Below are 144179 nucleotides of genomic sequence, written 5' to 3' on the forward strand. Positions count from 1 at the left end.
TGGCTTTAGTTAGCGGCCCAATGTTCTTGTCTAACAATTTTGCATGCTACAACCACTAAGGTGATAGATCCTTCAGACAAGACGGACGTGCATAGCAACTCACATGATATTCAACGATAGTTGATGGCGTTCCCCAGAAGCATGGTTATCGCACAACAAGCAACTTAATAAAAGATAAAGTGCATAAGTACATATTCAATATTACGATAGTTTTTAAGGCTATTTTGTCCCATGAGCTATATATTGCAAAGGTGAATGATGGAATTTTAAAGGTAGCACTCAAGAAATTTACTTTGGAATGGCGGAGAAATACCATGTAGTAGGTAGGTATGGTGGACACAAATGGCATAGTGGTTGGCTCAAGGATTTTGGATGCATGAGAAGTATTCCCTCTCGATACAAGGTTTAGGCTAGCAAGGTTATTTGAAGCAAACTCAAGGATGAACCGGTGCAGCAAAACTCACATAAAAGACATATTGTAAACATTATAAGACTCTACACCGTCTTCCTTGTTGTTCAAAACTCAATACTAGATATTATCTAGACCTTAGAGAGACCAAATATGCAAATCAAATTTTAGCAAGCTCTATGTATTTCTTCATTAATGGGTGCAAAGCATATGATGCAAGAGCTTAAACATGAGCACAACAATTGCCAAGTATCACATTATCCAAGACATTTTAGAATTACTACATGTAGCATTTTCCAATTCCAATCATATAACAATTTAACGAAGAAGAAACTTCGCCTTGAACATTATGAGTAAAGCCTAAGGACATATTTGTCCATATGCAACAGCGGAGCGCGTCTCTCTCCCACAAAGTGAATGCTAGGATCCATTTTATTCAAACAAAAACAAAAACAAAAACAAACCGACGCTCCAAGTAAAGAACACAAGATGTGGCTGAATAAAAATATAGTTTCGGGGAGGAACCTGATGATGTTGTCGATGAAGAAGGGGATGCCTTGGGCATCCCCAAGCTTAGACAGCTTGAGTCTTCTTAAAATATGCAGGGGTGAACCACGGGGGCATCCCCAAGCTTAGAAGCTTTCACTCCTCTTGATCATAGTATATCATAATCCTCTCTTGACCCTTGAAAACTTCCTTCACACCAAACTTCAAGCAAACTCATTAGAGGGTTAGTGCACAATTAATAATTCACACATTCAGAGGTGACACAAACATTCTTTACACTTCTGGACATTGCATAAAGCTACTGGACATTAATGGATCAAAGAAATGAATCCAACATAGCAAAAGAGGCAATGCGAAATAAAAGGCAGAATCTGTCAAAAACAGAACAGTCCGTAAAGACGAATTTAAAGCTGGCACCAGACTTGCTAAAATGGAAAAACTCAAAACTAATGAAAGTTGCGTACATATCTGTGGATCACGCTCGTAAATTGGCAGATTTTTTCGAATTTTCTACAGAGGCCTGTGCCCAGATTCGTGACAGACAGCAATGCTGTTTCTGCGCAGCGATCCCAAATATAACATCAACTTTGACATAGAAACTTTACTTGGCACAAAAACATGATAAGGAGAGGTTGCTACAGTAGTAAACAACTTCCAAGACTCAACAAAACAAAAATTGCTGTAGTAAAATAAACACATGGGTTATCTCCCAAGAAGTGCTTTCTTTATAGCCATTAAAATGGGCTCAGTTATAAGAGTTGAAGGAAAAGAGAGCATCAAGAAGCAAATTCAAAACACATTTAAGCCTAACCCATTTCCTATGAAAAGGAATCTTGTACACAAATAGATTCATGAAGAACAAAGTGGCAAGCATAGAGAAGCAACACAAGTGCAATTTCAAGATTCTCAACATAAAGAGGGGAAACTTAATATTATTAAGATGCATATAACCATGTTTCCCTCTCTCATAATAACTTTCAGTAGCATCATGAACAAACTCAAAAATATAACTATCACATACAACATTCTTGTCATGAGCTACATGCATAAAATTATTACTCTCCACATAAGCATAATCAATTTTATTAGTTGTAGTGGGAGCAAATTCAATAAAATAGCTATCATTATTATTCTCATCACCATAATCATCATACATAGGAGGCATATTGTAATCATAATTAATTTTCTCCTCAATTATAGGTGGACTGAAAATATCATATTCATCATTGCAAGCATCATATATAGGAGTTAAAGTATCATCAAAGTAAATTTTCTCCTCTATGCTTGGGGGACTAAAAATATCACAACCAGACTTCCCCAAGCTTAAATTCTTCCATAGCTTTAGCAATAATGGTGTTCAAAGAGTTCATGCTAATAACATTGCTACAACTATTTTGCAAACAAAGTTCCATGGGTTTTTTAATTTTCTCTTCAAACACATCATGTCCTAATTTAAGATAAAGTTCATAAAGATCTCTAATTTTTTTGTTGTTTTCCATTAAGCCTAACTAGTGAAAATAAAAACAAGTACAGGACTAGACATGATAACAAAATAAATTAAATGCAAGTAACTAATTTTTTTGTGTTTTTGATATAGAGAACAAGACAGTAAATAAAGTAAAGCTAGCAACTAATTTTTTTGTGTTTTGTTTAGGTGCAGCAAACAAAGTAGTAAATAAAATAAAGCAAGACAAAAACAAAGTAAAGAGATTGAGAAGTGGAGACTCCCCTTGCGGCGCGTCTTGATCTCCCGGCAACGGCGCCGAGAAAAAGAGCTTGATGGCGTGTAACTCACACGTTCGTTGGGAACCCCAAGAGAAAGGTATGATGCGCACGGTAGTAAGTTTTCCCTCGGAAAGAAACCAAGGTTTAATCGAACCGGTAGGAGCCAAGAAGCACGTTGAAGGTTGATGGTGGCGAAATGTGATGCGGCGCAACAACGGGGATTCCGGCGCCAACGTGGAATCTGCACAACAAAACCGAGTACTTTGCCCCAACGAAACGAGTGAGGTTGTCAATCTCACCGGTTTGCTGTAACAAAGGATTAAACGTATCGAGTGGAAGATGATTGTTTGCAAGAAAATAGTAAAACACAATTGCAGTACATTGTATGCTATGTAAAGAATAGGACCGGGGTCCACAGTTCACTAGAGGTGTCTCTCCCATAAGATAAAAGCATGTTGGGTGAATAAATTACAGTCGGGCAATTGACAAATAGAGAAAGGCATAACAATGCATGTACATGATATGATAAATATAGTGAGATTTAATTGGGTATTACGACAAAGTACATAGACCGCCATCCAACTGCATCTATGCCTAAAAAGTCCACCTTCAGGTTATCATCCGAACCCCATTCAGTATTAAGTTGCTAAGCAACGAGACAATTGCATTAAGTATGGTGTGTAATGTAATCGACAACTACATCCTTAGACATAGAATCAATGTTTTATCCCTAGTGGCAACGAGCACATCACAACCTTAGAACTTTACGTCCATCGTCCCGGGTGTCAATGAAGGCATGAACCCACTATCGAGCATAAATACTCCCTCTTGGAGTTAAGAGTAGAAACTTGGCCGAGCCTCTACTAATAACGGAGAGCATGCAAGATCATAAACAACACATAAACAATAGATTGATAATCACCATAACATAGTATTCTCTATCCATCGGATCCCGACAAACACAACATATAGTATTACATATAGATGATCTTGATCATGTTAGGCAGCTCACAAGATCCAACAATGAAGCACAACAAGGAGAAGACGACCATCTAGCTACTGCTATGGACCCATAGTCCAGGGGTGAACTACTCACTCATCACTCCGGAGGCGATCATGGCGATGAAGAGTCCTCCGGGAGATGAATCCCCTCTCCGGCGAGGTGCCGGAGGCGATCTCCTGAATCCCCGAGATGGGATTCGCGGCGGCGGCGTCTGCGGAAGGTTTTCCGTATCGTGGCTCTCGGTGCTGGGGTTTTCGCGACGGAGGCTTTAAGTAGGCGGAAGGGCAACGCGGGGGCCACACGAGGGCCCCACACCATAGGTCGGCGCGGCCGGGGCACTGGGCCGCGCCGCCCTATGGTGACGGCCCCTCGTGGCCCCACTTCCTTCCCTCTTCGGTCTTCCGGAAGCTCCGTGCAAAAATAGGACCACGGGCGGTGATTTCGTCCAATTCGAGAATATTTCCTTACTAGGATTTCTGAAACCAAAAACAGCAGAAAACGACAAGCGGCTCTTCGGCATCTTGTTAATAGGTTAGTTCCAGAAAATGCATAAATATGACATATAATGTGCATAAAACATGTAGGTATCATCAATAAAGTAGCATGGAACATAAGAAATTATCGATACATTGGAGACGTATCAATGACCCACACTTATATAAAGAAGGAGTGGATGGTATTATGCGAAGATGTGTTCCTGAATATGAACAACAGGAGATATTGAGTAAATGTCATGGTAGTGTTTATGGAGGACATCATGTTGGAGATAGAACCGCGCAAAAGGTTCTGCAATCAGGTTTTTATTGGCCAACACTTTTCAAAGATGCAAGGAAGTTTATCTTATCTTGTGATGAATGTCAAAGAGTTGGTAATATCTCTAGACGCAATGAAATGCCTATGAATTATACTCTTGTTATTGAATCATTCGATTGTTGGGGATTCGACTTCATGGGTCCTTTCCCTTCTTCAGAAGGTAACACTCATATACTTGTCGCTGTTGATTATGTTACTAAATGGGTAGAAGCTATACCTACAAAAAGTGCTGATGGTGAGACCTCTTTAAAAATGCTTTTAGATATTATTTTTCCTAGATTTGGAGTACCTAGATATATTATGACTGATGGAGGTTCTCATTTTATTCATGGAGGTTTTAGAAAAACTCTTGCTAAGTATGGTATTAATCATAGAATTGCTTACGCTTATCACCCTCAAACTAGTGGTCAAGTAGAATTATCAAATAGAGAGATTAAATCTATTTTGGGAAAGACTGTTAATAAATCTAGAAAGAATTGGGCTAGCAAATTGAAGGAAGCACTTTGGGCTTATAGAACTGCTTATAAAATCCTATGGGAATGTCACCTTATAAAATGGTGTATGGAAAAGCTTGTCATTTACCTCTAGAACTAGAGCACAAAGCTTATTGGGCTGTTAGAGAACTAAATAAAGATCCGAAACTAGCCGGTAATAAGAGGTTGCTGCAATTAAGTTCTCTAGATGAATGGAGAAGTGAAGCTTATGAAAATGCTAAACTCTTTAAAGAAAAAGTTAAGAAATGGCATGATAGAAGGATTATCAAAATAGAGTTTAATATTGGGGATAAAGTCCTATTGTATCGGTCTCGTCCCAGATTCTTTGCAGGGAAATTACTCTCGAAGTGGGAAGGACCATATGTTGTTGAGGAGGTGTATCGTTCAGGAGCAATTAAAATTAGCTCTCTCCAAGGCAATGCCACACAAGTGGTGAATGGACAAAGACTCAAGCATTATATCTCGGGTGATTCTTATAATGTTGATGTTGATATTATTCAAGTGGAAACACCGGAGGCTTTCATCAAAGGACAAATTGACAGTCCGCCGAACTCGACTTTGAATAGGTAACGGTACGAGGTAATAAAAAGTCCGCGTTTAGCTTTCCGAATAATATTTCTGCTGTTTTTGGAAAATATGAAAAATTACGGGATCGAAACGGAGTGGAGGAGACGCACGAGGGCGTGCCCCCATAGGCCGGCGCGGGCCCCAGCCTGGCCGCGCCGACCTATGTGGACACCGCCTCGTTGTCCCTTTTCCACTCGTTTTCGGCCTGGAACCTTCCTTTTATCGTAAAAATATTTGCTATATAATCCCCCGGACCCCTGGAGGTCCGTATATCGTTTTCTCGTCGTGTTTTGTTTCGAGCTGTTTTCTGCCAGATTTGTTTTGGTCTAGAAGCACCATGGTCTCCAACAACAAGGACAAGGGACCTTTGAAGGAAGATATTCAAGACCCGGAACTGAAGGAAGAAGACGCAAGTGAGGATGAGGAAGAAGTGGAGGAAGCTCCGCGAGTACACCAGCGTGTGATACGTCTCCAACGTATCGATAATTTCTTATGTTCCATGCCACTTTATTGATGATACCTACATGTTTTATGCACATTATATGTCATATTTATGCATTTTCTGGAACTAACTTATTAACGAGATGCCGAAGAGCCGATTGCTTGTTTTCTGCTGTTTTTGGTTTCGAAATCCTAGTAAGGAAATATTCTCGGAATTGGACGAAATCTTCGCCCGGGGTCCTATTTTTGCACGGAGCTTCCGGAAGACCGAAGAGATAACGAAGTGGGGCGACGAGGCGCTGCCACCATAGGGCCGCGCGGCCGGAGGGGGCCCGCGCCGCCCTATGGTGTGGGCCCCTCGTCGGCCCCACGACCTACCCTTCCGCCTACAAATAGCCTCCGTCGCGAAACCCCCGATGCCGAGAGCCACGATACGGAAAACCTTCCGGAGACGCCGCCGCCGCGAATCCCATCTCGGGGGATTCGGGAGATCGCCTCCGGCACCTGCCGGAAAGGGGATTCATCTCCCGGAGGACTCTTCATCGCCATGATCGCCTCCGGAGTGATGAGTGAGTAGTTCACCCCTGGACCATGGGTCCATAGCGGTAGCTAGATGGTCGTCTTCTCCTTGTTGTGCTTCATTGTTGGATCTTGTGAGCTGCCTAACATGATCAAGATCATCTATCCGTAATACTATATGTTGTGTTTGTCGGGATCCGATGGATAGAGAATACTATGTTATGGTGATTATCAATCTATTGTTTATGTGTTGTTTATGATCTTGCATGCTCTCCGTTATTAGTAGAGGCTCCGGCCAAGTTTGTACTCTTAACTCCAAGAGGGAGTATTTATGCTCGATAGTGGGTTCATGCCTTCATTGACACACGGGACGATGACGAGAAAGTTCTAAGGTTGTGATGTGTTGTTGCCACTAGGGATAAAACATTGATTCTATGTCTAAGGATGTTGTTGTCGATTACATTACGCACCATACTTAATGCAATTGTCCGTTGCTTAGCAACTTAATGCTGAATGGGGTTCGGATGAGAACCCGAAGGTGGACTTTTTAGGCATAGATGCAGTTGGATGGCGGTCTATGTACTTTTTCGTAATGCCCAATTAAATCTCACTATATTTATCATATCATGTACATGCATTGTTATGCCCTTCTCTATTTGTCAATTGCCCGACTGTAATTTGTTCACCCAACATGCTTTTATCTTATGGGAGAGACACCTCTAGTGAATCTGTGGACCCCGGTCCTATTCTTTACATAGCATACAATCTACTGCAATTGTGTTTTACTTGTTTTCTTGCAAACAATCATCTTCCACTCGATACGTTTAATCCTTTGTTACAGCAAGCCGGTGAGATTGACAACCTCACTCGTTTCGTTGGGGCAAAGTACTTTGGTTTTGTTGTGCGAGATTCCACGTTGGCGCCGGAATCCCTGTTGTTGCGCCGCATCACATTTCGCCACCATCAACCTTCAACGTGCTTCTTGACTCCTACTGGTCCGATTAAACCTTGGTTTCTTACCGAGGGAAACTTGCCACTGTGCGCATCATACCTTCCTCTTGGGGTTCCCAACGGACGTGTACATCTACGCGCATCAAGCAAATTTCTGGCGTCGTTGCCGGGGAGATCAAGACACGCTGCAAGGGGAGTCTCCACTTCTCAATCTCTTTACTTTGTTTTTATCTTGCTTTATTTTATTTACTACTTTGTTTGCTGCACCTAAACAAAACACACAAAAATTAGTTGCTAGTTTTACTTTATTTACTGTCTTGCTCTCTATATCAAAAACACAAAAAAAATTAGTTACTCGTCTTTACTTTATTTGCCTAGTTTACTTTTTGCTTATTTCATCATGCTTAATCCCAAGTTTACTTTGGAAGAGATACCGGTAGGACGAGGGTGTATCATTGGAAGAGATAATATAGAAGAATTTTTCACCTATGTTAGTATGGATGAAGATTTTAAAGATATACCATTATTAAAAACTGCCCCTACTTATGAAAGTACTTGCTGCCTGTTTAATACACATGTTGGAAACTAGATTTGTTAATCTCAATCCCATAATACAACATATGTTTCTTACACTTACGGATATAGAGATGGGAGAAAAGAGAAATTTTGTTTTAAAAGTCCTTGCTAGAGAATTTGAAGATATAGCTAAAGAAGCTAGAAAAGTTTTTATCAAGCATAAGAGGCTTGGTTTCTTTCCTGATTTTAAACAAATACTTGAAAAGATGGATATGGATAGAATTAAGTATACTAGTAATGTTAATGATGGTAGGGAAATTAAAGCGCCAATACCTAGTAAGCTACTAGGGATGCATGAAGCTCTGGAAAATAATTATGCTTGGCTTGTTCCTGAAAATTTGTTTGATGAGAATAGTAAGCCTAGGAGTAATGAGAAAGGAGTTACTTATATAGACCAGATACAATGCATTGTTGAGAAAGCTCCCAACTCTCAAGGTAATAATGTTGATGCTTCTACTCTTGATGTTACTTGATTTGCACTTTCGCGCCTAAGCTGAAAGGCGTTAAAGAAAAGCGCTTATGGGAGACAACCCATGTTTTTACTACAGCACTTTGTTTTATATTTGAGTCTTGGAAGTTGTTTACAACTGTAGCAACCTCTCCTTATCATGTTTTTGTGCCAAGTAAAGTTTCTATGTTATAGTTGATGTTATATTTGGGATCGCTGCGCAGAAACAACATTGCTGTCTGTCACGAATCTGGGCACAGGCCTCTGTAGAAAATTCGAAAAAATCTGCCAATTTACGAGCGTGATCCTCAGATATGTACGCAACTTTCATTAGTTTTGAGTTTTTCCATTTGAGCAAGTCTGGTGCCATTTTAAAATTCGTCTTCACGGACTGTTCTGTTTTTGACAGATTCTGCCTTTTATTTCGCATTGCCTCTTTTGCTATGTTGGATTCATTTCTTTGATCCATTAATGTCCAGTAGCTTTATGCAATGTCCAGAAGTGTAAAGAATGATTGTGTCACCTCTGAATGTGTGAATTATTAATTGTGCACTAACCCTCTAATGAGTTTGCTTGAAGTTTGGTGTGAAGGAAGTTTTCAAGGGTCAAGAGAGGAGAATGATATACTATGATCAAGAGGAGTGAAAGCTCTAAGCTTGGGGATGCCCCCGTGGTTCACCCCTGCATATTTTAAGAAGACTCAAGCGTCTAAGCTTGGGGATGCCCAAGGCATCCCCTTCTTCATCGACAACATCATCAGGTTCCTCCCGTGAAACTATATTTTTATTCAGTCACATCTTGTGTTCTTTACTTGGAGCGTCGGTTTGTTTTTGTTTTTGTTTTGTTTGAATAAAATGGATCCTAGCATTCACTTTGTGGGAGAGAGACACGCTCCGCTGTTGCATATGGACAAATATGTCCTTAGGCTTTACTCATAATGTTCAAGGCGAAGTTTCTTCTTCGTTAAATTGTTATATGGTTGGAATTGGAAAATGCTACATGTAGTAATTCTAAAATGTCTTGGATAATGTGACACTTGGCAATTGTTGTGCTCATGTTTAAGCTCTTGCATCATATACTTTGCACCCATTAATGAAGAAATACATAGAGCTTGCTAAAATTTGATTTGCATATTTGGTCTCTCTAAGGTCTAGATAATATCTAGTATTGAGTTTTGAACAACAAGGAAGACGGTGTAGAGTCTTATAATGTTTACAATATGTTTTTTATGTGAGTTTTGCTGCACCGGTTCATCCTTGAGTTTGCTTCAAATAACCTTGCTAGCCTAAACCTTGTATCGAGAGGGAATACTTCTCATGCATCCAAAATCCTTGAGCCAACTACTATGCCATTTGTGTCCACCATGCCTACCTACTACATGGTATTTCTCCGCCATTCCAAAGTAAATTGCTTGAGTGCTACCTTTAAAATTCCATCATTCACCTTTGCAATATATAGCTCATGGGACAAAATAGCCTTAAAAACTATCGTAGTATTGAATATGTACTTATGCACTTTATCTTTTATTAAGTTGCTTGTTGTGCGATAACCATGCTTCAGGTGAACGCCATCAACTATTGTTGAATATCATGTGAGTTGCTATGCATGTCCGTCTTGTCCGAAGGATCTATCATTTTAGTGATTGGAGCATGCAAAATTGTTAGAGAAGAACATTGGGCCGCTAACTAAAGCCATGAATCATGGTTGAAGTTTCAGTTTTGGACATATATCCTCAATCTCATATGAGAACAATAATCATTGCTACATGCTTATGCATTTAAGAGGAGTCCATTATCTGTTGTCCATGTTGTCCCGGTATGGATGTCTAAGTTGAGAATAATCAAAAGCGAGAAATCCAAAATGCGAGCATTCTCCTTAGACCTTTGTACGAGCGGCATGGAGGTACCCCTTTGTGACACTTGGTTGAAACATGGCATGCAAAGATCCGGTAGTCCAAGCTAAGTAGGACGAGGTGCGGACACTATTAGTATACTATGCATGAGGCTTGCAACTTGTAAGATATAATTTACATAACTCATATGCTTTATTACTACCGTTGACAAAATTGTTTCATGTTTTCAAAATAAAAGCTCTAGCACAAATACAGCAATCGATGCTTTCCTCTTTGAAGGACCATTCTTTTACTTTTATTGTTGAGTCGGTTTACCTATCTCCCTCCACCTTAAGAAGCAAACACTTGTGTGAACTGTGCATTGATTCCTACATACTTGCATATTGCACTTGTTATATTACTTTATGTTGACAATATCCATGAGATATACATGTTATAAGTTGAAAGCAACCGCTGAAACTTAATCTTCCTTTGTGTTGCTTCAATACCTTTACTTTGATTTATTGCTTTATGAGTTAACTCTTATGCAAGACTTATTGATGCTTGTCTTGAAGTACTATTCATGAAAAGTCTTTGCTATATGATTCAGTTGTTTACTCATGTCATTACTTTTGTTTTGATCGCTGCATTCATTACATATGTTTACAAATAGTATGAACAAGATTATAATGGCATGTCACTTCAGAAATTATCTTTGTTATCGTTTTACCTGCTCGGGACGAGCAGAACTAAGCTTGGGGATGCTGATACGTCTCCAACGTATCGATAATTTCTTATGTTCCATGCCACTTTATTGATGATACCTACATGTTTTATGCACATTATATGTCATATTTATGCATTTTCCGGAACTAACTTATTAACGAGATGCCGAAGAGCCGATTCTTTGTTTTCTCGCTGTTTTTGGTTTCAGAAATCCTAGTAAGGAAATATTCTCGGAATTGGACGAAATCTTCGCCCGGGGTCCTATTTTTGCACGGAGCTTCCAGAAGACCGAAGAGATAACGAAGTGGGGCGACGAGGCGCCGCCACCATAGGGCCGCGCGGCCAGAGGGGGCCCGCGCCGCCCTATGGTGTGGGCCCCTCGTCAGCCCCCCTGACCTACCCTTCCGCCTACAAATAGCCTCCGTCGCGAAACCCCCGATGCCGAGAGCCACGATACGGAAAACCTTCCGGAGACGCCGCCGCCGCGAATCCCATCTCGGGGGATTCAGGAGATCGCCTCCGGCACCCTGCCGGAGAGGGATTCATCTCCCGGAGGACTCTTCATCGCCATGATCGCCTCCGGAGTGATGAGTGAGTAGTTCACCCCTGGACCATGGGTCCATAGCAGTAGCTAGATGGTCGTCTTCTCCTTGTTGTGCTTCATTGTTGGATCTTGTGAGCTGCCTAACATGATCAAGATCATCTATCTGTAATACTATATGTTGTGTTTGTCGGGATCCGATGGATAGAGAATACTATGTTATGGTGATTATCAATCTATTGTTTATGTGTTGTTTATGATCTTGCATGCTCTCCGTTATTAGTAGAGGCTCGGCCAAGTTTGTACTCTTAACTCCAAGAGGGAGTATTTATGCTCGATAGTGGGTTCATGCCTTCATTGACACTGGGACAGTGACGATGAAAGTTCTAAGGTTGTGATGTGCTGTTGCCACTAGGGATAAAACATTGATTCTATGTCTAAGGATGTAGTTGTCGATTACATTACGCACCATACTTAATGCAATTGTCTCGTTGCTTAGCAACTTAATACTGAATGGGGTTCGGATGATAACCTCGAAGGTGGACTTTTTAGGCATAGATGCAGTTGGATGGCGGTCTATGTACTTTGTCGTAATTCCCAATTAAATCTCACTATATTTATCATATCATGTACATGCATTGTTATGCCCTTCTCTATTTGTCAATTGCCCGACTGTAATTTGTTCACCCAACATGCTTTTATCTTATGGGAGAGACACCTCTAGTGAACTGTGGACCCCGGTCCTATTCTTTACATAGCATACAATCTATCGCAATTGTGTTTTACTCGTTTTCTTGCAAACAATCATCTTCCACTCGATACGTTTAATCCTTTGTTACAGCAAGCCGGTGAGATTGACAACCTCACTCGTTTCGTTGGGGCAAAGTACTTTGGTTTTGTTGTGCGAGATTCCACGTTGGCGCCGGAATCCTCGTTGTTGCGCCGCATCACATTTCGCCACCATCAACCTTCAACGTGCTTCTTGACTCCTACTGGTCCGATTAAACCTTGGTTTCTTACTGAGGGAAACTTGCCACTGTGCGCATCATACCTTCCTCTTGGGGTTCCCAACGGACGTGTACATCTACGCGCATCAGCGTGCCACCGTTGCAAGTATTGGCGTGATATCAAATCCATCCAACACCAAGAGGAGTGCACGAATCGCTACCGGAGGAGCGGTTCCACGTCATTACTTGGCTCCAAGGACATCTTCTCCGGGCAATTACAGCCCTTTCCGCAACTTAATCTACGATCGTCAAACTGAAAGAACCCCCAAGGTAGTGTTGCCAAGTGGTTGGGATATAGATCGTTCTAACATTGCAGGAGAGATGAAATCTGAAGCTGAAGGATGGGGAAACAACTCTAGGAGTTGGGATTCACCACCTGACATGATTATGAGCCGCGTTGAGCACAACTCGGAACTGATTCGCAACCTCACCTATGAGATTGAAGATTTAAAGGAGCTTGTTAAGAAGCTTGTCGAGAAGAATCCATCACCATCACCACCGAAGGAGTAATTCATCATCGGTATTGGCATCCCCTTGGTTTGTTCCAAGCTTGGGGAGTGCCGCGGTATCACATCATCACTACCTTTATCTTTTACTATCAAGTAGTGTCATATCATGAGTAGGGAAGTTATTATATGGAATAGTATGCAATGTGGAAGTATCTCTCTTAGTTGGTTATCTATGTATCCGTTGGTGTGAGTTATCGTTATGGAATATTAATGAGAAGTCTTATCATTTACTTTTTGCACACCTTATTTTAGTTTGCAATCTCCATCATATGATTACTCTTGACATGAGTATTGATATCACTTTGGGAGCATCAAGTAAATCTATTTGGTTTTGGCAAACTTAGCATTGGTCAATAGCAACAACATCTTGATGTTTAATAGAAGAGAGAAATACACTTAGATATATTACTCTATTATCTCTATGCTAATGAGTTTAGTATTCTGAAGTAAAATTGCTTGTGCTTATGAGAAAGATGCATGATTGTTCTATCATATGTATATTAGTTTGTTTCCCTCAACCTTTATGCTTGCTATCAAACCTTGCTAGCCAAAGACCTGTATCGAGAGGGAATGCTTCTCATACATCCATAACCTTAGTCCAAACCTATGCCATTTGTGTCCACCATACCTACCTACTACATGGTATTTTCTGCCATTCCAAGTAAATACTTCATGTGCTACCTTTAAATAATTCAAACTATTACTCCTTATTTGTGTCAATGTTTTATAGCTCATGAGGAAGTATGTGGTGTTTTATCTTTCAATCTTGTTGGGCGGACTTTCACCAATGGACTAGTGGCACATCCGCTTATCCAATAATTTTGCAATAAGAGCTGGCAACGGGGTTCCCAGCCCCAATTAATAACTTTCATTAATAATTCTCTTCACATGTTTTGCCCCGATTTATCGGTAAGCAACTTAATTTTGCAATAGACACTCCTCCATGGTATGTGAATGTTGGAAGGCACCCGAGGATTCGGTTAGCCATGGATTGAGAAAGCCAAGGTTGGGGGAGTGTCATCCTTAATAAAACTAAAATACATGTGTAAACAAAAGAGAAGGGGATGATCTACCTTGCCTGGTAGAGATGCCGTCCCTCATGGGAGCCGCTCTTGGAAGGTTCGTTTGGCAAGGGGGTTAGAGTGCCCGCTACCATTCGTTGACAACAACAAACACCGCTCAAAATCTTACTTTTATGCTCTTTATATGATTTCAAAACTTGAAAAGCTCTAGCACATGATTTAATCCCTGCTTCCCTCTGCGAAGGGCCTATCTTTTACTTTTATGTTGAGTCAGTAAACCTATTTCCCTCTATCTCAAGCAAGCAATTGAGTTGTTGTGAACCAACCATTTATGCTATGATTCAGTTAATCATGTCTTTTATACTTTCTTGTTTAGTACAAATTTTATCTGAATGAATATGACTTTGAAGTTATCAATGATTATGAGGAGATTGTTATGATTGAATATGAAAGCCCAGCTATAAATTCTAATATTAAAGCTTTGCTTAGAAGTACAATCCGTTAGTAGTTCTCTGACCAAGAACAAAGTTTGCTATCACCAACTATGATTTCTTATGCACCTCTACTTGTGATTTCTCTTTACTTATTTCAAGATGAGTTATATGAGGAAGTTGTTTACTAGAATGTCTTGTGTGAATGAATATGATGCTTCTTGTCCGTATTTTATTTATCGACTCTTCACTCCATAAACATGTGGTCTTGTTTATCGAGCTCAGTTTCGTTTGGGGACAAGCGAGGTCTAAGCTTGGGGGAGTTGATACGTCCAATTTGCATCACTATTTTGTATCATAATTTGCTGTTATTCATTGATATATTTTATATTGGGACACAATACTTATGTTATTTCATCTATTTTGCATGTTTCATCATTATTGGAGGATCAAGCGCCGGAGCCAGGATTCTGCTGGAAAAAGCACCGTCAGAATGCAATATTTCGGAAGATCAATCGTGGAAGGAAATTATACCAAAAATCCTATTTTTCCAGATGACGAAGGAAGCCAGAAGGGGGAGCAGAGAGGGCTCAAGGTGGGGCCAGACCACAGGCCGGCGCGGCCCATGGCCTGGCCGCGCCACCTTGTGGTGTGGGGGCCCCACAGCCCCTTTCGCCTCCTTTTCTTCGCGTACTCCTTCGTCCCGAAAACCTAAGCCACAGAGGGTACCTCACGGAGAGTTACGGCCGCCTCGCGGGGCGGAGAACACCGGAGAGAAAAGAGCTCTCCGGCGGGCGAGGAATCCGCCGGGGAAATTCCCTCCCGGAGGGGAAATCGACGCCGTCGCCATCGTCATCGAGCTGGACATCATCTCCATCATCATCATCATCATCATCTCCACCATCTACACCGCCATCACCACCGCTGCACCTCGTCACCGCTGTAACGATTTGGGTTGAATCTTGATTGTTTGATAGGGGAAACTCTCCCGGTGTTCATCTCTACTTGTTATTGATGCTATTGAGTGAAACCATTGAGCCAAGGTTTATGTTCAGATTGTTATTCATCATCATATCACCTCTGATTGTATTCCATATGATGTCTCGTGAGTAGTTCGTTTAGTTCTTGAGGACATGGGTGAAGTCTAAATGCTAGTAGTGAATTATGGTTGAGTAATATTCAATGTTATGATATTTAAGTTGTGGTGTCATTCTTCTAGTGGTGTCGTGTGAACGTCGACTACACGATACTTCACCATTTATGGGCCTAGGGGAGTGCATCTTGTATTCGGTTGCTAATTGCGGGGTTGCCGGAGTGACGTAAACCTGAGCCCCGTTAGTATATCGATGCAAGAGGGATCGCAGGATCTCGGAGTTTAAGGTTGTGGTTAGATTTATCTTAATTACTTTCTTGTAGTTGCGGATGCTTGCAAGGGGTATAATCACAAGTATGTATTAGTCCTAGGAAGGGCGGTGCATTAGCATAGGTTCACCCACACAACACTTATCAAAACAATGAAGATTATTTAGCCACATGAAGCGAAAGCACTAGACTAAAATCCCTGTGTGTCCTCAAGAACGTTTGGTCGTTATAAGTAAACAAACCGGCTTGTCCTTTGTGCTAAAAAGGATTGGGCCACTCGCTGCAATTATTTCTCTCGCATTTTACTTACTCGTACTTTATTCATCTGTTACATCAAAACCCCTTGAATACTTGTCTGTGAGCATTTACAGTGAATCCTTCATCGAAACTACTTGTCAACACCTTCTGCTCCTCGTTGGGATCGACATTCTTACTTATCGAAGATACTACGATACACCCCCTATACTTGTGGGTCATCAGTCTTCCGGGAAAAATAAGATGCTGGGTCTTCGTTTCGTCGAATTCCGAGAATATTGCCCGAACAGCCTTTCTGGAACCAAAAACAACAGAAAACAACAGAATCGGCACTGTGGCATCTTGTTAATAGGTTAGTTCCGGAAAACGCATAAAAACATTATAAAGTGTGAGCAAAACATGTAGGTATTGTCATAAAACAAGCATGGAACATCAGAAATTATGGATACGTTGGAGACGTATCAGCATCCCCAAGCTTAGTTCCTACTCGTCCTCGAGTAGGTAAACGATAAAAAAAAAGAATAATTTCTGAAGTGACATGCTACCAACATAATCTTAATCATACTATTGCAAAGCATATGAGATGAACGAAGTGACTCAAGGCAATGATCTATATTTGCTAACAAATAGATAACATATAGCAAAATTTTTCATGAATAGTACTTTCAAGACAAGCATCAAAAGTTTTGCATAAGAGTTAACTCATAAAGCAATAAATTCAAAGTAAAGGCATCGAAGCAACACAAAGGAAGATATAAGTTTCAGCAGTTGCTTTCAACTTTCAACATGCAAATCTCATGGATAATTGTCAACACAAAGTAATATGATGAATGCAAATAAGCAAGTATGTAAAAATCAATGCACAGTTGACACAAGTGTTTGCTTCTAAGATGGAAGGAAGTAGGTAAACTGACTCAACATAAAAGTAAAAGAATGGCCCTTCGCAGAGGGAAGCAGGGATAAAATCATGTGCTAGAGCTTTTCAAGTTTTGAAATCATATAGAGAGCATAAAAGTAAAGTTTTGAGAGGTGTTTGTTGTTGTCAACGAATGGTAATGGGTACTCTAACTACCTTATCAACCAGACTTTCAAGAGCGTCTCCCATGAAGGACGTTATCTCTACCAGCAAGGTAGATCATCCCTCTTCTCTTTTGTTTACACATGTACTTTAGTTTTATTTATTAGATGACACTCCCCCAACCTTTTGCTTACACAAGCCATGGCTAACCGAATCCTCGGGTGCCTTCCAACATTCACATACCATGGAGGAGTGTCTATTTGCAAAATTAAGTTGCTTACTGATAGATCAGGGCAAAACATGTGAAGAGAATTATTAATGAAGGTTATTAATTGGGGCTGGGAACCCCATTGCCAGCTCTTTTTGCAAAATTATTGGATAAGCGGATGAAGCCACTAGTCCATTATGAAAGTCTGTCAGAAGTAAATGACAAGATCGAAAGATAAAACACCACATACTTCATCATGAGCTATAAAACATTGACACAAATAAGAGATGATAGCTTTTGAATTGTTTAAAGGTAGCACATGAAGTATTTACTTGGAATGGCAGGAAATACCACATAGTAGGTAGATATGATGGACACAAATGGCATAGGTTTTTGGCTCAAGGTTTTGGATGCACGAGAAGCATTCCCTCTCAGTACAAGGCTTTGGGCTAGCAAGGTTGTTTCAAGCAAACACAAGTATGAACCGGTACAGCAAAACTTACATAAGAACAAATTGCAAGCATTATAAAACTCTACATTTTCTTCCTTGTTGCTCAAACACTTTTACCAGAAAATATCTAGACCTTAGAGAGACCAATCATGCAAACCAATTTTCAACAAGCTCTACGATATTTATCCACTAATAGGTTTAAACTACATGATGCAAGAGCATGATCTACTTGAGAGCTCAAAACAATTGCCAAGTATCAAATCATCCAAGACAATATGAAGCATTTTCTGTTTCCAACCAAATAACAATATGTGCAGCGGTTTTCAACTCCGCCATGAACATTAAAATAAAGCTAAGAACACCATTGTTCATATGAAAAAGCGGAGCGTGTCTCTCTCCCACACAAGGATTGCTAGGATCCGAATTTATTCAAACACAAACAAAAATAAAGACGCTCCAAGTAAAGCACATATGATGTGACCGAATAAAAATATAGTTTCAATAGAAGAAACCTGATAAGTTGATGAAGAAGGGGATGCCTTGGGCATCCCCAAGCTTAGACGCTTGAGTCTCCTTGAAATATGCAGGGATGAACCACGGGGGCATCCCCAAGCATAGACTTTTCACTCTTCTTGATCATATATCATCCTCCTCTCTTGACCCTTGAAAACTTCCTTCACACCAAACTTCTCATAAACTTCATTAGAGGGGTTAGTACTCAAAAAACTTTAATCCACCTTGGTCCTGTAGTGACACATTGCAAGAACTCAATAAAACATTAGCTACAACTCTCCACGTCTAGAAAGCCTCACTTAAAGTCCACAAGAGACAATGAAAAAAACAGAGACAGAATCTGCCAAAACAGAACAGCCAGTAAACACGAATTTTAACGATGTACTTCCGTTGCTCAAATCAGAAAACTCAAAACTAATGAAAGTTGCGTACATATCTGAGGATCACGCACGTAAATTGGCAGATTTTTCTGAGTTTCCTACAGAGAAATCTGCCTAGATTCGTGACAGATAGAAATCTGTTTCTGCGCAGAAATCCAAATCTAGCATCAACTTTACCATAGAGACTTTATTTGGCACAAAAACATGATAAGGAGAGGTTGCTACAGTAGTAAACAACTTCCAAGACTCAAATATAAAACAAAAGTGCTGTAGTAAAATAAACACATGGGTTATCTCCCAAGAAGTTCTTTCTTTATAGCCATTAAGATGGGCTCAGTAATTTTAATGATACTCTCGCAAGAATTAAGAGTTGAAGCAAAAGAGAGCATCAAGAAGAAAATTCAAAACACATTTAAGCCTAATCCACTTCCTATGAAAAGGAATCTTGTACACAAATAGATTCATGAAGAACAAAGTGGCAAGCATAGGAAGATAAAACAAGAGTAACTTCAAAAGTTTCAGCATATAGAGAGGTGTTTTAGTACCATGAAAATTTCTACAACCATATTTTCCTCTCTCATAATAATTTTCAGTAGCTTCATGGATAAACTCAACAACATAACTATCACATAAAGCATGCTTTTCATGATTCACAAACACATAATTTTTATCAAGCTCAGCAATAATAGGATTAAAACTTTCAAACCCACTTTTATCAATAATATAATAAGATGATTGATCAATCTCAAAAGATATGGGACTCATAGATAAAGTCAAGAACTCTCCAATCCCATTTTCATTAGTAGTACAATTAATATTATCAAGTAACATAGGACCATCATCAAGAGATTTATCATAAACATTTGCCAAACAAAACTCTTTAGTACCATGCATTTCGACATCAGGCATAAACAAAGCATTATCATAAAATTTATCAAAGTAGCATGGATTATCATAGATAACAGTAGCATAATTATTCTCACAAGTTTTACTTATAGGGAATATTTCAAGAGCATCCACAGGAACATAACATTCATCCTCTTTTGGTAAGCATGGAGGACAATTAAATAGTGTAAGAGATAAAGAGTTGCTCTCATTAGAAGGTTGGCATGGGTAGCTAATCCATTCTTCCTCCTTTTGTTCATCACTCTCCTCTTCTTTTTCATCCAATGAGCTTTCAGGTTCATCAATTTCCTCCTCTTTTTCATCCAATGAGCTTTCAGGTTCATCAATTTCTTCTTCCACAGTTCCTGCAAATTGTGAGTGCATTCTTGTGCATTAATGAGTCTCTCTTTATAATCAATGATATAAGGATTATCACTGTAGCTTTCTACGCAAAAATTAAGGATAGAAGAGACATAATCTTTAAGGTCCTTACAAACAGCACAAGTTTCATAATTTTTAGACATGAATGCCTTAGAAGCTCCCATAAATAAGACAAATTGTTCTACCTCTTCGAACCCAAAATGAATATAGCTATTCCAATTATAGTTCATAATTAAAACTTCTTTACTAAAGCAACATTGAAATTTCAGATGTTTAGTATCCTGTTCAGAGCAACAGTTTATATCATGGCGTTTAAGCAAGATTTTAGCAATTGTATTTAATTTTTCTATCACAACACTCATAACTTTTCCCGTTCTTGATTCTCTATAATTATTATATAATTCAATAAGCTCCAAATAGGTTGTAGGTTCTCCCATAATAGAAGTTTTTAATTTTTAGGTTTTTCAAATTTTTATGGATTTTCGGGTATATAGGAAAAATAAAACAAGACAAGAATAAACTAGACAAAAGTAAACTAAGCAAAATAAAACTAGACAGAAATAAACTAAGCACAAATACACTAGACAAAAGTAAACTAAGCAAAACAAAATAAAATAAAACAAAAACAGAGAGAGAGGTAGAGTGTACTCCCCAGGTAAACTTATGAGTAGAGCTATGCCTCCCCGGCAACGGCGCCAGAAAATAGTCTTGATAACCCACAAGTATAGGAGATCGCAACAGTCTTCGAGGGAAGTAAAACCCAAATTTATTGATTCGACACAAGGGGAGGTAAAGAATACTTATAAACCTTAACAACTGAGTTGTCAATTCAGTTGCACCTAGAAAAGCACTAGTAACAGGGGTGATGTGAAAGCAGCAGTAATATGAGAGCAGTAGTAACAGTAACACAACAGCAGTAGCAGTAATATGAGAGCAATGGCACCAGAAAATAGTTGATACTACTTCCAATGACATGTAGAACGAGTATATGATTATGCGAGATGGACCGGGGTTCCCAGCTATCTACACTAGTGGTAACTCTCCAATAACAAGTGTTGGGTGAACAAATTACAGTTGGGCAATTGATAGGATTGAAATAGCATTAAGACAGAACATCAAGATTATTAATCATGTAGGCATGTTTTCCATATATAGTCATACGTGCTCGCAATGAGAAACTTGTACAACATCTTTTGTCCTACCAGCCGGTGGCAGCCGGGCCTCTAGGGAATCTACTGGAAATTAAGGTACTCCTTTTAATAGAGCACGGGAGCAAAGCATTAACACTCCGTGAAAACATGTGATACTCATACCTACGCCTTCCCCTCCGGTTGTCCCAGTTGCTGTCACTCTGGGGCCTCGGGTTCCGGACATAAACATGTGCAAACAACTTGTAGATACAATCTAAGCAATAATTATAGAGCTTAAATCTAAGATCATGCCACTCGGGCCCTAGTGACAAGCATTAAACACAACAAGATTGCAGCAACAATAACTTCACAAACTTTATAGATAGACTAATCATAATGTAACAATCCATCGGATCCCAACAAACACAACACCGATTACATCAGATGGATCTCAATCATGTAAGGCAGCTCATGAGATCATTGTATTGAAGTACATGGGGAGAGAATACCAACTAGCTACAGCTAGAACCCGTAGTCCATGGGGGAACTACTCACGGAGCATGATGGAGGCGATGGCGTTGATGGAGATGGCTTCCGGGGGCACTTCCCCGTCCCGGCAGGGTGCCGGAACAGAGACTTCTGTCCCCCGAATTGGAGTTTCGCGATGGCGGCGGCGCCCCTGGAGACTTTCTGGAGTTTCGTCAATTGGTGTCGCGTTTTTAGGTCGAAAGGGCTTATATAGGCGAAGAGTCGGAGTCGGAGGGGGTACGGAGCCGCCACACAACAGGGCGGCGCCCCCCTGGGCCGTGCCAGCACCATGTGTGGGGCCCCTGGGCCTCCCCTCTGGTCCCCCTCAGGTGTTCTGGGGTCTTCCGGGAAAAATAAGATGCTGGGTCTTCGTTTCGTCGAATTCCGAGAATATTGCCCGAACAGCCTTTCTGGAACCAAAAACAACAGAAAACAGCAACTGGCACTGTGGCATCTTGTTAATAGGTTAGTTCCGGAAAACGCATAAAAATATTATAAAGTGTGAGAAAAACATGTAGGTATTGTCATAAAACAAGCATGGAACATCAGAAATTATGGATACGTTGGAGACGTATCACCTGGCGGCGGCGGGAGACGGCCTGCCGGCGGCGCGGTCTTCGGGGCCTGGCGGCTTAGTTGTCGGAGCGTAGCGGGGGCGCTCTGGACGCGACGGGAGGACGGCATGGCCGCGGCGGGAGACGGCCTGGCCGCGGCACGACTTGTCCCTGGCGGCCACGCGAGTCGTCCCTGGTGGCGGCGCGCCTCGTCCCTGGTGGCGGCGCATTCTTCGGGGCCTGGGGGCGCGGTGCTCGGGGCTGAGAAGGAGGAGGCGTCCGTGTCTTTGGGGATGAAGAAAAGAATGAGCAGAGAAAAGTGTGCGGGTGAGGGTTCGGGGTGCGCGAGACAGGCGCGTGGAAATTTTTGCGGTATGAGCACGCCCAGGCTGGGTTGTGAAGCTCAATTTGAGCTTCACAACCGGGTCTAGCTGAGGAGGCTTTTCTGTATGAAGTGGGCATAGCTGAGATGAGTTGGCCCGGGCTAACAAACACATGTTTCACTCAAAATCTCGGTTGAGATGATAATTTCTGAGTTGACCCAGTCTACCAAACACACCCTAGGAGTTCGGGAGTTTGACTAGCCTAATGAGTAACTGAATGATGCATGTGCAACATGGAGAGAAATTCGTTCAATCTATTGAACTTCAGACTAGTCATAGTGGAGAGTAACATAGAGTAGTAACATATACATGTTACTACTCTATGTTACTACCTTCATAGTGGAGAGTAACATATGTGAAAACTTATATTTATTATGTTGTAGACTCATTTTGTCTTGAAAAGTGTGATGTTATGGTAACATAGCTAGTTACCACCTCACTCTCTTTCTTCATTTAATGGCATGCCATGTCACCAAAATGTCTTGGAATGTGTGATGTTACCACCTAAGTTACTCCCACTATGAGGCTGCTCATAGTGGAGAGTAACTTAGTCTAGTAATATTGTTATGTTATTAGTCTAAGTTACTACCTTCATAGTGAGTAGTAACTTAGATGCGGTTTCATGCAATGTGTCACTAATTATGTTGTAGACTCATATTGCTTTTGTATGTGTGATGTTATGGTAACATAGCTAGTTACCACCCCACTCTTTTTTTTCTTTTATTGTCATGCCATGTCACCAAAATGCCTTGAGATGTGTGATGTTACCACCTATGTTACCCCCACTATGAGCAGTCTGAGTAGTCTCATTTGTGTTCCCACAGCGACGAGTTAAAACGACGGTAAGCATTCTGAGTTATTGCCCTGCTCACCGGGAAACTAAACGATTTCCAAGTTCCAATGGGTGCATGCGCCCGAGCGTTAACTTGACTCGCTAAGAAAAGCTGTATAAGTAGTATATACGAAGTCTAGCTCTATCTGAAGCCTGCACCGGCCTCTCTTTGATATGGCCAACAACTCCACTTCTGCAGCTAACCATGTCCATAACCTACCCAAGACGTCGTCGAGATGCATCACGGAGAGCTTCACCGCGACGCACGATTTCGAGGTAACCAATTACCTTCAGCTCGACGGCATGGGCGTCGGCAAGTTCGTTTACTCAGGCACATTCAGCGTTGCTGGCTACGATTGGTCTATCAGGTTCTACCCAGATGGAGTGAGGGATGACTGCGACGGCAATGCATCGGCCTTCTTATATTGCGTCAGCCAGGCGAAGGCTGTGAGAACCAAGTTCACCCTGAACATGCTGGAGAAAGAGGGCAAAGTAAAGGTAACCGACCTCGGTGCCATAGAGCGTATTATTTCTTCGCCAACCTACGATTGGGGTTATCCTCGATTCGTCGAGAAATCGAAGCTGAAATCGTTGTCCCATGCCAACAGTGGGAACTTGATCATACGGTGCGTTCTCACTGTGACGAAAGAACATCGCACTGATGCGGTTACACAGCCGAATCTGGCAGACCATCTTCTGCAGATGTGGAAGGATACAGAAGGAGCAGATGTGACATTCAGCGTTTGTGGCCAGCTTTTCCGTGCCCACAGATGCTTGTTGGCCGCACGGTCTCCGGTTTTCAAGGCGGAGCTTTTTGGGCCGATGAAGGAGAAGGCCACAAACTGTATCAAGATTGACGACATTGAGCCACAAATCTTCGAGGCGCTTCTCCACTTCACATACACAGATTCCATGCTAGACGATGAGCGATTCAAAGAAGGCAAATCTGCAAGTTTGCAGCACTTGTTAGTTGCCGCAGATCGATATGGAGTGGAGAAGCTGAGGGTGATCTGTGAAGGCAAACTCTGTGAGAGCATAGATGTAGAAACGGTTGCGACCACGTTGGTGTTAGCAGAGCAACATCACTGTAAGGATGTCAAAGAAGCTTGCCTTGAGTTTATGGCTTCACGGAAGGTGCTACGAGCTGTCATGGAGACCGATGGTTTCAAGCATTTGGTGACAACATGTCCTCTGCTCATGAAGGAGATACTGGAGAAGGTGTCCCGTAGTGACTTGTAGTCTGCTGAGAGCACAAGTGATAGTAATATGCTTAATTAGTTAGCAGGAGTGCTGATATCGAGTTGCACTTCAACTTTTATGTACTACAGTGATATTTTAATGCTTATGTGTAAGCTTTGTGATGCTACTTTTATTATATGATATCTACTTCAAGGCGTAATTCCTTCTAATTAACAAAATGGTATCAATTCGTACATGGTTGTATATTTGCACTCTAAATTCTAGAATGTTAATCTCTACGGTTTGTGCTGCCCCTATTCTTCAGTTTATATATATATTTCCTATTTGCTTGAATATATTACAGTATCAGTATGAACACTTAGCCGGGTATTACGGCAGAACATAAACTATTCATATAATATAGTTCATACGGCTTACTTAAATAATTTAACCCCACGGAGAATCTGAAAGAACTTGAAGGAAGTGTGCACTTTGCAGCACGCCAGCACCATTCTCTTGGTGCTGCTGTTTTGCACTAACAAAAGCACCCAGAATTGTTACAAACATCATACATACTCTGCAACTATTCTGATTGCTTTTGACTCTTGTTTCTGCGACAAGACTTGATCACACATTTTCTACTTTAAACATTACCGAGGCAAGGTTGCGCAAGGAGCATGAGTTTCTCGCCAACTGTTTGCTAGTAAACACAGAGGAAAAAACGCACCTATGATGATGTTCTCCTTTTCACAGGCGCAAAAGAGACCAATAGCTGATTAACTACATGGGTCTAATGGCTCTATATGATAAGTGAAAATCCATGGTAAAGTAGCATCTGGTTTTCTTTTGGGGTAGCTTAGCTTATGCAATATATCGATGTTGGAAATGTATTTTATGTACACGACCAATTTAAATATATAAGTTTCTGAAAATGCTACAAATTCTAGCATGTTTTCATTTGATTTGGCGTTCCCAAAATATTGTGTCATTTTACATTGTAAATGCCATGTGTCTAGTGTTCTCAATTCGTGCAGATATAGATAGCGCTTTCAACTAATTTTTCTCTTTTGAGTTCATACTTGTCTTAAGAATAATGGAAAAAATATTGGACATTATAGAAGATATTGGCCAAGCTTTCAAAAAAGTCACAAAACATAGTAAATTTCACGTGTCCAGTCTTCTCAACAAATTAAAGGCTTGCCTTGCTGAGATGAGATCCTGGTGATGGTTCAAAATCCCTTTTTGACCAAGTTGTTGAATTTTGTGTAAACCATTTCATTGATATTTCAGATTTGCAGGAAACTTACATTCTCCGTGGTGGTTGGGATCGTCGCCAACCTGATTGTTTTACCAAAGAGAATTATCTTCGAGTGGAAATATTTTGTGCCACACTTGATCCTCAGCTGCACGAATTAGAATTCCGTTTAATGGATCTTCTGTACACTAGTGCTACCTTGATTCCTACAAATAAATACAAATTTTCAAGGCTGGCCATATTTTTCAAATGGTGAAGAAACATTATCGGACTGATTTCAGTCAACAAGAAATTTATGGCGTGGAGCAGCAACTCAAACATTTTTTTGTGGATGGTTCCAATGATAACGAGATGAAAAAAGTGTCAACACTCATATACCATTGCCGCTGCCTCGTTAAGATTGGGAAATAATCTATCTACAACCTGATAGATCACTTGTGACTCTTCTTGTTTCTACGATAAGACTTGATCGCACATTTCTATTTTGAATATTATCAAGACAAGGTTGCGTAATAAGATGGAGGATGAGTTTCTCGCCATTAGCTTGCTAGTAAACATGGAGGGGGGATACACCTATGATGATGTTCTTCTCCTTTTCACTAAATATACCAAGAGCTGATTAACTATATTGGCCTAAGTGTAAATCCCTGGCAAAGTAGTATATGGTTCTTTTGTTTCAGGGTAGCTTATGCAATATATTGGTGTTAGAAATGTATTTTGTGGACAGGAACAATCTAAATATCTATTTCTAAAAATGCTACAAACTTTGCTTGTTGATTTTAGTTGATTTGGATATTCGTGTCATCCCCGCCACTCTCCCCAGATTTTTTTTTCAAGGTTTGCTAGTGGGTGTGCCTAGTTGGGTTTTATTTTTTTATCTGTTTTGTAAGATATTATTTTGTATCGATTCAACCATGTAGCTTTATTTACAAAAGGAGGCAAACGCTTGTTTCGTGCAGTATAGTAGGTAAATAACTCGTGCGCAGTATAGTAGGTAAATAACTCGTGCACCCACCTGGCTTATATTGTCTAAATCCGTGACAAGTAATGTGGGTAATAGGGAGTACCTCGTTTAGTACTTGGTGACATTCATAAATTTATCACATCCATCAATTGAAGGCGTGAGCCTACTCCGCATTTGCAAGAAAAAGGAATAAAATGGTGAACCTGAAATATGTTTCAAAACATGCCCACGCTGCTTTGATTATCCCAGTCTGACTAGAGTGCCGAGATTCTTATTCACAGGAAGTCTACCGACTGACAACATCAATACACAGCAAAACAAATGCGGATGAAATACACAGGAATAACATCATAGCAGTCAATCATCTACGATAGGATAAGGTGAAAACCCATCTCTAACATGCCAAATTCTTATGCCAATGCAGACCACAGAACCAGGAACAGGCTCATCAACCCCGTGAAACTGCCCGAGACAGTACGGTGACCAGCATTCTTGCCTGCAATCAAGAGGAACATGCTTGTCAAGTCACAAATCATTGATTTTTCCTTTCTTTTGTTCAAACTTCAAAGCATAGGTGCGGTTCAAACAAGGTTTAATGCCTACTTGAAGATCAAGTTTCAATTGTGTTTTGAGCTAGTCGCTTAAACTGAAGTCCATGATCAAAAAAAGAAAATCTCCCTTATGAACATCCATAAGAGTGCAGACCATGCTAAGAGTTTAGCAAAACGTTAAAATCGTGGGGCCATCGATATGAAACTTTAGCGACATAGCTAAGTGTCAGGAGAAAATGAAAAATAGTGTGAACAATAGAAACATCGCTGCACAAGCCAAGTTTCAGGAGAAAATGAAAAAAGTGTGAACATCAGAAACATCACTCCGCAAGGCATGGCAACACATTTGTAATAACATTCACACAATTCCCGTGAAACATCTTGCAGACTTAAATACAGAGCAAACCTAAATTAAATTCTACTCCTAAACAATTTGACATACACAAATAATTATCTAACTTGAAAATGGAAATGCTACACAGTTGTCCACACCACCCCTGGGACCATGTCTACTAGTACATGTCTAACAAAAGGAAAACTGAGGCATGTCTAGTGTTTGTTTGTGTGTTCACTTATTGGCCAATTTGAGTGTGTTTCACTCTTTGTGGTAGTCAAACAACAGACCATCTTGCAAATTTGCGAAATATATTTAGAACAAGTGGGGGGTGTATCATATATTATCTCTGAACTAGTCTTAACACTTCTCTAGTACTGCAGTTACAGTGTCTCAAAAGTACTCCAAGTCCTATGCTCATCACACACAAACAGATTAAGCTTAAAAAAACACAAACATATTGATGTCTTTCTGTTCAAATCTACTACATCAGATAACAGAACAACACAATTTCTTTTTAGAACAAAATAACAAGCATTACTTGCATCAAATTGCCACCATGGAGTACTGTGGATTCAATAAAATTCGATAGTAAAGATTATTCCTTAACCAGACAAGAATTTTCAGTTGGCAAAATGGCACAGTTCAGACAACAAAGGAGCAAAGCAAATGGCTACTTTACTCGAGAATGCTACTATTTAGAAAGCATAAGAAGCCTCTGTTACCTGGAGGAGAAGACGACGGAGAGTTGCCTGTAAATTGAAAGTGCAAGGTGATTAGCAAATCGCAGAAAGAAACTAATTGAAATTATCTGAAGAAAATGCCTACTACAAAAGCCAGTGAGAAACAGGATAAGTACAACATGTGCAATACTGTGGTTCGCAAGGTTGAACATGGGAATGCCATGCACTTCAGCACTTCGCAGTGGGAGTGGAAACAACCACACCGAAAAAGGTGTAAGTAAAATTGCAGAATGCCAGTATTAATGGGCTCTGTTTCGTGAGGTCAAACAAGATATTTTCCAAATCAACTTGTAAACATCATTACAAAAGTACAAATGGTCACAATCATACATCTAAGACTAAGCAGGCAAATCATTCATCTAACAAAGTCTACTATGGTAATATATTAAACCAACATAATCTGACAGACTAACACCCATGAACCACTGGATTAAACTAAGCTGATGAAAGGACCGACTGGGGAAGCTCAAGGCAACTGTGATCCTCTATGCCTCCAACCTCTTAATTTTTTTCGCAATTGCCAGCTGGTCCAAGATCCACATCTAGAATTGCTTTTGTTCTCTACTAGTGCCATTTGATGGTGACAGTAATGCTAAGACTAACTTCTATACGCCAACCAGAACAAGGTAGCAGACGCGAAACTTAAGTACGCAATCCAGCGGTACAGCTACCATCTGTCACACCTCCCTGTAGTACTTCCCACTTGCCCAAATCATGATTACACAGATTTACCAGGAAATTTGACACAAAACAAATGGATTTTTTATGGTTAGGAATGCGTAAATGAACAGCTCTAATCGTCATAAATCGGGTGTGGGAGAATGAATCAAGAACACATCTGCTATAGAACAGATGGGAACAGAAAAATATTTTTTTGCAAGGTAAATAAGAACGAGAAGATATGGAAGTGCAGGGTAGCGGGAGAGGCGAGCTGAATAATTACTGGGGCAGCTGCTGACGTCGTCGCTGATGCCGCAGCGCTTGGAGAGGCGGAGCGCGTCGGTGAGGTTGATGTTGAAGGCCTTGAAGATCGCCGGATCGGCGTAGAGGGCGCAGAGGCACACGCGCTCGTTCTTGACGGTCTCCCTGAGCGGGCCGCAGCAGGTGTCCGGCGGCGTCTCCGCGTCCGTCCCGTTCATGGACGCCGCACACCCCACCAGCTTCGACGCGCAAGCCGGCGGCTCCGTCGTCTGCGCCGAGGCGCCCGCCGCGAGCAGGGCCACGGCCGCCGCCGCCGCCAGCAGCACCACGACCGCCTGCATCGCCATTTGTCTCTCCGCTTTCTTCAGAAAAAGTTGGTCTTTTTTTCGTGAGCGTGGACTCTTGGCTCTTCCTTTCTTCCTTGGCTTCTGGTGTGCTTTTATAAACGGAGCGTCAGCGCGTGTTTCCCGTGAACATTCATCAGCGGCAGTATATGCGTAGTTCCCAACTTTTACTTTTCGAGTTCCGAGAAATGGCAAGCGACAAAAAAAAAAAATCAAACTTGAACTTTTGACGGCCTACTCCAGCCCCAGGCTTCCGACACGTGTGGTGTACCCTGGCCATCATATTTTATATGTTGACCGAAAATTCATGTAGAGTAATTTTTTAACTGAAATCCATGTAATTTGAGAATAACAAACATTTGTTTTGCATGAGTTCATGGTGGAGAAATCGAGGGATAAGAATATATTAACCGTGGATGCATGTAAACATATTTTTGTTAGAGCAATTCCAATAGTATAGCCAACTGTTAGCTATAACAAGATGCCATGTCATTTGTAGTCACCATATAGTTAACATGTATAATAGTTGGCTATAAGAATGAACTACTTACTAACACATGGCCCACCTTTCACTCTCACAAAGTGCCTAGGAGCACGTGCAAGAACTGGCTATTGCATAGTAGCTCACCTCTCTTCTCTCTCCCCTTCTCTCTCCTCCAACTCATCTAAGATATATTATTTAATATCTTATAGCCAACTGACTGTACTCTATTGTACTTGCTCTTATATAACAAGTACTCCCTCCGTCCGTTAATAGATATCGGAAGGTTCGTCTAAATTCGGATGTATCTATGCACTAAAGAGTGTCTAGACATTTAAATTTAGATAATTTTGGACATCTAAAAATAGACAGAGGTAGTAATATAAATTAGAGAGTAATTTATTTGCATATTCTACTACTACCTCGGTTCAAAAAATGATGTTCATGTTTCATCTAGGTATATATGTATCTAGACACAATTTAGTTATAGCTACTTTCGCATCTAGAATAAGTTGAGATGACTATTTTTTTTTATAGGAAAAGACATATATTCTTAGATGGGGAGTTCTGATTAAAAAATCACAATCACAAGACCCTTCTCATGACACTACGACTCAACACCAGTGATGTACGTACGCCCGGGAGAACACTTCCAGCATGAAAAACAGAAAAAGTATGTGTCAGTTCAAACTTGTGACCAAGTCTAGTAGCGAACCTCTGACCAGCTCGAGAAAAATAGCCTAGCAGACGGTTCCGATCGAGACGGTTGTTTCTCTCACACGCCTGCATGGCACATGCGACAACGTGCCTGCTTCTAGAGTCCATGTGAACATTTGAACAGAGTATTTGACTACAAATGTTACTGAGCAATCATCGAGAAAAGGAAAATTCAAGGTTAGGCCCAAGTACAAAGTGGCAGAATTGTCCATAAAACATCATAATGACTCTTCGCCCAAACGAAAATTAGATGCCATGATAATTATAAACACCAGGCGTTTCGCAAGCAAATGATTTTCTAAAACACACACACTCAGAATGTGAGGAAGTTGTTTCAATTCTCGTCGTAGAGCCAAAATCTGCTAACTAGAGGCCTCTAACAGTAGCTAGCCAATTAATAGCATCATTGAGGTCTTCTTATTTGGGAATAGTTAAATATATAGTGTCCGGTCAAAATGAAGCGCAGGGTTTCAGCCGCTCTTGTGCTCTCGGATTTCCTTAATGATGCCTTGAGCAAGAGTATCCTCATCATAGTTCTTCTCAAAGAATTTAACAATCTCCATTTTCAGGTTCAGCAAGTACCTGAAAGTAGATAAACATAAAAAGTCAGTGACTGGCCTGCCAAGCTCCAAGCTAATTGCTACTTCTTGGTATACACAGGCCCGGTTCTGAGGCAGTGCAACCAGTGCGGTGGCACTGGGCCCCAAAAATTTGAGGGCCCCATCGCAGCATGCACAGCATATATATATGGGCTATGAGCGAAAAGAGTTATCAAGCAATAATTGGAAAAAATAAGGGAAGAAAAGGCCCTAGAGGTTAATCCCAATTCTCACCACTGTTCATGCGCGGCAGCTGCATGCGAGCATTAATAAACGATGCCTCGATCGCCCCTCCTTTCTGCATGCAAGTAGTATCTACTACTCCGTATCTAAACCATAAATGGAGAAATCATTGCTTGAGTACAACTTGCTAGTACTCCTTTCTGCATGCAAGTAGTAGGACGTTACTGTAAATTTTATCTCCCACTAGAGCAAGTACAATAAGGCACAGTCAGCTGGCTATAAGAGATAAAATATTATAAACTTGCTTAGTTGAAGGAGAGAGATTAGAAGAGAGAAGAGGAGTGGGCTCTTATCTTATAGCCAGCTCTAGCACGTGCTCCTAGGCAGTATGTGAGACTAAAAGGTGGACCATGTATTGTAAAAGTACTACACTTTTATAGCTCACTATTGTATATGTTGGCTCTCAGTTAGCTATAGATGACATGGCACTTGGCTTGTAGCCAGCAGCTGCCTACACTGTTGGAATTGCTTTAACCCCTCGCAAATACCCAAATGAGCAATCCAAACAGATCAGTAACTTATGTTCTTCCATGCTTGCTTAATGCATGAAAATTTCTTCTACACTATCCACCATTTATTTTTGTACTTAATTAACAAATTTCCATTGCAAATTATGCTTTTATAATTTGCATGATCAGATAAGAGGGCACAATAATCTTGTACTGAACTTCTCATCTATCTTTTTTGCTGGAACATTAATTCCTGGCAACTTTCTGTGAGAAAAGGAAAATCCACAGATAATCACCTATCCACTATCTAATTCTTTTACAAAATTTTGTTAGGGCTGACCTATGTCACGAGGATGAAGGCACTCGCTGTCAGCGTTCTTCAGTTATGTCACATACCACCGTCACCAGTGTAGCATATGGTACAACCTGATCCGGACACTCGCACATTATTTTGCGTATTTTGTTATAGCTTGTTTTGATAAAAGGGTCCGGTATTTTTGTTTCGCACCGGGCCCCTGATTTCCTAGGCCCGGCCCTGGGTATACATATTGTTGGTGGTAACTCTTTATATGTATTTCTCCAAGACATCTGTGACTACCCGAATTTCATGATGGACAGACCTTCATATACTAATTTTATGGTAAACACGTTGCAGTATGCCAGTATGCATTCACTAGTACTACCAATGATTATAGACTTCTGAACTTGTATGTTCAAATTGAACTACAGTCAGTGCCATAGTTAAATCTCATGGCAGTTGGCTACAAAAGAAGAACATGAACAGCTAAACCCTAATGGAGACAGCGACAGGATCCACGGGTGTAGCTGGGCAGCTCATACTCATCACTTATAACAACAAGTTATCACAACAGAGCAATAGATGCCACATGGGCTGCACCCAACAAATATTGCCTGCTTGACCTGTTTGGCTTGGGCTCATTAATTAATGCCAGCTGGCTTTGTCAATAAGATCTAGTTAGCGGGCTACAAAGATTTAAATATAATATTTATATTGTACTTAGTTGGAGGGGAGCGAAGAAGAGAGAAAAGGTAAGTAGGCTCTAATGCAAGAGCCAAATATTATACATGCTACCTATATGTTAGCTATAGATGATATGTCATCTTGCTTGTAGCCAGCAGCTGGTTATACTATTAAACTTGCTCTAAGACTAATTACAATGAAAAGTACTATCATATCTAGTATCAGCATATAATACTAGTTTATGATACCACCCCTATAAGAGATTGTACAATAATAGGCTTATAGCCTACCTACATGTCATTTTTCCATAAGTGGAGGAGGGAGACATGAAAAAGTAAGGTGAGTGGGCTCTCAGGCCTTCTCCAATGTTTGTCTCTTAGCACGGTATCATAGGTAAAGTGGTGATGTGGCACCATAATTAATGATGAAAAAGATGGTCGTTGTATCTTAGCTAAGATACAACACTTGCATGTGGTCATAGGAAAAATACGCCAATCACATTCATGTATGAGCCAAAATTTATTAAATTTATATACAACACTAAGAAACGATGCATTGAGGTAGTTGTTTCTTAACATGCATAGTTACATATGATAACGTGCTAAAAATGATGCATTGTGAAAGGCCACATGCAAGAGCCAGCTGCAGCTGACATGACACTATCCTATAGCCAGCTATCTCTTCTATTGTTCTTGCTCAAACACATAATAGAATAAGGTAGTATCATAGTTTTATCATATTTAATATTTTGTAGAATCTCACTGCAAATTTGTATACATGATTCATTGGTCATCAAGTTATCTAGTTTTCATGTTATGATATTGTATCTACCTATGATAATACTCTCACATCTCTCCTCTTTAATTGTTGTGCCACATTAGATTTTTGACAACATATATACAATGCATCATACTACCTATCATACTCCCATTGTGGCTAGTCTAAGGAATAGAAAAAAATAGCATGTTGTACGCCAGACCAACTCCAGTCGAACACAACATGTTCGTAAATCAGGTGTTTTAGCTCAATAATTGTCACAATCAAGAATAACATAATTGTTCCCTCTAATGAAGGTTTTTCATCTTTCGCATACAGTAAAATTATATTTCTACTTTTAATGATTGGTTAGTGCCTACCAATTGCAAACCAGAGATACCATCAAAAATCACAGGAAGGAACCAAAATAACCAAAAAAAAAATAAGAAAAAAGTTTACACACATGACAATGGAATGGTCAAAAAGGTAGTTCAGAACCCTCCTCTTATGTCTTCATATAGTAAACTCAGTAAGCAGGAGCAACCTTCCTTATCTCCTCAGAGGTACCAGTTAGTCCTATTAGATCTTCATGACAATCTGGCAAACAGACAAGTGCCAATGTTAGACATCATAACTGAAAACAACACAAGTGATCCAGCAATCTCAAGATATGACAAAGTATGTTTATGAAAATAAAAAATAATGATAGACAAATTCTAATGCATGCAACAAAATAATAAGCTAATTAATGTAGCACAATGAGCCATCGTCCAAGATAGAACTTACATACCTTTGACATAATCGACAATATCTCTTTCAGGATCAACAGAGATGAATACTGACACAATTTCTAGTTTTTTTCCTTTTCATCTGCAGAAAATGAAGCAAAACTTTATGATGATATCACTATAAAGAATCTAAAAAATTGTGTTATGCTAGGAATCACACATGCAAGACATGTACTTTTGATGACAAATAACCATAGATGTAGAAATGGAAACAATATATTGCCATTAATGTCTAGAAGATTAAACGAGTGTTTCACTACAGGTATTTTAGTTTAAAAAGAATAGACTACCTTGAAGACAAAATAATACTCCTAATAGACTTGCCAAAATAATGATTGGTATCATAAACCATAATTGGAGATTCAGAAGGTCATCATAGTTTCCGATTGTCTATCCTTGGTCCAGCGCATATCATCTTCTGCCCAAGATCGTTCGTTGACTGGCATTGTGGTTGGGGATATCAAAAGCTTAATGACGGACTTTGAGTCCTGTTCGGTTAAGTTTTCTAGTCGTAATTTCAATGTTGTAGCACACACTTTGGCTCGATCTGCTGAGCCTTTGGTTTGTAAGTGTTCTGCTAGTGTAATCCCGGAGCTTATCCGGGCTGAACTCTGTAATGATGTTAGCTAATCAATAAAGTGCTACTTTCTCTCAAAAAAAATTGGAGAACTAACTAAGGAAACTCATTGAGCCAACCTCTATTACATCCCTTTCCATGCTTGCAATAGCACACTGAACAATGCACTTATGAAAATAATTCTAGTTCTAACTTTCTTCTTTTTACATCTTTCATTCACTTTGGTAAGACGTTTTTGGCAAGACCGTTGTATAAAGTGAAATCGGAAATCAACCTGCAGTACTGTTGTAGAACTGCCCACTATCATTTGTGTTTTAGCCCCTCCAAAATTTGGGAATAAACCAGCAGTCTTCCCCAACCACGACTGATAACATGCGCCACGGGCAAACAGCCGGCTCCTATAGCAGGATAAAGCCCCTCCATCTTCAGAGAAACTAGTTTTAATTAGTTTTTTTTTGGTTGGAGTGCGTTCAAGAAAAAACTTGTTTGGGTGACTCCAGGCATAAAGCACATTTTCACTCCTCTAGCGATCGCTGATGTGCAGACCCCTCTCTGGTGCGACGCCTTTGAAACAACGGAGGGAGCTGAACTCCCTGGTCATTCTGGTTTCTAGGGAGCTGTGGCTCAAGAGGAACGCTCGCACCTTCGATAAAGTCGTGCCCATGCCTTTGGAACTATGTCGGTGAATCAAAGAAGAATTTGCACAATGGGGGACAGCTAAGATGTGGGGTGGTAGAGCTGATAGAGTAGAAATGTGAGAGAAATCACGTAGCCATGAGTGTGTGTGTGGAGGTGACCTTGAGCCAGATCATCTATGATCCGAGGCTCGTTCTTGTCTCATCTCAACTCTATTTCTCTTTTAATGAATGAAGACACGCGATGCTCGCATTTTCACAGTATAGTGTGTGGACGGTTAACGATGTGGAGTGCAAGACATGACATATGAGAATGCAGCACAAGGGCCTACAGGCGGTGCATCAGTGCATGCTAGGGCGCCCGAGCAGTCGCCAGCAATGGTTGTTGCCGTCGAAGGTGCTCCGTGCGTGGCCACACGCTGATGCCACGGAGTTGAGGCGGAGAATTATACCACCATGCTTCCTCTGAAAGTTTGAATAGACTTCTACTCACTGTGAGGGCAGTCATCGAATCTCCCAATCTCGTACTCTACATTGTCGTGGGCTCGTGGCTGAGCATGTCCGAGCTACCGTCAGTGGTGTGGCTACTGGCAGCGGTCCAGGGGCAGCCAACAAGCATGGCGTCATGAGCCTGGAGGAGCAGCCTGACCTTTTTTGGCAATGAGTGCGCCGCCACTGCCCAGGTTGTCTAGGACTCGGCCTAGCTCGGTGACCTAGACTTTGATGGGTTTGTACGAGAAGGTGGTTAGGTCGTCACCGGAGGTAGATGGCCAGGCTACTGCGCAGTCAGCATCCAAGGTGCTGCTCTGGTTTTGCCTAGTCGTGTTTTCACAAAAACGACTTATAATTGTTTTTCCAAATACGCGCTTTCCTGGTTTTATGGAAACTCGGTCTTACTTATTTGTGTTTTAGTTGTTGCATTCTGTTTGTTACATGGTTATCTGAGATTATAGAGAACTAGTTCTTCCAAAATTTGCTATCCAAACAAGGCCTTAGCACAACCACGCCCAACCATCTCTCTGCCGCCACCTAGAGGTGACTACAAACACCCTAGGCAACGATGTAGGCTTTTTTATATGGGTGCCCATGTGGGTTTAAATTATAGTATCTCTGCTTCGTATTATAAGGCATGAGAAACAAATTGGTAAGATCAAGAAAGTCCATAACTCACCTCATCAATTAGTGCATGCACCAATAGTCTCACATGTTGTGGAACTTATTTTAGTGTTCCATACTATTTTTATTCCTTGCAAATACAAGGAGGATGCCACTCTTAGAATTGACGAAAATGCGATAAATCAATGAATCTCACCAAGTACTCCCTCTGTCCGGGATTATACGGCCCGAGAGTTTTTTTAAACTGTTAGGAATAAAGGTCTATCTCATTTATTGTCCTCTCCCCTAATGCATGTCCAGTTTTCTCTCTCTTCTCTCGGCTGGCCATAGTGGGTAGTATCATATAGTAGTATCATGTATATAATACTTTTGTATGATACTAGATCCATAATGCATAGTATCATATATTTGTATCATAGTTTTGCTATATTAATTGATTTGTAGAATCCCAATATAAATTCGTGTACAAGATTTATTTGATACTAACTTTTCTCGTGATGTGCGCTATGATACAGTATCTACCTATGATACTCTAATCCCTTCTCTCATCCATAATTATCTGCCACATCAGCATTTTTGGTGGAGCTAGGATGCATGATACTAGCTATGATACTAGCACTATGGCTAGCCTCATGCATGTGAGACCAAAAAAGTCCATAACTCACCTCATCAATTACTGCATGCACTTCTCATGCATGTGAGACCGACCAAGAAATTACATAACCCACCTCATCAATTACTGCACTCACATGCATGAGAGAAAGGAAAGAAAAAGATGATATGCATTAGGGGAGAGGGGACAATAAATCAGACAAACCTTATTCCTAACTGTTAAAAAAAGCTCTTGGGTCTTATAATCCCGAACAAAGGGAGTACTTGGTGAGGTTCATTGACTTATCGCATTTCCATCAATTCTAAGAGTGGCCTCCTCCTTATATTTGCAAGGAATAACAGTAGTATGGGACACCAATATATGTTCCACACCATACCCACTCTACTTCGATTATCCGAGGTCAAATTACGATGCCAAGATTCTTATTCACAACGAGTCTAATGACTGACAACATCAACACACAACAAAACAAATGTTGATAAAATACACAACAATAACTTCACCAAGAGTCCAGAAACCTCATAGCTACCAATCATCTACCATAGGATAAGGTCAAAAAAATATCTCTATCATAATGAAGTTTCTATGCCAATGCAGACCACAGGACAAGGAATAAGCTCATGAACCCCGCGAAACTGGCTGAGACAGTGCGGTGACCAGCATTTTTGCCAGTTGACGGAGAACCTGCAATCAACAGGAAGATATTTGTGAGGTCACAAATCATTGAGTTTTTTTTCCTGTTTGAACTTCAAAGCATGGACATGGTTCAAACAAGGGCTGATTCCTACTTGAAGAACAATGCATCAGTTGAGTTTTCAGGTAGAAACTGAATTTCATGATCAAAATAAGAAAACATCTTTATGGCAATCGATAAGTGTGCAGACCATGCCAACAACTTAGCAAAACCGTAAACTTGGTACTTTTACATGGGAAAAACAATTGTGGGGGTGGAGAACTGGTATGAATCTTTAGCAAAATAGCTACTTCATGCAAAATGAAAAAGTGTGAACATTGAAACATCACTCCGCAAGCCAAGTGTTAGGGCATAATAAAAATAGTGTGGACATTAGAAACACCACTCCGCAAGCCAAGTGCCAGGAGAAAATGAAAAAAATGTGAACATTAGAAACATCACTCCGCAAGGCATGCCAACACGCTTGTAATAGCATTCACATTGTTCCCATGAAACATTGTTGGGGCCTTATTCAATGATGGCCGTTGTTGGTTAGTTTACAGCCTTAAATACAGAACAACCTAAACTAAGTTCTACTCCATAAGAAATTTGATATACACACAATTATTTAATTTGCAAATATAAGTGCTACACTATTGTCCGTGTCAACCCTTGGGACCATGTCTATTACATGTCTGACAAGGAAAACTGAGCCATGTCTAGAGTATGTTTGTATGTTTTCGCTTATTGGCCAATTTTGCCGTACTAAACACTTTATGATAGTATTCACGTTGTTCCCATGAAACATTGCTGGGACTTGTTCAATGATGGCGTTGGTTGGTTTACAGCCTTAAATACATACAGAACAACCTAAACTAAGTTCTACTCCATAAGAAATTTGATATACACACAATTATCTAATTTGCAAATGTAAGTGCTACACTGTTGTCCACATCAACCTCTGTGATCATGTCCACTACAGTACTACATGTCTGACAAGGAAAACTGAGGCATGTCTAGAGTATGTTTGTATGTTTTCACTTATTGGCCAATTTGGGCATACTAAACAATTTATGGTAGTCAAAGAATGGCCATGTTGAAAATTTACAATAATAGAACAAGCAGGGAAATGAAATAGTCCTAACTTCTCTCCAATACAGTTACAATGTGTGATAGCCCATGTCCAAGTCCTATATATGCATGCTCATGAAACAAAACAGATTTGACATCTCACTATTATCGGGTAACCAAACAACGCAATTTCTTTCTAGAACTTAACTAACAAGCATGTTTTACACCAATTTTCCACCATGGAGTCAACTAAAATTTAATAGTGCAAGATTATTTTTTTAACCAGGCAAGAATTTCCATAGGGCCAAATGACGCAATTAAGTAGCAAAGCAAATGGCTACTTTACTCTTACATGGTACTAGTTAGAAAGCGTAAAAAGCATCTATTACCTAGAGGAGACGTCGACGGGGAGTCGCCTGTAAATTAAAAATGCAACGGTTAGGAAATCAAAGTAAGATATAAATTGAAATTATGAGCAAGAAGATGCCAGATTCCGTCAAAGCAAATGAATAAAAGGACAGCTGGCTAAGTACAACATGGGCACTACGCAAAGGTTGTAGTGGAAGTGGAAAAATGCACACCAATAAAATCGTAAGCAAATTGCAGACTGCCAAATTTCATGGCTCTATTTGTTGAGGTCAAACAAGATACTTTTCGAATGAAAATGTAAACATCATGGCAAAATCATGACAAAGGTACAAAATGGCCATATTCAAAGATCCAGGGCCAACCGGAGGCGAATCATTCATCTAATAAATGTGGTATATTAAACCAACACAATCTAATAGACTAACCCTAGATCCAGCCAGGATCGGACGATGACGGCGCTCTCTGCGTCGTGCTACCTCTTGGGGCATCGCTTTTGGAGCAGCGGCTGGATGGAGGTGGTTTTTGGTGGAGTGGTGTTCATCTACCACGTGGTCGTCGATGATTCTCAGCGGCGTGGAGCTGCGGGGTATCGAAGACGAGCGAGGACTGCTGGACGCGGGTAGGATGGTGGGGCTGTTTGGTGTTATGGTGACATCAACGGCAGGCCTGGCACGGTCAATTTGTGGATCTCGCTTGGAGATGGGTTCGAGATAGATGGCGGTTGCGAACTCTGCAACGTGTGCAATGGAACACCCTCAGGGTTTTTCTTTTTGGATGATGTGTGTTGGTGTACCGTCAGGGAGTGTGGCCTTGTTCATGGTCTCCCCTTCATCGTAGGTATAGCGAGTTGTCGCTAGGAAGGAGGCTTCGAGTTGATCTTTGTATTCCCCTTGTAAGGCATTGCGAATAATTTAATAAAGAAGAAAGCTGTATGCATCCTTTGGATGTAGAGGTTGGGGCTATGCTCCTTGATCGAAAAAACCTGATAGTCTCATACACAGTGCCCGAGTCCTATACTTGTACGCTTGGGTGATGCATATCACCTTCCATACATACGTGATCAAGGGGCTCGGTAAGGCATCTGAGTAGAACCCTGAAATACCCTGTTTCGTAAATTTTTACATGGTATCGCAAGTCGGCTCTTCCCCCGCATCTACCTGATCGCCTTGACGCATATCCATCCTCACTGCTCATCGCAGATCATCGGCAACCATCGCCGCCCTCATCGCCACACTTGTCCGCCATGTCGTCTTCAAGCACTCTCCTTCCCCAGATCAATCTCGGGACACCGCTGTCCGACAAATTAACGCAAAAGAACTTTCTCATCTGGCATTCTCAGGTGCTTCCCACAATCCATGGAGCACAACTCGTCGGCCTTCTCGATGGCTCTGATGCTGCTCCGCCACAAGAGCTGCCTCCTACACCGGCAGAGAAAACCGCTGATGCCCAGGTGCAACTGGTTCCAAATCCGGCATACGCAGTCTGGCGCGCACAGGACCAAATTGTCCTATCCTATCTACTCGCCCCCCTCGAAATTCTACCACATTTCCCCATCGGATTGAGCACACGGCTGGGGTTTGGCAAGCAATCGAAGACATTTTTGCATCACAGAGGCCCGCGTCTCCAATCTCCTTATGGCCCTAGTAAACGCCAAGAAGCTCCAGATGACCACCGGGCGAGTTTCTTACGAAGATGCAGGGGTTCACCGATGAGCTTGTCTTGGCTGGTCATCCTACGATCGGCAGCTTGTCTCCTATGTTCTTCTAGGGCTTCGAGGCGGCTACAATTCGCTGGTGGCTCCTCTCAGTGTTTCCACCACGCCGATCTTGCTGAGCATGCTCTACTCCCACCAGCATGCATATGATTAGCGCCAAGAGATGTTGAACGCATCGCCGCCCGACGAGTTTGAGACATCAGCCAATGTTGCTTCCTACCGGCGTCGGCCACATTACTACTCCAACAACAATTCCTACAACCCTGGCAAGCCGTGTGGTGACCGGGGTGACCGCCAGGATGAGCGTAGAGATGGTCGCTATGATGATCGCCGAAATTATCAAGGCAGTTGTGGTGGCCGTGGACCTCCTGGAGGAGGTTGAGGACGTGGCCGTGGTCGACGCTGCACTACTCCATGGGCTAACGTCACTTGTCAGATTTGCAACAAAGAAGGCCACTATGCCAAGGATTGTTGGTCCCGCTATGAAGACGATGATGGTTATGGTGACAAAGCGATCAATGCAGCTTACGGTGAGAGCTCGATAATCTGACGATGCGGGACACATACAAGGGCTACGACAAGGTTAATACTACCAATGGATAAGGTATAACTATTTCCCATATCATTCAATCAATAGTTCGTAACCATGCTCAAATTTTTTTGTCTTCGCAATGTTTTGTATGTCCCTAACTCATCTAAAAACCTTCTCTTTGTTCATCGTTTCACATATGATAACCACGTGTTTATAGAGTTTCATCCCTTCTTCTTTTGTCAAACCTCAACAGTATGTCAAACTCGACTTCCTCTACCAAACATAGGGAATCTCTCATCTTGTGTCATGTCTCCATGCGCATCAGCGAAATGGGGCAGCTGAAAGAACACAACGTCATATTGTTGAGGTTGGTCTTTCACTTCTTGCTCATGTTAGCCTCTTAAGTTTTGGGATGAAACTTTTCTCAGTATGACACGCGAGGTACACACCCAACTTACTCATCGCTTTGTGTTTTCGGCTATGCGTGTTGTCACACCTCCCTGTGGTACTGCCTAGACCACATCATGTTTATTCTTGCTTACACAAATTTACCATGAAATTTGACCCAAAAGAAATGGACTTTTTATGGGTAAGAATGCTTAAATGAACAGCTCTAATCGTCGTAAATCGGATGTGGGAGAATGAATAAAAACCACATCTGCTAGACTAGAGGAACAGAAAAATTGTTTTTGTTGTTTGCATGCCAAGGAAGAACAAGAAGAGAAGGAAGTGCGGAAGGAGCGAGTTGAATAATTACTGGGGCAGCTGGTGACGTCCTCGCTGATGCCGCAGCGCTTGGGGAGGCGGACCGCGTCGGTGACGTTGATGTTGTAGGCCGCGAAGATCGCCGGCGACACGTAGAGCGCGCAGAGGCACGTCCGCTCGTTCTGCACGGCGTCCCTGAGCGGGCCGCAGCAGGTGTCCGGCGGCGTCTCCGCGTCCGTCCCGTTCATGTACGCCGCGCACCCCACCAGCTTCAACGTGCACGACGGCGGCTCCGTCGTCTGCGCCAACGCGCCCGCCGCGAACAGGCTCACGGCCGCCGCCAGCAGCACAACGACCGCCCGCATCGCCATTTGTCCCTCCGCTTTCTTCAGACAAAGCTGGTGTTGATTTCGTGAGCGTGGACTCTCGGGCTCTTCCTTTCTTCCTTGGTTGTGGTGTGCTTTTATAAGCTGAGCGTCAGCGCGTGTTTCCCGTGAACATTCATCAGCGGCATACACGCGCAGTTCCCAACTTTTACTTTTCGAGTTCCGTCCAATTTTAAATTTGACTGCAAAGTTCATGTTGAGTAATTTATAAACTGAAATCCATGTAATTTTACAAAAAAAACGAGCATTTGTTTTGCATGCGTTCCTGGTGGAGAGATCCAAGAACAAGAAAGTTTATAATTCATTTACATATTCTACTAGTACTACTTTGCATGACACCATTAGCTTCTGATGTAAGAGCATCTCTAGCAGAGCCCGTAAAAACGCGAACTGAAAAAGTGGAGTTCAGTTCACCGAACTCGTGTATTCGTCGTAAAATGGCTGGCGCAGAACAGAGTTCGTAAACCAAACTGTAAAATTGTTCTGCGCCAGCGGCTTTCGAATTCGTAAAAACATGGTTTATCGAAGACTTTGCATATGATCAAACAAATGACACAGTCAAATGCAAACAATTCATGCATACTTCATAGTGCAGACATCAAATGACACAATCATAGCAAATAGTTCATAGTTAACCATCTCCTCTCACCGCCGGCATCAAACCGAGGTTGGCCCACCATGACCATCATCGCCACCACCTCTAGGAGTCACGGAACCACCACCAGTTGCCTTTTCACGAGCTAGTCTTCATCTTGATGTGATCTCCGCCGAGGCCTCCTTCCACCACTCCAGTTGTTGCTCTTTAGTTATTTCATTGTTTTAGCCTTCTTCACATTGATCCTCATCTCCTCCAACTTGGCCTTGTTCCTTGCTTCTTCTCGGTTGGCTTCAACCTTGGCAATGCTCACCTCCTTCTTCCTCTCGATGATGACAAGCTTGGTCTCCAAAGTCTTAGCCGCTATCACCTCCTTGGACTTCATCATTTGATCAAACTTGTCCCTCAACAATGCAGCCTCCTCCTCGAGCTTGAGCCTCTCCTTGGCCTTCTTGTTCCCGTCCGGCTTGTCAGCGTTCCGGCCCTTCTTCTCGTCCTCGATGTCGTCGAGCGCAACCATTGCAGCTTTCTTGGGTGCTACTTCTTCATCCCTCAATTGCAACTTGGGGAGGTGTTGAAGCACATCAAACCAATGACGCATGGTGAAGCTCTTGCCCTTGCTGACGGCCATGTCTCTGTACCTCGCATCGTAATGCGGTCCTACATTTGCAAAACCAAACAACAAATCGTCAATATGTCACTAAAGCGAAACTACAATTGTACAAACCAAATATGCACTCACATATTCGTCCACAGTTACACCACTAGGAGGATTGGACACCACTTGGTCCATTGCTGCTGCCCACCGGCTGCAGGCCGGTTTGATTGCGTCCCAACGGCCTTGGAGGGATCGGTACGTGCGATCGATATGATGGCGAACGCACGGCATCAGTTTATGGAATTTATCCTCGATGTGTTGCCAGTAACGCTTCCCTGTTTGATCGGTGCCGGAGACTGCATCCATCCCCACGGCGGCCCAAGCTCGGCACAAGGTGGCGTCTTCAATTTCCGTGTAGTTGTTCGCCCGCCTCTTCTTCCTATTTCCATCGGCCTCCACCTCGACCACACCATCGTCCCCTTCATCTTCTTCCCCTTCGTCCCTGCCGTCGTCCTCATCTCCGCCCATCCCAGCGTCGAACGGAGGGAGTGGGTTAATGTTCACCTCGTCCAACATCTCCATGTACGATGTGTTCTCGTTCCTAACAGAACGCGGCCTCAATATCTACTCGCAATGAAAAACCGAGGAAGAGTTGATGTGTACCTTGTTGACCCGTCGTCGAGCACGTCCTGGGCGACGTTAGCGGTGGCTTCCAGTGGCGGCGGCGTTGGCGGGGAGGGGAACGGAGACGGGGCGCCACGGCTCGTCGTCACCTTCACTTTCATCCTTTTGGGCGCCGAATTCTTCGGTCTGGCACGGGATGCCTCCTGCTTCGTTGTCACCGCCGGGACATCACCGATGGCCGCCGCGGCACCGGATTGCGGGACCACGTGCGTTCTCGCGCGCCGCTGCTTCACCACGCTCGTCGACGAGACCGTGGTAGCTATCTCCGCAGGGGTCGCAAGGGTCGCCGCGGTGGTTGGTGGAGCAGCGGAAGCTCCGGCGACCGCGGGAGAGGGTGGCGGCGCCTGCGAGCTAGCAACGGCGGCCGGCTGGGTCGATTCGAGACTCATCGTGGAGAAATCGGACGACGGCGACGCAAAGGAAGGTAAGGGCGTGCAGATCAGCGGCGACGGCGGTTGGGAGGAGCTGAAACTTCCCTCGCGCGCAAACTAGGGATTGTGTTTGGGCTGCGTTCGGTTCGCTCCGTCGGCCCCTACAAATACAGGCTGAGTATGGGTTTCGGTCTCAGCCCGAATTGTTTTTTTCAGTTTCGGCTCGTTTACGGTTAGTGATCGGCGTTATTTTTCAACCCGAACCATAAACTGACAGTTATTTTTTGGTTTGGCTTTTTACGGGCTCTGCTAGCCTTTTTTGATTTGGCTTTTTACGGGGCTCTGCTAGCGATGCTCTAAGTACGCCTTTTTTTACTGGAAAAAGCTTTGCTCCCGAAGAACACTTCCAACACGAAAAAGTACGTGTCAGTTCTAACTTGTGACCAAGTCCGGTAGCGAACATAGACTCTTCGAGGTCTTTCCTTTGTACTCCCTCCGTTCAGAAATGTATGACGTTTTAAGAACTGACGGCCAAGTTTTTCCACGCTACGAGATTTCCGGAGTTTCCCTTTTTACCCCTCCCTCACGACGCGACGCGACCGCTCCACCCTCTCCCTCTAGCTCTCACTCGCTGGACCTCGCCGGCGCCTCGCGTCGCTGCCCCATGCCGAGACGCTGCTCTTCTCTCTCGCTCCTGCCGGCGCCTCCATGCTTCCTCCGCGCACCTTCTCTTCTACTCCCACTCGCCGGCGCCGCCGCTTATTGTCCTTCCCTCCCGTCGCATGCGGCAGCGAGAGGGCGAGGTCAAAGGCCGGATTTTTTGCCGCTGGTCACAGATCCGTGGGTGGCGTTGCTTGATCTGCTCCCCGACGGCACCTACACGCTACGTATCGCCCTGGAGGCGGCGCAAATGTCCAGGCTGCAGGTGGAGGTGAACGGGGCGACGAGAAAGGGGTCTGAGGGAGTCTTCAACACGCCCAAGTTCGGCAACGGCAGCGCCATCGCGCTGCACGGCGACCACGGCATGTGGTGAAGCTTCGAGTTCCCCATCAAGTGGTACCTGCTCATGGAAGGGGAGAACACGATCAGCATCACGCAGATCAGGGCCTTCTAGTTGTTGTATCTTTTCGATATCTGCAGCAACACGGCTCAATACTTACAGGCTCATATGGATTATTTGTCTTCTCAGTAAGGTACTCCTTTCTATCCTAGCCAAATGATAGAAATTGCTTACTCCTGTTTATTTGACACATACTGTTGCTTGTACTGCCAGTATACTGATGCTTATTCATACAACTCTGCATGTGTTACATGAATTTGCAACTGAAAATGGTAGATAATATATGAAATTGCAACATTACTGGTCAGTGGTCACTATCTTGCTTTGTTAAGAGGAGTACCAACTATCTATGCCACAAGTAGTCCACACTATAATTAAGGCACACAATTTTCATTAAAGGAAAACCGGAGTAGTGGGAGTAGCTATAGCTAGTGAGGATTAGTGGTGTTAGTGTAGTACCAAATGTCCTTTTTGCACTTGAATGAACAGATATTTTAGCATATGTAAGCACCCAGATTATACTACACTGTTATATCCTCACTTCTTCAGTTATATGTGTTGTATGTATCGTTAACAGATCTGTTCATACAGAACTCCCTATTTCGAACTATCTAGTCTTGCTGGAAGTAGGAATTGAATGTGTAGAACAGTTGCTTCTAGTGCTTGCTCAATTACAGTTGCTCAAGTACTCCTTTGCTGGAGTATTTCTTTTACTTCTCACATACTCCCCTTTTCTTTCTCTGAAAAGGAGATATGTATATGCAGGAGTCCTCGGTCAGAGATGTGTAGAACTCTGAAAATTTATTCTGAACTTGTGCATGAGTTATTTTATGCAACACTGAAACTTTATTATTGAACAATAAAATGATATCTTTGTCTGTATTTGCAGCTGCAAAGAGGTGCTATTATAGAGCTGTTGTGCAGAGAGGTGGTGCTGACGGGACAAGCCCTTCAAGAATGATAGCGGAAATTTAGAATTTTTGCTATTCTTTTTCTTGACTTGTCCAAGCTGTAATGACAGCAAAAATTCATGAAGTGTGCATTGACATGAAGCCACCCAGGTACATGTGTTTTCTGTATGGATCAAGTAACTCCAAATTTCAATTTCTGTAGGGAAAAGATCATCAGAAATTGTTGCCTAGCTTGACATCACGGTCACATGGAGTAGAATATTTGTTATCTTTGATATAGCACCTAGCTAGAGATGTCTGATTGTTTGATCATCAACATCTGTGAGATTTAGTACATACAACATCAGATTATTTTCCTCCTTTGCTATTATGGCTTAGTAATGTGGACAGTAAAAAAAATCTGTGGACAATTGGCCTTTGTGGAGGATGAGAGGTACTGTGGATTGCTACTGCCAATTGCTAACTTTGGTGTATCTGTTACACACAGGTTGTTTATGATATAAGGCTGTGAAGATTTGGCTAATGGAGATAAAAGAGCAACAGGATGCTCTGCCAAAGCTAATCATGCCCTCCTTGGATATGACTTCAAGAAGGTCGAACTGTCGAAGCACTTGACAGGTTGGTTTGCTAACAACCATGTTCCTCCCTTATTCTTGAACTGTTGTCAATATTCAGTGCATAATTTACTTACAAACATGAAATGTGCAGATATTTATTACACTTTTTAACAATACTGCATCACAAACTAAGCAAGCACAAGGAGTATTAAGATTTGGAAGCAGTGTAGGTGGATTATTGACTTCCTCTTGTTCTTCAGGTTGACTAAAATCAAGATCTGGAAGCACCATTTTTCTTGTGGCGCGACAGGTTCGCGGCTCAACAACCTTGGGAACAGGCGGAACTGCCAGCGAGCTGAGACAGAGCTTGCCAAGGAGATGAGACAGTGCTGCTGGCGAGAAGACGATGTTGCCGGCGAGCTGTGCCGGAGCGGCCAGCGAGAAGCCTGGAAGTGCCCCGAGCGTGGAGGTGCTAGCTATGGTCCTGGGCGTTGCCGGCGGTATGGTGCTCTGCTCGGTGGGTGCTGAGCATGCGTGGCGGCCGGCATGGCGCTTCTGTTGGGGGCTTACGGCCGGCCTCCGTGAGGTTTGCCGATGGATTCCGGCGGCGGCGCGCAGATGGATTGGATTCAGCTGGCTTGACGCTCGCTTGGATCGATTCGGTTCTGCTGGTTTGAGGCGCGTCCGTCAGATGGATTCAGTTCAGCTGGCTTGAGGCTCGCGCGCGGATGGATCCTGCAGGTGACGGAGGTGATGGCTGGGGCGTTGGGGGCGGAGCCGCGGAGGACGAGGACGCTGGGATCTGGATCGAGATCCATGAAGACGAAGCTCGGATCGGGAACAATGTTAGACAGGGGTAGAGATGTCTTTTCGCACGTTTTCACCTGGTCGGAAAAATCCCAGAACGTCTTATATTTTTGAACGGAGGGAGTATAAAAAAATAGTCCGGTGGCGAACCTCTGACCAGCAGACCAGTTCCGATCGAGACGATTCGTTTCTCTCACATGGCTGCATGGCAGTACGACACCGCGCCGGTACGTGCATGCTTCTAGAATCTATGCGAACATTTGAACAGAGTATTTGACAACAAATGTTACTGAGCAATCATAGAGAAAATGAAAAATTCAAGGTTAGACCCAAGTAGCAGAATTGTCCATGAAACATCATAATGACTGTTTGCCCAAAGGAAAATTATACGCCATGATGATGAATTTCTCAAACACACAAAAAGAGCGAAGTTGTTTCAATTCTCTCATCCTACAACCAAAATCTGCTAACTAGAGGTCTCAACATAATAAATAATGATTGTAGTAAGGCCTCAAAATTCCAGAACGAACTAACAGTAGATAGCCAGTAGCATCATTGAGGTCTTCTTATTTGAGAACAGTTCTAAATAGTGTCTGGTCAAAATGAAGCGCAGAGTTTCAGCTGCTCTTGTGCTCTCGGATTTCCTTAATGATGCCTTGAGCAAGGGTATCCTCATCATAGTTCTTCCCAAAGAATTTAACAAATTCCATTTTCGGGTTCATCAAGTACCTGAAAGTATACAAACATAAAGTCAGTAGCTGGCCTTACCAAGCTCCAAGCTAATTGCTAGTACTTCAAGGTAAACATATTGTTGGAGGTAACAACTCTTTATTTGTATATCATCAAGGCAGCTGTGACTACTTCATATACTATTTTTATGGTAAACACGTAGCAGTATGATTATGGACTTCTGAATTTTTATGTTCAAACTGTTAACTCTCATGGCAGTTGGCTACAAAGGAAGAACATGAACAGCCACTCACTAATGGAGACAGTGACAGAATCCACAGGTGTAGCTGGGCAGCTCATAGGAATCAGTCATCAGAACATAGTACTAGTACAATAGATGCACCCAACAAATATTGCTTGCTTGACCCGTTTGGCTAGGGCTCATTAATTAATGCCAGCTCCCCTTGTTACTAAGGAATAGGCATAATAGTTTATCAAAAAAAAGGAATAGGCATAATAGCATATTGTATGCCAGACCAAGTCCAGTCAAACACAGCATGTTGGTAAATCAGGTGTTTTAGTTCAATAATCTGCAGAAACAAAAATAGCCTAATTGTTTCCTCTAATGAAGGCTTTCTGCTTTTGCATACAACAAAATTATATTTCTATTTCTGTTGACTAGTTAGTGTCTAGCAATGGCAAACCAGAGATACCATTAAAATCACAGGAAGGAAACAAAGTAATCAAAAAAAGTAAGAAAAAAAGTTTACATACATGACAATGGAATGGTCAACAAGGTAGTCAGAACCCTCCTCTTCTGTCTTCATATAGTAAACTCGGTAAGCACGAGCAACCTTCCTTATCTCCTCAGAGGTACCAGTAAGTCCTATTAGATCTTCATGAAATTCTGGCAGACAGACAAGTGCCAGTGTTAGGCATCATAACTGAACAATACAAAGTGATCCAGCAATCTCACGATATGACAAAGTATGTTTCAGAAAATCTAAAAGAATGATACACAAATTCTAATGCATGCAGCCAAATAATAAACTAATTATTGTAGCACAATTAGCCATCGCCCAAGACAGAACTTACATACCTTTGACATAATCATGGACTTGCTCGACAGTGTCTCTTTCAGGATCAACAGAGATGAATACTGGCACAATTTCTAGTTTTTCCTTTTCCTCTGAACAAATTAAAGTAAAACTTTATGATGATATCGCTGGAAAGCATCTAAAAATTGAATAAGAGCAATGATTATGTCTCTTAGTCTGGTTCTCTTTCATTCTCTCTCTATTTTTCTGCAATCTTAACTGTAGCAAAATGAACTTTTATCTTGAAACTTCCCTATGGCTTAATATGGGTAGCACGGGAGCTAATTACAAATTCACACATAGCTAAAACGGACAACATAAGAGGATCCTTATAGAAACGTCCTAATGCAGTTCTAGAAATATATTTAAAGGCTCTAATAATGTATTTCCACAATACAGGATAAGTGGATAAAAAGTTGGTAATATCCAATATGCATAGTTGGGATATTTTTTCTAATCAAATTTATTTGAGTGAGCTTCAGTATAGAAACAGCCAATTCAAGTCAGTACTCTGACAAATACCCGTATTATGTAAAATATAACTAGTACGCAAAATCCTAACCAACATAAGGCCATAAGCTACAGGATAATAAGTCGGTAAGATATAACTGGTACGCAACAAATGAATGCATTATGAGCATGCAATAGCTTCATATAAGGACAGTTTGGCATGTTATCAGTGAGACAGTGACAAACTGATAAAGCATAAGACCATTAGCTTGATGAAAAGCAGCTAAGTATGTTTTATGCTTAACTCAGCACATAACACTCCTAGCCAAAGCAAGATTAAATTGACTTACTGATCTTATTCAAAGCAGCAGACATCTTCTGGAGTTCATCTGGACAAATGTCAGGGCAATGTGTGAACCCAAAATATAGCAGCGTCCATTTACCCAAGAAGTCCTTTTCAGTGACAGGTTTCCCATCATGATTTAGAAGACTGAATGGACCACCAATAGCAGCAGTGCCTACTGTCTGTGCTGGCTTTACAGAATTTGTTTTGTTCTTCAACTCTGAGAAACCAGGGGACAAGATCATCTAGAATGCTAGATCCAACAATAAAATACAAGTTTAAAGAACAAATTGCTTTGCACATGGATGTCACAAGTACACAAAGACATGGGTAGCATTGGTCCCAACAGGTTTGATAAATCAATTGCCTTTCTCAATTAAGGGGAGGATCATGTCAAAATGGACAATCAAAATAGCAAATCATACCAACATCAAGCACCTCAGGCATAACCACATAAATGAACTATTATATTTGGTTTGTGTCACTCTCTTCATATTAACATGATAGACTAGGAGCTAGAAATGTGGAGACCCAGTTAAAAGAGAACTGACAGTCAGAAATAACATCAGATATATGGCACTGAAAGTATATTGGGTTTGTCAGTTCATCTATTGGTGCTTTACTTAAAGAAGCAAAAGAAAATATTATTTTGCATATTCACATGATAGAGTAGCAGCTAGAAATATGTGTTATCAGGTAAAGAAGTATTGACAGTCAGAATTAACATCAGAATTGATTAATCTCTAGATATAACACTGAAAAAGATTGCTTATCTGTCCGGGTTTTTTTTTTCAATTTAATAAAATAAGAAAAAGATGATGCCACTCCATTTTTATGGCTACCCTAAGCTGGATACATATATATGTTATCCAAAGATATGAAACATCTACAAGTTCAACTATCTTTCTGAGTTAGTATGGTATGGCCTGAACAGCAAGAGAGTTTGTATTACAAGTACTGATAGCACTACCACGAGTTGGAAGATGATCGCGAACCACACGTACGGAAGATCCACACAACATAAACTACACTAACTCACCATAGTAATCTACCTTCAATTTGACGCTTCTTTTCCTTGTCGTAGTAGACTATGATTCCTCCTCCGGTGACGAGAAGCAGAAGAAAGCTCAACCACGACACGGGCTGCAAGCAAGGAACATAGCCACGTGAGAATTACTCTTCAACTGACTAAGCACACAGTTTTCTAGTATCGCAGAAGGCAGAAATGGCCCATTTTCTGGCGCTCATGCTCAGAAGACCACTACTCGTAAATGCAGATGTTCTACTAGTTCCAATTCAGAACCGGTATCAGACTGCAAGGCAGGCATGTAGAAAAATAGAGGGGGATCTCAAACAGCTTGCTTACCCCTCCTCGGACAGACCTCCCCTTGTCCTGCTCCGACTTCCCATCCTGCCCGCCCCCTTCGCTGCCGCCACCGGACCCATGTGCCACCGCCGCAGCCGCCGCGGGCTTGGAACCTCCCTGCGCCGCGGCGGAAGACACAGCCTTAGCCGCCTGGGACTTGGAACCGCCCTGCGCCGCGCCGGCAGCCGCGGACGCACCTGCAGCGGCGTCGGTGGAGAAGAACCCCGCCGGCGCTCCACCGGATCTCCAGCCTCCCACGGCGGCGAGCTGCCGCGCGAACAAGACACACAGCGCCGCCGCGTTAGCGAGGGCGGAGGAACGGGTGAAGAGCAGATTTGGGGAGAGCGGGGGTTCGTGCTGACCTGAGGGCGACGGAGCGGCGGAGCGCTCGGGGCGGAAGTGCGCAGCGCGCGGCCGAGCAGCTGGAGCGCTTGCCTTCTCATCATCGTCGCCGCCGTCGTCGGTGCGCAGGCGAGTACTTGTTTCGCCGTGCGAGTGGGCGGCGGCGGGAAGTGCGGGAGGAGGAGGCGGCGCCGCCGGGGACGGGGATGGAGCAACTGGGTCCTTACTTGTTTCGCAAGTGAGGCGTGTTTTCGGGCCTTTGGGCCGAAGCCCGTTAGATAGTTGGTGGGAGGTTTTACAAGGCCGCAGACTCAATTGGCCCATAAAAGTTCCACATCGGCTTCCGCGTCCTGGAACGAAGAGAAGTTGAGAGAGACTACTTCCTGCCGATGGATGTAGAGTAGATAATATTCTGCAAATCCCTTTAAGCAATAGGCGACATGTTTATTTCTGGTCCTAGCACCATGTGACAGGGAAGGGGTATTCAAGGTTTGATTGGCTTACAATATGTTGATTGCAACAAGGGATCGACGAGAAGCGTGGTTGGAGCGCCGAGCGGCCAGCTCTAATAGTTTCAAAGCCCACCATCGATACAAAACTTCGTGGAAAGGTTCATTGCGGACCTGAAACAAACGGAAGAGCAAGGGAGAAAGACGCCAGGAGGCTCGCCAATTCCTAGTTGGCTGCCTCCACCCCTCGAAATGATCAAGATCAATGTTGATGCAGCCGTTGGCAAGAACTCAGGCCGAGGAACGGTGGCAGCGGTAGGGGCGACGACAGTGTTTACTTGGGAGCGTTAGCGGTGGTGTTCCCGGGACAAACAGATGGTGAAACCCTGGAAGCGCTAGCGTGCAAGGAGAAAATCGCCCTAGAGAAGGACATTAACGCTCCACGAGTGAGGATGGAGAGTGACTACAAAACCGTCATTCAAAGCCTTATAGAAGGAACCATAGGAGCATATGCACACATAGCCCTAGAGATTAGGGAGGCTTGGAGCGATTTAGCTTGAATTCTGTCACGAAGGTCATGGATCCAATAAAGAAGCCCATGCCCTGGCGGAAGCACATTTGGTGCACATGAGCACCAGTGCTCTCAGTTTTTTTAAATATTTTAAATTATATATCTATGTTTTCAAAAATCGTCACATTTATTCCTTGAATACATACGAATACTCGTGCGAAATTTCGGTAAAAAATGCATTGTATTTTGAGCTACAGGAAAAAAAATTGTTGCTACGTAGAGGGGTAGATATTTATCAGAAATTTGTCTTTTGTATATAGCTTAAAATACTACATATTTTTCTCCAAAATTCCTATCGTACCTTCAGAATGTTTATACGTATATGGGTATCTAATTTCAATATTAAAAAAACTAAAAGTATGATTTTTAAAAATAGGAGTAGTGGTGCTCATGTGTCGAAGACACTTTCCCATGCCCTAAGAGCATCTCCAGTCGCGTCACCCAAAGGTATTTGGGGCGCGCCGAAAAAAAAAACGTTCTCAGCCGCGCGTCCTAAAGGTCATTTTTGTCCGGCGCAACCCAATACGGTCTCCGGCGCCCCGAGCCCGTCCCCGCTACACAGGGGACGCTCCGGGCACGCCGGACACAACGGAATGAGAGGCGGGGAGGCGCGGGCCCGACGCGTCAGCAGCTCGGACGCTCAATCACAGCCTACGTAGCGACGGTGCATTTGCCGGGAAGCGGAACCGCCGCATTGGCAATCGCGTCGTCCGACGCGCCAACCGCTGGAATGGAGCGCGGACTCCTCGGAAGAGCAACCGCTGCTCTCTTCGACTTATGCGCCGATGTTCATCCGCGCTCAATAAAACCCGTACGTAGGCGCTTTCGGATCTTCAACCGGCCGCCATTCATCCAAGCTTCCGTCCGACACCTCCAGCGACGATGAGCTACATCTCCGAGCTTCCTTCCGACACCTCCAGCGAGGGCAAGCCTACTGGATGGCGCCATTTGTGGGACAGAGCCCGGACGCCCAGCAGCGGCGACGATTCCTCGCCGCCACTTGACAACGCGGAGGAATGGCTGGGCGTGGAGGAGGATGCGGAGGAGGAAGGGTCAGAGGAGGCGGCGGTAGCCCGTGCGAAGGCGGAGGCGGACGCGAAAGCGAAGGCCAAGGCCAAGGCCAAAGCCAAGGCCAAGGCCAAGGCCAAAGCCAAGGCGACGACGAGGAGGACACTAGTTCCTCCAACGCGTCGGCCGACACCGTCCCTTCGAAAGAGGTGACGAGCAAGAAGCATCACCGTGATGACGACGACAAGGCGGGCCATCATCGAAGAAGAAGAAGTAGTAGTAGTTAAAAATAATTTATATGTAATTTAATTATGTTTTTTCGAAGTTTTATATGTAATTTGTTTATGTTGAACCTATTTGAATATTAGTAAAGAGTTTCCTTCTATCTATTTATATTATTTTTAATGTTTGGGGGCGGCGATTGGGGAGCGCGGCTAGGAAGGGACGTCCTCTAAACGCGGCACGAACGAACGTCCTCAAACGCTCAATTCGGCACCGTTTGGGGAATGGTTTTGGGACGCGACTGACTGGAGATGCTCTAACTGGTAGCTTTGTTTACGAGAGAGTTAAAACGGTGATTCTTAACAGAAAAAAAAATCTCAGCGAACAGCATGACCAGCGGTAGAGATCACACGCACACGGTCATGGATCCCAGGCCAGCCAGGGAGAGACGCGGCGGTTTCCTCTCGCCGGCGATCGATCGAGTCCTTGAAAAATATACAATCGTGCGTGCGCAGCAGCAACAACGGCGTCCACCACGCGCGCCTTAGATCTGCCGAAGATTAGTGATTTTGTGGCGGTCGCCGCGCGAAAAGATACGCCGTAAGCATTATCGGAAAAGATCCAGCGGTGCTTGAGCAGAGGCGCCCAAATAAGCAGCTTCAATCGAAGCAATCAAACGGCTCCTCTTCCAGCCGCAGTCACCCATCTCAATCCCTACCGGGTTACAATCAAAGTCCTCTATCCCCTTTCCGATAATTTCCATCCTACTGATAGAATTTTCGATATTTAAACGGTGGCAGGAACCTAGCTCCTAGCAGTATACATATTTCTGTCCTGGCAGCAACCGCGGTACCCGCAAGTTTTGAGAGGAGACCAGCAGCTCTCTTCGGAGGCGACCTGCTGCCAGATCGGCCTCGGCAAATCCTCCCTCGACATGTTGGTGAGTTCGCCCTCCTGTTTCCCTTTTCCCTTTAGGTAGGTCCTCTTACAACATTACTCCAAAAAAATCAAGGAATAATAAAAAGTAGAACCCTGATCAGAATTCGTTGTAAAAAATCGACCTTTTTGGTGGGGAAGTAAGGAAATCGCGTCGTTCTCTTCGAAAGTATAAAATTTCAAAACTGCGTTGTTCATTGGAAAGTATAAGAATCAAAATTGCATCCTTTCGTGGGTACGTCCAAAAATTGTGGAATCAAAATTGCTTCTTTCGGTGGGAAAGCATATAAAAGTTCTATAATCAAAATTGTGTCTTCTGTGGAAAAGTATAATATTTTAACATTTTTCTGTGGAAAATAGTTATATTACACCTGTGATGAGACGGTAAGAAATCAACTCTGATTTGTTTCCATATCAACTGCAGGACAATGAAGTTGACATGCTCAGCAAGTTGCCTGATGATGTTTTGCTCAACATTGTTGAGCGACTTGATATCACTGAGGTAGCAAGAACCGCCATCCTCTCCAGACGATGGAAGCAGATCCCCACTATGCTCTCAAAGATTATCTTAACGGTTTGTTCTTTTGAGCCCAAGCACGGAACGAGAAACTTAACCTCACATGATATAGTTCGGGCCAACACCACCATGTTGAAAGCAACCAGGAGCATACTGGAAAGCAGGACTGGAAGTCTATACACCATTGACCTAATGTCCATACAATTCTATTTGGGAGATGACTCCATCTTCTTTGGCCAGACTGTTGCCAACACCATAGCAGCACAAAAGGTTGCTTCAGTTGAGTTTACGATCTTAACGGGATTGGGTAAAAAATGTAACACCTCTTATGACCTGCTCGCTTATGGGAAGCAGTTCATGTCATTCTTTGATTCGTGTCCAAACGCGTTTGGTGGTCTTGCACACCTCTGGCTGGAGAATTTGAGGTTAGGCGAATCGTACTTCCCCAAAATTTTTGGTATATGCAAGCAACTGGAGTTTCTCCAACTTTGGCGGTGTGACATGGGGTATCTGTCTTTGCTGGAAGTGCAACACCCGCAACTCCGTGAACTAGTGATTTCCTGTAGCAGTCTTCAGAGGGTTGATCTGAAGTGGGTACCAAAGCTCATAGTAGTGAAATTCAATATGTTTAAATCACCAGATGACCCCTTCTCGTTGGGCTATGTCCCACTGCTCCAGACTGTGAACATCACTAATACTGGTTTATCTGGGCACAAGATGCTCAAGCTAAGTGAGTTGCTTCGTAAAACCGCCATAAGCAATCTGCATTTGAACTTCAAATCAGAAAAGGTTAGTGAATGTCCTCAGTGGTGTGTGTGTGTGTTCTGGAGAGGTTGTAGTTATTATTTTTGGTTAGTATAATTCTGAATTATCCCCCTCTTGCAGATTTGGGTCAAACCTGAAGGCCGAAAGCAATTGTTACCGGTGTTCCACAAACTAAGTCATGTGAATTTGTTTAACATTTCTGAAGAATGCGATCTGACTTGGACAATGTTCATGCTCCACGGTGCACCCATCCTTAAGAAACTATGCATCATGGTAAAATCTTGTCCTGATTCGTCCTTTCTCAGTTTTATTCCACCTCATGTTGAACATGCAGAGCAAATTGTATCTTTTTGAAGTTCAAATTTTTTGTTACCAGTTAAGAGTTTTTGATCTTATTCAATGCAGGTGCGGGATCATTTATGTGATATGGTAAAGGGGAAGCGGAGGTACATGTATGAGTTTAGCGAGGTGAAGGATAAAGGACTAGAGTGGGAACCATCTGCCCCTGATTTCAAGCACCATAATCTGGCCGAGCTCAGGATCTATGGGTTTCAGGAAGAAGATAAATTTGTGAGGTATGCCAGAAATGTCATGGAGGCAGCGGTGAACCTGAAGTCTGTATACCTGCATAAGAATCCGGGGTGTGAGAAGTGCAAATATAGGCTTCCAAATGAGTGGACGCAGACGGAGATGTTGTTGATTAGAGACAAAATCAACAAGGGGATCTTCTCAAATGTCGGGATTCACTTCCCGAGTTGGGGGTGAGAATATTAGTACAAATGCACTTGTGCTGCAAAGCTACTTTTCTATGCATTTATTAGTTGTTGCCTATGAACCTTTTCAGTTATGTTTATTTTGAGATGGTACTGAGTTGAGTAGGATACGGATTAAGGAGTACCATTAACATTAGTGTCAAGTATTTTGGCCAATGGAAATTTGCTTTGTTTGTTTTCATTGGGAATGGATTGTATGCCGCTATAAAATGCCGTTGTTTGTTTTCGTAGTGAAATGGATTGTACCACTGGTGACATACCGTGTGAGCCGAAAGAACGTTTCCAGGATCATTCTTTTAGTGTCCAAATGTAATGGGATGATTCCACACTTACTCCCTCCATCCTCAAATAAGTAGACATGGAGCTCTAAACTTTGTCTACAAATTCCTATCTCCAACACTTAATTGTTTCTCTCTCATCGTCTACAAATTCCTATCTCCAACACTTAATTGTTTCTCTCTCATCGCTTGAAAATCAAACCCAATAATATTAAGCACAAGTTTTTTTTCATGCATTTAGCTTATTGGGGGTGAAAGAATTAAAAAGAAAAGATACATGTTTCCAATGTATTTTTACTCTACTTCATAGTTTATCTTGAAAAACATGCATGTACACTTATTTGTGAACGGAGGGAGTAGATCTCATTCTGGTGTTCAGTTAGAAAATAGAACGGAACGAGGTAGTTTCTCAAAAGAGAACATCCCCTCCAAACCTTGAACAAGAGAATATCCCCTCTAGATTTTGAACGAGAATATTCCTTCTAGATGCGGAAACACATCCATTCATCATCAAAACGGTGGAATCTCTTTGTTACTCTATGCTAAAGACATCCACACTCAATCAATTTCTTTATTCTCTCATAACTTTGTTCTGCTAAACTCACCCTACGCATACTCATATCTTCTATTCGCAGAATCTGTTACAGTCCACTCTCCAAACAAACGCAAGAACGGAATCAACTCATTCAATATTCTAGCTTAAATTAAACACAAGAATGGAACAAACCCATTCTTTCAGAATGAAACCATGACATTACATTCCACTTGATTTTCAAACCAAAAACAGACACTTGATTTTCAAACCAAAAACAGACGTCTGAGAAAAAAAAAATCTAGAAACCAGATCTTGCAAGAAGACAGGCGTGACATTCTCAACCGCATTAAAATGATAATTGTTGCCATTAAAATAGAGTACACGATGTTTTAGCTTTGTGTTGATTTATTTACTTAAGGGTGTATCTACTCTATTTTTAATACTTTCTTCATTATTAAAAAATCTTCGCATTTTTTCTAGATATGAATGAATCTATAGCTAAAACATATCTATATACCACCATACATATATCTATTTATATCTATATCTATACCTAATAATAAAAGCAAAAGTGTTTCTGTCGTTCGGTTTGGTTTGTTAGGTTATTAAAATTATCCCTGGATTCGACACAAATTACTCACCGTGCCACCGATAAGTTGTAACGATTTGATGTTTTTTCACAGTTCTCGATCATCCGAAACCTGTCGGTTAGGACCATTGAAGATAAGCCGATCTGTTCTCTCTTGGACATACGCTATCCTAAAATCGTACGTCCTCCCTCCGCTCTATATATTATGAAACCGAATCCATCACGAAATCCACCACATCCACACGGATCACACCTACCCTTGATTGATTCAATAAAAGCCGCACGATCCCACGCATAAAAACAAGCCGCACGGAGGCAGTGCTAAAACCTCCTCTCGCCTGACCTCCATGGCGCGCGACCTCCTCTGCTTGATTTCTCGCTATCTCGCCACCGCGTCTAGTTCCTCGTCCTGTGCCGAGCTCCCTCCTCGCGCCGTCGCCGTTAACGTCGGAGGCCTCGAATGATGATTGAGCGGTGCTTGAGCAGAGGCGGCCAAATAAGCAGCTCCCTGTCTGGGAGCTGCGGTCCCCAATCGAATCAGCAGCTCCTTTCCGAGCTGCAACCAGCAATCGAAGCAATCAAGCGGCTCCTCTTGCGGCCGCAGTCAGGGATCGAAACGGATCCCTTTTTATTTATATCCCAACAATCCCTCTCGGATTACAATCCAAGTCCTCTATCCCCTTTTGTATCTTTTCCATCGTATTGATAGAATTTCCAATATTTAAACGAGAGTTTCCATCGGTGGCAGGAACTTTCTTCCCAGGCGACCTGCTGCCAGATCGGCTTCCGCAAATCCTCCGTCAACATGTTCGTGAGTTGTCCTCGTGTTCGTTTTTCTCTTTAGCTCCTCTTATTATTACAACATCACCGCCAAAAAAAAAAAAAAATCACCAAGGAATAATAAAAAGTACAGTAGGAAACCATGATTAGAATTCGTAGTCAAAAGTTGACTTTTTTGGTGGGGAAATTAACAAAATTGAGTCAGTCTCTTGGAACGTATAAATTTTCAAAATTACTTTTTCATACGAAAGTATACAAATCAAAACTGCATCCTTTCGTGGGTAAGTACAAAAGTTCTATAATCAAAATTGTGTCTTTCTGTGGGAAAGTATATTTTTTAAAACTTTTGTCTGTGGAGAATATTTAAATTACACTTGTGATGAGAATGTAGAAATCAACTCTGATTTGTTTCCATATCAAACGTAGGACAATGAAGTTGATAGGCTCAGCAAGTTGCCCGATGATGTTTTGCTCAACATTGTTGAGCGACTTGATATCACTGAGGTAGCAAGAACCGCCATCCTCTCCAGACGATGGAAGCAGATCCCCACTATGCTCTCAAAGATTATCTTAACGGTTTGTTCTTTTGAGCCCAAGCACGGAAGGAGAAACTTAACCTCACATGATATAGTTCGGGCCAACACCACCATGTTGAAAGCAACCAGGAGCATACTTGAAAGCAGGGCTGGAAGTCTATACACCATTCACCTAATGTCCATGCAATTCTATTTGGGAGATGACTCCATCTTCATTGGCCAGACTGTTGCCAACACCATAGCAACACAAAAGGTTGCTTCAGTTGAGTTTACGATCTTAACGAAATTGGGTAAAAATTGTACCTCTGGTGACCTGCTCACTTATGGGAAGCAGTTCATGACATTTTTTGATTCATGTCCAAACGCATTTGGTGGTCTTGCACACCTCTGGCTGGAGAATTTGAGGTTAGGCGAATCATACTTCCCCAAAATTTTTGCTATATGCAAGCAACTGCAGTTCCTCCACCTCTGGCAGTGTGACACTGGGCATCTGTCTTTGCTGGAAGTGCAGCACCCGCAGCTCCGTGAACTAGTGATTTCCTGTAGCAGTCTTCAGAGGGTTGATCTGAAGTGGGTACCAAAGCTCACAGTAGTGAAGTTTAATGTGTTTATATCTCCAGATGACCCCTTCTCTTTGGGCTATGTCCCACTGCTCCAGACTGTGAGCATCATTAATACTGGTCTTTCTGAGCACAAGATGCTCAAGCTAAGTGAGTTGCTTCGTAAAACCGCCATAAGCAATCTGCATTTGAACTTCAAATCAGAAAAGGTTAGTGAAGGTCCTCAGTATTGTCAGAATGATGTGTGTCCCGGAGAGGTTGTAGTCATTATTTTTGGTTAAAGTAATTCTGAATTATCCCCCTCTGCAGATTTGGGTCAAACCTGAAGGCCGGAAGCAATTGTTACCGGTGTTCCACAAACTAAGTCTTGTGAATTTGTTTAACATTTCTGAAGAATGCGACCTGACTTGGACAATGTTCATACTACATGGTGCACCCACCCTTAAGAAACTATGCATCATGGTAAACTTGTGTTTCATTTCTCATTTTTATTGCACCTCATGTTGAATATGTGTTATCACCAAAATTTGACCGGATCAGAGGTGGGCCGCGATCAAGATGGGTTTGAAGAATATACATGGAAGAAATACGTGAATCGGCCTTGTGTACCAAGTTTGGGTTAAATTGCCCCTGTATCTGTATTATAGTAGATCGCATCTTAATTTAGAAGTTAGAGTTTTACCCGTGCACGGTTAGGTGCACGCCTCAATTAGAAAGTCCCTGGACTATAAATATGTATCTAGGGTTTATGGAATAAACAACAACCAACGTTCAACACAAACCAATCTCGGCGCATCGCCAACCCCTTCGTCTCGAGGGTTCCTCCGATAAGCACCATGCTGCCTAGATCGCATCTCGCGATCTAGGCAGCACCAGCCTGCCTAGTTGTTCATGCGTTGCTCGTCTCTGAAGCCTTTTTGATGGCGAGCAACGTAGTTATCATAGATGTGTTAGGGTTAGCATTGTTCTTAGTATCATATGCTTTCGTAGTGCAACCCTAGCGCATCTAGCCGTCCTTGTACCTCATCATGGGTGCAAGGACGGCACCCGCTGATCATCGTTTAGTAGATCTGATCCGTTACGATCGCTCCTTGATTCATCAAGGATTAGTTTAATATCTGCAATAGTTAGGCCTTACAAAGGGTTGGAGGATCCAGCGGCATGCGGGGTGTAATTTGCTGCCCCTAGACGGGACGTTCGAGGATCAACCTAGTGTTGGTTTTTAGGCCTTGTCTAGGGCTGGCTTACGATCACCGTGTGTGAGCGCGAGGCCCAATCGTGAGTAGGATGATCCGATTATGCGGTGAAAACCCCGGATCGTCGTAGATCTCATACGCTTTACCTTGATCAAGCGAGGACCACCATATATTCGGCCACCACTGGACGAATCATGGGTGGATCGGCTCTATGAGCCGATTCACGGGACAACCCGAGAGCCGATCGAGGCTCGTATTTAATGTGTACGTGTGTGCCCTGCAGGAAACTAAGCGAGGCATCATCCACACCTTCACGACCAGGTATAGGTCGGGTGGCACGCCCTTGCAATTTGCATCGGCGCGCGACCGGGGAGGCTTTGCGGGCCGTCGCTGCGAGGGGCCGGGGCCAGCCGCAGCCCTAGTTGTTCCCGGCTCTACGGTGTTGACCAGTCACTGCCCGCCAGTGGGTTTCTGACGTCAACACATTCTGGCACGCCCGGTGGGACACATCTTCGACGACAACCACCTCGCCATCCACATCAGAGATGGCGGAAGAAACTCCGGTCACTTACGCAGAGCTGCCTGATGAGCACAAGAAGAAGTACGATGAGCTCAAGGCTCTCTTTGAAGCCGATCTAATCGGCTCTTTCTCGAAGACCCGTTCTCATGGCATCAGGTGGAACGGCTTTACAGCCGAGGGTGCCCTCGACCAAGTAGATCTGTCCACCCCTTCGGAAGAACGGACCAGAGCTCTGCGCCGGGAAGTTAACTACATGGTAGCTCATTCTGTTTACCGCCATGGCAAGGACAAAGAGGAGGCCGTTTCAAGCGATCGGCTTCGATATGATGATAAAGGTACAACAATGGAGACGGTATAGAGTCTTATAATGCTTTCAATATGTCTTTTATGTGAGTTTTGCTTGTACCGGTTCATACTTGTGTTTGCTTTAAACACCTTGCTAGCCTAAACCTTGTATCGAGAGGGAATAATTCTCATGCATCCAAAATCCTTGAGCCAACCACTATGCCATTTGTGTCCACCATACCTACCTACTACATGGTATTTATCCGCCATTCCAAAGTAAATTGCTTGAGTGCTACCTTTAAAATTCCATCATTCACCTTTGCAATATATAGCTCATGGGACAAATAGCTTAAAAACTATTGTGGTATTGAATATGTACTTATGCACTTTATCTCTTATTAAGTTGCTTGTTGTGCGATAACCATGTTTCAGGGGACGCCATCAACTATTCCTTGTTGAATATCATGTGAGTTGCTATGCATGTCCGTCTTGTCGAAGTAAGAGAGATCTACCACCTTAATGGTTGGAGCATGCATTTGTTAGAGAAGAACATTGGGCCGCTAACTAAAGCCATGAATCATGGTGGAAGTTTCAGTTTTGGACATATATCCTCAATCTCATATGAGAATAATAATTGTTGCCACATGCTTATGCATTAAAGAGGAGTCCATTATCTGTTGTCCATGTTGTCCCGGTATGGATGTCTAAGTTGAGAATAATCAAAAGCGAGAAATCCAAAATGCGAGCTTTCTCCTTAGACCTTTGTACGAGGCGGCATGGAGGTACCCCATTGTGACACTTGGTTAAAACATGTGCATTGCAAAGATCCGGTAGTCCAAGCTAATTAGGGCAAGGTGCGGGCACTATTAGTATACTATGCATGAGGCTTGCAACTTGTAAGATATAACTTTCATAACTCATATGCTTTATTACTACCGTTGACAAAATTGTTTCATGTTTTCAAAATAAAAGCTCTAGCACAAATATAGCAATCCATGCTTCCCTCTGCGAAGGGCCTTTCTTCTACTTTTATTGTTGAGTCAGTTTACCCATTTCCTTCTATCTAAAAAGCAAACACTTGTGTTAACGGTGCATTGATTCCTACATACTTGCATATTGCACTTGTTATATTACTTTATGTTGACAATATCCAGAAGATATACACAAGACTGCATTCAGAGTACCAGGTTCAATGGGCTTGTTTGAATATGTAGTCATGACATTTGGACTGAAGAAACTCGGGGGGCAGCTCACCCCGAAGGTCCTCTCCTCTGGAGAGCCGATTTCGTTCAAATCGGCTGGCTCTGCATGATAGTGCCCTCAGACATGATCAAGCCCGAGTCCATTCGGCTAATTTGTGTATCCTCGTCTCTGTTTCGCCTTGGCTGAGACTCGAGGGGCAACCGACACTGGTAAATGTTACTGTTTCTAGAAGCCAATTGGAGTATCATCGGCTGGTCTGTGTAGCAACCTTCTTCGAGGATGGTGAATTTTGCGGAGGAGTGTCACCGGGTCTCGGAGTCATCGGTCGAAGAAGATGAAGGACAGATTATGAGAGACCAATGCGTTGCTATCGGCTCATTGGGCGTCGATCCAGCTAACAATCGGCGGTTTCTGCTCTGCCACGACATGACCCGACGAAGGAAAAGCATAATGATTTTGGAAATGTCATTTCCAAAACCAGGGGGGCATGTGTTATCACCAAAATTTGACCGGATCAGAGGTGGGCCGCGATCAAGATGGGTTTGAAGAATATACATGGAAGAAATACGTGAATCGGCCTTGTGTACCAAGTTTGGGTTAAATTGCCCCTGTATCTGTATTATAGTAGATCGCATCTTAATTTAGAAGTTAGAGTTTTACCTGTGCACGGTTAGGTGCACGCCTCAATTAGAAAGTCCCCTGGACTATAAATATGTATCTAGGGTTTATGGAATAAACAACAACCAACGTTCAACACAAACCAATCTCGGCGCATCGCCAACCCCTTCGTCTCGAGGGTTCCTCCGATAAGCACCATGCTGCCTAGATCGCATCTCGCGATCTAGGCAGCACGAGCCTGCCTAGTTGTTCATGCGTTGCTCGTGCTTGAAGCCTTTTTGATGGCGAGCAACGTAGTTATCATAGATGTGTTAGGGTTAGCATTGTTCTTAGTATCATATGCTTTCGTAGTGCAACCCTAGCGCATCTAGCCGTCCTTGTACCTCATCATGGGTGCAAGGACGGCACCCGCTTGATCATCGTTTAGTAGATCTGATCCGTTACGATCGCTCTTTGATTCATCAAGGATTAGTTTAATATCTGCAATAGTTAGGCCTTACAAAGGGTTGGAGGATCCAGCGGCATGCGGGGTGTAATTTGCTGCCCCTAGACGGGACGTTCCGAGGATCAACCTAGTGTTGGTTTTTAGGCCTTGTCTAGGGCTGGCTTACGATCACCGTGTGTGAGCGCGAGGCCCAATCGTGAGTAGGATGATCCGATTATGCGGTGAAAACCCCAGATCGTCGTAGATCTCATACGCTTTACCTTGATCAAGCAGGACCACCATATATTCGGCCACCCTGGACGAATCATGGGTGGATCGGCTCTATGAGCCGATTCACAGGACAACCTGAGAGCCGATCGAGGCTCGTATTTAATGTGTACGTGTGTGCCCTGCAGGGAAACTAAGCGAGGCATCATCCACACCTTCACGACCAGGTATAGGTCAGGTGGCACGCCCTGCAATTTGCATCGGCGCGCGACCAGGAGGCTTTGCGGGCCGTCGCTCTGAGGGACTGGGGCCAGCCGCAGCCCTAGTTGTTCCCGGCTCTACGGTGTTGACCAGTCACTGCCCGCCAGTGGGTTTCTGACGTCAACAATATGCAAAGCAAATTATCTCCTTTTGAAGTTCAAACTTTTGGTGACCAGTTAGGAGTTTTTGATCTTATTGAATGCAGGTGCGGGATCATTTATGTGATATGATAAAGGGGAAGCGGAGGTACATGTATGCATATAGCAAGGAGAAGGACAAAGGACTAGAGTGGGAACCATCTGCCCCTGATTTCAAGCACCATAATCTGGCTGAGCTCAGGATCTATGGGTTTCAGGCAGAAGAAAAATTCGTGAGGTATGCCAGAAATGTTATGGAGGCAGCAGTGAACCTGGAGGCCGTATACCTGCATGAGAATCCAGGGTGTGAGAAGTGCAAGCCCTGTCTTCCAAATGAGTGGACGCTGATGGAGACGTTGTTGATTAGAGACAAAATCAACAAGGGGATCTGCTCAAATGTTGGGATTCACTTCCCAAGTCGAGGGCGAGAATATTAGTATACAAAATAACGCTCTCGCGCTGCAAAGCATGTATTGATTAGTTGTCGCCGATGAACCTTTTCAGTTATGTTTATTTTTAGATGGTAGTAAGTTGAGTAGGATAAGGAGTACCCTTAACATTAGTGTCAAATATTTTGGTCAATGGAAATTGCAGTTGTTTGTTTTCGTTGTGAAATGGATTGGACCACTGGTGACATAGCGTGTTAGCTTAAAGAACTTTTCCAGGATCATTCTTTTAACCAGACGTCCTAGCCAAAAATCTGGAAACCAGATCTTGGAAAAGAAGACAGGGGCACCACATCCGAACCACATTTTGTTACATACTTGGGCATCCGAACAGGATGATGGCCTGACCAACATAGGAAGCAGTGGCGCAGGCAGCTCCTGAGGGTAATCTAACCCCTACAGGGATTGGGTTAAACAATTCTTTGATGCAGGGATTTTTTTTTTTTTGACCTGGGATGCAGGGAATATCATCAAATATTAGATTGGAAGTACTTCGATAAAAGTAATCAACGGATATGAACAAAGGATTTGATCAAGCAGAATTCAGTCGTAGACCAACTCAGCAATAAGAATTCCAAGGTAGACCCAAAACCGAAAAAATGCCAATGAAGTCCAATGAGGCACACAAGGTACGATGCAGATGCATGGGCTAGATAATTAGTTTTTTGATATCAGAATGCTGATTATTATTATCTCCCTTCAAACTCAGATTATTTATTTTATCTTTGGATGGATAGGACCATTTCACGCAACATAATAGTAATCATCCACTGTTTACAAATATAGCTCGAAGGGGTATTGAATTGAACACTAGGTGTGCCTTATGCAACAAGTTTTTTGTAGATGGAGGACACCTTTTCCTAACGTGTAAGCATGCTGAGGAGCCGTGGCGCAGCTCGCTGATTGAAGATATAAGTTTGAAGCTCCTCTCTTGTCGTTACACTAGTAGAAAGATGGTCATTTGCACCGGTTCGAATATGCCATATACACCGGATATGCCAAACCGGTGCAAATGATCCGGTGCAAAAGACCCCCCTTTTGCACCGGTTCAGTTGCGAACCGGTGCTAAAGGGGGCGCCACGTGGCCCGCTGTGGAGCGTCCGATGGAGGACCTTTAGCACCGGTTCGTAATATGAACCGGTGCTAAAGGGTCTGCCGCGGCAGGAAAACGTCCCAAAACGCTGCAGCGGTAGAACCCCGCTACCGTAAATTTTTTTCGAATTATTTTCCACTCCTCTTTTTTTCTTCTTCAGAATTTCTAATTTAGTTATTTCACAAGTTTAGTCTCTAACTACCCTTATCTCTAGTCCAATTACTTACTCGTGCTCAAACTTCCCGCTCGGTCACCCATCCTCCCACTACTCTAGCACTAGCACGCTTAATTTCCATCCGGCATCCAAGTGCTTCGCACGCATGTATGTGATACTACTATCATATCAATCTTATTAACATGTCGGTCAATGTCATATGTCTTTATTGTTCAAATTTTAAATAATTCTTTTTAATAAACAAAAGTAATGATGTAATAATAATCTTGAATAAATAAATAAACATTAACTTTATAATTTGTATTATTTTTAATTTTTTTAAATTTATTTTTGCCAAACCTAAAACCTGAAAATTTAAAAATCTTATAATTTGCTAAAAGTAATAGTAATCTTTATGTAGGATGCAATTATTAATTTTAATTTTAAAAAATAAAAATATATAAAATCCTAATTTTTTAGCAAAAAACTAAAATATTCCTGCTTTCATATTTTAATTTGGAATTTTGAGAATCTAAAAATTGGCTAACCGGGTAAACCCGGGTGAATTCGGATGTAACTTTTTCCCACGATCATTTTGATATATTATACGTTTTTTCCGATATCGTATGCAAAAAATTAATGCGGTTTTACCATTTTTCAAACCTTTTTTGCAAAAAAGTGAAAATTCAAATTTATCAATTTTCCCTAATAGTAGGTTGCGTAACGATTTTTAACCATTTTCGTTTATATTTTACAGACATAAAAAAGGCGATCCACCGGGGGGGGGGGTGGAGGTGCGTGGGGAGGCAAAAAACCTTTAGCATCGGTTCGTGTTACGAACCGGTGCTAAAGGGTAGACCTTTAGGGTTCGCGGCTGACGCCAACTCTTTAGCACCGGATCGTGTCACGAAGCGGTGCTAAAGTATGGCACGAACCGGTGCAAATGCCTCCTGGACGTCCAGACCGCACGAACCGGTGCTAATGACCCCTTTAGCACCGGTTCGTGCCAAATTCGGTGCAAAAGCTCTTTGGAGCAAAAAACCAAAGCCCTTGTTTCTACTAGTGTTATGCTATAGAAGTGTTGGAGAAAATCTTGGAACTTGCACTTGATGATAAACTTCTCTCGGTGGCTTTTCTTTGGACCTATTGGACTGAATGAAATATGGGTAACCATGGTGAGAAACCTAAATCTATTGGCCACTTTGTTGTTGTTAGATGTATATATCTGTATTGTAGTTTCCCCATATGTTAGGGAGCTTCCTGCATATTTGCACCTGTACATGTACTATATATTGTGGCCTTTGGCTCCCTGGTAATACAACAAGCATATTGCCCTAACATGGTATCAGAGCAAAAATTGGTCCTCTAGTTTCCCGGCCGACATTGCTTGTCCGTCGTTGCCGTTTGTCCGGCTGCCGTCCTCCGGCCGCCGCTCTTCGTCCGCCCCCGGCCGGCTCCTTTTCGTCCGGCCCGTTCGTCTCCGTCACCGAGTCCGCGTTCCAGATCTCCAGGGTCTCGCCCGAACATCTTGGCGCCTTGGCCGCCGCTGCCTCCGCTCCCCGATCGATCGATCGATCCCCACTCGTCTGCCTCGATCTCCTGCTCGCGGGTGCTCTGCTCCCCGGCCATGCTCCAGATCCCCGCTCGCCCAGGCCAGGACTCCCTCCGCTCCCGCTCGCCCCTGCTCTGCTCCCCGGCCTGCTCTGCTTCCCGCTCGCCCAGGCCCGTCTCTCCCTGGTCGCCCAGGTTCGTCCAGGATCGTGGTATCCTCGGCCTCGTCTCCCGGTTGTGATTTCGATCCGAGTAAAAAAAAGAGAGAAAAAAGGAAAAAAAGAGAAAAAAACGGATATGTCTTCCTCGTCTGGCTATGTTGCGATTCCTCGCTGCCCGGTGATCTTTGATGGCGCAAAATTATCCTGATTTCGCTGCCTTCATGCGCGTTCACATCCGCGGTCTTCGTCTTTGGGGTGTGCTTTCTGGCGAGGTCTCCTGTCCGCCGCGCCCCGTTGCTCCTACGGCGCCTGTTGCACCGACCCCCATTCCCTTGCCGCTGATGCTACTCATGCAGATAAAGATGCAGCCACGAGTGCTGATGACACTGCTCTGGCTGCTTATGACCGGAAGGTCCATGACCACTCTACTGCCGCTGCGACTTACCGGCTGGATCTGACTGACTACACTCAGTGGATAGATGAGGATGCTCGTGCTGCTGCTGTTGTCACCTCCAGTGTTCTACCTCAGTATGCTGCTGAGTTCATGGGTCTTCCCACTGCTGCTGCTCAGTGGGCTTTTCTTCGTCAGCGCTATCAGCCGTCTGGGGATGCTCTTTACCTGTCTGTGGTCCGACAGGAGCATGCCCTTCAGCATGGTGATTCTACTATTGATGAGTTCTACACTCAGAGTGCTGCTATTTGGCGTCAGCTTGATTCTCTTCGTACTACTGTGTGTGCCACCTGTCCCTGCTGTCTAACTGTGCGCGCGGATCTGGAGTTTCAGCGCGTTTTTGAGTTCTTGTCGCGGCTTCGTAAGGAGTTTGAGCCGCGTCGTGCACAGCTGTTTGCCCGTGGTCGTGTTCCGCTCTCTGAGGTACTGGCTGAGCTTCGTGCTGAGGAGACTCGTCTTCGTGGTGCTGGTCTTTTTGAGGTTCCCTCTGTACTTGCTGCTCGTGGCCCTCCTGTGCCGTCTGCTCGTGGACCTCCTATGCCGCCGGCTTCGTTGCGGTCTCCAGCACCGCTGATACTCTGTACTCCTCCAGTCCAGGGCCAGATTCAGCCCCAGCAGCCTCGTGGTACGACAACACTTCCTGCACCAACTGTGGCAGGACTGGCCACACTGTCTCTACTTGCTGGAAGAGGGATCCCAACTTACGTCCGCGGCAGTATACTCGTCGTCAGGCTGGTTCTTCAGGATCTTCTCCTGTTGCGCTATCTGATCAGGACATTATCCGTGGTCTTCGTGGTCTGCTCGCTGCCACAGGCTCTTCCTCGACGAGTGCTTGCTGGTTACGTGCACGGCTCTTCGAGCAGCGTGCGACCCCCACCTTCTACACAGTCAGGTACGTCATCCCCGTGGTATCTGGATTCTGGAGCTTCTTTTCATATGACCTCTGCGACTTCTATTCTTTCTGCTTTTGTTCTATTGTTTCTCCTGTCCGTGTTATCACGGCCGATGGTACCTCTCTACCTGTTTCCAGTCGAGGCACCCTTTCTACTTCTTCTTTCTCTGTTCCTGATGTTTCTCATGTTCCTAGTCTTAAGATGAACCTGTTTTCTGCTAGTCAGCTTACTGATTCTGGTTGTCACGTCATTCTTGACGCTGATTCTTGTGTTGTTCAGGACCGCCGTACACGGGCCCTGTTTGGAGCTGGCCCTCGCAGCCTTGAGTCCCCGGGGCTCTAGGTGTTAGACTGGCTTCGTGTTCCTTCTGCTGACACTTCATCTGCCAGTTCTCTGCCGGTTGTTGCTTCTATCACTTGGATCTTTTCAGAAGTGGCATCATCGGCTGGGTCACCTCTGTGGCTCCCGTTTATCGTCATTAGTTCGTAGTGGTCTTCTGGGGTCTGTCTCAGGAGATGTGTCTTTGCATTCATGTCAGGGTTGTAGGTTAGGCAAACAGGTCCAGCTTCCCTATCCTACTAGTGCGTCTGTATCTCAGCGACCTTTTGATATAGTTCATTCAGATGTTTGGGGTCCGGCTCCCTTTCCTTCGAAAAGGGGTCATCGATACTATATTTTGTTTATTGATGATTTTTCGCGGTACACCTGGTTGTTTCTTATGCACTCTCGCAGTGAGGTGCTCTCTATTTATCAGCGCTTTGCAGTCATGGTTCGTACTCAGTATTCCACGCCTATTCGTGTGTTTCGTGCTGATTCTGCAGGAGAGTATATCTCCCAGCACCTGCGTGGTTTTCTTGCTGAGCAGGACACCCTTGCTCAGTTCTCGTGTCCCGGTGCCCATGCTCAAAATGGTGTCGCCGAGTGATACGTCTCCAACGTATCTATAATTTCTTATGTTCCATGCTAATTTTATGACAATACTCACATGTTTTATACATACTTTACATCATTATTATGCATTTTCCGGCACTAACCTATTAACAAGATGCCGAAGCGCCAGTTGCTATTTTCTGCTGTTTTTGGTTTCAGAAATCCTACAAAGGAAATATTCTCGGAATTGGAAAAAATCAACGCCCAGGGTCTTATTTTTCCACGAAGCTTCCAGAAGACCGGAGGGGATACGAAGTGGGGCGACGAGGCGCCCACACCACAGGGCCGCGCGGCCAGGGAGGGGCCCGCGCCGCCCTATGGTTTGGGCCCCTCGTGAGCCCCCTGCGCTGCCCTTCCGCCTACTTATACCCTCCGTCGCGAAAACCCTATTACCGAGAGCCACGATACGGAAATACTTCCAGAGACGCCGCCGCCGCCAATCCCATCTCGGGGGATTCAGGAGATCGCCTCCGGCACCCTGCCGGAGAGGGGAATCATCACCGGAGGGCTCTACATCACCATGCCCGCCTCCGGATTGATGCGTGAGTAGTTCATCCTTGGACTATGGGTCCATAGCAGTAGCTAGTTGGTTGTCTTCTCCTCTTGTGCTATCATGTTTAGATCTTGTGAGCTGCCTAACATGATCAAGATCATCTATTTGTAATGCTACATGTTGTGTTTGGTGGGATCCGATGAATATAGAATATTATGTCAAGTTGATTATCAATCTATCATATATGTGTTGTTTATGTTCTTGCATGCTCTCTGTTGCTAGTAGAGGCTATGGCCAAGTTGATACTTGTAACTCCAAGAGGGAGTATTTATGCTCGATAGTGGGTTCATGTCTCCATTGAATGCAGGACGAGTGACAGAAAGTTCTAAGGTTGTGGATGTGCTGTTGCTACTAGGGATAAAACATCGATGCTTTGTCTAAGGATATTTGTGTTGATTACATTACGCACCATACTTAATGCAATTGTCTGTTGTCTGCAACTTAATATTGGAAGGGTGCGGATGCTAACCTGAAGGTGGACTATTTAGGCATAGATGCATGCTGGATGGCGGTCTATGTTCTTTGTCGTAATTCCCTGATTAAATCTCATAGTAATCATCATGATATGTATTGAATCTTTATTTGTCAATTTCCCACCTGTAATTTGTTCACCCAGCATGCTATTTATCTTATTGGAGAGACACCACTAGTGAACTGTGGACCCCGGTCCATTCTTTTACATCTGAAATACAATCTACTGCAATATCTGTTCTTTGTTGTTCTTCGCAAGCAAACATTATTCTCCACACCATACGTTTAAAAAAATAATCCTTTGTTTTCAGCAAGCCGGTGAGATTGACAACCTCACTGTTAAGTTGGGGCAAAATATTTTGATTGTGTTGTGCAGGTTCCACGTTGGCGCCGGAATCACTGGTGTTGCGCCGCACTACACTCCTCCACCAACAACCTTCACGTGGCCTTCATCTCCTACTGGTTCGATAAACCTTGGTTTCTTACTGAAGGAAAACTTACTGCTGTGCTCATCATACCTTCCTCTTGGGGTTCCCAACGGACGTGTGCTGTACCGTCACAAGGAAGCTTCTACACGCTAGCACCGAGCATAAGCATCATCATATTCTTGAGACTACCTGTGCTATGATGATTGCTTCCTCTCTTCCGCCGCATTTCTGGGCAGAGGCTGTCGCTACGGTGACTTACCTCATTAACATTCAGCCTTCTGCTGCCCTTCAAGGTGGCATTCCTCTCGAGCGTCTTTCTGGTCACTCTCCCGACTACTCGACTCTTCGTTTATTTGGCTGCGTTTGCTATGTCCTTCTCCCTCCTCGCGAACGCACCAAGCTGATCGCTCAGTCTGTTGAGTGTGTTTTTCTCGGATACAGTGATGAGCATAAGGGCTATCGTTGTTGGGACCCTGTTGGTCTTCGGATACGCATCTCTCGTGACGTCACGTTTGATGAGACGCGTCCCTTCTATCCTCGCCCCACCTCGGGTACTTACCCGGTGGATGATATCTCTTTTCTTCTTTTTCCGGATGCACCCCTGCTGTTCCTTCTCCTCCTCCTAGTTCGGATGCGCCTCCTTCGGTTTCGGCGCCATCCTCTCCTCCGTCTAGTTCCCCTAGTACTCCCCGTTCTCCGGCTTCGGATCCTTCCGATGTTGTTCCTTCTTCCTCTTCTTCTGATGAGTCATCTTCTACCGATGAGCTCCCTCCTTCACGGCCTGTTCGTCAGCGTCGTCCTCTAGCCCGTTACTCTCCTAGTCAGTATGGTCTCTCTGTCGTTTCTGAGCCGACTTCTTATCGGGATGCCGAGCGTCATCCTGAATGACAGCTTGCCATGGCTGAGGAGATTGCTGCGCTTGAGTGCACTGGCACCTGGGATCTTGTTTCTCCCCCTTCTGGTGTTCGTCCTATCACGTGTAAGTGGGTCTATAAAATTAAGGCCCGCTCTGATGGATCTCTTGAGCGCTATAAAGCGCGTCTTGTGGCTCGTGGCTTTCAGCAGGAGCACGACCATGACTATGATGAGACTTTTGTCCCTGTGGCTCATATGACCACTGTGCGTACTCTTCTTGCTGTTGCTTCTGTTCGGCACTGGTCTGTGTCCCAGCTTGATGTTCAGAACGCTTTTCTTAATGGCGAGTTGAGTGAGAAGGTTTACATGCAACCTCCTCCTGGGTATTCTCTTCCCGATGGGATGGTTTGTCGTCTTCGCCGTTCTCTCTATGGTGTCAAACAGGCCCCTCGTGCCTGGTTTGAGCGTTTCGCCTCTGTCGTGACTGCTGCTGGTTTCTCTCCTAGTTTTCATGATCCAACACTTTTCGTTCACACTTCTTCTGTTGGATGCACTCTTCTTCGTCTTCTCTATGTTGATGATATGATCATTACTGGTGATGATCCTGAGTATATTGCCTTTGTCAAGGCTCGTCTTCGAGATCAGTTTCTTATGACTGATCTTGGTCCTCTTCGCTATTTTTTTGGCATTGAGGTTTTTTCCACTTCTGATGGCTTTTCTATCTCACAGGAAAAGTATATTCAGGATCTTCATGCCCGTGCTGCTCTTGGTGATGAGCGCACAGTTGATACTCCTATGGAGCTTAATGTTAAGCTTCGTCCTACTGATGGTGATCCTCTTCCTGATCCCACTCGTTATCGCCATCTTGTTGGGAGTCTTGTTTATCTTGCTGTCACTCGTCCTGATATTTCTTATCCTGTTCATATTCTGAGTCAGTTTATCTCAGCTCCTACCACTGTTCACTACAGTCATCTCCTCCGTGTTCTTCGTTATCTTCGTGGCACGATCACTCGTCGCCTTCACACTGCCCCAACCATACCGGTACGGACCTACGAGACATTGCCGAGACTCGTGTCGTCCAGCTTCGCCTCACAGTGCCTCGTGGCTGCCCATCACCACCTTGTTGCTCCTCCCGCCCGGCGGCCACGACCGCCACCGCGCTGACGAATCGCCATAAATAATCCACGTACATACATAATTATATACATACGTATGCGGCATACAATTTAGTTGGATCATACGGATTTTGTACCAGGCTACGTATACCCGTTTAGTATTAAACGAAGGGGTATCAAGCGATCTCAACAAGTTTTTAGATTTTTTTCGAAATGGGGAGTGTAACCCCGGCTTCTGCATCATGATGATGCACACGGCCTTTTATTAAGAAAGTAATATTTTAGTCTTACAATTCTCACAACTCAATCATCGCCTACAGTTGATACAAGAATCAACCAGCGAAACAAATAAAACATAGTAGCACTGCACATCACTGTAGCCTCCTAGTATGTCGCCAGCCAGCCTGGCACAAGATATCCTGAGCGACCGTCTGGAGCCGTATGCATCCAGTAGCCATGGCATCCCGCTGTCCCTGTGGCGAAAGGAGGGCCCAAAGCTGAACCCAGTGAGCCATCATATGAATAACCTGCAAGTAATGAAAGGATTGTTTGTTGTTAAAGATAATATCATTTCTTGCCCTCCAAATAGACCAACATAAAGCAGAGACCCCAATTCGGATAAAATCTTTAGATTGTCTATCTACTCCATTTAACCAATTTCCAAACATATTTGTAATATTGGTTGGAGGTGGAAGATCAAAAGTGAAATTAACCGTACGCCAAAGAAGTTTGGCTAAGGGGCATTCAATGAATATATGTTCGACGGTTTCCTGTGCACCACAAAAAACACACTTCATACACCCATTCCAATTCCGCTTAGCTAAGTTATCTTTAGTTAGGAGGACTTTGTTACTAAGAAACCACATGAAGATTTTTATTTTTAAAGGAACTTTAACTTTCCATAAGTATTTTCTCAAATATGGGGTGTGATCACTCATAAGATCCACATACATAGACTTTACTGAGAACTGACCATTGGTTGTCAAACCCCAAACAAAACGATCGTGTTCATTATTTAGATTTACCCTCATTAGTTTTTGGCATAACTGTAACCATAAAGTCCATTTATTTCCCAAAAGTGCCCTCCTGAAACTAATATTCAGCAGGGTTGGAGCTAACACATGAGCTACCGTTACATTTTTGTGACGCACAATATTATATAAAGAGGGGTATTGATTTGCTAAAGGGGTTTTTCCTAACCAAATATCTTCCCAAAAACGAGTGTTCATTCCATTTCCAATTTGAAAGAAACCTCTACTAAAAAACTCCTCCTTTACTCGCATTAGACCCTTCCAGAAAGATGAGTCTGTAGGTTTTGCCTGTACGACCGATAATGTTTTATGTCTTAAGTATTTATTATGTAGCAGCTCCTGCCATACCCCTTCCTCATTAAGCAACTTAAAGAGCCATTTACTCAATAAGCATTTGTTTTTGAGTTCGAGGACCTCAATACCTAAGCCACCTTGATCTTTAGGCCGACAGACAATATTCCATTTTGTAAGGCGATATTTTTTCTTATTTTCATCAGACTGCCAGCAAAATCTAGATTTATAGAAATCCAATCGTTTCCTTACCCCAACAGGTATCTCTAGAAAGGATAGCATGAACATAGGTAAACTAGTTAAGACTGAATTAATAAGAACCAATCTATCGCCATATGAAAGTAATTTTCCTTTCCAGCATCCCAGTTTGCTTTCAAACCGTGTCTCTACTGGATACCAGTCGTAATTTCTTAGTTTTCTGTAATGGATAGGAATACCTAAGTATCTAAAGGGAAGAGATCCAGCGTCACATCCAAAGATCTGCTTATATTGTTCCTCTTCCTCCTTTGCCTTGACAAAACAGAAAAGTTCACTTTTATGGAAATTAATTTTTAGTCCTGACAGTTCTTCAAAGATGCATAATATTAACTTCATGTTTACAGCTTTAAGGAGATCATGTTCCAAAAAAAGGATCGTATCGTCGGCATACTGTAATATAGAGATACCACCCTCAACAAGATGAGGTATGAGCCCTCCAACCTGACCATCATCTTTTGCTCTTTCAATTAAGATGGCAAGCATATCTACTACAATATTGAACAACATTGGGGATAAAGGGTCCCCTTGCCGTAGTCCTTTTTTTGTTTGAAAGTAGTGACCAATGTCATCATTCACCTTCACACCCACACTCCCTCCTTGTACAAATTGCTGAATTAAGCTACACCACTATGGGGCAAAGCTTTTCATTCTCAAAGTTTGTTGTAAAAAGGACCACTTAACTTTATCATATGCTTTCTCAAAATCGATCTTAAACAACACCCATCTAACTTCTTACTATGGAGCTCATGAATCGTCTCATGAAGAATGACTACTCCTTCTAAAATATTACGACCCGGCATGAAAGCAGATTGTGTCGGTCTAATGACCTTTGGGGCAATCCCCGTTATTCTATTTGTGCCAACCTTTGTAAAGATCTTGAAACACACATTTAATAAACAAATGGGTCGATATTGTTGTATCTGCACCGCATCATCTTTCTTGGGTAATAAAGTAATGACACCGAAATTGAGTTTGTATAGAGACAAATCTCCTATACTCAACTCATTAAAAAGTGCCATTAAGTCACACTTTATGACTTCCCAGAACTTTTGATAGAACTCCGCCGGAAAGCCATCAGGGCCTGGCGCTTTATTATGTTCCATCTGTGAGATTGCCTCAAAAACCTCCTCTTCAGTAAAAGGAGTTGTTAGGATCTCATTTTCATTTGATGAAATCTGCGGAATATCATGCACCACTCCTTCTCTTAAAGAAATTGTGGTCGGCTCTGGTGGTCCAAATAATTTTTTATAAAATTCTGTAATATACACCTTAAGGTTGTCCTCACCAACAATTGTCCCTTCTTGTTGTTCCAATTGAAATTTTTTCTTCTTTCGATGTTTACCATTTACAATCAAATGGAAATACCTCGTATTATTCCCCCCTTCTTGTATATGCTTCACTTTTGCGCGTTGAGCCCACTTTGATTCTTCATCCCTTCTTAATTTATTCAAACCATCGTTTGCTTTTTTAAGCTCTTCTCTTTCTTGCGGATTCAAAGGGTTTATTTCTGCTTTTATATCAAGATGATCAATAATACCTAAAAGTCTCTCTTTCTCCTTTTTGTATTTCCCACTTTGATTTTTTTCCCACCCTTTGAGGAACCTTCTAATATGCCTTAGTTTATTCAACCAAACATCTATTGGATTTATTCCTGTCAAAACCGAATTCCACTCCTTCTCTATCATCTGAAAAAAACCTTCTTGTTTCAACCAATGTAACTCAAATGAAAATTTTGATATATTCCCCAAATGTGCTTGAACCCCTGAGTCAATAAGAATCGGTGTGTGATCAGAATCCGCCCTTGTCAATGCACGAACAGTTACTAATTAAGGGAAATCTCTGTTCCCAAGAGATGGACGCTAGAACTCTATCTAACTTCTCATAAGTGGGTTCATCTCGACGACTCGCCCACGTAAATTGTCTCCCCGAAAGAGCAAGCTCCCTTAAGTTTAAATGTTCAATTATTGCATTAAACACAAAGGGCCATCGAGCTTTAAAATTATTATTATTCTTTTCTTCCCTCTTCCGAATAATATTGAAATCACCACCCACCAACAAGTTTTTAGATGAAGTTAAGATAGTTATACTCGACTCATTTCATTTTCAAGTCGATCTCAAATCGAATTATAAACAAGTTGACCTCGAGGCGCTCGTAAATGTCGAGCTTTTCTTGCACCCCTAGCCACCGATAGAGATCAAACGCACTGACACACGGCCATGGATCCAGGCCAGCCAGGGAGCAGCCAAGCAGGAGACAGCGGCGGTTTCCTCTCGCCGGCGATCGATCGAGCCTTGAAAAATACAATCCTGCGTGTGCAGTGCCACAACGGCGTCCGCCACGCGTTCCTTAGGTCATCCCTGCGGGGCGACGTATTTCAGACGCCCAAAAGTGGTCGCGAGCGTCCGTTTTTATCGCACTGTGGATATATTTTGTCTGTATATCCGTTTGCGTCCGGGTGTGCGTCCACCGGGACGATCCATTTTTAGATTTGCAACATATTTAAAAGCAAATATAGTAGTATATTTGATAGCATAGAAACTATAGAAAGTAAAATCTGAACTATTGGCTGCCTGACGGGCCGGCTCCGTCGTTGCGTCGCTCCCTCGCTTGCTTTTCCGCCGCCTCTCGTGCGGCCGCTATGCCTCGGTGCGCCACCGCGTCCTCTTGCAAGCTCTGCTCCAGCCTCGCGTTGGCGGCGTCGTCCTTGAGCGTCTCGAAGGACTCGACTATAGCTCTCTGCTCTGCTGCCCTCTCCTTCGGGGTAGGCACATCAGGGTCGTCGGAAAACCATGATATGTCGGAGTCCGAGTCCTCCGCGGCAGCGGCGGCCGCCACCCTGCGCTGCTCCAGCTCGGCGTCGACCGCCGCATGGGCCGGTCGCTCCTCCTCTACTTCCTTCTCCGCTCCAGCCAGGGCCGCGGCGTCCCTAACCTGATCGAGGAGGTCAGTGCTGTCGTTGGAGTCGAACTCCTCGTCGGAGATCGAGGCCGGGGGAGGTGGAGGCGCGGAAGCCTGGCCGCGGCCGGCGCTGCTCATGGTGGCTCCGGCGGTGTCTGAGCGGCAGCGGCGCTACGGTGGAGGTTGTGCGGCGGTTAGGGTTTAGTGGGGAGGAGATGAGATGCTCGCGCCCCTGTTTATATAGATCGGAGGCAGGGCGACGGCCGCGGCACGCGAGGCATCGCCATTACTTCCTGCGCAGAGGTAGGCGACGGCCGCGCGCCACGCGAGGCATCGCTATTTACGACAGGACAGCCATGGTGGGCGGTGGAACGCGCGGGAAAGTTCCCGCGCGCACCAAGGTTCCCGCGCGCGTGAAAAGGCCATTGGCGCGCGCTCGCGCCCAAGTTTCCCGCCAGGCCACCGGCTATAAAAGACGGCGGCAGTCTCACAGACCGCATCACACCCGCTCCGCCATCCTCTCCCCCTCCACCTTCTCCGGTGCCCTCTCCATCGCCATGCCGCGCACCCTGCAGGCCACGTGGGCCAAGCTCTCCCTCGCCGCCCGGGCCAGGTTCCCACGGACGGAGGAGGAGGAGCGCGCGGACTCGCGGTGGGTCGCCGACGACGAGGCGCTCCGCATCGCTGCCGAGGCGGCGGCGGCGAAGAAGGAAGGGGACGCGGAGATGGTGGAGGCGACCGCGGACGGCTGGCACGAGACCGCGGCCGGCTGGTACGAGGCCGCGGAGGAGGGGGCGGCCGCCGCGGTGGAGGAGCCCGTCGGCGGAGCGCGGCCGGCAAGAGCGCCTGCGCCGACGGAACGAGAACCACGAGGCCCAGGCCGCCGGCCGCGTCCGCCTGGAGGCGCACACCGCTGTGGAACGCGCCGCGCTGCAGGAGCTTGAGCTATGCGGGAAGCGGATGGTCCCACTGCAGGAGGCGGAGCGCGAGCGCGCCCGAGGCGCGCAGACGGAAAGGAGGAGGATGAAGGCCTCCGCCGCGCCACCCAGCTCGTAAGCTGGAGTGAAATCCTCACGCGTACAGACCGCCCGCGTCGAGTGAAATCCACGGCCCCGACGGCGAGCCGGCGAGGAGTCGCCGACGAGGCCGCCGGCCCCATACGTATTAGAATAGAAGTAGTAGGCTAGAAAAATATGTAATGGGTACTTTTTAATGAAAAATATATTTATGTCTATGACACGCGGGCCAAGGACAGACAAGGGGCGGACGCGAGCGGCCAGCCATCGGCGTCCGCGGCCACGCAAACTCGCCCCAGATTTGGACCGGGTTTGGGTCATCCCGTACGCCGCGGCCATCCATTTTAGGAATAGGTCCGCGCGCTGGACCGGATTTTTGTCCGGCTGGACCCATCCGTACGCGCAGCGCGGGATGCGTTGGAGATGCCCTAAGAGCATCCCCACTCGTTGGCGCTCCCCACGTCCAAATCCGGCAAAATTTTCGTCCGAATTGGAGGAAGATTTGGCGTGGGGAGGAGTAGTTTCCCAGTCGTGTGCTCCCCAAGCGGCGTTTCTCGGGGAAAAAGATGATGGCTCGGGGAATCCGGACGAAAAAGGAGACACGTGGGCGTGGGCGGTTGGTTTAGCTTCATCCGGAGTCCCCGGGAGACCCCCGGGAAACCGAGGATGGCATGGGGAGTCCGGACGAAAATAGGCTCAAATCCGAACCAAAACGAGGAACCGGGGGCCTGACTGGGCCGTTTTTCGCCGTCCGGATGAAAAAAAATGGCCGTGGGGGCTCTGTGGGGAGACGAGTGGAGATGCTCTAAGGATCCAACGGTGCTTGAGCAGAGGCAGCTCCTTTCCAAGTTGCAACCAGAAACCGAAGCAATGAAGCGGCCCCTCTTCCAGCAGCAGTCAGCGATCCTTACCGGGTTACAATCAAATTCCTCTATCCCCTTTCCGATATTTTCCATCGTTGATAGAAATTTCGATATTTAGACCAGAGTTTCCATTGATGGCAGGAACCTAGCAGTATAGGTATTTCTGGCCTGGCGGCAACCGCGGTACCCGCAAGTTTTGAGAGGAGACCAGCAGCTCTCTTCGCAGGCCTGCCAGATCGGCCTCGGCAAATCTCCCTCGACATGTTGGTGAGTTCTTCCTCCTGTTCCCTTTTCCGTTTTCCCTTTAGGTAGGTCCTCTTACAACATCACTGCAAAAAAATGATGGAATAATAAAAGTAGGAACCATGATCCGAATTTGTTGTAAAAATTTGTCCTTTTTGGTTGGGAAGTAACGAAATTGCGTCTTTCTCTTGGATAGAATAAAATTTCAAAACTGTGTTTTTCATCGGTAAGTATAGAAATCAAAATTGCATCCTTTCGTCGCTAAGCACAAAAATTGTAAAATCAAAATTGCATCTTTCTTCGGCGGGGAAGTCTATAAAAGTTCTATAATCAAAGTTGTGTCTTTCCGTGGAAAACTACAATTTTTTAACCTTTGTCTGTGGAAAATATTTAAATTATTCCTGTGGTGAGATGGTAAGAAATCAACTCTGATTTGTTTCCATATCAACTGTAGGACAATGAAGTTGACATGCTCAGCAAGTTGCCTGATGATGTTTTGCTCAACATTGTGGAGCGGCTTGATATCACTGAAGTAGCACGAACCGCCATCCTCTCCACACGTTGGAAGCAGATCCCTGCTATGCTCTCAAAAATTATCTTGACGGTTTGTTCTTTTGTGCCCAAAGATGGAAGGAGAAAATTAACCTCAGATGATATAGCTCGGGCCAATACCACCATGCTGAAAGCAACGAAGAGCATACTGGAAAGCAGGTCTGGAAGTCTATACACCATGGACCAAATATCCATGCGATTCTATTTGGGAGATGACTCCATGTTCTTTGCCCAGACTGTTGCCAACACCCTAGCAACACAAAAGGTTGCTTCTGTTGAGTTTACGATCTTTACGGAATTGGGTAAACACTGTACCTCTGATGACGCGCTCACTTATGGGAAGAAGTTCATGTCACTCTTTGATTCGTGTCCAAACGCATTTGGTGGTCTTACACACCTCCATCTGCAGAATTTGAGGTTAGGCGAATCATACTTCCCCAAATTTTTTGGTACATGCAAGCAACTGGAGTTCCTCCACCTCTGGCGGTGTGACACGGGGCATCTGTCTTTGCTGGAAGTGCAGCACCCGCAAATCCGTGAACTAGTGATTTCCTCTAGCAGTCTTCAGAGGGTTGATCTGAAGTGGGTACCAAAGCTCACAGTAGTCAAATTTCAAGGGTTTCAATCTCCAGATGACCCCTTCATTTTGGGTTATGTCCCACTGCTCCAGACTGTGAGCATCATTAATACTGGTCTTTCTTGGCACAAGATGCTCAAGCTGAGTGAGTTGCTCCGTAAAACCGCCATAAGAAATCTGGATTTGAACTTCAGATCAGAAAAGGTTAGTGAAGGTCCTCAGTGGTGCCAGAATGATGTGTGTAGTCATTGTTTTTGGTTAAAATAATTCTGAATTATCCCCCTTGCAGATTTGGGTCAAACCTGAAGGCCGAAAGCAATTGTTGCCCGTGTTCCATAAACTAAGTCTTGTGAATTTGTTTAACATTTCTGAAGAATGCGACCTGTCTTGGACAATGTTCATACTCCAAGGTGCACCCATTCTTAAGAAACTATGCATCATGGTAAAATCTTGTACTGATTATTCATTTCTCATATTTATTGCATCTCATGTTGAATATGCAAAGCAAATTATCTCCTTTTCAAGTTCAAACTTTCCGTGACTAGTTAGGAGTTTTTGATATTATTGAATGCAGGTGCGGGATCATTTATGTGAAATGATAAAGGGGAAGCGGAGGTACATGTATGCATATAGCGAGGAGAAGGACAAAGGACTAGAGTGGGAACCATCTGCCCCTGATTTCAAGCACCATAATCTGGCTGAGCTCAGGATCTATGGGTTTCAGGCAGAAGAAAAATTCGTGAGGTATGCCAGAAATGTTATGGAGGCAGCAGTGAACCTGGAGGCCGTATACCTGCATGAGAATCCAGGGTGTGAGAAGTGCAAGCCCTGTCTTCCAAATGAGTGGACGCTGATGGAGACATTGTTGATTAGAGACAAAATCAACAAGGGGATCTGCTCAAATGTTGGGATTCACTTCCCGAGTCGAGGGCGAAAATATTAGTATACAAAATAACGCTCTCGCGCTGCAAAGCATGTATTGATTAGTTGTCGCCGATGAACCTTTTCAGTTATGTTTATTTTTAGATGGTAGTGAGTTGTAACATTTCTGTCGAGTATTTTGGCGTTGTTTGTTTTCGTTGTGAAATGGATTGTATCACTGCCGACATAGCGTGTTAGCCAAAATAGCAGTTCCAGGATCATTCTTTTAACCAGACGTCCCACCCAAAAATCTGGAAACCAGATCTTGGCAGAAGACAGGGGTACCAGTACCACATTCGAACCACATTTTGTTACCATATATTCGGGCTGAAGCAGTGGCGCAGGCAGCTCCTGATGGTAATTTAACCCCTACAGGGATTGGGTTAAAACATTCTTTGATGCAATATTAGATTGGACTAGGAAAAATGTTCGTTGCAACGGGAAAAAAGACAACAACACGGGAGCTTTATTGGGTGACTAGTAGGGAAGCAGATTTGGTGCACGTGAGCACCAATTTTAAAAATATGCATTCGCGTTTCAAAAAATTATCACATTTATTCCATGTACATACACATGTCCTGAATACTCGTGCGAAGTTTAGGTAGAAATTGCATTGCATTTTGAGCTACAGAAAAAACAAGAAGGTTCGGTAGAAATTGCATTGCATTTTGAGCTACAGAAAAAACAAATTTATGGCTACGTATAGGACCATATATTTGTCAGAAATTTGTATTTTCTGCATGGCTCAAAATAAAATATATTTTCCTCCAAAAAACTTACCATATTTTTGAAATTTTTATATGTATGTGGATATTTAATTTCATTTTTTTGGAATACGAAAAGTATGTTTTTAAAAAATCAGGAGCACTGGTGGTCATGTGTAAAAACACACCTCAGACTAGTAGTTGTTAGAACTAGCAGGGAATGGCGCGGCGGCACGCCGCGCACTCAAGTCAAAGAATGAAGCACATTTTTTTTTTGAACAGAGGGGGACGCCGGAGGCGTCAAATTTCATTCAACTCATAAACAGTTTACAGCATGTAATACAGTTCCTTGTAGCATGAGATTTTGAATAGCTAGAGCTACAGGACATCTTCCTAAAGCATGAGTTGAATTAGAACAACTGTAGATATGCATGGACTGAGATTGCCTAATTGCCTGTTTTGCACAATCATGAGCAACACCGTTGAGATTTCTCTTGACATGATAAATCTTTGGTTGGAGCTCCCTTGATGCCATCTTGTAATGTGCTATCTGTTCCCTAAGTTCCCATGGGACCTGAGCGTCTGTGATTTTTGGTGATGCAGCTGCTCTTGCTAGAGTCAGGTTGTCAGTGAAGAAAGTGACCTGATGAGTTTGAAGCTGTTCTGCAATTCAAGCCGCTAGGAGAAGGGCCGATGCCTCTGCATGCAACGATGATGGAGCTTTTGTAGTCGAAGCCTGAATCATAATTGTTGCTACATTCTGGCCTTGTTGGATTTGTCCATAAACTCCAATACCTGTAGAGATTCTTCCTTGTGAACCTGGGGCTTTTTTTGTTTTCCATGCTGCGTCCGCAAAAAACTTGCTTCCCTGTATGGCAAGATCAGACCTGATCGTTTCTCCTTGCTTGAAAGTCTCCTCTTGCTGTTGGCCTTCTCTTTTCTTCCATCTACTCATCGAGTTTTGCATCATATCTTCCGATGAGGGGAGTCCACAGTCGGATCAAGGAGTGTGCTCAGACATGAAAACATCATGATATTAATACTGTTAAAAGATCTTATTACAGAAACAGAACACAGTGAACCATCGACTGTTAAACAAGAGCAGGACATATACGGGAATTATGACACAAAACACATAGTAGACTACTATGCCAGGGGAGTGCAGTTATTTTTCCCTCTAGTGCTATCTCCGGAAGCAAGGATGATGTTGTCCATGTATTTGTCCATGGATTGATGGATTGAATGTCTACTTCTTTGCGTGTCGATGGCTTGCCTTGTTCGTCACTTGATCTAACATCAGATCAGTCATGGTCTTCTTTGCGGATCTTTGTTTGCTGACAAAAAAAAGATAAAACAGTATGGTTTCAAAAGAACAGATGCAAGCGTTATGTACAAAGACCTCAGTAGACAAAAGCTGATATACATTGACCTAATCATTGTTTTAATCCAACTAATAATTAACAAACACCCAAGCAGGCCACACATACGACTTCAACATAGCTTCCTGGAAACAAACCATTGTTTTTTTAGAATGGATGATATCTAAAAGGCAAAACCATAAAAGGTCTGGGAATTTCCAAGGCACCAGGGTTTATAAATTTCGTAAGAATCATTTTTCGGTGCCCCTTCCAGTTTGCATGCCCCTAACATTGAGTGCTTAATTGGTAGCTCGCATTCATGCATAATCTTTGTGAACATATGAAAAATAGAGAATTTTATGTGCGACTTAGCCAATGCTGCACAACCAGGGGAGTTGGTGGTCCGAGTAAGCCAAACTTCACAAGTTGGCGTATGATGTTAAGTTTTACGTGATATAACAACGGTGAAAAGATATGCCTGACTAATATTTGTGGTTGTATATTCCCTAAATATCGTTTCTTGTGAAGCCAGTAATCCCAACGTTGTTAGCATTTAGTACTTCAAGCCAGGGCAATAAGCGATGCTAAATTCATAAACCTTCCTCGGATTCGAATGTAAATATTACTACCATGAGTGAAAAATTATATAACTATACTAAGCAGAGCTCCTTTGTAGGGCAGAGGAAGACAAAAATATAATCCTAAATAAAATATGCAAATACTTTCCCGTGGGTTTCCTTTCCAGCATCAATGACCCATACCTATGCTTATGTAGTCCCAACGCAGAAATGACTTCTACCAATTTTCTCTTTTAGCTCCATGTACTGTAGAGAATACATTACAACAATGCAACAATGCTTTAAGCTCTTGGTGCTTCTGATAGGACAATATCTAGTTTATCAACATCATGACTTGGAACTGAAGCAAGAAATTTACTGATTAAACATGATTCAGAGATACAAACCTGTCATACTTCTCAACCCTCCTGTGATGTTATTGAAAGAAAATTAAACTGTGGGAGCTCGCCTTCCCGAGGCGACCCAACCCGCCACCCCGTGCTTCTTTTGCCGAGTGCTGGGATGGCCTCCCCGGGGATTCCTCCAGCTCGGGCCAAAAAATCTCACAATTTCGAAAGGCACTAACTCACCTAGACGGGCACGCACTCGATTTTCCTCGCCAGGCTGATGGTGGCACGGTCACAGATGATCTCAACCTCCCTGGGAAGGTACATGGCAGTATTGTCCTATACTTTCACAAAATAATACATTGCATCAACTGGGAAATGAAACAAAATATGACCCCTCCAAAGAAGATACAAAACATGACATTGCATTTATATTGACCAACACTTAATGCCAATATCAACAGTGTTACACCTTCAACAACAAGTTAAGGTCTTAAGGCCAACTCCTTTGTTTCCACATATATATGAACAACAGTGCAAAGGCTTATGTTAAGTTCAAGACATACATTTTGGGATCCACGATTACTTCATCAAACAATATGAAACGACAACAGAAATAGTACAGGAAAAACCATTGAACCACTTCGAACATAAACATAAAGATTGATTCGAGGATTACATTACCAATTATTGAGCTCATGTTTTGCTACTCATATCCATTTAAGTGCGCCCAAATAGAACTTCCAACCTGCCTGAGAATGAGCCAGGAATTTAGTTGTACGTTCTCAAAAAAAAGGGCAGTATGCACCAAGAATAGTGTAGCACTGCAACATGAGAAAAGCAGAGAGAGAACTACCTTTTATTGTTTTCCATGCTTTGAACAATGGAGGTTGCATCAAAACAGAGAACAAAAAATCCTTCAGACACAGAACCAAACACAAACTGCAAGTTGGGAAGCACTTCCACTGGAAAGATGCCAGAAAAATATACATAGAAACAAAGAACCAATAATATGCTATCTTCAATTTTACAATAGGTATACTGCAGAATCTCCTCTCGTGATCATGCAATTTCTATCTTCTTCTCATTTTTATTCTCTCTGAAGATCTATGTAAACCTTGTAGTGACGATCATTTGTTTCCAAGCGAGAAAACATACATCGGATTGCTACCGTAAAAGAGTAAGGTCTAGCAATATGCAAAACATATCTTGTTATGTTCTACATTAGCTTAACAGACATTGGATTATCATCTTAGTCCAAAGACAATATATAGAGCCACACAAATTTAGAGAAAAGCAACAATAAACTTTAATAATTCAGTTTCGCCCAGTTCATACCACAAACCTCATTTTCATTAGAATATTAGATGAAAATTTGTAGACTGGACCACCTTATAGAAAATATGTGCTAAGGCATTATTTTTGCGTCCCTATTTCATTGCTTTTCCAAAACATACAATCAGGTATGGTTGAAAAGTAATAATACGATTGGCTGATATCCGTAACAGCCATTGTAGTGTACAGTAGGTAATTCATCTTAACACAAAGTTAACGCCAATGATGAAAGTTCCTTGATGCATTCATCTTAACACAAAGCTGTGGAAAATGGGCTGGTAAGAAGCTAGTGCTGCTGGCATACAACTATGTTTCTAAGCGCTTAATGATGGTTAAAGGATCTGAAAGAAATTGAATATATGTTTCCTGGACACCAATGTACACCATAAATACAATCTATTTCCTAAATACAAAATTATCAACAACATTTACTCTTTGATTATAAAAGTTATTCAGCGGTATCAACAGAGAGCTGCAATCAGTTCTGACAACATTGTATATAAAAAATACAAATAGGTCTCTATATGTGAAATTGAATCATCGAAGGCATAAATAGACATTAAGCAATGAAATCATTGACAACACCCTGAAATTCTCACAAATATGTCTCCAGTATCCCAGGTATCAACTATAGTGCATCTAGACTGTACATATTGTCATGTGACTAAAGAGGGGCCGGTGGAGACACAAAATGATGGAGCAATGTAATGTTGGGCTTCTGCAGTTTGAACCGAAGAGGCACTACTATATTAACTTTGAGTTTTCCTTGGAAAGAACTATACACCTATGAAAGATTTAGTGAAAAACTGACAACTAAAACAAAAAATGCAAGTAAGTACAAAATAATGTATTGATAGTACTTACCAGTTATAAAAAGTAGACCATCCTGTAAATCTATCTAGATGATGACATGCCATTACGATGTGGATATTTCTATTTATACATCAGGGAATTATATATAAAAAACAAACCAGCTTCAGTCACAATAGGAATCCGTTTAGTGAGATAGGGCATGAACATCCATGAATAGAAGGGTACATGCTACAATTCTTTATGTGGAACACTCAATTAGACCTACCGAGAATAACTCTTTAAAAATCAATAAAATCTACAGGCGGATGTTCAGAGAAATGGGCACCATCTACATTTGAAAAGATCACCACTCTGACTTAATTATGATGGTATACCTGCTCAGTTTAAAAACCCTCCAGTATTTGAACTCAATGAAGGAGTTACAGAACATACTTTCACCATCGATGTCGTGCGTATCACTGAGTAATCGATATCTCAAACATATAGTTATGCTCAGGTCCAATCCAATGTTCTGAAAACATAAGAACTCAGTGCGGGCATAGTGGATAATATTTTACTTGATCTCAATAATTCATTAAGTCTAATGCAAGGATGAGGCAAGGCTGCATTGCGCACTGAACTTACCGGGGCTCATGGAGGAGAGGGTGGCAGTGCCGGTGTCAGTGAAGTCACAAGTGCGCTCGAGGATTGAGGGGTGCTTCCATCTCCATGAACTTTGAGCATCAGACTCTAGATCATTGGGGGAAACCTTGAGCAAAGCAACAGGAGTAATTTTAAGATAAAAATCATGGCGCATAAGATGAACTGAAAAAGTAAGATAGAAATTTGCCTTAACATGAGGGGCCGTTTGGAACTCAGGTTGCACAATCATCTAAAGCCAACTAATCTATAAAATAGCTGGAGTATAGATAGTAGGTACACGATTATACACTTGGTGCTCACCTTAGTCTTATCTGCCGTCACATGGTGAGCCTCCCATACAACTGCCATTAACCGGACTTGTTAAATTGGATAAGTCGTTCAGACCTCAAGCCAAGGATCCCCTAGGTAAATCCCAGGCCAAGGCCGGCGAGCTGGTGGCCTCTGGCACCGCTACCGCTCTTGTTTCCGACACTGTCTCCGCTGCTGGACACAACGGCCTGTGCTTTCATCAGCAAGCACTCCATCAGGGCCGACCTACCTGCTGGCCAAAAACGGGACCAAAAAAATTTATCAACCCAGCGAATCAACCCCAAATCACAACAACAAATCGACCCGAGAGGTGATCCCCACAGATCTAGTGAGGAATTCGAAATTCGAACATGGCAAGAGGAAAGAATCGCACCTATTGAAAGAATATAACAGCGAGGAAAACTGCTGTGAGTGTTCAGCTCACAGCCGATGGAGATCTTGGACGTTTCTGCACTGGCCGCTCCCGCGGAATCGAGCACGCGCCGGCGGAGGTCGAGGTCGAGGTCGTCGTGTGCGCCCGTCTGCGCACCATCACTGCCGGGAACGTACGACGTGCCAGCGACCAAGCGCAGGGCGGGGTTAGTGTTTCGCAGACGCGCGTAGAGCTGTGGCCGAGCTGCACAGTGACGGGGAATTGAAAGAGGAGTAGGAGGCGGCGGCTCGAACGTGGCCAGGAAGGGGAGAGGTGGGGATTGAGAGGTGGGAGGCTCGGGACCAACGAAGGCTTAGAGCATCCCCACTCGTTGGTGCTCCCCACGCCCAAATCCGGCGAAATTTTCGTCCGGATTGGATCAATTTTTGGCATGAGAGGCAGTATATTTCCAGTCATGTGCTCCCCAAGCGGCGTTTCTCGGGGAAAAAGAGGATGGCCCGGGGAGTCCGGACGAAAGAGGAGACACGTGGGCGTGGGCGGTTGGTTTTGCTCCATCCGGAGTCCCCATGCGCTCCCCGGGGGGCCGGGGATGGCGTGGGATCGCCGGATGAATTTAGGCCCAAATCCGGACGAAATCGAGGAACCGGGGGCGCGACTGGGCCGGATTTCGCCGTCCGGATGTAAAAAACGGCTCGTGGGGCTTCTCGGGGAGACTAGTGGAGATGCTCTTAGGGCATCTCCAACCATGCCACCCAAACACAGATGCCCTCGGCCGTTCGTTTTGGGCCGTTTAGATGGCCACGCGGGCATCCGAACAGCGACCCGCGTCCGCGTGTCCGGTTGGGTCGCACGTTGCGCCCAACACGCGAACGCAGCGTAAATGTAACAAAATAAAAGGAAAAGGAAAAAGGAAAATAACAAAAAAGTAAATTTAAACTAGTGGTTCATTAAACTTAGCCCTATTTTGGGCAATTTTTACACAAAAGAAAGCTCTATATGGGCTTTAAACTATAAAAATAAAAACCTAGCCAGGGTTTGGGAGCACGGTGGCCGCCGGCAGTACTACTCCCAGTAGTACTCGTCGTCATCGCCGTCGATGAGGACGATGCCCCCCGGCGGCGAGGCGCTGTTCCGGCTGGACACGCCGGAGGGTGCCGGGGACTCCGGCCAGGGCGACCACTGCGCCCTTTCCCAGGCGGAGTGCGGGTCCGGAGGGCTCGCTGGCCTGCGCGGTTGTGCCCTCCGCGCGGACTCGTTCCGGAGCTGCTCCGCCGCTGCGGCCTGCAGCTCCGCCTCCTGCCGGAGCGCGGCCCGGCGCTCCTCCTCCTCCCGGAGCGCCGCCTGGCGTGTGGCCTCCTCCTCCCGGCGAGCCATCTCGAGGAAGGCCCACGCCTCCGCCTGGGCGTCCTCCTGGGCCTTCCTGGCCAGCTCCTCCAGCGCGGAGGCGCGCAGCGTCTCGGCGAGGTGCGGCCTGATGTCTACGAGTGCTTCTATTCTTGTAGACAGTGTTGGGCCTCCAAGAGCAGAGGTTTGTAGAACAGCAGCAAGTTTCCCTTAAGTGAATCACCCAAGGTTTATCGAAGAGGTCAAAGATAGTCCTCTCAAGCAACCCTGCAATTAAGATACAAGAAGTCTCTTGTGTCCCCAACACACCTAATACACTTGTCAGATGTATAGGCGCACTAGTTCGGCGAAGAGATAGTAAAACACAAGTGGTATAGATGAATATGAGTGGTAATAACAATCTGAAATAAATATGGCAGCGAGTAAACATGCAGTAGAACAGTAAGTAAGCGGTGTTTGCAGTATTGGAAACAAGGCCTAGGGATCATACTTTCACTAGTGAACACTCTCAACATTGATCACATAATAAATAAATAACTTCTCCTCACTTGTGCTACATATACTCTTGTTTGATAACAAACACCATTCATTGTGTAGGGCTACAAGAGCTCCCTCAAGCCGGAGTTAACAAGCGCCACAACATTCAACATTCATATTTAAGTAACCTTTGAGCATAATAGATCTTTGCAAAATAAACCGAGAACTAACATAGCATACACACTTTCACCATTACACTATGAAAGGGGGAATATATCACATCAATACTATCATAGTGATAATTAACTCCATAACCTATAAGAGATTATGATCATAACCTACGACAAGAACTACACGGTGCACACACTGTCGCCTTTACACCATGCAGGAGGAATAGACTACTTTAATAACATCACATGAGTAGCACATAGACTAGTAGCGATACAAAGCTCATCATATGGATCTCAACTATGCAAAGCAATTCATGAGATCATTGTATTGGAGTACAGAGAGAGAGATTAACCACATAGCTACCGGTACAGCCCTTAGCCTCGGGGGAGAAATACTCCCTCCTCATCATGGGAGACAGCGATGGCGATGAAGATGGCGGTGGTGTCAATGGAGATGACTCCGGGGCAATTCCCCATCCCGGCAGGGTGCCGGAACAGAGACTTCTGTCCCCCGAATTGGAGTTTCGCGATGGCGGCGGCGTCCCTGGAGTCTTTCTGGAATTTCGTCAATCGGTGTCGGGTTTTTTAGGTCGCGAGGGACTTTATAGGCGAAGAGGCGGCGTCGGAGGGGCACCAGGGCGCCCTCCCCATAGGCCGGCGCGGCCAGGGGCCTGCCCGCGCGGCCCTATGGTGTGGGGGCCCTAGGCCTCCTCTCCATCTCCCCTTCGGTGTTCTGGTCCGTCTCGGTGAATTAAGATGTTTGGTCTTTGTTTCGTCGAATTCCGAGAATATTGCCCGAACAGCCTTTCTGGAACCAAAAACAGCAGAAAACAGGAACTGGCACTTCGGCATCTTGTTAATAGGTTAGTTCCGGAAAATGCATCAAAACGATATAAAGTGTGAACAAAACATGTAAGTATTGTCATAAAACTAGCATGGAACATCAGAAATTATAGATACGTTTGAGATGTATCAAGCATCCCCAAGCTTAGTTCCTACTCGCCCTCGAGTAGGTAAACGATAACAACAATCATTTCTAAAGTGACATGCTACCAACATAACCTTGATCAACATTATTGTAAAGCATATGAAGTGAATGGAGTGATTCAAAGCAAAAGATTGCTAACAAAGAGATAATGACTAAACAAATGAATCATATAGCAAAACTTTTCATGAATAGTACTTTCAAGACAAGTGTCAACAAGACTTACATAAGAGCTAACTCATACAGCAATAGATTCAAAGTAGAATGCATTGAAGCAACACAAAGGATGATTAAGTTTCAACAGTTGCTTTCAACTTGTAACATGTATATCTCATGGATATTTGTCAACATAGAATAATATAACAAGTGCAATAAGTAAACATGTAAGAATCAATGCACACAGTTAACACAAGTGTTTGCTTCTAAGATAGAAAGAAGTAGGTAGACTGACTCAACATAAAGTAAAAGAATGGCCCTGCGCAGAGGGAAGCATGGATTACTATTTTTGTGCTAGAGCTTTTATTTTGAAAACATAGAAACAATTTTGTCAACGGTAGTAATAATTCATATGTGCTATGCATAATACTTCCTACAAGTTGCAAGTCTCATGCATAGAGTACTAATAGTGCTCGCACCTTGTCCTAATCAGCTCGGATAACACGGATTATCATTGCATGAAATATGTTTCAACCAAGTGTCACAAAGGGATACCTCTATGCCGCCTGTACAAAGGTCCTAGGAGATCAATTGCATTTGATTTCTCGTTTTTAACAGATCTCAACTTAGGACATCCATACCGGGACAACATAGACAACAGATAATGGACTCCTCTTTTAATGCTTAAGCATTCAACAACAGATAATATTCTCATAAGAGATTGAGGTTGTATGTCCAAACTGAAACTTCCACCATGATACATGGCTTTGGTTAGCGGCCCAATGTTATTCTCTAACACATGCATACTCAAACCATTTGATCATGAAATCACACTTACTTCAGACAAGACGAACATGCATAGCACCTCACATGATATCCAACAAATGTAAAAAGTTGATGGCGTCCCCAGAAACATGGTTACCGCTCAACAAGCAACTTATAAGAACTAAGACACATAACTACATATTCATCACCACACTAGTTTTTAAGCTATTTGTCCCATGAGCTATATATTGCAAAGATAAAAGAATAAAATTTTAAAGGTAGCACTCAAGTAATTTACTTTTGAATGGCAGAAAAATACCACATAGTAGGTAGATATGGTGGACACAAATGGCATGGGTTTTGGCTCAAGGTGTTTGGATGCACGAGAAGCATTTCCTCTCAGTATAAGGTTTAGGCTAGCAGGGTTGTTTGAAGCAAACACAAGTATGAACAGGTACAGCAAAACTTACACAAGAACATATTGCAAGCATTATAAGACTCTACACTGTCTTCCTTGTTGTTCAAACACTTTACCAGAAAATATCTAGACTTAGAGAGACCAATCATGCAAACCAAATTTAACAAGCTCTACGGTAGTTCTCCACTAATAGATTAAACTACATGATGCAAGAGCTTAAACATGATCTAATGAGAGCTCAAAACAATTGCCAACTTTCAAGTTATTCCAAACCATATGAAGCATTTTCTGATTCCAACAAAATAACAACCAACGAAGCAATTTCAGCCTTCGCCATGAACATTAAAGCACAACTAAGAACGATAGTGTTCCATATGAAAAAGCGGAGCGTGTCTCTCTCCCACATGAGCATGAATTTATTCAGATAATGAAAATAACAAAACAAAAATAAAAGCACACAGACGCTCCAAGTAAAGAACATAAGATGTGACGGAATAAAAATATAGTTTCACTAGAAGTGACCTGATAAGTTGTCGATGAAGAAGGGGATGCCTTGGGCATCCCCAAGCTTAGATGCTTGAGTCTTCTTAAAATATGCAGGGATGAACCACGGGGCATCCCCAAGCTTAGACCTTTCACTCTTCTTGATCATAGTATATCATCCTCTTCTTTTGACCCTTGAAAACTTCCTCCACACCAAACTTAAAGCAAACTCATTAGAGGGTTAGTGCATAATAAAAAATTCACATGTTTAGAGGTGACACAATCATTCTTAACACTTCTGGACATTGCACAAAGCTTCTGAAAGTTAATGGAACAAAGAAACTCATTCAACATAGCAAAAGCGGCAATGCGAAATAAAAGGCAGAATCTGTCAAAACAGAACAGTCCGTAAAGACGAATTTTGCAGAGGCACTTAACTTGCTCAAACGGAAAAACTCAAAACTAATGAAAGTTGCGTACATATCTGAGGATCACGCACGTAAATTGTCAGATTTTTCTGAGTTATCTACAGAGAGTTCTGCGCAAATTCGTGACAGACAACAAATCTTTTTTTGCGCAGTAATCCAAATCTAGTATCAACCTTACCATAGAGACTTTACTTGAAACAAAAACATGATAAGGAGAGGTTTCTACAGTAGTAAAAACTTCCAAGACACAACAAAACAGTAGCAAAATAAAACATGGGTTATCTCCCAAGAAGTTCTTTCTTTATAGCCATTAAGATGGGCTCAGTAATTTCAATGATACTCTCGCAAGAATTAAGAGTTGAAGCAAAAGAGAGCATCAAGAAGCAAATTCAAAACTCATTTAAGCCTAACCCACTTCCTATGAGAAGGAATCTTGTACACAAATAAATTCATGAAGAACAAAGTGGCAAGCATAGAAAGCAACACAAGTGCAATTTCAAGATTCTCAACATAGAGAGGGGAAACTTAATATTATTAAGATGCATATAACCATGTTTCCCTCTCTCATAATAACTTTCAGTAGCATCATGAACAAACTCAACAATATAACTATCACATAAAACATTCTTGTCATGAGCTACATGCATAAAATTATGGGATTTCTATTTTCGTGCCCTCAGGTCCTTAGTTGTACTCAGTTTTCCCCAGCTCCTTAGTTTTTCCTCAGTTTTACCCAAACGTTTGTCTGAAACCCGCAGAAGCAGCTCAGACGACAGGATTCCTGTTTAGTTGACCGCTCTGTCACGTGTGGGGCCGCGTCGTGTGGGGCCGCGTCGTGTGGGCCCGCGTCGCGTGGGGCTGGTAGAAAGGGACCACGTGGGACAGGACGAGAAGCGTTTGGTTGCACGTGAGCAGGAGCTGGGTTCTGTCTCTCTCGGCCCAAAATTGGCATTATTAAGTGCACCTTTTTCCCTCTTTCTCTCTCGTCCTTTTCACCAAATTAGTATAAAATGTAGAGAAGCTTGCATTTCTGACTTTCTTCAATTATTTGTGCCTTTTGGCCCTCGTTGTTTGCCCAATATGGCAGCAAATCTAGTACTCCCTCCGGTCCATATGTATGTAGTTAAATCTAGAAGCAAATCTCCAGGATAATGTACGATAAATTCACAGGTCATAGTAAATCAAGAAAACTAAGTACGGCCAACAAAATATAGTAGACTAGGGATAGATAATCCCTAGATAATATGGATAGATAATAGGCTGCATACACAGCAGCCAACATAGTAACGAGGTTCTTCACAGACACCATCATACTAACATAACAACAAGGGATCCCTAGCTAACAACAAAGGGATCCCAACAACAAACTAGGAGGCAGCAGCAGCAAGACTACGTCCGGGACTCCGCCTACCCCATCCGGCTCTGCCTCCACTTGTTGCTCTTGCTCCCCTTGGGAGCCTTGGGCTTGAGCGGAGGCATGCGCCCGGCGGAGATCTCCACCCGCTGCAAGCTGCGAAGGTGCATGCCGAGCGCCCTGTGCTTGGCGCGGAAGGAGTGGACGTTCACCGTCGTGCCGACGTTGGGGAAGGTGTTGCTGATGTTCTCAGCATGCGTGACGAGGCAGTTGAAGTCCGTGGCGCCGAGTCTCCTGGTGCGAAGGGGCACTCGTACACCTTCTTGGCGAAGTAGGAGATGTACTCGGCCGACCTGCAGCCTCCGCAGGCACTTGGCGAGTCTTGACGTCCTCCTCCTCTTCGTCGCTGCCGCCGTCGCTGCCAGACATCCGATCCATATCAAACAGAAACTAGTGAATGAGTTGCAACGATGACTAACGTACATGATAACAAAGTTAAGAAAAACGAGTCGGACTCGGTTAGAGTGGACATGATTATATATCTACGGGGAAGGTGTTAGCGAACTAAAGCTCATGCACAACGTGATTTGTACACGGCAATGGTTCGCTGAACCTTCCTCGTAAAAATTTGTGCCCAACCATTCATCATAGGCAAAGAAACAGATTCTAGATCTGAACTAGATCTGAACTTGAACACATTCGAGATTATTTGCAAAATTAAACGGTTGATATCTTTTGATTAGTGCATAAAATAACTGATTGAGATCCCATGATTACTTGCATAAATTAACTGATTGAGATCCAATATTACTTGCATAAATTAACCGAACAACCGAACCCCAAATCTTAAACGAAATCAAGAAGTGATCAAAACAAAATGGAATAAAATCGGCGCAAATATTAGCCCAATACTCATCCATCTACAGATCCATCTACACCAGCAAAAATAGGGTTCAAAAAGGAATGGGGAACAAAAAAGGAAGCAAACCGTAGTTACCTCGTTCCATGGGTCCTCTAGGGAGGTGTCGTAGGGGTTCGGGGGCGGGACGTACGGCACGGGGTCGTAGGGGTCCCATCCCGCCGGGATCTGACTGCCACCGGCGGCAGCAGCCTCCGATGCACTGGCGACGGCGGCGACGGCGGCGGCGGCGGCGTCGTCCGTAGAGGGGACGGCGCCGAAGATGGAGGCGTCGCGCTTCGAGTCAACCTCGACGATGGGATTGGCATTCTCCTTGTCCATCTCTCCGGCGGAGGAAGAGGAAGAGGGAGAGGGAGAGGGTTTTTTGCTTTGGAGAAGATGATGGGACGTGAGAGAGTTGGCGATGCGTGAGCGAGTGAGAGTGACAGAGAGAGTGCGAGGAGGCGTCTATAAAGGCGAGGGGTGGTTAATGCGACCCGCGTCCTACGCGTGCACGGGTGCACGTCCGCACGTCTTGGACTTCGCAACGCGACACGCGTCCATGATTGCACGTCTCGACTTCTCCACCGCGACCCGCGTCTACGCGTCAACAATTGAACGTGTCCTCGAGTCTAACCCCGGAAATTTAGATATACTCAGGTATACCCTCGAGTCTTATACTAGCATTTTTTGTGTGCTCAATTTTCCCCTCGAGTGCTAATACTTGGTTAGTGCAATATACTCAGTTTTACCCTCAAGTGGCTAGTCAACGAGAGAGTCAACAAATGGGATTAACTAGTTAAATGAGTCATTTAATGTGCAAAAAAATCCGAAAAAGAGTGGCACTTACTCATGGAGTCTTTACCACAAATTGCCACTTCTCAAATCATAGATAAATCATAGATAAATCAAGTTTTACCACAAATTGCCACTTCTCAAATCACCTAGTAGCTATGAAGGTGCATGGTTTTCCACAATAAGCCCTTCCCAAAACAGCTTCCCCCAAATCATACTTTGTCTAAATGAGGCCACAATTCTCACACCGATGTATATTGGTATTGCAAATAGTTTGAGGTAGGCCAAGATGGGTTTCATTGTACAAAACACGCATTTTCCATTTTTTAAATCTCATATTTGAATCCCTTAGTCTATTTACTACTCGGGTGCCCTTGGTTTCTTGATAGTACTCGGTTTTGCCCTCTCTCTTCACAAATTCTCGCGAGACGTGCATCATCGCCCTGATTGGTCTAGCCCATGTCACGCGGATCGTGCCCGCCGACCGTTGATCGTATGATATAGGGAACGGGCAGGATAACCCCTCTCTCTCTCTCTCTGTTGGCGGTTAATTAGCTTCCACCCTCTAAGTATGCTGAAGGGCGGTTTTCTGTATTATTTTTCACGCGCTAAAAAGTATAAACTATTTTAGGCGTTACTTTTCACGCAAAAAAATGATAAACCATCAACAATTTGTTGTAGCCATTACTTTTCACGCAAAAAAATGATAAACCATCACCGATTTGTTGTTGCCATTACTTTTCATGCAAAAAAAATGATAAACCATCAACAATTTGTTGTAGCCATTACTTTTCACGCAAAAAAATGATAAACCATCACCGATTTGTTGTTGCCATTACTTTTCACGCAAAAAATGATAAACCATCAATAATTTGTTGTAGCCATTACTTTTCACGCAAAAAAATATGATAAACCATAACCGATTTGTTGTAGCCATTACTTTTCACGCAAAAAAAATGATAAACCATCACCTAATTTGTTACAAAAGCTGGTTTCAGTGAGACCTAACCAAGTTTGGCATACATGATGGCATACCTATAACAACAAGGAATATCTAAAAGGGAAAGTTTCAGAAAATTTGAAATTTAGGGTGAAAATGATGCCATACATGATGCTGTTTTTCGAGGTTTTGACCTGAAAATCAATTGGGTATTATAAAGGGAAATAAAAGGTTCGAAAAATGTAAAAACGAAACAATCTATCTATCTATGTATAGAAGATCAGCTGTATGAAATTTGAGGTTATTTAGAGAAGGTAGAAAAAATCACCTTGTTAGAAAAGCTGGTTTCAGCGAGACAAAACGGCATGCGCTTAAGCAAAGTGATTTTTTCGAACATCTCCAAATGACCCCAAATTTTCCATACATGATGCCATACGTGTAACAACAAGGAACCCTATCTAAAAAGTGTCAAAAAAGTTTGCCCAACAGTATAGCTCTATCAAAAAGAACCTCACCATGGCGCTAGTATAATTTTGGGATAGTTACAAACTTTCGTTACCTAACCTTCAACATGAAACTTGTTTCAAATTCATTTTGGCCTACGAGAAACAATTCCCAACTTGATTCGAGCACCACAGCCTCCAAACGATGCCGATGCCGATATCGGCATGGTCAGAACGGCTATGCTCGCCGCCATCGCTAGGTCAACGTCGGGATGCACCCTCAATCCCGTCCCCTCATTCGATCACCGACACACCGGAGATACCGCCGAGGCCAATGCCGAACGTACATGCTGATGCCAATGCCGAACATGCATGCACGCCGCCGTGGGCACGGCCTCGCCGACCCGCTATGCTCGGACGCCACGGACCGCCGCGAGGTCTTTCCCTTCGCCACCACACTCTCCTAGCACCCACCTATACACGCCAGAAAGGAGAGACACTAGTTTTCTCTACATTGCTCGCGTTCGTGTCCGACACGGTCAGTCAAAGTTTTGAGGTGGTCATCGATGTCGTCGACCATTTCTTCTCTTCTTTGCATGGTTAAACGCGTCTAGTTCATATCTATCTAATGCGTCTGGTCTCGCCTCATGCAGTTCTTTGTGGACGTCGATCTCATCTCGGCACCCCGCATGCCACCTCCTCCGTGCCATCACTGTAGAGCTCCGTTTAAAAACCTAATCCTACCCGTGTATTGCCCCTTGTATCAGCATCATGGCCCCACTTGTCATTTGATATACCGAAGCCCCACTCGTTCGCGTTTTGGTCAGGGATACAACGATGCTTACGGTCAAACAAAGATGGATGGTCTGACGTGTCTTTGCAGGCTCTACGTGGCCCCACTAGTCAGAAGATAACGGTCAACCGTCGGGCAACCGGCCGTTACATCACGTGTGATGGTTTCAGACAAACGCTTGGGTAAAACTGAGGAAAAACTAAGGAGCTGGGGAAAACTGAGCACAACTAAGGACCCGAGGGCACGAAAATAGAAATCCCTAAAATTATTACTCTCCACATAAGCGTAATCAATTTTATTAGTTGTAGTGGGAGCAAATTCAACAAAGTAGCTATCATTATTATTCTCATCAAGTGTAGGAGGCATAGTATAATCAAAGAAAATTTTCTCCTCAATGCTTGGGGGACTAAAAATGTCATGCTCATCAAAACCAGCTTCCCCAAGCTTAGAATTTTCCATATCATTAGCAACAATGGTGTTTAAAGCGTTCATACTAATATCATTGCTACTAGCATGCAAATAAGATTCCATAGGTTTTTTAATTTTCGCAGCAAACAATCCATGTCTTCACTCAGGAAATAGAATAAAAAGCTCATTGTTATTTTCCATTATGCCTATTGCAGGATCTAAAGGAAATAGCTTCGAGCACTTACAACGGCACCAGAAAATAACTTAGTTACCTGGGACCGGAGTATGAGTGCCTTTTACCTTTCCTCCCCGGCAACGGCGCCAGAAAATAGCTTGATGTCTATAATTGCTTCTATTCTTGTAGACAGTGTTGGGCCTCCAAGAGCAGAGGTTTGTAGAACAGCAGCAAGTTTCCCTTAAGTGAATCACCCAAGGTTTATCGAACTCAGGGAGGTAGAGGTCAAAGATAGTCCTCTCAAGCAACCCTGCAATTAAGATACAAGAAGTCTCTTGTGTCCCCAACACACCTAATACACTTGTCAGATGTATAGGCGCACTAGTTCGGCAAAGAGATAGTAAAATACAGGTGGTATAGATGAATATGAGTGGTAATAACAATCTGAAATAAATATGGCAGCGAGTAAACATGCAGTAGAACAGTAAGTAAGCGGTGTTTGCAGTATTGGAAACAAGGCCTAGGGATCATACTTTCACTAGTGGACACTTGATACGTCGCAAACATATCTATAATTTCTTATGTTCCATGCTACTTTTATTACAATACTTGAATGTTTTATACATACTTTACAGCATTATTATACATTTTCCGGCACTAACCTATTAACAAGATGCCGAAGTGCCAGTTGTTGTTTTCTACTGTTTTTGGTTTCAGAAATCCTAGTAAGGAAATATTCTCGGAATTGGACGAAATCAACGCCCAGGGGGCTATTTTTACACGAAGCTTCCAGAAGTCCGAAGAGGAAACGAAGTGGGGCCACGAGGCGACGACACGCTAGGGCGGCGCGGCCCAGGTGCTGGCCGCGCGGCCCTGTTGTGTCGCCACCTCGTGTGGCCCCCTGACCTACCCTTCCGCCTACTTAAAGCCTTCGTCGCGAAACCCCCTGTACCGAGAGCCACGATACGGAAAACCTTCCAGAGACGCCACCGTCGCGAATCCCATCTCGGGGGATTCGGGAGATCGCCTCCGGCACCCTGCCGGAGAGGGGAATCATCACCGGAGGGGCTCTACATCATCATGCCCGCCTCCGGATTGATGCGTGAGTAGTTCATCCTTGGACTATGGGTCCATAGCAGTAGCTAGATGGTTGTCTTCTCCGCTTGTGCTATCATTGTTATAGATCTTGTGAGCTGCCTAACATGATCAAGATCATCTATTTGTAATGCTACATGTTGTGTTTGGCGGGATCCGATGAATATAGAATATTATGTTAAGTTGATTATCAATCTATCATATATGTGTTGTTTATGTTCTTGCATGCTCTCCGTTGCTAGTAGAGGCTCTGGCCAAGTTGATACTTGTAACTCCAAGAGGGAGTAATTATGCTCGATAGTGGGTTCATGCCTCCATTTAATGCGGGACGGTGACGGAAAGTTCTAAGGTTGTGGATGTGCTTGTTGCTACTAGGGATAAAACATTGATGCTTTGTCTAAGGATATTTGTGTTGATTACATTACGCACCATACTTAATGCAATTATCTGTTGTTTACAACTTAATGCTGGAGGGGTTCGGATGATAACCCGAAGGTGGATTATTTAGGCATAGATGCATGCTTGGATAGCGGTCTATGTACTTTGTCCTAATGCCCTGATTAAATCACATAGTAATCATCGTTGATATGTATTGAATCCTTATTTGTCAATTGCCCGCCTGTAATTTGTTCACCCAGCATGTTAGTTATCTTATTGGAGAGACACCTCTAGTTAACTGTGGACCCCGGTCCATTCTTTTACATCTGAATACATTCTACTGCAATCTCCGTTTTTACTGTTCTTTGTAAACAAACACCATCTTCCACTCGATACGTTTAATCCTTTGTTTTCAGCAAGCCGGTGAGATTGACAACCTCACTGTTATGTTGGGGCAAAGTACTTTGATTGTGTTGTGCAGGTTCCACGTTGGCGCCGGTTTCACTGGTGTTGCGCCGCACTACATTCCTCCACCAACAACCTTCACGTGCTTCTTGGCTCCTACTGGTTCGATAACCTTGGTTTCTTTCTGAGGGAAAACTTACCGTTGTGCGCATCATACCTTCCTCTTGGGGTTCCCAACAGACGTGTACATCTACGCGCATCAAGCACTTTTTCTGGCGCCGTTGCCGGGGAGATCAAGACACGCTGCAAGGGGAGTCTCCACTTCCAATCTCTTTACTTTGTTTTTGTCTTGCTTTATTTTATTTACTACTTTGTTTGCTGCACTAAAACAAAACACACAAAAATTAGTTGCTAGCTTTACTTTATTTACTGTATTGTTCTCTATATCAAAAACACACAAAAAATTAGTTACTTGTCTTTACTTTATTTGCTTAGTTTACTTTACTGCTATAATGGGTACTCCTGAAAATACTAAGTTGTGTGACTTCACTAGCACAAATAATAATGATTTTATATGTACTCCTATTGCTCCACCTGCTACTACAGCAGAATCCTATGAAATTAAACCTGCTTTACTGAATCTTGTTATGAGAGAGCAATTTTCTGGTGTTAGTACTGATGATGCTGCTGCCCATCTTAATAATTTTGTTGAACTTTGTGAAATGCAAAAGTATAAGGATATACATGGTGATATTATAAAACTGAAATTGTTTCCTTTCTCATTAAGAGGAAGAGCTAAAGATTGGTTGCTATCTTTGCCTAAAAATAGTATTGATTCATGGACTAAGTGTAAAGATGCTTTTATTAGTAAATATTATCCTCCTTCTAAGATTATATCTTTGAGAAGTAGCATTATGAACTTTAAACAATTTGATAATGAACATGTTGCTCAAGCATGGGAGAGAATGAAATCTTTGGTAAAGAATTTCCCAACCCATGGACTGACTACTTGGATGATCATCCAAACCTTTTATGCAGGATTGAATTTTTCCTCAAGGAACTTATTGGATTCAGCTGCTGGAGGTACTTTTATGTCCATCACCCTGGGCGCCGCGACTAAATTACTTGATGATATGATGATCAATTACTCCGAATGGCACACTCGAAAGAACTCCTCAAGGTAAGAAGGTAAATTCTATTGAAGAAACCTCTTCTTTGGGTGATAAGATTGATGCTATTATGTCTATGCTTGCAAATGGTAGATCTCATATTGATCCTAATAATGTTCCTTTAGCTTCATTGGTTGCTCAAGAAGAAAATGTTGATGTGAATTTCATTAAGAACAATAATTTCAACAACAATGCTTATAGGAATAATTATGGTAACAACAACTTAATTTAGGCCATATCCTTCTAATAATGGTAATGGTTATGGTAATTCTTACAACAATAATAAGAGTGTACCCTCTGGTCTTGAAGTGATGCTTAAAGAATTTATTAGTACACAAACTGCTTTCAATAAAACTGTTGAAGAAAAGCTTGATAAAATTGATATTCTTGCTTCTAAGGTTGATAGTCTTGCTCTTGATGTTGATCTTTTAAAATTGAAAGTTATGCTCGAGAAAGTTGAAGATGCTAGGTTTGCTAAAACAAATGCCATCCAAGTTAGAATTAATGATAATTTTAGAATGTTGGCTGAATTGCATGCTAGGTGGGATAGAGAAGAAAAAGAAAAACTTGCTAAAGAAAATAATGTAGCTAAAGTATGGACTATTACCACCACTAGTAATATTGATTCTTCACATGTTGCTGCACCTCCTACTATCAATGGTAAAATGATTGGTGTTGGCAATGTTTCTACTCCTAGTGCAAAGCGTACAAAATTGCCTGAAACCGTTGAAACTGCTGTTTGTGATAAAACTGCTGAAATTTTTCAAAATATTGGTGACAATGATTCCATTGCTGTAGAACATAATGGTTTAGATTTTGATGATTGTCATATCTCTGAAGTTATAAAGTTCTTACAAAAACTTTCTAGAAGTCCCAGTGCTAGTGCTATAAATTTAGCCTTTACAAAACATATTACAAATGCTCTCATTAAAGCTAGGGAAGAGAAATTAAAACTTGAAGCTTCTATCCCTAGGAAGTTAGAAGATGGTTGGGAGCCCATCATTAAAATGAAATTCAATGACTTTGAATGTAATGCTTTATGTGATCTTGGTGCAAGTATTTCTGTTATGCCTAAGAAAATTTATGATATGCTGATGACCCACAAGTATAGGGGATCGCAACAGTCTTCGAGGGAAGTAAAACCCAAATTTATTGATTCGACACAAGGGGAGGTAAAGAATACTTATAAGCCTTAACAACTGAGTTGTCAATTCAATTGCACCTGGAAAAGCACTAGCAACAGGGGTGATGTGAAAGTAGCGGTAATATGAGAGCGGTAGTAACAGTAACACGACGAGCAGTAATAGCAATATGAGAGCAATGGCACCAGAAAATAGTTGATACTACTTCCAATGACATGTAGAACAAGTATATGATGATGCGAGATGGACCGGGGTTCCCAGCTATCTACACTAGTGGTAACTCTCCAATAACAAGTGTTGGGTGAACAAATTACAGTTGGGCAATTGATAGGATTGATAAGGCATTAAGAAAGAACATCAATTCATTAATCATGTAGGCATGTTTTCCATATTTAGTCGTACGTGCTCGCAATGAGAAACTTGCACAACATCTATTGTCCTACCAGCCGGTGGCAGCCGGGCCTCAAGGGAATCTACTGGATATTAAGGTACTCCTTTTAATAGAGCACCGGAGCAAAGCATTAACACTCTGTGAAAACATGTGTCCCTCACATCACCGCCATCCCCTCCGGTTGTCCCGATTTCTGTCACTTCGGGGCCTTTGGTTCCGGACAGTGACATGTGCATACAACTTGTAGATACAATCTAAGCAATAAGTATAGAGCTCAAATCTAAGATCATGCCACTCGGGCCCTAGTGACAAGCATTAAGCATAACAAGATTGCAGCAACAATAACTTCATAAACTTTGTAGATAGACAATCATAATGTAACAATCCATCGGATCCCGACAAACACAACACCGATTACATCGGATGAATCTCAATCATGTAAGGCAGCTCATGAGATCATTGTATTGAAGTACATGGGGGAGAGAATACCAACTAGCTACGGCTAGAACCCGTAGTCCATGGGGGAACTACTCACGGAGCATGATGGAGGCGATGGCGTTGATGGAGATGGCTTCCGGGGGCACTTCCCCGTCCCGGCAGGGTGCCGGGACAGAGACTTCTGTCCCCGAATTGGAGTTTCGCGATGGTGGCGGCGCCCCTGGAGTCTTTTTGGAGTTTCGTCAAGTGGTACGGTGTTTTTAGGTCGAAAGGGATTTTATAGGCGAAGAGGCGGCGCAGGGGGGCACCTGGGGGCTCCACACCATAGGCCGGCGCGGGCCCAGGCCAGGCCGCGCCGCCTTATGGTGTGGTGTCCCTCTGGCCCCTCTCCGACTCTTCTTCGGTGTTCTGGATGCTTCCGGGAAAAATAGGAGGTTTGGTCTTCGTTTCGTCGAATTCCGAGAATATTGCCCGAACAGCCTTTCACGGAACCAAAAACGGCGAGAAAACGAGGAACTGGCACTGTGGCATCTTGTTAATAGGTTAGTTCCGGAAAATGCATGAAATCATCATAAAGTGCAAGCAAAACATGTAAGTATTGTCATAAAACAAGCATGGAACGACAGAAATTATGGATACGTCGGGGACGTATCAGCATCCCCAAGCTTAGTTCTGCTCGTCCCGAGCAGGTAAAACGATAAAAAGAATAATTTACTGTAGTGACATGCTACTTACATAACCTTGATCATACTATTACAAAGCATATGAAATGAATGAAGTGACTCAAAGCAATGATCTATAGTTGCTAACAAGTAGATAACATATAGCAAAACTTTTCATGAATAATACTTTCAAGACAAGCATCAAAAGTCTTGCGCAAGAGTTAACTCATAAAGCAATAAGTTCAAAGTAAAGGCATCGAAGCAACACAAAGGAAGATATAAGTTTCAGCGATTGCTTTCAACTTTCAACATGCATATCTCATGGATATTTGTCAACACAAAGTAATATGATGAATGCAAATAAGCAAGTATGTAAGAATCAATGCACAGTTGACACAAGTGTTTGCTTCTAAGATGGAAGGAAGTAGGTAAAGCTGACTCAACATAAAGTAAAAGAATGGCCCTTCAAAGAGGAAAGCATCGATTGCTATATTTGTGCTAGAGCTTTGGTTTTGAAAACATAAAGAGAGCATAAAAGTAAAGTTTTGAGAGGTGTTTGTTGTTGTCAACGAATGGTAGTGGGCACTCTAACCCCCTTGCTAGACAAACCTTCAAGAGTGGCTCCCATGAATTATTTTTATTTTTGGGTGGCACTCCTTCCAACCTTTCTTTCACAAACCATGGCTAACCGAATCCTCGGGTGCCTGCCAACAATCTCATACCATGAAGGAGTGCCCTTTTATTTTAGTTTTATTATGATGATGACACTCCCCCCAACCTTTGCTTACACAAGCCATGGCTAACCGAATCCTCGGGTGCCGTCCAACAATCACATACCATGGAGGAGTGTCTATTTTGGTTAATTAATTTGGGATCAGGAATCCCATTGCCGGCTCTTTTTGCAAAATTATTGGATAAGCGGATGAAGCCACTAGTCCATTGGTGAAAGTTGCCCAACAAGATTGAAAGATAAACACCACATACTTCCTCATGAGCTATAAAACATTGACACAAATTGAGAAGCATTTTGAATTGTTTAAAGGTAGCACTCAAGCAATTTACTTTGGAATGGCAGGAAATACCACATAGTAGGTAGGTATGGTGGACACAAATGGCATAGTGGTTGGCTCACGGATTTGGATGCATGAGAAGTATTCCCTCTCGATACAAGGTTTAGGCTAGCAAGGTTGTTTGAAGCAAACACAAGTATGAACTGGTACAGCAAAACTTACATAAGAACATATTGCAAGCATTATAATACTCTACTCGGTCTTCCTTGTTGCTCAAACACTTTTACCAGAAAATATCTAGACCTTAAGAGAGATCAATTATGCAAACCAATTTTAACAAGCTCTACAGTAGTTCTCCACTAATAGGCTTAGACTACATGAAAAAAAACTTAATCATGATCTACTTGAGAGCTCAAAACAATTGCCAAGTGTCAAATTATCCAAGACATGATGAGGCATTTTCTGTTTTCAACCAAATATAAATAAGTGCAATAGCTTCCAACTTTTATCATTGAACATTAAAAGTAAAACGAAGAACACGAGTGTTCATATGAAAAAGCGGAGCGTGTATCTCTCCCACACAAGGATTGCTAGGATCCATCTTTATTCAAACACAAACAAAAATAAAAACACACAGACGCTCCAAGTAAAGCACATATGATGTGACTGAATAAAAATATAGTTTCAGGGGAGGAACCTGATAAGTTGATGAAGAAGGGGATGCCTTGGGCATCCCCAAGCTTAGACGCTTGAGTCTTCTTGAAATATGCAGGGATGAACCACGGGAGCATCCCCAAGCTTAGACTTTTCACTCTTCTTGATCATATATCATCCTCCTCTCTTGACCCTTGAAAACTTCCTTCACAACAAACTTCTCATAAACTTCATTAGAGGGGTTAGTACTCAAAAAATTTGAATCCACCTTGGTCCTGTAGTGGCACATTGCAAGAACTCAATAAAACATTAGCTACAGCTCTCTATGTCTAGAAAAGCTCGCTTAAAGTCCACAAGAGACAATGCAAAAAAAACAGAGACAGAATCTGCCAAAACAGAACAGCCAGTAAAGACGAATTTTAATAAAATACTTCCGTTGCTCAAATCAGAAAACTCAAAACTAATGAAAGTTGCGTACATATCTGAGGAACACGCACGTAAATTGGCATATTTTTCTGATTTTTCTACAGAGAAAACAGCCCAGATTCGTGACAGATAGAAATCTGTTTCTGCGCAGAAATCCAAATCTAGTGTCAACCTTCGATTAGAGACTTCACTTGGCACAACAAAACACAAAACTAAGATAAGGAGAGGTTGCTACAGTAGTAAACAACTTCCAAGACACAAATATAAAACAAATTACTGTAGCAAAATAACACATGGGTTATCTCCCAAGAAGTTCTTTTCTTTATAGCCATTAAGATGGGCTCAGCAGTTTTAAATGATGCACTCGCAAGAAATAGTATTTGAAGCAAAAGAGAGCATCAAGAGGCAAATTCAAAACACATTTAAGCCTAACATGCTTCCTATGAAAAGGAATCTTGTAAATAAACAAGTTCATGAAGAGCAAAGTAACAAGCAAAGGAAGATAGAACAAGTGTAGCTTCAAAAATTTCAGCACATAGGGAGGTGTATTAGTACCATGAAAATTTCTACTACCATATTTTCCTCTCTCATAATAATTTTCAGTAGCTTCATGAATAAACTCAACAATATAACTATCACATGCAGCATACTTTTCATGATCCACAAACATATAATTTTTATCAAGCTCGAAAATAGTGGAATTAAAACTTTCGAACACACTTTTATCAATAATATAGCAAGATGAATGATCAATCTCAAGAGATATGGGACACATAGATAATGTCAAGAACTCTCCAATCCCATTTTCATTAGTAGTACAATTAATATTATCAAGTAACATAGGACCATCATCTAGAGCTTTATCATAAACATTTGCTAAGCAAAATTTTTTAGTACCATGCATTTCGACATCAGGCACAAACAAAGCATTATCATAAGATTTATCGAAGTAGCATGGATTATCATATATAACAGTAGCATAATTATTCTCACAAGTTTTACTTATAGGAAATATTTCAAGAGAATCCACAGGAATATAACATTCAACTTCTTTTGGTAAGCATGGAGGACAATCAAATAGTGTAAGAGATGAAGAGTTACTCTCATTAGAAGGTTGGCATGGGTAGCTAATCCATTCTTCCTCCTTTTGTTCATCACTCTCCTCCTCTTTTTCATCCAATGAGCTTTCAGGTTCATCAATTTCCTCCTCTTTTTCATCCAATGAGCTTTCAGGTTCATCAATTTCTTCTTCCACCGGTTCCTGCAAATTGTGAGTACATTCTTGTGCATTAATGTGTCTCTCTTTATAATCAAGGATATAAGGATTCCTACTGTAACATTCTATGCAAGAATTAAGGATAGTAGAGACATAATTTTTAAGGTCCTTACAAATAGCACAAGTTTCATAATTCTCAACCATGAAGGATTCTATCTCGGAGGCTCCCATAAATAAGACAAATTGTTCTACCTCTTCGAACCCATAATGAATATAGCAATTCCGATTATAGTTCTTAATTAAAAATTCCTCACTAAAGCCACATTGAAATTTAAGATGTTTAGTATCCTGTTGAGAGCAACAGTTTATATTATGGCGTTCAAGCAAGATTCTAGCAATTGTATTTAATTTCTCTATCATAGCACTCATTATTTTACCAGTTCTTGATTCTCTATAATTATTATAACATTCTATAAGCTCCAAGTAGGTTAATGGTTCTCCCATAATAGCAGTTTTTAATTTTTAGGTTTTTCAAATTTTTATGGATTTTTGGATATATAGGAAAAGTAAAACAAGACAAAAAGAAACTAAACAAAAGTAAACTAAGCAAACTAATACTAGACAGAAATAAACTAAGCACAAATAAACTAGACAGAAGTAAACTAAGCAAAACAAAATAAATTAAAACAGAGAGAGAGGTAGAGTGTACTCCCCAGGTGAACTTATGAGTAGAGCTATGCCTCCCCGGCAACGGCGCCGAGAAAATAGTCTTGATGACCCACAAGTATAGGGGATCGCAACGAGTCTTCGAGGGAAGTAAAACCCAAATTTATTGATTCGACACAAGGGGAGGTAAAGAATACTTATAAGCCTTAACAACTGAGTTGTCAATTCAGCTGCACCTGGAAAAGCACTAGCAACAGGGGTGATGTGAAAGTAGCAGCAGTAGTAACAGTAACACAGCAGCAGTAATAGCAATATGAGAGCAATGGCACCAGAAAATAGTTGATACTACTTCCAATGACATGTAGAACAAGTATATGATGATGCGAGATGGACCGGGGTTCCCAGCTATCTACACTAGTGGTAACTCTCCAATAACAAGTGTTGGGTGAACAAATTACGAGTTGGGCAATTGATAGGATTGATAAGGCATTAAGAAAGAACATCAATTCATTAATCATGTAGGCATGTTTTCCATATTTAGTCGTACGTGCTCGCAATGAGAAACTTGCACAACATCTATTGTCCTACCAGCCGGTGGCAGCCGGGCCTCAAGGGAATCTCATCGGATATTAAGGTACTCCTTTTAATAGAGCACCGGAGCAAAGCATTAACACTCTGTGAAAACATGTGTCCCTCACATCACCGCCATCCCCTCCGGTTGTCCCGATTTCTGTCACTTCGGGGCCTTTGGTTCCGGACAGTGACATGTGCATACAACTTGTAGATACAATCTAAGCAATAAGTATAGAGCTCAAATCTAAGATCATGCCACTCGGGCCCTAGTGACAAGCATTAAGCATAACAAGATTGCAGCAACAATAACTTCATAAACTTTGTAGATAGACAATCATAATGTAACAATCCATCGGATCCCGACAAACACAACACCGATTACATCAGATGAATCTCAATCATGTAAGGCAGCTCATGAGATCATTGTATTGAAGTACATGGGGGAGAGAATACCAACTAGCTACAGCTAGAACCCGTAGTCCATGGGGGAACTACTCACGGAGCATGATGGAGGCGATGGCGTTGATGGAGATGGCTTCCGGGGGCACTTCCCCGTCCCGGCAGGGTGCCGGGACAGAGACTTCTGTCCCCCGAATTGGAGTTTCGCGATGGTGGCGGCGCCCCTGGAGTTTCGTCAAGTGGTACGGTGTTTTTAGGTCGAAAGGGATTTTATAGGCGAAGAGGCGGCGCAGGGGGGCACCTGGGGGCTCCACACCACAGGCCGGCGCGGGCCCAGGCCAGGCCGCGCCGCCTTATGGTGTGGTGTCCCTCTGTCCCCTCTCCGACTCTTCTTCGGTGTTCTGGATGCTTCCGGGAAAAATAGGAGGTTTGGTCTTCGTTTCGTCGAATTCCGAGAATATTGCCCGAACAGCCTTTCTGGAACCAAAAACAGCAGAAAACGAGAACGCGGCACTGTGGCATCTTGTTAATAGGTTAGTTCCGGAAAATGCATGAAATCATCATAAAGTGCAAGCAAAACATGTAAGTATTGTCATAAAACAAGCATGGAACGACAGAAATTATGGATACGTCGGGGACGTATCATATGCTTGACTTGCCACCATTGAAGAATTGTTATTTAGATGTTAATCTTGCCGATAATGTTAAAAAGAAACCTTTGGGGAGGATTGATAATGTTAGCATTACGGTTAACAATAACCTTGTCCCCGTTGATTTTGTTGTCTTGGATATTGAATGCAATGCATCTTGTCCTATTGTGTTGGGAAGACCTTTTCTTCGAACCGTTGGTGCTGTTATTGATATGAGAGAAGGTAATATTAAATATCAATTCCCTCTCAAGAAAGGTATGGAACACTTCCCTAGAAAGAGAATGAAGTTGCCTTTTGATTCTATTATTAGAACAAGCTATGATGTTGATGCTTCATCTCTTGATGTTACTTGATTTGCACTTTCTGCGCCTAGCTGAAAGGCGTTAAAGAAAAACACTTCTTGGGAGATAACCCATGTGTTTATTTTACTACAGCAATTTTTGTTTTGTTGAGTCTTGGAAGTTTTTTACTACTGTAGCAACCTCTCCTTATCATGTTTTTGTGCCAAGTAAAGTTTTTATGTTAAAGTTGATGCTATATTTGGGATCGCTGCGCAGAAACAGCATTGCTGTCTGTCACGAATTCTCGCAGAAGTCTCTGTAAAAAAAATCGAAAAAATCTGCAAATTTACGAGCATGATCCTCAGATATGTACGCAACTTTCATTAGTTTTGAGTTTTTCCATTTGAGCAAGTTAAGTGCCCCTGCCAGATGCATCTTTAAGGACTGTTCTGTTTTTGACAGATTCTGTCTTTTATTTCGCATTGTCGCTTTTGCTATGTTGAATGAGTTTCTTTGTTCCATTAACTTTCAGAAGCTTTGTGCAATGTCCAGAAGTGTTTAGAATGATTGTGTCACCTCTGAATATGTGAATTTTGGGTTATGCACTAACCCTCTAATGAGTTTGCTTGAAGTTTGTGTGAAGGAAGTTTTCAAGGGTCAAGAGAAGAGGATGATATACTATGATCAAGAAGAGTGAAAGGTCTAAGCTTGGGGATGCCCCGGTGGTTCATCCCTGCATATTTTAAGAAGACTCAAGCATCTAAGCTTGGGGATGCCCAAGGCATCCCCTTCTTCATCGACAACATTATAAGGTCACTTCTAGTGAAACTTTATTTTTATTCCGTCACATTCCTATGTTCTTTACTTGGAGCGTCGGTTTGCTTTTATTTTTGTTTTGTTTTGAATAAAGTTGGATCCCACCATTCTTATATTAGAGATATTACGCTCCGCTTTTTCATATGGTACACTTGTGTTCTTATTTGTGCTTTAATGTTCATGGCGAAGACTAATTGCTTCGTTAGATTGCTATTTGGTTGGAATTGGAAAATGCTGCATATGGTTTGGCAATTTAGCAATTGTTTGAGCTCTCATAGATCATGTTTAAGCTCTTGCATCATGTAATTTAATCTATTAATGAAGAACTACCGTAGAGCTTGTTTAATTTGGTTTGCATGATTGTTCTCTCTAAGTCTAGATATTTTCGGGTAAAGTGTTTGAACAACAAGGAAGACAGTGTAGAGCCTTATAATGCTTGCAATATGTTCTTGTGTGAGTTTTGCTTTGTACCTGTTCATACTTGTGTTTGCTTCAAACAACCTTGCTAGCCCAAACCTTGTACTGAGAGGAAATGCTTCTCGTGCATCCAAACACCTTGAGCCAAACTCCATGCCATTTGTGTCCACCATATCTACCTACTATGTGGTATTTTTCTGCCATTCCAAAGTAAATTACTTGAGTGCTACCTTTAAAATTTCATTCCTTTACCTCTACAATATATAGCTCATGGGACAAATAGCTTAAAAACTATTGTGGTGATGAATATGTAGTTATGTGTCTTAATTCTTATAAGTTGCTTGTTGAGCGGTAACCATGTTTTCACGGGGACGCCATCAAGTTTATCTTTGTTGGATATCATGTGAGATGCTATGCATGTTCGTCTTGTCTGAAGTAAGTGGACTTCATGATCAAATGGTTTGAGTATGCATATGTTAGAGAAGAACATTGGGCCGCTAACTAAAGCCATGTATCATGGTGGAAGTTTCAGTTTTGGACATACAACCTCAATCTCTTATGAGAATATTAACTCGTTGTTGAATGCTTAAGCATTAAAAGAGGAGTCCATTATCTGTTGTCTATGTTGTCCCGGTATGGATGTCTAAGTTGAGAATAATCAAAGCGAGAAATCCAATGCGTGCTTTCTCCTTAGACACTTGTACGAGCGGCATAGAGGTACCCCTTTGTGACACTTGGTTGAAGCATATGTCATGTGATGATAATCCGTGTTTCCGAGCTAAGTAGGACAAGGTGCGAGCACTATTAGTACTCTATGCATGAGACATGCAACTTGTAGGAAGTATTATGCATAGCACATATGAATTACTACTACCGTTGACAAAATTGTTTCTATGTTTTCAAAACAAAAGCTCTAGCACAAAAATAGTAATCCATGCTTCCCTCTGCGAAGGGCCATTCTTTTACTTTATGTTGAGTCAGTTTACCCACTTCTTTCTATCTTAGAAGCAAACACTTGTGTTAACTCGTGTGCATTGATTCTTACATGTTTACTTATTGCACTTGTTATATTACTCTATGTTGACAAATATCCATGAGATATACATGTTACAATTTGAAAGCAATTGCTGAAACTTAATCATCCTTTGTGTTGCTTCAATGCATTCTACTTAGAATTTATTGCTTATGAGTTAGCTCTTATGCAAGTCTTATTGATACTTGTTTGAAAGTACTATTCATGAAAAGTTTTGCTATATGATTCATTTGTTTAGTCATTATCTTTGTTAGCAATCTTTTGTTCAGATCACTCCATTCATCTCATATGCTTTACAATAATGTTGATCAAGATTATGTTGGTAGCATGTCACTTCAGAAATTATTTGTGTTATCGTTTACCTACTCGAGGACGAGTAGGAACTAATCTTGGGGATGCTTGATACGTCGCAAACTTTCATTACAATACTTGAATGTTTTATACATACTTTACAACATTATTATACATTTTCCGGCACTAACCTATTAACAAGATGCCGAAGTGCCAGTTGCTGTTTTCTGCTGTTTTTGGTTTCAGAAATCCTAGTAAGGAAATATTCTCGGAATTGGACGAAATCAACGCCCAGGGGCCTATGTTTACACGAAGCTTCCAGAAGTCCGAAGAGGAAACGAAGTGGGGCCACAAGGCGACGACACGCTAGGGCGGCGCGGCCCAAGTGCTGGCCGCGCGGCCCTGTTGTGTCGCCACCTCGTGTGGCCCCCTGACCTACCCTTCCGCCTACTTAAAGCCTCCGTCGCGAAACCCCCTGTACCGAGAGCCACGATACGGAAAACCTTCCAGAGACGCCGCCGTCGCGAATCCCATCTCGGGGGATTCAGGAGATCGCCTCCGGCACCCTGGCCGGAGAGGGGAATCATCACCGGAGGGGCTCTACATCATCATGCCCGCCTCCGGATTGATGCGTGAGTAGTTCATCCTTGGACTATGGGTCCATAGCAATAGTTAGATGGTTGTCTTCTCCGCTTGTGCTATCATTGTTATAGATCTTGTGAGCTGTCTAACATGATCAAGATCATCTATTTGTAATGCTACATGTTGTGTTTGGCGGGATCCGATGAATATAGAATATTATGTTAAGTTGATTATCAATCTATCATATATGTGTTGTTTATGTTCTTGCATGCTCTCCGTTGCTAGTAGAGGCTCGGCCAAGTTGATACTTGTAACTCCAAGAGGGAGTAATTATGCTCGATAGTGGGTTCATGCCTCCATTTAATCTGGGACAGTGACAGAAAGTTCTAAGGTTGTGGATGTGCTATTGCTACTAGGGATAAAACATTAATGCTTTGTCTAAGGATATTTGTGTTGATTACATTACGCACCATACTTAATGCAATTATCTGTTGTTTACAACTTAATACTGGAGGGGGTTCGGATGATAACCCGAAGGTGGATTATTTAGGCATAGATGCATGCTGGATAGCGGTCTATGTACTTTGTCGTAATGCCCTGATTAAATCACATAGTAATCATCGTTGATATGTATTGAATCTTTATTTGTCAATTGCCCGCCTGTAATTTGTTCACCCAGCATGTTAGTTATCTTATTGGAGAGACACCTCTAGTGAACTGTGGACCCCGGTCCATTCTTTTACATCTGAATACATTCTACTGCAATCTCTGTTTTTACTGTTCTTTGTAAACAAACACCATCCTCCACTCGATACGTTTAATCCTTTGTTTTCAGCAAGCCGGTGAGATTGGCAACCTCACTGTTACGTTGGGGCAAAGTACTTTGATTGTGTTGTGCAGGTTCCACGTTGGCGCCGGTTTCACTGGTGTTGCGCCGCACTACATTCCTCCACCAACAACCTTCACGTGCTTCTTGGCTCCTACTGGTTCGATAACCTTGGTTTCTTTCTGAGGGAAAACTTGCCGCTGTGCGCATCATACCTTCCTCTTGGGGTTCCCAACGGACGTGTACATCTACGCGCATCAACACTCTCAACATTGATCACATAATAAATAATAACTTCTCCTCACTTGTGCTACATATACTCTTGTTTGATAACAAACACCATTCATTGTGTAGGGCTACAAGAGCTTCCTCAAGCCGGAGTTAACAAGCGCCACAACATTCAACATTCATATTTAAGTAACCTTTGAGCATAATAGATCTTTGCAAAATAAACCGAGAACTAACATAGCATACACACTTTCATCATTACACTATGAAAGGGGGAATAGATCACATCAATACTATCATAGTGATAATTAACTCCATAACCTATAAGAGATTATGATCATAACCTACGACAAGAACTACACGGTGCACACACTGTCGCCTTTACACCATGCAGGAGGAATAGACTACTTTAATAACATCACATGAGTAGCACATAGACTAGTAGCGATACAAAGCTCATCATATGGATCTCAATTATGCAAAGCAATTCATGAGATCATTGTATTGGAGTACAGAGAGAGAGAGAGATTAACCACATAGCTACCGGTACAGCCCTTAGCCTCGGGGGAGAACTACTCCCTCCTCATCACGGGAGACATCGATGGCGATGAAGATGGCGGTGGTGTCAATGGAGATGACTCCGGGGGCAATTCCCCGTCCCGGCAGGGTGCCGGAACAGAGACTTCTGTCCCCCGAATTGGAGTTTCGCGATGGCGGCGGCGTCCCTGGAGTCTTTCTGGAGTTTCGTCAATCGGTGTCGGGTTTTTAGGTCGCGAGGGACTTTATAGGCGAAGAGGTGGCGTCGGAGGGGCACCAGGGCGCCCTCCCCATAGGCCGGCGCGGCCAGGGGCCTGCCCGCGCGGCCCTATGCTGTGGGGGGCCTAGGCCTCCTCTCCGTCTCCCCTTCGGTGTTCTGGTCCGTCTCGGTGAATTAAGATGTTTAGTCTTTGTTTCGTCGAATTCCGAGAATATTGCCCGAACAGCCTTTCTGGAACCAAAAACAGCGAAAACGAGAACCGGCACTTCGGCATCTTGTTAATAGGTTAGTTCCGGAAAATGCATCAAAACGATATAAAGTGTGAACAAAACATGTAAGTATTGTCATAAAACTAGCATGGAACATCAAAAATTATAGATACGTTTGAGACGTATCACGGCCATTTGGCCAGCTCCTCGAGGTCGCTGAGCTCGCGGGCGCCGCGAGCGCCGCCTGCAGCTCGGGGTTGTCCTTCTCCTGGGGCTCGGGCTGCGGCTGGGGCTCGGGCTGTGGCGCCGCCGCGGCCTCGTTAATGTAGAGGTCGTCGGGGCGGCGGCCAGCCCGCCTAGCAGGCGTGCGCGGCTGTATGCGAGGCCGCGCCGTCGCCGACGTGAAGCACGTGCGCCGGCGCGCATCATGCTCCACCTCGAACCACAAGTCCCAGTTAGGACTTGTGTCGCCGTATGCGGGGTGCTCCCGGAGGTCCGCCGGCAGCTGCGTGCGGCGCCTCTGGATCTCTGCGATGCGGGCGCGGCCAGAGCTCGGGATGGGCGGCACCGGAACCCGATCTGGGCTCAGGTGCCAGCCGTGGGGGAGGTGCACGTCCCCCCACGGCATTGGGACGCCGGCGTCCCAGAACATCTGCGCCACGGCAACGGTGACGTAGATCCGATCGCGGATGGGAGGAGCCGGCGACCCCATGTCGAACGCCGCCGGCGCGATTGGCCGGCTGCTGCCGGCCTCATGGTCGTTCGCGGACGGGAGGAACTCCCACTTCGGGGCCATGGCGGCGCGAAAGCTCGAGGTCGTGCGTGCGTGTGGCCGAAGTGGAGAGTGGGGACTGGATAGGGACAGTCCCCCTCCCCCAGTCCACATTTAATAGGACTGGGGTACCGACAGCTGGGCCAGCCACGCGAGGACGCCGCGTGCCATCCGCGGCCACGCAAACCTGGCTCAGATTTGGGCCGGGTTTGCGTCGTTCCGGACGCCGCGGCCATCCGCATTTGCGGTGCGTCGCCTCGTTAGGCCGCGTTTTTGTCCGGCTAGACCCATCCGGACGCGCGGGCGCGTGATGGGTCGCCGCGTTGGAGATGCCCTTAGGGCCACATCTTTTGGGCTTCTGCTTATGGAGAAGCCAGCTTATGCACTTCGGTGGGAAGAAACTCCAGTGGGAAGAAACTCCTAGAAATTCTTCTTCCCCTTCTTTTAAGCTTCTGAAACTTGGGCTTCTTTGTCATGTTGAGGTATGCAATGTCTGTAGTACCCCTAGGACATGCCAAGATGAACACCGCGTCCATGGTGACAACTGAGTCCGGAGCCGCCGGCATGTGACCGGTCGCTGATGACAAGATCAGGTCGAAGCTCGACAGTGGAGCGGAGATCTTGATCGACATCAAAGGTCCATGCTGCGAGGTGGAGAGGCGGAGCCACAGAGATTGCGGTGGAGCAGAAGGGGAGCAACACTTGCGGGGAATTGGCAGAGGAGCGGCGCCGGAATTTTGGAGGACCAACGGCGGGGGCGGGGGCGTGAGGGAGGGGCGGAGGTTCGGCGGCGACAGTTAGGAACTGAAAGTGCATGGAGCCCCCATGTGTGGTTTTGGTAATTAATGACAATCCCTATGGACTAATGTTTGCATTGAGTTATATTTGTAGGTGTTGTCCATAGGCAATGCTTGAACCATATGTTGGCTTCAAGGTTGCAATAAGAAGAAATTGATGAAGGATATCAAGTGTCAAGTATGTCTTGAAGATGAAGATGAAGTGAGCCCTCAAGTTACTTCAAGACATCAACATGATGAAGAATGAAGAAATGAAGTGCAAGTTCAAGATGAGCCAACTCGAAGAGATCATATGCTTGAAGCTTACCATGAAGAAATCAAGTGCAAGTTTAAGATGAGCCAACTCAAAGAGATCATATGCTTGAAGCATGCTCTCCATATAGTGTTCATGCATATGTGAAGATGCACCGAAGAAGAAGCTCTCCCATGATGAATTATGGGGGAGCAATCCACAAGACTTCGTCAAGCAAGCACAATCAAGGAAGGTGTTCCATCTTGTTGCGGTCAAGATCGTCATCATTGAGCTCAAGTGGAATGCGCTAGTATAAGGTTTGCTCTTGATAGGGTTTCTTTCTCACCGGTCTCATAGTGTAGTTGGAGACCGGTTTATAGTTTAGTTGCCGTACTATCAAGAGGGATCTCGAGTGAGTAACTCGATCGTATCGTCCGGAGAGAGCTCAAACCTTTGCATCCTTGCATCATCTTTCTTGGTTGTTATTTGGATCTTATCCATATGGTGTTTTAGAGCTTGTGCTTATTCTCATGACAAGCTCTAGTTCATCGAAAACGGATTCCGCATGAATCACTTGTTGCGTTTTCGATATTGGAGTTTTTCTCGGTTTCTCGTATTGAGAGGTTTCACTCTAAAATACATAGAAAAACCTACCCCACTTGTTCTTAAGCTTTTCAATATTTGTGGGGTGATGCGCGTAGATGTACACGTCCGTTGGGAACCCCAAGAGGAAGGTATGATGCGCACAGTGGCAAGTTTTCCCTCAGAAAGAAACCAAGTTTAATCGAACCAGGAGGAGCCAAGAAGCACGTTGAAGGTTGATGGTGGCGAAATGTGATGCGGCGCAACTCCAGGGATTCCGGCGTCAACGTGGAACCTGCACAACACAACCAAAGTACTTTGCCCCAACGAAACAGTGAGGTTGTCAATCTCACCGGCTTGCTGTAACAAAGGATTAACCGTATTGTGTGGAAGATGATTGTTTGCGAAGAAAACAGTAAAGAACAATTGCGTAGATTGTATGCGATGTAAAGAATAGGACCGGGGTCCACAGTTCACTAGAGGTATCTCTCCCATAAGATTAAAGCATGTTGGGTGAACAAATTACAGTCGGGCAATTGACAAATAGAGAGGGCATAACAATGCACATACATGATATGATAAATATAGTGAGATTTAATCAGGGCATTACGACAAAGTACATAGACCGCCATCCAGCATGCATCTATGCCTAAAAAGTCCACCTTCAGGTTATCATCCGAACCCCTTCCAGTATTAAATTGCAAGCAACGAGACAATTGCATTAAGTATGGTGCGTAATGTAATCAACAACTACATCCTTAGACATAGCATCAATGTTTTATCCCTAGTGGCAACGAGCACATCCACAACCTTAGAACTTTCCGTCATCGTCCCGGATTTAATGGAGGCATGAACCCACTATCGAGCATAAATACTCCCTCTTGGAGTTAAGAGCAAAAACTTGGCCGAGCCTCTACTAATAACGGAGAGCATGCAAGATCATAAATAACACATAGGTAATAGATTGATAATCACCATAACATAGTATTCTCTATCCATCGGATCCCGACAAACACAACATATAGTATTACAGATAGATGATCTTGATCATGTTAGGCACCTCACAAGATCCAACAATGAAGCACAATTAGGAGAAGACGACTGATGTCTACGGGTGCTTCTATTCTTGTAGACAGTGTTGGGCCTCCAAGAGCAGAGGTTTGTAGAACAGCAGCAAGTTTCCCTTAAGTGGATTACCCAAGGTTTATCGAACTCAGGGAGGAAGAGGTCAAAGATATCCCTCTCAAGCAACCCTGCAACCACAAAGCAAGAAGTCTCTTGTGTCCCCAACACACCTAATAGGTGCACTAGTTCGGCGAAGAGATAGTGAAATACAAGTGGTATGAATGAATATGAGCAGTAGTATGGCGCAGAAAAAGTGCTTGCTGGCGTGCGGTTGATGGTAGTAATATTGCGGGAAGTAAACATGCGTAGTAACGCAGCGAGTAGTAACGCAAAAAAACAGTAACAAGCAGCGATAGCAATATTTAGGAACAAGGCCTAGGGAATAGACTTTCACTAGTGGACACTCTCAACATTGATCACATAACAGAATAGATAAATGCATACTCTACACTCTTTTGTTGGATGATGGACACCACTAACTGTGTAGGATTACACGAACCCTCAATGCCGGAGTTAACAAGCTCCACGGTATTCGATATTCATGTTTAAGTAACCTTAGAGTGCAAGATAGATCAACACAATTACACCAAGAACTAACATAGCATGCACACTTGTCACCTTCATGCATATGTAGGAGGAATAGATCACGTCAATATTATCATAGCAATAGTTAACTTCGCAATCTACAAGAGATCATGATCATAGCATAAACCAAGTACTAACACGGTGCACACACTGTCACCTTTACACACGTGCGGGAGGAATAAAACTACTTTAATAACATCACTAGAGTAGCACATAGATAAATTGTGATACAAAACTCATATGAATCTCAATCATGTAAAGCAGCTCATGAGATCATTGTATTGAATTACATAGGAGAGAGATGAACCACATAGCTACCGGTACAGCCCCGAGCCTCGATGGAGAACTACTCCCTCCTCATGGGAGCAGCAGCGGTGATGAAGATGGCGGTGGAGATGGCAGAGGTGTCGATGGAGAAGCCTTCCGGGGGCACTTCCCCGCTCCGGCAGGGTGCCGGAACAGAGACTCCTGTCCCCCAGATCTTGGCTTCGCGATGGCGGCGGCTCTGGAAGGTTTCGCGTACCGTGGCTTCCTCCGTAAGGGTTTTCGATGCGGGGGCTTTATATAGGCGAAAGGGCAGCGTCGGAGGGTCGAAGGGGCTCGACACCATAGGGGCGCGGCCCAGGCCCCGGCCGCGCCACCCTATCATCCGGGGCCCACGGGGCCCCCTCGGCGGCTCTCGGGTGTTCCGGATGCTTCCGGGCAAAATAGGAACCCGGGCGTTGATTTCGTCCAATTCCGAGAATATTTCGTTACTAGGATTTACGAAACCAAAAACAGCAGAAAACGAGAACCGGCACTTCGGCATCTTGTTAATAGGTTAGTTCCGGAAAATGCGTAAATACGACATATAATGTGCATAAAACATGTAGATATCATCAATAAAGTAGCATGGAACATAAGAAATTATCGATACGTTGGAGACGTATCGGCATCCCCAAGCTTAGTTACGCTCGTCCCGAGCAGGTAAAACGATAACAAAGATAATTTCTTAAGTGACATGCCATCATAACCTTGATCATACTATTGTAAAGCACATGAGATGAATGCAGAGATTCGAAGCAATGATGAAGATAATGAGTAAACAAATGAATCATATAACAAAGACTTTTCATGAATAATACTTTCAAGACAAGCATCAATAAGTCTTGCATAAGAGTTAACTCATAAAGCAATAAATCAAAGTAAAGGTGTTGAAGCAACACAAAGGAAGATTAAGTTTCAGCGGTTGCTTTCAACTTATAACATGTATATCTCATGGATATTGTCAATGCAAAGTAATATAACAAGTGCAATATGCAAGTATGTAGGAATCAATGCACAGTTCACACAAGTGTTTGCTTCTTAAGGTGGAGGGAGATAGGTAAACTGACTCAACAATAAAAGTAAAAGAATGGTCCTTCAAAGAGGAAAGCATCGATTGCTGTATTTGTGCTAGAGCTTTTATTTTGAAAACATGAAACAATTTTGTCAACGGTAGTAATAAAGCATATGAGTTATGTAAATTATATCTTACAAGTTGCAAGCCTCATGCATAGTGTACTAATAGTGTCCGCACCTCGTCCTACTTAGCTTGGACTACCGGATCTTTGCATGCCATGTTTCAACCAAGTGTCACAAAGGGGTACCTCCATGCCGCTCTGTACAAAGGTCTAAGGAGAATGCTCGCATTTTGGATTTCTCGCTTTTGATTATTCTCAACTTAGACATCCATACCGGGACAACATGGACAACAGATAATGGACTCCTCTTAAATGCATAAGCATGTAGCAATGATTATTATTCTCATATGAGATTGAGGATATATGTCCAAATTGAAACTTCCACCATGATTCATGGCTTTAGTTAGCGGCCCAATGTTCTTCTCTAACAATTTTGCATGCTCCAACCACTAAGGTGATAGATCCTTCGGACAAGACGGACATGCATAGCAACTCACATGATATTCAACAATAGTTGATGGCGTTCCCCGAAGCATGGTTATCGCACAACAAGCAACTTAATAAAAGATAAAGTGCATAAGTACATATTCAATACTACGATAGTTTTTAAGGCTATTTTGTCCCATGAGCTATATATTGCAAAGGTGAATGATGGAATTTTAAAGGTAGCACTCAAGCAATTTACTTTGGAATGGCGGAGAAATACCATGTAGTAGGTAGGTATGGTGGACACAAATGGCATAGTAGTTGGCTCAAGGATTTTGGATGCATGAGAAGTATTCCCTCTCGATACAAGGTTTAGGCTAGCAAGGTTATTTGAAGCAAACTCAAGGATGAACCGGTGCAGCAAAACTCACATAAAAGACATATTGTAAACATTATAAGACTTTACACCGTCTTCCTTGTTGTTCAAACTCAATACTAGAAATTATCTAGACCTTAGAGAGACCAATTATGCAAACCAAATTTTAGCATGCTCTATGTATTTCTTCACTAATAGGTGCAAAGCATATGATGCAAGAGCTTAAACATGAGCACAACAATTGCCAAGTATCACATTATCCAAGACATTTTACCAATTACTACATGTAGCATTTTCCAATTCCAACCATATAACAATTTAACGAAGAGGAAACTTCGCCATGAATATTAGAGCTAAGAACACATGTGTTCATACGAACCAGCGGAGCGTGTCTCTCTCCCACACAAGGATGAACTTATTCAGAGAACTAAGATAACAAAACAAAAACAAAAATAAAAGCACACACAGACGCTCCAAGTAAAGTACATAAGATGTGACGGAATAAAAATATAGTTTCACTAGAAGAAACCTGATAAGTTGTCGATGAAGAAGGGGATGCCTTGGGCATCCCCAAGCTTAGATGCTTGAGTCTTCTTAAAATATGCAGGGATGAACCACCGGGGCATCCCCAAGCTTAGACCTTTCACTCTTCTCGATCACATTATATCACCCTCTTCTATTGACCCTTGAAAACTTCCTTCACACCAAACTTCAAGCAAACTCATTAGAGGGTTAGTGCATAATCAAAAATTCACATGTTCAGAGGTGACACAAACATTCTTTTCACTTCTGGACATTGCATAAAGCTACTGGACATTAATGGATCAAAGAAATGAATCCAACATAGCAAAAGAGGCAATGCGAAATAAAAGGCAGAATCTGTCAAAAACAGAACAGTCCGTAAAGACGAATTTTAAGAAGGCACCAGACTTGCTCAAATGGAAAAACTCAAAACTAATGAAAGTTGCGTACATATCTGAGGATCACGCTCGTAAATTGGCAGATTTTTTCGAATTTGTTACAGAGAACTGTGCCCAGATTCGTGACAGACAGCAATGCTGTTTCTGCGCAGCGATCCCAAATATAACATCAACTTTGACATAGAAACTTTACTTGGCACAAAAACATGATAAGGAGAGGTTGCTACAGTAGTAAACAACTTCCAAGACTCAACAAAACAAAAATTGCTGTAGTAAAATAAACACATGGGTTATCTCCCAAGAAGTTCTTTCTTTATAGCCATTAAGATGGGCTCAGCAGTTTTAATGATGCACTCGCAAGAAATAAGAGTTGAGACAAAAGAGAGCATCAAGAGGCAAATTCAAAACACATTTAAGTCTAACATGCTTCCTATGCATAGGAATCTTGTAAATAAACAAGTTCATGAAGAGGAAAGTAACAAGCATAGGAAGATAAAACAAGTGTAGCTTCAAAAATTTCAGCACATAGAGAGGCATTTTAGTAACATGAAAATTTCTACAACCATATTTTCCTCTCTCATAATAACTTTCAGTAGCAACATGAGCAAACTTAACAATATAACTATCACATAAAGCATTCTTATCATGAGTCTCATGCATAAAATAATTACTACTCCCAACATAAGCATAGTCATTCTTATTAATTGTAGTGGGAGCAAATTCAACAGAGTAGCTATCAAATATAGGAGGTATATTGTAATCATAATCAAATTTATCCTCCATAACAGGTGGTAACAAAAGACTACTATCATTATAATCATCATAAATGGGAGGCAAAGTATCATCAAAGTAAATTTTCTCCTCAATGCTTGGGGGACTAAAAATATCATGCTCATCAAAGCCAGCTTCCCCAAGCTTAGAATTTTCCATATCATTAACAACAATGGTGTTCAAAGCATTCATATTAATATGTTCCATGGTTTTTTTAATTTTCGCGTCAAACCATCCATGTCTTAAATCAGGAAATAGAATAAAAAGGTCATTGTTGTCCATTATGCCTAACTAGTGTAAACAAGAAACCAAATGTCGCAATTGCAGAGTCTAAAGGAAATAGCTTCGAGCACACACACAATGGCGCCGGAAAAGTACTGTTACCTGGAACCGGAGTATGAGTGCCTTTTACCTTTCCTCCCCGGCAACGGCGCCAGAAAAGTGCTTGATGTCTACGGGTGCTTCTATTCTTGTAGACAGTGTTGGGCCTCCAAGAGCAGAGGTTTGTAGAACAGCAGCAAGTTTCCCTTAAGTGGATTACCCAAGGTTTATCGAACTCGGGGAGGAAGAGGTCAAAGATATCCCTCTCAAGCAACCCTGCAACCACAAAGCAAGAAGTCTCTTGTGTCCCCAACACACCTAATAGGTGCACTAGTTCGGCGAAGAGATAGTGAAATACAAGTGGTATGAATGAATATGAGCGAGTAGTATGGCGCCGAGAAAAGTGCTTGTCGGCGTGCGGTTGATGGTAGTAATATTGCGGGAAGTAAACATGCAGTAGTAACGCTAGCAGTAGTAACGCAGATAAAACAAGAACAAGCAGCGATAGCGATATTTAGGAACAAGGCCTAGGGAATAGACTTTCACTAGTGGACACTCTCAACATTGATCACATAACAGTAATAGATAAATGCATACTCTACACTCTTTTGTTGGATGATGGACACCACTAACTGTGTAGGATTACACGAACCCTCAATGCCGGAGTTAACAAGCTCCACAGTATTCGATATTCATGTTTAAGTAACCTTAGAGTGCAAGATAGATCAACACAATTACACCAAGAACTAACATAGCATGCACACTGTCACCTTCATGCATATGTAGGAGGAATAGATCACGTCAATATTATCATAGCAATAGTTAACTTCGCAATCTACAAGAGATCATGATCATAGCATAAACCAAGTACTAACACGGTGCACACACTGTCACCTTTACACACGTGCAGGAGGAATAAAACTACTTTAATAACATCACTAGAGTAGCACATAGATAAATTGTGATACAAAACTCATATGAATCTCAATCATGTAAAGCAGCTCATGAGATCATTGTATTGAATTACATAGGAGAGAGATGAACCACATAGCTACCGGTACAGCCCCGAGCCTCGATGGAGAACTACTCCCTCCTCATGGGAGCAGCAGCGGTGATGAAGATGGCGGTGGAGATGGCAGCGGTGTCGATGGAGAAGCCTTCCGGGGGCACTTCCCCGCTCCGGCAGGGTGCCGGAAAGAGACTCCTGTCCCCCAGATCTTGGCTTCGCGATGGCGGCGGCTCTGGAAGGTTTCGCGTACCGTGGCTTCCTCTGTAAGGGTTTTCGATGCAGGGGCTTTATATAGGCGGAAGGGCAGCCTCGGAGGGTCGAAGGGGCGCCGACACCATAGGGGGCGCGGCCCAGGCCCTGGCCGCGCCACCGTATCATCTGGGGCCCACAGGGCCCCCCTCTGGCGGCTCTCGGGTGTTCTGGATGCTTCCGGGCAAAATAGGAACCTGGACGTTGATTTCGTCCAATTCCGAGAATATTTCGTTACTAGGATTTCTGAAACCAAAAACAGCAGAAAACGAGAACCGACACTTCGGCATCTTGTTAATAGGTTAGTTCCAGAAAATGCGTAAATACGACATATAATGTGCATAAAACATGTAGATATCATCAATAAAGTAGCATGGAACATAAGAAATTATCGATACGTTGGAGACGTATCAACGACCATCTAGCTACTGCTATGGACCCATAGTCCAGGGGTGAACTACTCACTCATCACTCCGGAGGCGATCATGGCGATGAAGAGTCCTCCGGGAGATGATTCCCCTCTCCGCCAGGGTGCCGGAGGCGATCTCCTGAATCCCCCGAGATGGGATTGGCGGCGGCGGCGTCTCTGGAAGGTTTTCCGCATCGTGGCTCTCGGTACAGAGGGTTTCGCGACGAAGACTTTAAGTAGGCGGAAGGGCAACGCGGGGGGCCACACGAGGGCACCACACACTAGGGCCGCGCGGGCCCAAGCCTGGCCGCGCCGCCCTAGTGTGGCGGCGCCTCGTGGCCCCACTTCCTTTCCCCTTCGGTCTTACGGAAGCTTCGTGCAAAAATAGGACCCCGGGCGTTGATTTCGTCCAATTCCGAGAATATTTCCTTACTAGGATTTCGAAACCAAAAACAGCAGAAAACAGCAGCTGGCTCTTCGGCATCTTGTTAATAGGTTAGTGCCGGAAAATGCGTAAATACGACATATAATGTGTATAAAACATGTAGATATCATCAATAATGTAGCATGGAACATAAGAAATTATCGATACGTCGGAGACGTATCAGCATCCCCAAGCTTAGTTACTGCTCGTCCCGAGCGGGTAAACGATAACAAGGATAATTTCCGGAGTGACATGCCATCATAATCTTGATCATACTATTGTAAGCATATGTAATGAATGCAGCGATCAAAACAATGGTAATGACATGAGTAAACAAATGAATCATAAAGCAAAGACTTTTCATGAATAGTACTTCAAGACAAGCATCAATAAGTCTTGCATAAGAGTTAACTCATAAAGCAATAAATCAAAGTAAAGGTATTGAAGCAACACAAAGGAAGATTAAGTTTCAGCGGTTGCTTTCAACTTATAACATGTATATCTCATGGATAGTGTCAATGTAAAGTAATATAACAAGTGCAATATGCAAGTATGTAGGAATCAATGCACAGTTCACACAAGTGTTTGCTTCTTAAGGTGGAGAGAGATAGGTAAAGCCGACTCAACAATAAAAGTAAAAGAAAGGTCCTTCAAAGAGGAAAGCATCGATTGCTATATTTGTGCTAGAGCTTTTATTTTGAAAACATGAAACAATTTTGTCAACGGTAGTAATAATTCATATGTGCTATGCATAATACTTCCTACAAGTTGCATGTCTCATGCATAGAGTACCAATAGTGCTCGCACCTTGTCCTACTATCTCGGAAAACACGGATTCTCATCGCATAACATATGTTTCAACCAAGTGTCACAAAGGGGTACCTCTATGCCGCCTGTACAAGTGTCTAAGGAGAAAGCACGCATTGGATTTCTCGCTTTTGATTATTCTCAACTTAGACATCCATACCGGGACAACATAGACTACAGATAATGGACTCCTCTTTTTAATGCTTAAACATTCAACAATAGTTAATATTCTCATAAGAGATTGAGGTTGTATGTCCAAACTGAAACTTCCACCATGATACATGGCTTTAGTTAGCGGCCCAATGTTCTTCTCTAACATATGCATACTCAAACCATTTGATCATGAAATCCACTACTTCGAGACAAGACGAACATGCATAGCATCTCACATGATATCCAACAAAGATAAAGTTGATGGCGTCCCCAGAAAACATGGTTACCGCTCAACAAGCAACTTATAAAAATTAAAACACATAACTACATATTCATCACCATAATAGTTTTTAAGCTATTTGTCCCATGAGCTATATATTGTAAAGGCGAATGATGGAATTTTAAAGGTAGCACTCAAGCAATTTAATTTGGAATGGCGGAGAAATACCATGTAGTAGGTAGGTATGGTGGACACGAATGGCATAGTGGTTGGCTCAAGGATTTTGGATGCATGAGAAGTATTCCCTCTCGATACAAGGTTTAGGCTAGCAAGGTTATTTGAAGCAAACTCAAGGATGAACCGGTGCAGCAAAACTCACATAAAAGACATATTGTAAACATTATAAGACTCTACACTGTCTTCCTTGTTGTTCAAAACTCAATACTAGAAATTATCTAGACCTTAGAGAGACCAAATATGCAAACCAAATTTTAGCAAGCTCTATGTATTTCTTCATTAATGGGTGCAAAGTATATGATGCAAGAGCTTAAACATGAGCACAAAAATTGCCAAGTATCACATTATCCAAGACATTTTAGAATTACTACATGTAGCATTTCCCGATTCCAAACATATAACAATTTAACGAAGAAATTTCAACCTTCGCCTTGAACATTATGAGTAAAGCCTAAGGACATATTTGTCCATATGCAACAGACGGAGCGTGTCTCTCTCCCATACGAGTGAATGCTAGGATCCATTTTATTCAAACAAAAACAAAAGCAAAACAAACCGACGCTCCAAGCAAAGTACATAAGATGTGATTGAATAAAAATATAGTTCCGGGGAGGAACCTGATGATGTTGTCGATGAAGAAGGGGATGCCTTGGGCATCCCCAAGCTTAGACGCTAGAGTCTTCTTAAAATATTCAGGGATGAACCACGGGGGCATCCCCAAGCTTAGAGCTTTCACTCCTCTTGATCATAGTATATCATACTCCTCTCTTGACCCTTGAAAACTTCCTTCACACCAAACTTCAAGCAAACTCATTAGCGGGTTAGTGCATAATTAAAAATTCACATGTTCAGAGGTGACACAATCATTCTTAACACTTCTGGACATTGCACAAAGCTACTGGACATTAATGGATCAAAGGAATTCATCCAACATAGCAAATACGGCAATGCGAAATAAAAGGCAGAATCTGTCAAAAACAGAACAGTCCGTAAAGACGAACCTGAAAGGTGCACTAGACTTGCTCAAATGGAAAAACTCAAAACTAATGAAAGTTGCGTACATATCTGAGGATCACACACAATAAATTTGCAGATTTGTTTGATTTTTTTACAGAGACTTCTGCTCAAATTCGTGACAGACAGCAATGCTGTTTCTGCGCAGCAATCCAAATCTAGCATCAACTTTACCATAGAGACTTTACTTGGCACAAAAACATGATAAGGAGAGGTTGCTACAGTAGTAAACAACTTCCAAGACTCAAATATAAAACAAAATACTGTAGTAAAAACATGGGTTGTCTCCCATAAGCGCTTTTCTTTAACGCCTTTCAGCTAGGCGCAGAAAGTGTAATTCAAGTATTATCAAGAGATGAAGCATCAACATCATATTTTGCTCTAATGATAGAATCATAAGGTAACTTCATTCTTTTTTCTAGGGAAGTGTTCCATACCTTTCTTGAGAGGAAATTGATATTTAATATTACCTTCCTTCATATCAATGGTAGCACCAACGGTTCGAAGAAAAGGTCTTCCCAATATAATGGGACAAGATGCATTGCATTCAATATCCAAGACAACAAAATCAACGGGGACAAGGTTATTGTTAACCATAATATGAACATTATCAATTCTCCCCAAAGGTTTCTTTTTAGCATTATCAGCGAGATTAACATCCAAATAACAATTTTTCATTGGTGGCAAGTCCAGCATATCATAGACTTTCTTAGGCATAACAGAAATACTTGCACCAAGATCACATAAAGCATTACAATCAAAATCATTGACCCTCATCTTAATGATAGGCTCCCAACCATCTTCTAACTTTCTAGGAGTAGAAGTTTCAAGTTTTAGTTTCTCTTCTCTAGCTTTTATGAGAGCATTTGTAATATGTTTTGTAAAGGCCAAATTTATAGCACTAGCATTAGGACTTTTAGCAAGTTTTTGTAAGAACTTTATAACTTCAGAGATGTGGCAATCATCAAAATCTAAATCATTATGAGCTACAGCAATGGGATCATTGTCCCCAAGGTTGGAAAAAATTTCAGCAGTTTTATCACAAGTGGTTTCAGCAGTTTTAGCAATTTCAGGCAGTTTTGTACGCTTTGCACTAGGAGTAGAAACATTGCCAACACCAATTATTTTACCATTGGTAGTAGGAGGTGCAGCAACATGTGAATCATTATCATTACTAGTGGTGGTAATAGTCCAAACTTTAGCTACATTATTCTCTTTAGCTAGTTTTTCATTTTCTTCTTTATCCCACCTAGCACGCAAGTCAGCCATTAATCGTATATTCTCATTAATTCTAACTTGGATGGAATTTTCTGTAGTAGTAATCTTATTATCAATATCCTTATTAGGCATAACTTTCAATTTTAATAGATCAACATCAGAGGCAAGTCTATCAACTCTAGAAGCAATAATATCAATTTTATCAAGCTTTTCCTCAACAGATTTGTTAAAAGCGAGTTTGTGTACTAATAAATTCTTTAAGCATGGCTTCAAGACCAGGGGGTACACTCCTATTATTGTTGTAAGAATTCCCATAAGAATTACCATAACCATTACCATTAGCGAAGGATATGGCCTATAGTTATTACCGAATTGTTCCTATAAGCATTGTTGTTGAAATTATTATTTTTAATGAAATTCACAACAACATTTTCTTCTTGAGCAACCAATGAAGCTAAAGGAACATTATTTGGATCAACATTAGATCTACCATTCACAAGCATAGACATAATCACATCAATCTTATCACTCAAGGAAGAGGTTTCTTCAACGGAATTTACCTTCTTACCTTGTAGAGCTCTTTCCGTGTGCCATTCGAGTAATTTATCATCATATCATCAAGAAGCTTTGTAGCCGCCCCCAAAGTGATGGACATAAAGGTACCTCCAGCAGCTGAATCCAATAAATTCCGCGAAGAAAAATTTAGTCTGCATAGAAGGTTTGAATGATCATCCAAGTAGTCGAGTCCATGGGTTGGGCAATTCTTTACCAAAGATTTCATTCTCTCCCATGCTTGAGCAACATGTTCAGTATCTAATTGCTTAAAATTCATTATGCTACTTCTCAAAGATATAATTTTAGCGGGAGGATAATATCTACCAATAAAAGCATCCTTACATTTAGTCCATGAATCAATACTATTCTTAGGCAAAGATAGCAACCAATCTTTAGCTCTTCCTCTTAATGAGAAAGGAAACAATTTCAATTTAATAATATCACCATCTACATCCTTATACTTTTGCATTTCACAAAGTTCAACAAAATTATTAAGATGGGCAGCAGCATCATCAGAACTAACACCAGAAAATTGCTCTCTCATAACAAGGTTCAGTAAAGCAGGTTTAATTTCAAAGAATTCTGCTGTAGTAGCAGGTGGAGCAATAGGTGTGCATAGGAAATCATTATTATTTGTGTTTGTGAAGTCACACAACTTAGTATTTCCAGGGGTATTCATTTTAGCAATAGTAAATAAAGCAAACTAGATAAAGTAAATGCAAGTAACTAATTTTTTTTGTGTTTTTGATATAGAGAGCAAGACAGTAAATAAAGTAAAACTAGCAACTAATTTTTTTGTGTTTTGTTTAAGTGCAGCAAACAAAGTAGTAAATAAAATAAAGCAAGACAAAAACAAAGTAAAGAGATTGGGAAGTGGAGACTCCCCTTGCAGCGTGTCTTCATCTCCCCGGCAACGGCGCCGGAAAACGAGGCTTGATGCGCGTAGATGTACACGTCCGTTGGGAACCCCAAGAGGAAGGTATGATGCGCACGGTGGCAAGTTTTCCCTCGGAAAGAAACCAAGGTTTAATCGAACCAGGAGGAGCCAAGAAGCACGTTGAAGGTTGATGGTGGCGAAATGTGATGCGGCGCAACACCAGGGATTCCGGCGCCAACGTGGAACCTGCACAACACAACCAAAGTACTTTGCGCCAACGAAACAGTGAGGTTTTCAATCTCACCGGCTTGCTGTAACAAAGGATTAACCATATTGTGTGGAAGATGATTGTTTGCGAAGAAAACAGTAAAGAACAATTGCAGTAGATTGTATGCGATGTAAAGAATAGGACCGGGGTCCACAGTTCACTAGAGGTGTCTCTCCCATAAGATTAAAGCATGTTGGGTGAACAAATTACAGTCGGGCAATTGACAAATAGAGAGGGCATAACAATGCACATACATGATATGATAAATATAGTGAGATTTAATCAGGGCATTACGACAAAGTACATAGACCGCCATCCAGCATGCATCTATGCCTAAAAAGTCCACCTTCGAGTTATCATCCGAACCCCTTCCGGTATTAAGTTGCAAGCAACGGACAATTGCATTAAGTATGGTGCGTAATGTAATCAACAACTACATCCTTAGACATAGCATCAATGTTTTATCCCTAGTGGCAACAGACACATCCACAACCTTAGAACTTTACGTCACTCGTCCTAGATTTAATGGAGGCATGAACCCACTATCGAGCATAAATACTCCCTCTTGGAGTTAAGAGCAAAAACTTGGCCAGAGCCTCTACTAATAACGGAGAGCATGCAAGATCATAAACAACACATAGGTAATAGATTGATAATCACCATAACATAGTATTCTCTATCCATCGGATCCCGACAAACACAACATATAGTATTACAGATAGATGATCTTGATCATGTTAGGCAGCTCACAAGATCAAACAATGAAGCATAATTAGGAGAAGACGACCATCTAGCTACTGCTATGGACCCATAGTCTAGGGGTGAACTACTCACTCATCACTCCGGAGGCGATCATGGCGATGAAGAGTCCTCCGGGAGATGATTCCCCTCTCCGGCAGGGTGCCGGAGGCGATCTCCTGAATCCCCGAGATGGGATTGGCGGCGGCGGCGTCTCTGGAAGGTTTTCCGTATCGTGGCTCTCGGTACAGAGGGTTTCGCGACGAAGACTTTAAGTAGGCGGAAGGGAAACACGGGGGGCCACATGAGGGCCCCACACACTAGGGCCGCGCGGGCCCAAGCCTGGCCGCGCCGCCCTAGTGTGGCGGCGCCTCGTGGCCCCACTTCCTTTCCCCTTCGGTCTTCTGGAAGCTTCGTGCAAAAATAGGACCACGGGCGCTGATTTCGTCCAATTCCGAGAATATTTCCTTACTAGGATTTCTGAAACCAAAAACAGCAGAAAACGACAAGCGGCTCTTCGGCATCTTGTTAATAGGTTAGTGCCGGAAAATGCGTAAATACGACATATAATGTGTATAAAACATGTAGATATCATCAATAATGTAGCATGGAACATAAGAAATTATCGATACGTCGGAGACGTATCATGGGGTAGCTATTGTCATCTTCTTTACAACAAAATTGGTTTCACCTAAATGCGAGTTTCCTAACTCAAGTTGTTGCATTTTCCATATTGGAGGTTTTACCGGTTTGTTGTTTATAGATAGGTAAAACCTTTATCCATTTGTTTCTATCCTACTTTTATGGACTATGATGTTTCTATGCATATTGTTGTAGAGCTCGTTGTTGTGATTTTAACGAGCCCAAGATCATCGAAATCGGAGTCCGGATGCAAAAGTTATCAAGGTTTTCGTATCGGGTGTTTGGGCAAAAACTGGGGGGCGGAACTGCCGCAGGAACCCCCGGCACTGCCGCCGGGAGCACCCCGGCACTGCCGGTGGCCAAGGCCGGCACTGTCGGCCACCCCTGCACTGCCGGTGGAACAAGGCCGGCACTGCCGGCCACCCCGGCACTGCCGGTGGCTCAAGGCCGGCACTGCCGGCCTGTCGCGATTTTAGCCCCAACGGGCAGAAATGTGAGACCCCTATTTAAGCCCTTCTTCCTCCTCTTTCTCCCCACTTCTTCTTCCTCCTTTTCCTCTCCACCATTGTTGACCTTGAGAGCTTGCCACATCCCTCTACTCCTCCAATGATTCTTGAATCCATTTGAGGGAAAAGGAAGAGGAGATCTAGATCTATATTTCTACCAATCAAATCCATCTCTTTGTGAGTGGAACTCTCTAGATCTTGATCTTGGTGTTCTTTGTGAATTCCTTTGTTCTTCCTCTCTTATTCCCCCAATAGCTTTTGTAGCTTTGTTGGAATTTGAGAGAGAAGGACTTGAGCATCTTTGTGGTGTTCTTGCCATTGCATTTGGTGCATCGGTTTGAATTCTCCACCGTGATTCGTGGAGGTGAAAGCAAGAAAGTTGTTACTCTTGGGTTCTTGGAACCCTAGACGGATTCTAGACCTTTGTGGTGATTTGTTGGGAGCCTCCAATTAAGTTGTGGATGTGTGCCCCAACCTTTGTGTAAGGCCGGCCGGTTTCCGCCTCGAAGGAAATCCCTTAGTGGAACCGTGACCTAGGCCTTTGTGGCGAGGGTCACCAGAGATTTAGGTGAGGCGCCTTCGTGGAGTTCGGTGTGTGGTGTGAGTACCGCATCTTGGGGTGAGGCCTTTGTGGCGTTGGTGTGCATCGAGCAACCACACCTCAAGGTGAGCCTCTTGTGGCGTTCGGGAGCACTAAGCCACCGCACCTCTCTCCACCGGAGATTAGCACTCACAAGAGTGTGAACTCCGGGATAAATCATCGTCTCCCGCGTGCCTCGGTTATCTCTATACCCGAGCTCTTTACTTATGCACTTTACCTTGTGATAGCCATCGTGCTTGAAGTTATATATATCTTGCTATCACATAAGTTGCTTGTCTTGCTTAGCATAAGTTGTTGGTGCACATAGGTGAATCATTGCTTAGAATAAGTTGTTGGTGCACATAGGTGAACCATAGTATATAGGCTTTGGGCTTGACAAAGTAAACACTAGTTTTATTCCGCATTTGTTAAGCCCATCTCGTAAAAGTTTTTAAATCGCCTATTCACCCCCCTCTAGGCGACATCCGTGTCCTTTCAATTGGTATCAGAGCAAGGTCTCTCATTCTTAGGCTTCACCGCCTTGAGAGTAAAGATGTCGATAAGGGGATTAGATCACAATAACTTGTTTATATTTGATGGCACAAATTATGATCTTTGGAAAATTTATGTGCTTAATATTTTGAGGGGTATTTCCCCGAACATGGAGCGATTTCTTGACATGGGTTTTTCTTCTCCTAAGGATCCCCAAAATTTATCTTATGAGGAGAAGAAAAACTCTTGTCTCGATGCTCTTGCTTCTCATGTGTTTTCCATTGTTGTGAGCAATGTAGTTACTTCTTCAATCATGCCTTTTGGGAGCGCTCATGAATTATGGACAAAGCTTCAAGATAAATATGATGTGTCCAATATTGTTGAGGATGATTGTATTGCTTCCACTTCCGGCCGTGATGAGTTTTTTTCTTCATCCACTTCACCAATGTGTGGCAATACACAAGGTAATGATATGGTGAGTGGTGGTGGAAATTGCAATGTTGATATTGAGCTTTCTATTGATGATTCTTCATCTATATCTCATTGCAATGGTTCATCTTTGGACTTTAACACATCTAGCACTAGAAATGATTTACATGCTTGTGTTGATAGTCCATGCATATCATGTGTAAGTTGCTTAAATAAATCTAATGATGATATGCTTGCTTTGTCTTGTGGCCATGATAAAAATACTTCTATTTCCTCTAGTTGTTGTGTGACTAACAATGTAGAGGAAACCAAAGATTCTATTGCTCAAGACAAGATCTTGAAAGAAGCCTCAAGTAACTCCTCATCTTTATCTCACGGTTCTCATATATGCCTTATGGCCAAGAGTTCCACGGTATCTCCTACCGTGGAACCTAATATTCCTCGTGGTGATAAGGATGAGGATGAGTATGAGTATGAAGAAGAGGATTGGGTTGTCTCTCTACGCAATAAGGGTGAGAGTGTATTCAAGGTTCTTTGCAAAGATAAAATTGCTTGCTCTCACTTCTTTGAAATCTTGACTACCGCTATTGAGAGCCAAAAACTTATTTGGATGCATGAGAACACCATTGATAAAAAGGGTGCTCTTGAACGAGAGTATGCCAATGATGTAGCATCCCTAAAGAATGATCTTGAAGAAGAACAAGAGACCGTAGCCTCTCTTGAAGAGCAACTTGAAACCCTTGAAGTGTCTCAAAATGAAATAGTTTCTAAACTCACTAAGGAAAGAGACCATGCTAAAGCTCAAGTAAAAATGCTTAAAAAGGAAAATTCCAAAGTTGGCGTTGGTCATGATAAACTTGTTAAGGATCTAGATGATCTAGACAAGGCCCACAAGGCCTTGGAGAGCGAACACTCTATCCTCACCAAGTCACATGAGCAACTCCAAGCTTCTTATTTAAAAGAGCATGATATGTTACCCACTCTTCTTAATATGTCTTGTGATGATTCTTGTGCTACTAACTCTACTTCTTGTGAAGCATCTATCTTGAAGGAGAATGTTGAGCTAATGGCTCAACTTGAATTGCTAACTTGCAATTATGGGAAATTGGAAGAAAATCATGGAAAGCTTTCTCGCTCCCATGAGGATCTTCTAGCCTCTCATGATAGGCTAAAGTTAGCTCATGAGGCTATCATATCTAAGGCAACACCTTGTGAGCCTCATGTGGATACTAGCACTACTACTCAAAATGCTATATTGCCATGTGCTAGTCCTAGTAATTCATCCACTCATAATATTGCTAAATCTTGTGATGAATTATCTTCCTTGCCTTGTTGCTCTAACAATGAAGATTCTACTTCCTCTAGTACTTGTGTTGTTACTAACCATGTAGAGGAAATCAAAGAGCTCAAGGTCCAAGTCACTTCTTTGAAGAATGACTTGGTAAAGGGTCATGAAGGGAAATGCAAACTTGACACGATGTTGAGTATGCAACAATCCCCCAATGACAAGAGTGGACTTGGATTCAAATCCAACGACAAGAACAAGTCCAAGAACAACAACAAGAAGACACTACAAGGGAAAGGACTATTGCCGGCGCACCTAAAAGTCACATTGCCGACGCACCACGAGCCCGCCGCTGCGAATGGGCCGGTGATAACTGGCCACTGCCGGCGCACCAGGCGGTGCGCCGGCGATAGGACATGTACTGCCGGCGCGCCTCGGTAGATTCGCCGGCAAAGGGCAAGTTCCACCGGCGCACCTTCTCCGGAGGTGCGCCGGCAGTATGCCTGCATCGCCGGCGCGGCGACTTCCTGGTGCGCCGGCAACACCTTCCACCGGCGCACGTCCTAGGTGGTGCGCCGGCACGTTTTTCCTCCACCTATAAGCTTTTTCCTAGTAGTGAGAAGGGCCAAGTACAAGTCAAAGACCCGGCCAAGATTGTTTGCTTCAAGTGCAATATTGAAGGGCACCATGTTAGATCTTGCCCTTTGAAGAAGAAGCAAAAAGGAAGCGGCCTCAAGCTCAAACTCATATTCAACCTCAAGTTGAAGAAATACCACTTCCCAAGAAGAAACAAGCCAATGCTCCCATTGTGGAGAAACCTAGTGAGAAGAAGGAGAAGAAAAGAACTTGCTACATATGCCGTGAGAAGGGCCACATCTCCTCCTTGTGCACTATTGGTACCTCATCCAACTCTATCACCATTGATGATGTTTATTCTCTTCGTAAGGATGAGGGTGGCAATGTGTTTGCCAAATATGTTGGTGCTCATAGTGGTGTCAAGAAAAGAACCATTTGGGTTGCCAAGCCTATTGTGACTAACCTCTTAGGACCCAACTTAGTTGGGGACCAACAATCCAAAATTTGATCAATAGGTGCTTGTTGGAGGGCATTGGAGACTTGGCTACATCATGAAGAATTAAGGGATCTTCATCATTTATATTATCTCAAGCCAAGTCTTTTGGTTATCTTGCTTCTATCATGTATTCAATGTTCCTCCTTGCGATAACATGTTCTCAACTCACTTATATTGAAAGTTACTCGCCCCTTTGCATGTGTTTGTATATGTTGTGCTTCCTACTTGCTTTTCTTGAGAAATCAAGTTTATGTATGTTGGGTTGCACACCGTGTACTTGTGTTTGTGTTGGAGCCTCTTTGCATCTTGTTGTATCTTATATGGCTCTTATGAGAGATTAATGGACTATCCCGTTTTGGGGAAGTGATATTCCTTTGGGAATTTCATGATCCTAACAATGTGTGTACATGAGGAATATCACTTAGAATTGATATTGCAAGATTACCTAGTCTCTATGTGGTATGTCATCTTCATGAGAAATTCAAATTCCAATGTCCATTAATATCTCTAGTTGGATCTTATTTGCCTCTTGTGAAAATATATTATTTATCACATTATGGGGGAGTAATAAGCTTTGTGCATATTACAAGCCTAGGAAACGTGAACATTTGAGGTTGTGTCACATAAAATTGATATTGTAAAATATCTCTCATATGTGACATGTTTTCTCAAACAAGTTCCAATTTGCTTAAATGGCTTCATTGCTAATATCTTTGTGGATCTTATTTGTGAAAGTTTTTCTTGACATGGTTTTTCACAATGTGTCCCTCAATACATTTTTGGAAAACCATATGCTTCAAGTCCTACTATTAATTGCTTTGCATGTTGGTATGAATACTATTAATTGCTTTGCATGTTGGTATGAATACTATTAATTGCTTTGCATGTTGGTATGAATACTATTAATTGCTTTGCATGTTGGTATGAATACTATTAATTGCTTTGCATGTTGGTATGACTAATTGAAGCTATCAAGAAACTCCCTTTGCATGATGGTTAACTCTTATCTTTTACCATATGCTTTATTCGTTGTAAATATGATCTTATGTATACTTACAAACTACCACCGGGAAATATTTCCTAATACCTCTTGTCCTAGGACAAGTGGTAATAAATTACGAGGTAGATATTTATTGATCATATATACATTGGCTCTTGTGTTTAAATTGCCTTATTTATTGCCATGAATTTGTTTTGCTTCGACTCCCATGTGTCCTCCTTGCATCTTATGGATCTAATTTGACTATTCAAACTTTCTTAGCATTTTAGTAGATATAGGTAGCGTGATGATCCTAGTTTTGTGCATTTTGTATTCATATGAAAAATCCTAGATAATGCACTAATCTTGGGGGAGCTCTTATATATTTGTTAGAATGCTTAACATCTCTTGATCATTATCAAAAATTTGGTTTTGGGAGATATAAATTTTTCTTTTTTGGTACTTTGTGCCATCATAAGAAGTGTCGAGGGTTTGGTTTATTTGTTGGAACCTTGCTCTCTTGGGAGTTGGTTATCTCATTCCTTTGTGCTTAGGCTTAATTAGCTTCTTATAATGAGATAAGTCTTTGGAGTCAATCTTGTGTTGATTTGATTCTTTGATATAATTTGGGCAACCTTTGTCTCTTGATTTATTTGGTGTTTTGTCCAAATTGTATTTTCCTTTGGTTCTTGAAAGTATTGTGCATGCATATTTAATATATGTATATCTTATGGCATGTGTCACTTTCTTTGATCCAATATATAGGGTAAACTCCATCAAATCCTAATTTGGCTAAGATGTGCATGAAATTCAATTTCATATCTATATGCACATAGAATTGTGGAGTTTGTCCTATATGTTGTAGTGTGTCTAACTACTTCGGACCCAATTAGTTTGGGGACCATTTTGTACTTACCTTTGTGTTAGGTACAATGGATATGCATTGGATGCTTGTCACTCTTGGAAAGAAGTGGTGACTCAATGGTAACTTGAGGCAAGCTAGGATGGTCAACGAACACATATCTACTACATATACACCAATGCTATCTCGGTAACAAGTATCTTCTCATGCATATTTTTCTAGCATCCAACCATGTGGTTGCATCTTGGCATGAATCTCTTGATTTGCAAATATTGTGCTTCTTGCTAAAGTCTTAACGAAACCTCTTTATTGCGAATGTGAGTAATTTGAGATGCGTACATATGTTGGGAAGTATATAAAATCATGCTCACGATTCACCCATCCCATCTATGCCCATCTAGCAATTTTATTGCATATCAATTCCTCAAGGCTCTCACGTGTGTAATATAGATGAAAGTGCAAATTTAGTTATTTCTTTTGGTATCCTCGTTTGTGATACTTGTTGCCTATCTCAATGCATCCCAACTATCTTCTATCCCTTGCTGATATTTGTGATGTATTTTAGATGATTGTGGTTGAATTTCATGAATGTACAATAAGATAAAATTGAGCCTTTGGCCATGCTATTAAGCAAAAATTCTTATTGGTATATATATTGCATAACTTCATTTTAGGTTATCATACTATATTTCTTGAGTATCTATTTTGTGTGTGCATGTTTCTTTGTGGATAAATATCTTTGTGATATTGCTCACTTAGAGAAACTTATACACATAAGAGATTATACATCTCCATTTGATATCTTATTTATTTGTTGCATGTTGATTGATCATGCTAAGCAATATAACTCATTGAAGACTATGATGATGCTTTTTGCTCATCCTTGTAATAGTCTTATAATATGCTTTATCATGCCTTTCACATATCCTCTTGGTTGAGCTTTTTATTATGGTGCCTCTTACTTGTTGCTCAACCATTTGTTTGTTGCAAGTGTTAAGCTTAATTTTCTATCTATGATCTATTTCAAATGTTTGTGTTTGAAATAGTAATGAGGGAGTGAGGATTCCATGTTATGCATATTGTATTCAAATGCAACATTTTAATTTATACATGTACCTTGGGGAGCTTCCTCATTTATTTAAGGCACTATTTTATGGTGTTCATTAGAGTTTGATTCACTTGGTATTTTTTTGTTTTGAATGATATTATGGGAGTGATGATTCCATGTTTGTGCACTTCATACTCCAATGAAAATTGTCTAGTTTTGTGCACAAACATTGGGGAGCTTCCTAATATTATTTAGAGCAATCTTCTTGATCTTATCATAATATCTATCTTTATTTTGGTATCTTCTTTGGGGTTCATTTGGTTGCTTGCTTCATTTGTTGAAGCTCCTTGACTTTGTTATCTTTTTGCAATCTTTGATCCTATCTATAGTGTGATTCCTTCCGAATATTCGTCATTGGATACGTGCATTTGATTCCACTCAAATTATGAGAAATTCACACGCTATGGAGGAACTCTCGCTATATTGGCCTTCTAAATTTTTCACCCATTTCAGAAATTGGTGCCAATGGGGGAGAAGTTTGGAGGGTTTAAGGGAATTTGGTTATGTCTTTGCTTTGTGCTTAAGCATGTGCCTTTATTGCATTGCATATTGTTGCTTTGCATAGTTGAATATTTAGAGGAAACTCCACTAGGCTTTGAATGCCAATGTATGCTATGAAGGTCAAGTTCATTCACACATGCATATATTATGGGGGAGTTTGCTCTATATATTCAACTTGTTTGTTACTTAAATTCCGTATATAAACTCCTCTCAAAGAGATTGTCATCAATTACCAAAATGGGGGAGATTGAAAGTGCATGGAGCCCCCATGTGTGGTTTTGGTAATTAATGACAATCCCTATGGACTAATGTTTGCATTGAGTTATATTTGTAGGTGTTGTCCATAGGCAATGCTTGAACCATATGTTGGCTTCAAGATTGCAATAAGAAGAAATTGATGAAGGATATCAAGTGTCAAGTATTTCTTGAAGATGAAGATGAAGTGAGCCCTCAAGTTACTTCAAGACATCAACATGATGAAGAATGAAGAAATGAAGTGCAAGTTCAAGATGAGCCAACTCGAAGAGATCATATGCTTGAAGCTTACCATGAAGAAATGAAGTGCAAGTTTAAGATGAGCCAACTCAAAGATATCATATGCTTGAAGCATGCTCTCCATATAGTGTTCATGCATATGTGAAGATGCACCGAAGAAGAAGCTCTCCCATGATGGATTATGGGGGAGCAATCCACAAGACTTCGTCAAGCAAGCACAATCAAGGAAGGTGTTCCATCTTGTTGCGGTCAAGATCGTCATCATCGAGCTCAAGTGGAATGCGCTAGTATAAGGTTTGCTCTTGATAGGGTTTCTTTCTCACCGGTCTCGTAGTGTAGTTGGAGACCGGTTTATAGTTTAGTTGCCGTACTATCAAGAGGGCTCTCGAGTGAGTAACTCGATCGTATCGTCCGGAGAGAGCTCAAA

At 42.9% G+C, this 144179-nt stretch overlaps 7 protein-coding genes and 1 long non-coding RNA gene across 9 annotated transcripts; 5 read left to right on the plus strand and 3 right to left on the minus strand.

Moving 5' to 3' along the window:
• The first annotated feature begins 23574 nt into the window (after positions 1 to 23574).
• On the plus strand, positions 23575 to 24639 carry LOC124665727 (BTB/POZ and MATH domain-containing protein 2-like). Its single transcript, XM_047203116.1, has 2 exons — positions 23575 to 24340; positions 24380 to 24639. Exons 1-2 carry the CDS (start codon positions 23575 to 23577, stop codon positions 24637 to 24639), a joined length of 1026 nt encoding a protein of 341 aa, XP_047059072.1.
• A 2332-nt stretch (positions 24640 to 26971) lies between these two features.
• Positions 26972 to 29804, minus strand: LOC124684690 (non-specific lipid transfer protein GPI-anchored 9-like). Its single transcript, XM_047218958.1, has 3 exons — positions 29370 to 29804; positions 28409 to 28435; positions 26972 to 27294 (listed from the first exon to the last, which is right to left on the minus strand). Exons 1-3 carry the CDS (start codon positions 29692 to 29694, stop codon positions 27209 to 27211), a joined length of 438 nt encoding a protein of 145 aa, XP_047074914.1. The 5' UTR covers positions 29695 to 29804; the 3' UTR covers positions 26972 to 27208.
• An 8426-nt stretch (positions 29805 to 38230) lies between these two features.
• Positions 38231 to 43082, minus strand: LOC124665738 (non-specific lipid transfer protein GPI-anchored 9-like). The gene is made up of 3 exons (XM_047203127.1): positions 42764 to 43082; positions 39772 to 39807; positions 38231 to 38331 (listed from the first exon to the last, which is right to left on the minus strand). The coding sequence occupies exons 1-3, from the start codon at positions 43080 to 43082 to the stop codon at positions 38231 to 38233; spliced, it is 456 nt and encodes a 151-aa protein (XP_047059083.1).
• Positions 43083 to 45998: 2916 nt separating this feature from the next.
• Positions 45999 to 48956, plus strand: LOC124702556. Its single transcript, XR_007002547.1, has 4 exons — positions 45999 to 46538; positions 47295 to 47466; positions 47804 to 47934; positions 48134 to 48956. It is a non-coding gene; the product is annotated as an uncharacterized LOC124702556 (long non-coding RNA).
• Positions 48957 to 48966: 10 nt separating this feature from the next.
• LOC124702547 (protein SCO1 homolog 1, mitochondrial-like) lies at positions 48967 to 53048 on the minus strand. The gene is made up of 7 exons (XM_047234701.1): positions 52968 to 53048; positions 52606 to 52872; positions 52292 to 52382; positions 51247 to 51459; positions 50449 to 50538; positions 50124 to 50256; positions 48967 to 49409 (listed from the first exon to the last, which is right to left on the minus strand). Exons 1-7 carry the CDS (start codon positions 53046 to 53048, stop codon positions 49298 to 49300), a joined length of 987 nt encoding a protein of 328 aa, XP_047090657.1. The 3' UTR covers positions 48967 to 49297.
• A 3514-nt stretch (positions 53049 to 56562) lies between these two features.
• LOC124702580 (F-box/FBD/LRR-repeat protein At3g52680-like) lies at positions 56563 to 58267 on the plus strand. Its single transcript, XM_047234736.1, has 3 exons — positions 56563 to 57439; positions 57536 to 57688; positions 57821 to 58267. Exons 1-3 carry the CDS (start codon positions 56573 to 56575, stop codon positions 58178 to 58180), a joined length of 1380 nt encoding a protein of 459 aa, XP_047090692.1. The 5' UTR covers positions 56563 to 56572; the 3' UTR covers positions 58181 to 58267.
• Positions 58268 to 59884: 1617 nt separating this feature from the next.
• On the plus strand, positions 59885 to 66943 carry LOC124702564. 2 transcript variants are annotated; one of them, XM_047234718.1, is made up of 5 exons: positions 59885 to 60258; positions 60339 to 60397; positions 60797 to 61675; positions 61776 to 61928; positions 66407 to 66943. In XM_047234718.1, exons 1-5 carry the CDS (start codon positions 60051 to 60053, stop codon positions 66773 to 66775), a joined length of 1668 nt encoding a protein of 555 aa, XP_047090674.1. In that variant the 5' UTR covers positions 59885 to 60050; the 3' UTR covers positions 66776 to 66943. The 2 variants fall into 2 exon arrangements, with proteins under 2 accessions (XP_047090674.1, XP_047090681.1); XM_047234725.1 differs by lacking the exon at positions 59885 to 60258 and having other exon boundaries at positions 60290 to 60401.
• Positions 66944 to 82031: 15088 nt separating this feature from the next.
• On the plus strand, positions 82032 to 84112 carry LOC124665749 (putative F-box/LRR-repeat protein At3g58880). The gene is made up of 4 exons (XM_047203135.1): positions 82032 to 82064; positions 82495 to 83373; positions 83459 to 83611; positions 83744 to 84112. Exons 1-4 carry the CDS (start codon positions 82059 to 82061, stop codon positions 84110 to 84112), a joined length of 1407 nt encoding a protein of 468 aa, XP_047059091.1. The 5' UTR covers positions 82032 to 82058.
• Positions 84113 to 144179: the final 60067 nt, after the last annotated feature.

This window comes from Lolium rigidum, chromosome 1 (genome assembly GCF_022539505.1).
Source record: "Lolium rigidum isolate FL_2022 chromosome 1, APGP_CSIRO_Lrig_0.1, whole genome shotgun sequence".
Taxonomy (NCBI): domain Eukaryota; kingdom Viridiplantae; phylum Streptophyta; class Magnoliopsida; order Poales; family Poaceae; genus Lolium; species Lolium rigidum.

Coding starts and splice junctions, on each gene's coding strand:
- LOC124665727 (XM_047203116.1), top strand. CDS start 23,575: ATGGCCAACAACTCCACTTCTGCAGCTAACCATGTCCATAACCTACCC. Junction 24,341..24,379: donor CGATGAGCGATTCAAAGAAG/GCAAATCTGCAA, acceptor TAGTTGCCGCAG/ATCGATATGGAGTGGAGAAG.
- LOC124684690 (XM_047218958.1), bottom strand. CDS start 29,694: ATGGCGATGCAGGCGGTCGTGGTGCTGCTGGCGGCGGCGGCGGCCGTG. Junction 28,436..29,369: donor CGACGTCAGCAGCTGCCCCA/GTAATTATTCAG, acceptor TTCAATTTACAG/GCAACTCTCCGTCGTCTTCT. Junction 27,295..28,408: donor TCCGTCGTCTTCTCCTCCAG/GTAACAGAGGCT, acceptor TCTTGATTGCAG/GCAAGAATGCTGGTCACCGT.
- LOC124665738 (XM_047203127.1), bottom strand. CDS start 43,082: ATGGCGATGCGGGCGGTCGTTGTGCTGCTGGCGGCGGCCGTGAGCCTG. Junction 39,808..42,763: donor GGACGTCACCAGCTGCCCCA/GTAATTATTCAA, acceptor TTTAATTTACAG/GCGACTCCCCGTCGACGTCT. Junction 38,332..39,771: donor GTCTCCTCTAGGTAATAGAT/GCTTTTTACGCT, acceptor TGTTGATTGCAG/GTTCTCCGTCAACTGGCAAA.
- LOC124702547 (XM_047234701.1), bottom strand. CDS start 53,048: ATGAGAAGGCAAGCGCTCCAGCTGCTCGGCCGCGCGCTGCGCACTTCC. Junction 52,873..52,967: donor CGCCGCTCCGTCGCCCTCAG/GTCAGCACGAAC, acceptor TTCGCGCGGCAG/CTCGCCGCCGTGGGAGGCTG. Junction 52,383..52,605: donor GGAGGTCTGTCCGAGGAGGG/GTAAGCAAGCTG, acceptor CCTTGCTTGCAG/CCCGTGTCGTGGTTGAGCTT.
- LOC124702580 (XM_047234736.1), top strand. CDS start 56,573: ATGCTCAGCAAGTTGCCTGATGATGTTTTGCTCAACATTGTTGAGCGA. Junction 57,440..57,535: donor TGAACTTCAAATCAGAAAAG/GTTAGTGAATGT, acceptor CCCCTCTTGCAG/ATTTGGGTCAAACCTGAAGG. Junction 57,689..57,820: donor TTAAGAAACTATGCATCATG/GTAAAATCTTGT, acceptor TATTCAATGCAG/GTGCGGGATCATTTATGTGA.
- LOC124702564 (XM_047234718.1), top strand. CDS start 60,051: ATGATGATTGAGCGGTGCTTGAGCAGAGGCGGCCAAATAAGCAGCTCC. Junction 60,259..60,338: donor CCTCTCGGATTACAATCCAA/GTCCTCTATCCC, acceptor CATCGGTGGCAG/GAACTTTCTTCCCAGGCGAC. Junction 61,929..66,406: donor TTAAGAAACTATGCATCATG/GTAAACTTGTGT, acceptor TATTGAATGCAG/GTGCGGGATCATTTATGTGA.
- LOC124665749 (XM_047203135.1), top strand. Junction 83,374..83,458: donor TGAACTTCAGATCAGAAAAG/GTTAGTGAAGGT, acceptor TCCCCCTTGCAG/ATTTGGGTCAAACCTGAAGG. Junction 83,612..83,743: donor TTAAGAAACTATGCATCATG/GTAAAATCTTGT, acceptor TATTGAATGCAG/GTGCGGGATCATTTATGTGA.